This window comes from Crocuta crocuta, unplaced genomic scaffold (genome assembly GCF_008692635.1).
Source record: "Crocuta crocuta isolate KB4526 unplaced genomic scaffold, BGI_CrCroc_1.0 scaffold178, whole genome shotgun sequence".
Lineage (NCBI taxonomy): Eukaryota > Metazoa > Chordata > Mammalia > Carnivora > Hyaenidae > Crocuta > Crocuta crocuta.
Genome location: NW_027532855.1, coordinates 8,924 through 153,102, shown reverse-complemented (window position 1 = coordinate 153,102; position 144,179 = coordinate 8,924). Strand labels below are relative to the sequence as shown.

Here is a 144,179-nt window from a genome sequence, read left to right as displayed (position 1 = left end):
GGAGAAGCCAAGAGACCGCAAGGCCCCAGCCAAGGCCCCAGATACCAGGATACCTGTGGAGGAAGCAACAGCAATTCTGGGTGTAAGCTTGGCTCAAGAAATGCTCCAAGGTTGGAACTGCTCCAATTTAAGCATCTCTGGCAGGATAGGAGGAAGCCAGGCAGGCAGAACAGACCTGAGCTACGCTGAATGCAGCTCAGTGTCCACTGCCTCTGTCAAGGAATTGCCCTCGATATATACGAACTCCGGGCTCTTTCCCTGACCTAGTATGCAAGGTCTCAGATCCTACCCTGAATGTGCTGACCTGGATCTACCTTAGACCATGTATGCATCTCTTGTATGATGACCTTCCATCTCACATTTGCTGACAATATTACCCTGTCACCTTCTGGTCTTCTTTCCTGAGCCCTACCTGCCAGTTTAGCCAGGATGGCAACCTCATGCCTTGTCATTGCCTGTGTGGAATAAAAAGGCTACTCAGCATCAGCAATGGCACCAAAGTTGACATCCACCTAATACCATGTTGGCATCACTGCATGGAGATGGAATGTAGGATAAATTCTCCAAGGCCTGGTGATTTCAGCCCTGGAGGCCCACAGGAGTCACCTGAAGAGCTTTAAGAAACTCCTGATGCCTGGATCTCAACCACAGAGATTCTGATTTCATGGGCCTGGGGAATACTCTGGCTTTGGGAATTTAAAATCTCCTTAAATGACTTTAATATGAGTCAAGACAGAACCATTGCCCAAAACAAACATATGGGCCAAGAATTTGGGGCCCTCTCTCCATACCCTCTATACCCATATGAACACTGCTCACGTTCTTGAGTGATGTGCAATCACCTCCTATTATTTCCTAGGGCACTTCCTAACAGTAGAACACAAGGACTAGGACAGAGCCCTGGAATTGTCTCTTTCACTCCTTCTTTGAGGGTCTATCTGTTGTTCTGGGAGACACATGGGTTTAGGAGTCAAGAGATCTGAACTCAAGTGCAGCTCTGCCACTGGTTAACATGGAATCTCAGGCAAGTCTTAACTTCTGTGCAGTCTCTTTAAAACACAAAGATTAGACAAGATATTCACAAAAGCCCCTTCTTCCGTTACTATTTGTCACAACTTAGGGATGAATTACTCCTGATACACTGGGTGCAATGAGAGTGTGGACCTGTCTATGGCTGGGATGGGGGCTCCTGGGTGATCTCTACCACCATGAAAGACCTCTACCACTCCCTAAAATGCTTATTTAAATATAGAGGTCTTTGGCTGTATCTAAATCTAAAACAACTCATGTAGAAGACAGGTTAAGAGTCTGGAGTCTCAAGTTGGCCTTAAGTTGGAAGACTGACCCTGGAACATAATAGCTGTACAACACAGGGCAGGTGACATACCCTCTCCAAGCCACAGTATCTTCCTTGGTAAGTTGACAGGACAATGGGAATTACCTCATTGACTGGTTATGAGGATTAAAAATAAGGTGGCCCATAATGTTGGTGGCAGAATACCAGGCATATCTGGAGTGTAATGACATTAGTCACTGAGCACGGGCCAGCTCTCATCAGCTTTAGGGCACAAGGCTCCTTAACACACAAGAATCAATGGGCAATGCCAAGCTTGCTCCATTATGTCTTTCAGCTATAACCCAGCCCCATTCTGGGCAAGGCTGACCTCAGGAGGATGAAACCAAGTCCACTAGTGTTGTCGTATAGTGCTAATGACCAATTCTAAAGAAGAGGATTCTTGGGATCTCTATCTCTGTGTCCAGCCTACTGGTGCTGCTACTGAGGTTGCCTGGGTGACAGCTGTCATGTGCTCTGGGACCTTTTGGGAAATAAAACCACATCCTCCTGGAAACCAAAGTATTCTACTGAGATTCTACATGGGTCTTGTGGGAAGCAGGAGGGCATGAGGAGCCCATCTGCCTTAATGCAGTCTACATCTTCTCCTCACCATCTGTTTATATAGACGCTATTTGAAGAAAGGGCTATGTGCTAATATATATTAGCTAATAAATAAATGTTAATTAATAAAATGATACTTGATATGTGCATCTCTCACCAATGGGTCTTTTTAAAATGCAAGTTGTGGTTCAAATACACATTCAGATGCAGATCTGGGGTGGAGCTGAGTCTGTTTTCCTGACAAGCTCCCAGATGTTGCTCAAGCTGCTAGTCTAAGGACCACTCTGGGAATAACAAGGTTCCAGGGGTCCCAGAAGCCAGCACTGGGTGAGACCTTATTATGACTGAGAATATAATTGGAAACTCTTTGAAAGAAAGGTTGTGGGGAGGGACACCTGGATGCCTCAGTCAGTTAAGTGTCTGACTTTGGCTCAGGTCATGATCTCCTGGTTTGTGAGTTCAAGCCCCACATTGGGCCCTGTGCTGACAGCACAGAGCCTGCTTGGGATCCTGTCTCCCTGTCTCTGTGCCCCTCCCTTGCTCATGCTTTGGCTCTTTCAAAAATAAAAATAAATACTAAAAAAAGAAAGGTCTTGGGGAGACCCTACAAACTTGAAGAGTGGTAAGAGTATTTAAAAAAAAAAAAAACTTAGCTGAATTTGAAGGTTAGCTCAGAAAGACCAATTGGAGCTGCAATTGGCCCTTGGAATGACCTGGACCCCTCAGAATTCAGTGTAGACCTCCCCCAATGCCAATGTAAGTTTTGAGTACACTCTGGGCCCTGGGGGCTGGGAATCTCACAGTAAAGTTTCCAGTCGAGCCTGGGAGGAGAGCCTTGACTCAGAGGGGAACCATGGATTTTTCCACCATGTCTCTGATGGTGCTATGTGTTCAGCTGGGGAAGCAGGGCCAGGAAAGGCCCTTGGAATATGCATCAGTGGCTTATTAAAAAATCCAGGCAAGACAGAGTGCCAGAGGTCAAGCATAGCCATCACAAAGCTCCGCAGAAGCTCAGGCAAGTAGATGGCTGAACCCATTGGGAATAGTGGGGAAGTCCTGACTAGTGAGAAAGCAAGAGTCAGGAGGGTTCTGCCCCAGGAAGAAGCAAGAGAAGAATCAGCCTCCCATTATGACCCATTCATCTTTCAGGTTTGACTTCCATTGTCCCAGCCTTTTGTAGGACCATGTTTCTCAGAAAAAACAAATAAACAAAAGACACCTGTAGTTTGCTTTCATAATAAATGAGGTAAGAAAGTATTTAATAAATTTTAAAACGTGATACAAATGCAAAGTAAAGTAATTTTTATTTACCTGCATGTATCCGAGCTATTTGTATTCATCAGCAGGTAGGTCACATAGAAATGCATTTGGAAAAATTTGTACTTGTTTTTGCTAATATAGTCAACTTAGAACCTGAGATTAACTCAGCAGCCTAGGGTGAATAATTCCTGTGTTGCTGTTGTTCTCATTCTCAAGTGAGCAGTCATTGAACACTTACTCCTTACTGCTGACTGTTAGCAGATGCTGCTGGTGACCTTTTACTGGGCATAGCCGTCTAAGCCCAGCTGCTGCCAGCGATGGGAGCTTCTCTGTGGGACTGCTCTCCACTCATGCAAACCCTGCATCTGGGGAAAGCTGGCAGGTTGCCTCAGCTTCTACCCAGGAGGGGCCCATAGCCCCTGAATAGTGATGTAGAGTTTAGCAATCAGGCTTTTGCTTCCAGGTGAATAGCTGCTTTGGAACAACTGTCAGTCCAGAGAACCCTGTGCACCCAGGATGCAGTGGGACTTCTCCTAAACCACATCTTTACCCAGCTTCTTCCCCAGCCCTCCCCTACTTCCCTCACTCCCCTACAGGTTTCTCCTGAGAGCCCTCCCTCAGTAAACCATGTGCTCAGGCCTTACTTCCAGGGAACTGACCTCAGATGATTTTAAACACTTTACCATAAGACTCATACACATATATGTGAGGTACTGATAACTGCACATGAAGAACTTTTCCCCAGTTCCTACAATTAGCAAGTGGCAGAGCTGGGACTTGCATTCAGGCTCAGCACACGACATATCCGCTCCCAGCTTTCACTGTTAAGTCTTTAGGACAAAGAGGGTTACACATCGAAATGGGCCATCCTTTAAAGTATCCATTGTTCACAACCCCTTTATGTATTAACAGAAATATAAAAATGATACTGCTGCTTATTAAACAGTAAAACAGTTGAGCCCTGGTCAAAATAATTGCAGTCTGCCCCAGGGCTCAGAGAGAAATGTTGAGACTTGCACCGTTCCCTAAAGTCAGCTTTACAAAGAAGGCAATCATTTAGTACACAAAATTGCAAATGGGAGGTCTAAGCGTGGGCTATGGGAATTTTCCACGTGTAAAACTCTGAGAATTATCAGAAACTAGAATTCTAACAGCTACAGTTTTTTAGTTTCCATCTCGGGCATTGAAGCCCAAGCACATTTGTCTCCAGACCAGGAACAGCGTGTCAAGTGTTTTCTAGAGCAGCACTCTGCACTGATTTATGTGTCCCGCGACAACAATGGAACAGTGTGCCTGCAGTTTGTATTCGTCATAAATAACTCATCTGCATGTGGGCTCTCCCACAGCTGGTTTCTGGGGCTGGGCCCTAGGAAACTACACTTCTGCCAAGCTCTGGAGGTGATGCATGTGTATCCTAATCTGACACACCTTTGCTCTGGTGGAAAGTTTTGATATTCAACACAGGATTGAAAAGGTGCCTGTTACAGAGATAGGGATCTTGAATTTTAGGTTGAACACATACCCCATCTCCTCTTCTCTAGTGTGCAGCATGAGCTATTGGCTGAAAATGGTCCAAAACATAGCAAAGCAGTGTGCAGAGTGCAGGGCCATGGGCTTCCTCACTCCTATTGTTGCAGGAAGTTCCTGAACCTTCTCAGCCTTCATTTTGCTGTGAATTACATGGGTATCATAATGCCCATCTGGAGGCAAAGTGAACCATTAAAACTTCTTCTTTCAAATCTCTGAAGCCCCATGATTTAGATTTTGCAAGTGAGAAAAGAAAAGTATCAGTATGCATCAGGGAAATAGATTTCTAAGGTTTCCATTTAAGCTAATTTTCATTAAAACATTATTTGCTTTTCTTCAGGCTCCTAAACTAGACATCCACTCTAAAATTCAAAGTGGGGGCACCTGGCTGTCTCAGTCAGTGGAGCATGCAACTCTTAATCTCAGGGTCTTGAGTTCGAGCTCCACATTGGAGGTAGACTTCAATAAAATTTTTTAAAAAACAGTAAAATAGAGGCGCCTGGGTGGCTTAGTCGGTTAAGCGTCCGACTTTTGCTTAGGTCATGATCTCGCGTTCGTGGGTTGGAGCCCTGCGTCGGGCTCTGTGCTGACTGCCAGCTCAGACTTTGGAGCTTATTTCAGAGTCTGTGGCTCCCTCTCTCTCTGACCCTCCCCTGCTCCCGCTGTCTCTCTCTCTCTCTCTCCTAGAAATAAATAAAAATATTTTTTAAAAATATTAAAATAAAATAAAATTTAGACAAAGTGTTCTTATTTTTCCCCCAGGGTAAGTTTGCAAGTTTTGATCCAATTCTCCCAATGTCATCTCAGATGTCTCAAATACCCTAAAGTAATCTCAGCCACTAGATGGGGTCCACACTTGCTCAGAGTAACTGCAGTAACAGGAACTTTCTGGACTGTCCCCAAGGCCAGGCCCAAGTAGCATTAGGAAATCCCCCACTGTTTCCTCCCACTGGAGGAGCTCTGGCAAGATGCATGGAGTACCTAATATGAATGTTCTTTTGAGAGTTACACATCTGGCTTTGAAGTCGGTCTGCACCCGTGACGACTCCAAGAAGGGCTGCCACAAGTGACAGTCAGAGCCCATGGTGAGGACTCCACTCTGAGAGAAAGTTTGTGGGTCTACAGCACTCACTTTACAGTTAATCCTTAGAATCAGAATGGTACATTTATTTTTTTCCCATTTAGTGTAAGTTTATTAAGCGTCCTCTACAGGCCATGTCTGTTACAGGGATGAAAGATGAGGACAAATAAGATGCAACCTTCCTGCAGATTACAGTCTAATAGGGGAAGTAGGCACTAACCAGGATGCCAAGAAACACACACAATAAACTGAGAAGTAACATGACAAAAATTGTGCTAAGGATAGAACATAGTATCCTGACCTGGCTTGGGAGAGGCAGAGGTAGGAGTAAAGAAACATTTGTATAAAGTTGGATCCAGACACAGAGTTGAATAGAAGGTCACAGAGGGAGGTGGGTGAGGGTGGAGGCAGGTATGCAAAGGCCCTGAGGCAGAGGGAGGGTGGAACTACAGAAAGAACACCCGAAGACCTGGTGCCCTCTATGGTGAAAGAACTGTCAGGGGGCAGGACTGGGTTGTCCAGAGTCTGATCAGATACTCACCCCACAAATAGTCAGCCACAGTGATGAAGTTCTGAGGGTGATGGGGAGGTCCAGAGACAATGGCCAAGAAAGAATTCTTGAAGATGTTTTATGAAAGCACAGGGACAGGACCCCACTGGCAGAAAGAGCTGTCCTGGGGTTGTGAAGAGTGACTGGTTATATACTATGGAATTGGGGGAGGTAAAGTCAAAAGGAAGGCCTCCAGAGGGACTTTGATATGCTAAAGAGTATTCCTAAGATAACTGAGGCCTTGTTATGGTCAAGCTAAGTTGTTTTCCTCTAGTAAGGCATGAACATTAGGACAGTAGGGGGTTCCTGGAGAAATGTTACACTCTCTATTTGCCTCAAGTATTTGTCCATTGGCTGCAGGTTATAAGGAAATGTAATTTTACCTGCCATTTCCTACTAGCTTTTGTTCCCCATATCACTATGGAGGCATGAGGTTGGGGCTCCAGGAAACTGAGCCTACAGGTTACAGGAGATTAGGCTATTGATAAGATTGTCTTTTTTTTTTTTGTAATTTACTAAGATATTTGTTTTTTTAAAGATATTTATAAACTGATGGAAACTCTATCAGTTTAGCCATTTATTTCCTGTCCTTTCCTTTGTTCTTGGGCAGCCAGGGAGTCTGAGGAATATCAGACATACCCAACCTGGGGTGAGGGTGTGTACTAGCTTATGTTTTGCTCTCAGCCTGCCTTATGCTCCATCATCAACAAGGAACCGTGAGTAACTATAAGCAAGGGAAGAGGACAGGACTCCAGAGGTACTAGGACCCACGTGACTTTATAGTTAGGCTTAAGGATTCTCAGATGAGGGCTCAGCCAGACTTAGTTCAAACACTGGAGGCCAAGGGAGCTCAGGAAGGGCATGGCTTTGATGAGGGAGCGTGGGGGCGGACTGAATACAAAGTGGAAGCTAGCAACCCCCTCACCCCCACAGGGTGGGACGTGTGTGATATTACTCAGGCACTATTGACTGTCCGAAGACAAGGAAAAGGAAAGAAAACAAATGGCCAACTGAGAGAAATCACAGTCATACAGAACATGATCTTCATCAGTTTACAAATATCTTAGTAAATTACAATAAAAAGGCAATTTTATCAATAGCCTAATCTCCTGTAACCTGTAGGCTCAGTTTCCTGGAGCCCCAACCTCATGCCTCCATAGTGATATGGGGAACAAAAGCTAGTAGGAAATGGCAGGTAAAATTACATTTCCTTATAACCTGCAGCCCATGGATAGATACTTCAGGCAAATACAGAGTATAACATTTCTCCAGGAACCCCCTACTGTCCTAATGTTAATGCCTTACTAGAGGGAAAACAACCTCAGCTTGACAATAGCAAGGAATCAGGTATCTTAGGAATACTCTTTAGCATATCAAAGTCCTTCTGAAGGCCTCCCTTATGACTTTATCTCCTCAACTCCTTTGCATAAAGCCAACCATTCTTCATAATTTTAGTGCAGCCCTTTCTGCCCATAGGTCCTCTCCCCTGTGCTTTAATAAAATCACCTTTTTGCACCAAAGAAGTCTTCAAGAATTCTTTCTTGGCCTTGGGTTCTGTACCACCCCACCATCACTTCCAAAACTCATTAATTCCTTTGATTCTATTTAATAGCACCCTGATAATGCTGCCAGCAATGGGACAGTTGACCTCAGAATCCCTGGGCTTTACAGGTCATGAGTTGGCAAATTCCCATCCTGGACACTTCACTGGCCCAGTAAAGCCCAACACCTTGAGGAAGAGGCAGAAAGGCTCTTCCAGGGCAGCCCAGAGGAAGGCCCTGACACAGAGCTTTCACCCAGCTGCACCGGCTCTTCCTCCACAAGGTGGGTGGGAGCAGAGTTAGCAGAGGGTGGTGAAGACTGCAGGCAGATTCCAGATTATCTGGAATCTCATACTCTTCTTCCTCCAAAGGGCTCCCAGCAGCTAGCAAATAGCACTTGAGCATGAGTGATGGGAATGTCACAGGAGGCAACCAAAGACTGACAACCTCCTCCCAGTAGAGACCTGAGTTCTGTTCCAACAGCTGGCCACACTGTGGAGAGGGAGCCAGAGAGTGGCTGTATATTTTGAACTTTACAAGCAACACAAAGGGAATAACCCCATCAGCGGTGGTCCTATGCTGAGCAGCAATATGATGATAATGGCAGATACTGATTGTAGAATGGAATGGAGACCCAAGACAGAGGATGGACCACAAATTCAAAATTGCGTGTTGGCTCCATGCCCAATCATTGAACTGAATATGGACAGAACCTGGCAGGAAATAACTGTGAGGAAGTGGGAGTGGTCAGCTAGAGAGAAGAGAGGGATCTGGGTTGTGAGCAGGAATGTTATTAACCACCTGTCCTCAGGGTCTCTACTGACCTTGCTGGCAACTGGTTTCCCAAATGGAATAGAGATATGGTTTAGACTAAACGCTTTTCCAGGAACTCAGAGAGTGTTTATTGGAATAGTTAATGTCAAGCGGACAGCCCTTGCCCAACTTCTGTACACAGAGAACTGGCCAGCAAAATGGCCAGTGTGTGCTCTGAAATGAATGGGAGCCACAGTTCCTGAGAGAGCCCCACCAAGAGAGGGAACCATTCTGCTAGTAATTCTGCTAGTAATCATTCTGCTAGTAATCATTCTGCTAGTAAATCATTCTGCTTAGGAAGAAAGCTGTGTTTTAGATCCAAAATCAAAACCTGAAATCCCACAGAGTGACCTCTATCAAATTCTCATCACTGGTGAATGTAGTGACGTGTGTGAAGTTAGTGGGCAATGAGAACTCTTCTTAACTCTAAAGAGACTTGACAGAGCTACCTGCTTCTCTGTGCTCATGACCCTCCTTCAGCACTGGGCAGGGGGCAGGAGCTTGGTCTCTGATAACAGGCTCTGTGAGGCACTGCCTGTGCTCTTGACCTTTATTTTTCAGCTTCAAAATATGAATTAAATTAATAAAAATTTCATCTCTGACATGAAGCCTTTTTCAATGTTTTTGTTTATTTATCAGAGAGAGAGAGAGACAGCATGAGCAGGGAAAGGTCAGAGAGAGAGAGGGAGACACAGAATCTGAAACAGGCTCCAGGCTCTGAGCTGGCTGTAAGCACAGAGCCTGTCATGGGGCTCAATCCCACGAACCGCAAGATCATAACCTGAGCTGAAGTCGGACGCTTAACTGATTGAGCCACCCAGGTGCCCCTGAGCTGAAGTTTTAAAGTAGATGGAACTCTAAGTATCAGCAAAAGATAAGGAAAGCATGATGTAAATTAAAAATATGTNTTTGACAATAAACTATTTGTAAAAAAAAATAAAAAAATAAAAAAATAAAAATATGTTTTCCTTTTGGAATAGTCGTTTCCTTCCTTTTTTCTCCTCTTCCTTCCTTCACTTCTTTCCTCTCTTCCTTTCTTTTTCTTCATTTTACAAAATGAAAAATAAAAATAATGGTGTTAGCCCTCTTCAACAGAGTGACAAATGCATCCATTGCAAGTGTACCTGCTGTGCTCTTCTTGTTATTGTTTAGGGGGTGGAGGACATCAGTGAGACAGAATACACAAGTCCCTGCTCTGTAGTACTTAGGAGATCCTGTGTACAGGTGAACAATCAGGATTAGAAATCAGACTCAAGATGGGATTGTCATTGGCAATCCCTTCAGGTGAGACAATTCCATTCTTAGAGTTAGTTTCTACTGTCATTTTTAGTAAACATCTGACCTATGGGCAAGTTCCTTCCCCTGCATAAGATGGTGAATGAGGGATGGGGGAGGGACTACAGGAAAGAGAAAGAGAGAGAAAGAGGTTTATACACTAAGCACCATCTGTGTGTCATAAATACATTCTCAGATTTGAAAAAGGTAGGATTTCTCATATAAAGTCAGAATCATATAAAATCAAGCAAGTCTCTTTTTACAATAAAGATATATTTGGAACTGCAGAATCTCATAACCATCTGTTTACAAGGCCATTCTCCTTTGAACCTGAGCTGGTAGGTGGGTGGAGGAAGGAGGGCTTCCAGCAGACCTGAGGGCTGGTAAACAGCTCTTCACCACCTCACTGAGGTTTTCTCCAACATAAGAATTGTAAAATCACTGCCTGGGGATACCTCTCTATGCCTCGACTTCCACCTCCACCTCCATTGGTGGAGGTGCACAGGTTTATCCCGGAGTAATTAGCTGGCAATGCTCTCTAGGAAATGCATCCCTAGCTGGAGGGCCTGAAGCTCCCTCCAAGACTGAACCTGACACACCTGAGATGGTCGCAGGATCTTGTAAAGGTACTGCTCAGTAGTTAGACTCTAACAATGTGGATGTGATAGGACTACACCTTCTTCCCCCTCTACTTCAGGTTGTTTTCTCCTACCCGCTCATTGTTATGCTGTTATAGTACTATGAAGTCATATGTCATGCAAATTTTAATTATGCAACCCTGGATTAATATGGTAACTATTAATGAACTCATTCATTTTGTGTCCAAAATTTGAAATAATGTAAATAACCTACATTAATAGTTCATTCAGTATCCCTAGATTTCAAGACTGGTAGCCTATGCCAAGTACAGGCCATGTTAACCTGGGGATCTAGGGAAGAGCCCCTTCATCTTTAAATCAAAAACCTGCTCTCCTTTGTCAGGATTGGCTTTAAGTCAGGTGAGGTTAAAATTTGCAAGGGCTTCCACAGAGACAGCTCTTGAATGAAATGTAAATCAACTTTTAGATTTGTTGTGTTCTCAATGAAAAGTTCCCATGGGCCATCTCTTACATGTTATGGTAGGCTAGCTTTTCCAAATAAAAAAAAATGTCCTTCAAGTGAATATAAATTAACATAAATATGCTGATGTAACCATTTTGTCTTTTAGTAATACTGGGTAGTTTCCAAATGGCTTCCAAATGCATTGTTTCTTTTAATTCTCAGAACAATTTATAAGATAGTTATATTAGGCAGGATAAGCAAGGCATTATTGCAGTTACAAATGAACCCCAATATTTCAATGGTTTAGCCATTGTTATAGTCTAATGCAGGTTGGGTAGTCTACCTCCATCTCGTAGCTAGCTACATGATCCAAACACATGGCCTCTGAGGACACTACAGAAGGTAAAGGCTAAAGGATTACACTAGATATATTTTTATGGGTTGGTTCTGGAAAGGCTCTCACACTGCTTCTGCTCACATTCCATTGGCCAGAGTCAGTAGCATCACCCAAGTCAGTTGAAGGAGCAAGGAAGTACAGCCTCCTTCTGTGTCCAGAAAGAGGAAACATGCAGAGTCTACATGTCCAAACCAATATTTATTTCCATAAATTTTTATTGAACACCTCCTATGTTCCAGAAAATGTGTTGTCTTTAAAAGATATTATTTCTTTTAAATATGTTGAAAAATGAGTCTCAGAACTATTATATGATTTCCTCAAAACTGTATCACGAATGAATTGGAGTCTTGGCTCTCAAATTGAATGGTCTTTGTTTTTGTCACCATCTTTTAGTTATAACTGCTATCTTGGTGCAGGTGAAAAGATTTTCTTGAAGGTTTTTCTGACCTAACAGTTTTTAATCCTATGATGAAAATATTTACAATAAATAGTTGTCCGGGTTGTCATGTTGACTACTATGTATGACAGCAAAAGAACTGCTAAATGTGGTGTTGGCCTGTCTAGAAATTAGAAGGTAGAGACAGAATTAATGTAATCTCTTTATTGATGGTGTGGCTGTGTTATATAAAACAAATTCTATGCGACTCAGTAACTACATTTTGTAAGATTCTTTCTGGAAGAGTGTTTCATTTTTAGTCCATAGTATTTCTGGGCATCAAGATTCCCTTTCACATGAGGTAGAGGGTTCTCCTGAGTGTTAGACATCACTCCTTTAGGCACATTGGTCACATTTGCAGGGGCCATTTTCTGCTGCTCTACCTTTTATTGTTGCTATTCCCAGACATGACAGTAGGTATAAACAAATTCACCATATGCATCACTACTTGCCTGGGGCTACTTTTGCTTACAGGGATTCTTTGTCTTGTGTTTTATAGAGAAAGCTTCCAATTACTCCTGCCTTTCATTCATTCTTCAGAGAATTCTTTGCTATCTTTCTTCACAGTATATAATAGTTTAATGGACTTCAAGGGCACCTGGGTGGCTCAGTTATGTAAGCATCAGCTTTGGCTCAGGTCATGATCTCACAGTTCATGAGTTTGAGTCCCATATCAGGCTCTCTGCTGTCAGCATACAGCCTAACTCAGATTCTTTATTCCCCCTCTCTTTCTGTCCCTCCCCTGGACTCTCTCTCTCAAAAATAAGTAAACATTAAAAACGATTTTAAAAAATAGTTTAATGGACTTCAAAGAACAGGTAACAGTGTGAAGTCAACAGTGACTCAAGTCATCTTAATCTTCAAGGTCATATGCTTTCCCTTAATAGTGAATTTGATCTTATATATGCTAAGTTCTGAGCTATTGTTGCCCTTTATGTGCAACAGTTCAATTAATAAGCATGCAAAAAAAAAAAAACACAAAACCAACAAAACAAAACAAAACAAAACCAAAAACACCAGATCTTTCAAGCTTGTCTAAATTTTGTATTAAGAAAAGTGAATGATTTTTATGCATAAAAATTATTAGAGAACTTGTACATTCTTGAACCAAAACCATTCCTGTCCTTTGTACTGGGACTTAATCACTGCACTATTGGGGGCACTTAGCAGTAAGTATGGAGATCTCTCATAATAGCTCCAACCAGCGCACTGCAGCTGAAGGGGTTGCTTTCAGTAATATGATAACAGCAGATGTAAACTTGGACTGTCTTAGACAAACCAGGATATAGACCACTCTGAATAAAGCATTTGGGAGTCTAGTGAGATTTGGTTGCTTAAATCTTCATATTGTCTTTTTAATGTTTATTTATTTATTATTTTTAATTTTTGAATGTTTTTTATTTATTTCTGAGAGAGAGAGACAGCGTGAGCAGGGGAGGGTCAGAGAGAGAGGGAGATACAGAATCTGAAGCTTGTTCCAGGCTCTGAGCTGTCAGCACAGAGCCCGATGCGGGGCTCGAAACCGTGAGATCATGACCTGAGCTGAAGTTGGCCGCTTAACTGACTAAGCCACCCAGGCTCCCCTAATGTTTATTTATTATTGAGAGAGAGACAGAGTGTGAGCTGAGGAGGGGCAGAGAGAGAGGAAGACACAGAATCTGAAGCAGGCTCCAGGCTCTGAGAGTCAGCACAGAGCCTGATGTGGAGCTCGAACCCACAAACCACGAGATCACGACCTGAGCTGAATTTGGACACTTAATCAATTGAGTCACCCAGGAGCCGCAATTCCCATATTGGCTTATTTGATGTGTTTTGTTGAAGGGATAATTTTGAAGCATAAACTAATAAATTGCATTTAATAAATTTTGAAACTTCAAAGACTTTACTGTATTTGCCAGCATATTTGATCTTACTCATATTTGACCCTACACACAACCATGCACACCCATGCACATGGAGCCAACTCATAGGACAGTTTGTCTTTCGGTTGCAGCAGAACCAGGCCTGGAAGCAGGTTTCTATCCCTGAGCTCTAGTGCTTTTCAATCACACCAGATATCCAGATGGAGGGCTTTCCAGGCCCCAGAAAACTATCATATAGAGGAATTGCTTTAAGTACAATGTTGTAGAGAGTAAACATTTGTTATAAATGTAGGTATCAAGGTGCCTATCTTATTTAAAATACAGATTTTCCATCATAAACAAAGAGTAAAATGAATATGGTGATGTGTGGCACTTTATTTGAAGACTTAAGGCAAGCAAATTGACATTTCATTTCAAAATATTAATTAACTTCCTATAGCTTGTCAGGCACTGAGCTCCTTGGAATTTTGTTAAATAACCTAAAACCAAATGTATCTTAATATTTTAAAGAAAGCTATTTTCTCTGAAAGCCATCAATAGTTCACACAATGCATGTAGCATGTTAAGTAAGAGAAAATAATACATTAAATAGTTCAATCATTATACAAAATTAACTTTAACATTTTCTTGTTTTTTTAATATTATAAAACTATGCATTTACATGTTTTAAACACACAGAAAAGTAATGTCACTTGATTTGTTTCAGGAAATAACTGAGGAAAATACTGAAACAAAAAGAGTCTAAAATAAAAGAAAATAAAGCTTGACAGTAAGCTTGACCAGAGGTCCTGTCAGTAATTTAACTTCTTGTCACCCAAACCCTAATATCTTTCAAAGAGAATATAATCCAGATTCCCTATAATGTTAAATTCACAATATTTAGCATAAAATTAAAATTATTAGACATGCAAAAGAGCAGGAAATTATTATCTATAATTTAGGAAAAAGATCAGTAGAAACACACTTAAAGCTGTCCCAGATGTAAGAATTAGCATTAAAATCATTTAAGGGGCACCTGGGTGGCTCAATTGAGCAGCTGACTCTTGATTTTTGGCTCAGTTTATGATCCCAGGGTTATGGGATTGAGCCTCACATTGGGCTCCACATTAAGCATGGAGCCCGCTTAAGATTCTCTCTCTCTCTCTCTCTCTCTCTCCCTGTCCTCTCCCCTCACACATAACACTCTCTCTAAAATAGAAATTAAACAAACAACTAAACAAACAAAAGCATTTAAGTAGTGCTTATAAATGCATTCCAAGACTTAAAGGAAAAGTTGAATAGTGATGATTGAACAGATACAGAATCAGCAGAAATGGAAGTTTGTTGGGAGCCATTCTGAGCCCACTAGTCAAGAAAACTCCTGGTGAGGTTAAAGCAAGTTTGCACTGTCTCTTGCCAATCAGATGATGACCAATATCCACCCCCACTCAATTATTTCTGCTTGAGCACTGACCCCTAAGGTACCTTGTTGATCAATATCGGGAGTGACTTGTCCCCTTATTCCGGCCCTGGTATGATGACTGCACCTTGTGAAGGAACTTATTGTGGGAACTTCTTCTTTTGATTATGGGAACAGACATTGTGTCTCCAGAAGGTCCTGTTTCCCTCCATACTTTCCCTTGAGCTATGAACAGGTTAATGACCCTTACTCATAAAAGACATGTACAATTCTGTTTCTACAGTTGCATTAGTCCAAGATGTTCATACAGCTCAACATGTAAATCAACTAACGAAAAATGTCTTTCATGCCCTAGCTATTCAAGAAATCATAAAAGCAGACACAAAGGTAAATGCACTCATAGAGGCTAGTCTACGTATTGGGAAATAAACTAAACTCTTTAAAGGTACGGTTGGCTTTCTGGTGCAATAAAGCATATAACTGGAAAATCAAGTCTTGCCTGGAGACAAAGAGCCTAACTTAGAGAGAAGGACAGAAGATAAGTTAGTACATATACCTTTGCTAACTGATGGTGTATAGCAGCCCCTTCCCTAAGGCCCACATTCCACAAACACCTTCTCTTACCCTGGCAGCTATGATGAAGATGGATGAGTATCTACAAACCTATAACTTAATCTTAGCGTTATTAAAATGTGAACACCTTGTCATTTTCTTACTCAACCTCACTATAATTGGAGCAGTTCTGCAAGAAGACTTCTGTAGAGCCTGTTTCTGTACATTTTCCAAAAGCATCTTATCACAAAGAGCTATCCATTGTAAAAATTCCATTTCCTGATGCTATGTTAACATTTGACCTATAAATAAAGACACCAAAACCAACAGGACCAAGATGCCTGCCTGGTGATCAGAAAGGATCTCGGGGCTCTCTCACTCTCTCTCTCGCCGACACCGTCCGTCCATCCTTCAGGGACCCCTGGACCTGCCGGAGCCAACTTCTGACAGAAATTGTAAAATAAAGAACAAAATGGAAATTCTAGAACTGCTAATTATAATATAAAAATCATAAATTCCTTTAGGTTACCTAAGCATATTATAGACTGATGAAAAGAGTTGGTGACCTTAATCATAGATCAATGGACATTATGCAATCTGAAGAACAGAGAGAAAGAATGTTTGAAAACTATCTAAGCAGACCATAAATGATCTGGGGCATAATATAATTACATTAATTGGAATTCCAGTAAAAGAGGATAATGAGAAGAGGTAGAAAAATATTGGAAGAAATAATAAGAAACTCCTCAATGGTGAAAAAAAATATCAACTTCTAGGTGAAGGAATCGCAGCAAACCTCCATCAGAATAAATACAAGGAAAACCATCAGACCTAGATATATTTTAAAAGTATCCAGAGGAAAAAGATTTATTATCTATGGGGAACCAGTGAAAGAAATGATGGTGACTTCCTCTCTGAAGCAATGCATCAAAAGACAGGGGGAAGATAGCCTTAAGGTACTGGAAAAAAATATGTATCAATCCATAATCTATGTACAGCAAAAGTATTCTTAAATATGAGAGTGAAATGGAAATATATAAAGATAAATAAAATCCAAGAAAAGTTGTCACCAACAGACCTTTACAATAGCAAATGGTAATGACATTCTTTAGGCTGAAGGGAAATAATACCAAATGGATAAATGAATCCAAAGAAAGAAATGAAAGCATTGGAAATATTAAAGAAATTACTAAGTATAAAAGATTATGTATTTTTCTTCTTCTAATTTTCTTAAAAGATACTTAAACGTTTAAAGAATATACAATTAACATGATACTGAGGGGTATAACATATTTATAAAAGTATATGATATGAATATGAATTATGTAGTATAAATGGAATTATTCTATTATTGGAACATTTTTTTGGTTTTTTTAATGTTTTATTTATTTCTGAGAGATAGCATGAGCAAGGGAGGATCAGAGAGAGAGGGAGACACAGAATCCGAGGCAGGCTCCAGGCTCTGAGCTGTCAGCACAGAGCCCGGCACGGGGCTCAAACCTACCAACCGTGAGACCATGACCTGAGCCAACGTCAGACACTTTACTGACTGAGCCACCCAGGAGCCCCTGAACATTTTATATGAAGTGATACAGCATTAATTTAACGCAGACTGTGGCTAATGAAAATGCATACTGGAATTCCTAGAACCATTAAAAAATAAAATTATGGAGGACAATAAAAATGAAATACTAATAATTTCCTTACCTCAAAGGAAGCTGCCTAGGAAAGAAGAGGGAAATAAAAAATTCAGGAGCTAATATTTAAATAAACCAATTAGTAAAATTAGGTATGGTAGATAAGTATAATATACTTATATATCTATAGTTATAAATATGTTATATACCTATATAAGTATAATAGCATATGTCATACAGTTATATGTACATATGAACATATCTATCTATCTATATATATGTCATACATAAGAGAATGTATGAAACACAAGACCTCATTGTTCATAGAGAGGAATCAAGCTATTGAAACTATGTTAAATATAAGGAGCAAATCAACCTAAAAGCACTTCTCATTGGCAATTAGTAGTCAGAACAATAAAGACCTTGCACCCATAAAACAAGAAGAGGCTGATATGAAAAAAAAGAACAGAACAAGAAAGAAAATGAGAAAATTTAAAACAGTTATTGCTAATAAGTTAATACATGGGCATACATAGCTATGTGTGTAAGAGCAGAATGGACAATCATTAACAGAGTCACACAAACATCACCAGGAAGCATTCTTCTAGAAAGGAGAGAAAGAAGGAAGAGAAATTGTGTATTTTCCACAATCAGTAGAGGGTATCAACCTGAGAACACAGAGCTCTCCCCTTGTGTCCAGCTACCTCCTAAGAAATCTTACTCCTTCCTCTCAAGCACTGACTGACTTTTCCTTTTTGCCGATTTGCTGAAAGCAAAGGCAACAAACAGTTCTAACCTCAGCTAGAGAGCCACTGAATAGAATTGTAGTTTACATGGTGCTGAGATCCAGGAAGGCCACCATGTGTGAAAACAGGGAGAAGCTCAAGATACATGGATTCTTGATATTACATGACAGTATACAATACAGCAATATCACACATGTGTTTTCTAACTATACCCAGGATGAATGAGGAGAGAACTAAGATGTATAGAAAAAATAAAAGAAGAGAGCCCAGACCCATGGGGAGTTGAGTCCCAAACTGCTATAGATATTCTAAGCTTCTAACAGGAGCACTGAGAAACCCAAGGGGGTAATTTCCAAGAGCAGACCATCCACCCTGGGGTCCCTGAGAAGCAAGAATGTCTGCCCTGCTGGCACCCACAGAAATTGTCTTCCTTATTCCAATTCTTTTGTTTTCCTAAATAAATTGGGAATGCAGTGAATGCACATTCTTTTAGAGGAATTATTTAACTCAGCCTTTTTCCCTTACTCTGAAAAAGCCCTAAGGCAAAACTGTTTAGTGGAAAGGAAATGATTAACAACCTTAATTTTTGTTTCTGAATTTCAAACTCCAAATATTTGTCTACTTAAAAACTCCAATAGAATCAACTGACCAAGTGGTGGAACTAATACAGAGATTGAACAAGGCAGCTTGACAACAGCTCAGCATATAAAACCCAACTGCTCTGTTTGCTGGAAATGATCAGAAAAAAAAAAAAAGAAATTGCATTCAAAAGAGTGAAAACATGACAAAATACCTAGGAATAAACAAATTAAGAAATGCAATCACTGTTGGTTATAAAAATCCATATCTACACATATCTACATATAACTTTATACAGCAACATAAAAATGAGGAATACATGTAGAATATACCATGTCTTTATAAAGGAAATCACTGTACTATAAAAATATAAATACTCTTAAATTAATCAGTAAACTCTAATAATCCTTACCAAAATCCTGTGATAATTTTTAATGAACCTTGTAAGGTATCTGTAAATTAATACAGAAAAGATAATATAAAAAATAAGATTTTTATCATATTAATATTGAGATACTTGCCCTACCAGATATGAAGAAGCATATAAGTTTACACTAGTTAAATCTATGTGGTACTGACATAGAGTCAAACAAATAGATAAATGAGAGAGAATAGATAGTACAGGAACAGATCCATATATAATATACCCATGCTATTTGATTCATTTCATTTTGGGGAAAGATGGATTTCATACATTGTATTTCAGAAAATCCACTCCCAGTTGTGGTAATCAGAATAATAGTCTCCATCTTATCTGCCCCCCTTTCTACTCCGTAGACTCTATTAACTTACATGGCAGAAGGAACTTCACACGTAAAAGGTTATAGATCTTGAAATAAGGAGATTATCCTGCACTATCCTGGTGGGCTCAAATGAATCAGATGAGGCTTTAAAACCTGGCCAGAGTCCATGGCCCTTGAAGAAGGGTCAAGGAGATGAGATGTTGCTGGCTTTGAGGATAAAGGAAGGGGCTGTGTGATGGAAGGAATGCCGGTTCCTCTACAGACTGAGAAAGGCAAGGGAATATATCCTCCCTTAGAGGCTCCAGGCTGCTCCAGGGTACTGACCTGCCAGCGTCTTGATTTAGATCCAATGAGAACATTCACTGTTAGACCTTTGGTGTACAGAATTGTAATATAATAACTGTGTTGATTTAAACCAGGGACATGTTTGATAATTTGTTACAACAGCAATTGAAAACTAATACAACTTTGAAAAAATAAGATTTCTACCTCATTTTACCAAGACCCCCCATAAATTCGGGATTAATTGGCCAAATACAACAAAATATTTGGTTAGACAGTTACACACATACAACCACATACACATATTTGTAAGATGTGGGAGGAGAGAGGAATAAAAGAAGCTTTAGTAGAATGTGTGCATGCATTTGTGGTAGAGGAAAGCTCTCTAAGCAACACATAAAATCTAGAAGCAAGAAAATTAAAAGATGGCCAAATTTGACTTCAAAAAATAAAAATGTTCTGAAGGAGAAAATAAAAACCAAAAAACAATATTAAAAACAAAAACAGCCTGAGGAAGAATATAAATAACACATGTAATTGGCAAAGGAATAGTATATTTATTATAGAAAACAAATACTACAACATTCAAGAAAAACAACATAAATAGATATAAAAAAGATTATACAGTATGAGACCCAGTAATTCTCAGAATAAGCAATTTAAATGGTCAGTAAATGAAGAAAAACAAGGAAATCTGAGAAATGGTAATGAAACTAACAATACTTCACCCATCAGATTGGCAAACTGTTCAATTATTAATAATAGACAATGATTGAACATTATATACAGATTTTCCTTTTTCCTCCATAGTGTGTAAATGTATGAATATAAAAATGAAATAAAGTAAAATGTTTTTGTATCTAACTCATGCCATGGTTGAGTCAACGCTAAACTTTTTTTCTTTTCTATTATACGATATAAACAATATACACACATACACCCATGCACTCATACACAAGGGTCAGAGCAGGTGAGCTGATGCTGGGGGAGCTAAAATCCCAGAGACAATAAATCAGTTGCTTAACTCTGCCATTGCTGTAAGGCTGTGCAAACCTGTCCCACCTGGGCAGATGCAGGAGATCATCTGAGGGGGAGAACTGCTTTTAAATCTTGCAAGGGCTTCCTGCCCTTGACCCTATGGCTGGTGAACTCCCTACTGCTGGTGTTAACACTTTGCTCTTTTCTCTTCCCTAGAGAGCTTTGAATGGCTTTATGGGTGGGGAAAAAATAAAACTTTAAGTTTATTAATTTGAGACATTACTTACGAGATTCTCTGTCCAGGAGCACAGATTCTGAGTCAAATAAAAGGTCTCAGAGTAAAACACAAGAACTTGGCCTCTACCCACCCCACAACCAATATATATATATAATATAACATTTTATAATGTATATAATTATGTCATATATAAATATTATATATTACATATATTTATACATATACACAAGGTACACATAATTGCAGATGAAGAACTTTTCCCCAGTTCCTACAACTAGCATGTGTCAGAGCTGGGACTTGCATTCAGCTCAGTCCATGATATATCCTATCCCAGTTTTCACAGTTAGGTCTTTAGGATGAAGATGGTTACATGACAAAATGAGCCATCCTTTAAAGTGTCCTGTTGTTCACAACCCCTTCATGTATGAACAGAAATATAAAAATGATACTGCTGCATATTAAATAGAAAACTGGTTGAGCCCTTGCCAAAATAATGCCAGTCTTCCAGGACAATATACATCCATGCAGCATGCTGAAGAGTGAATGGGCCCTCTTGCAGTTGAGGAAAGATACATGCAACGTGGATGTCACTGTAGCTTGGTTTGTAATAAGTAGGATATTGAAGATAAACCAAATGTTCACTGATCAGGTAGTGGCTGAACAATTGATTATTCACCCATCAGAAGCCTCTGATGTGGTGTTTTCTTTGACTGGCATGCAGGGACTAAAGGAGACTGCCACCACTGCCACGTTTTAAGCCATACCCAAGTGCAAAACTGCAGGTTTTGCCAGACCTTAAGCAGATGCCAGACCTGTCGATCCCTACACCTGCCTACAAATGTTCCCTCCTGCTCAAGCAAAGGAATAGTTTTAGCAGACATGTGGGAGGAATGCAAATATCAGAGCCCTTCTCAAGAGAAGTCATGACGCAGAAATGTTTTTAGGTACCTGCTCAAAATATGTCATTGGTCATATTATATCATTTCTGGAGTTAGGGAACATGACTTCTCCAAAATAAGCAAAGAATATGATATGATGCTTAGAGGTTTGGGTTTGAATTATAGCTCTGTCATTTGTTAAACATAATTTGGGGCAATTTATTTAACTCTGAACCCTGGCTATCTATTTTATGGAGTAGCTCTGAAGACGAAAGTAGGGGAATAGACATAAAACTTTCAATGGTGCCCAACACTTGACAAATGTTGGTTGCTTTTGCTTTCCTAGAATTGTATCTCTGGAGCCAGCACACAATAGCCTGCAGGCCAAATCCAACCTGCCACCTGTTCTTGTAAATAAAATTTCACTGAGACACAGCCAGTGTCATTTATTTATGTATTGTCTGTAGCCACTTTGACTACAACAGAGTTGAGTGTTTGTGTTGGAAAAAGTCTGGCCCACGGAGCCTAAAATATTTACTCTTGGCTCTTTAAGGAAAAACTCCCTGGGCTATCTCATGTTTTTACATCTCTACCAACTGATTTTGCATGAGTGTAATGAAATGATTGCACTACATGTGCAACATAAGAAATGTTACAATTTCAAGTGTAATTTATGAATAAAAACCTTCTTTATTTTTTTCCTTCTTTATACTTTTACTGGTATATGTACTTTTAACTTCATCTAAATCTTCTCGTATAAAAGCTTGACCATGTAAGATAATAAGCTGAATTTCCGTATGTTTTAAATTTCATGCATCTTTTGTTAAAAGAAGGATCCAGACTCTTTCAATATACTCTCAAAAAGGCAGTGTTAGTTAAGGTATATCACATCAAATAGTATATATTTGTCTGTAAGGACAGAATTCACAGTTAAAAGTAGTTTAAATGATATCAGGTTGATTCATCTCACTTTATAAGAAGTAAGGGATTGCCTGGTTGTCCAGGGCTCATCAATGATCCTGGTTCTTTTTGTCCTTCTATTTACTATGCCAACCTGTAGGTTTAGGATTTTCATCCAAATACCTGTTTGCTTCATGGTCAACTCCAAACAACCACATCGAAAGACCAGAAGTATGTTTGGGGTGTGGTAGGGGAGGGGCAGTGGGAAAAAGATGCTTCCTCTTGCCTTTCTCCTTTTATTAAGGAGGATCCCCCTTACCCCCCAGAAATTCTGCAGCTGATCTTCACCTTACCTCTCACTGGCCAGAACTTAGAACATGATCCCTCCCAGCTACCAAGGATGTTGGGAAACGAGGTTCTGGGTTTAAGTAAGCATTTATCTCTTTAGATAAGCCTTTGTCTGAATTTCCATGCATTTAGAGAGATAAAGACACCTGTCTGAGCAAAGCAGAAAGTGTTTGCCCTGTGTGTTGGGAGACCAACCAGCACTTGTTGCCACACACAGTGACTGACAATATGTCACGACACCACCATACAGGTGGCTTATGAATCTGCTGATTCTCTTGGGTGGACCTTTGCTGTATGTTCCTGATGGAAAACTATTCAAGAGCTTGTGGGAAGCCAGCTTAGGGAGCTACTTTGTTGTGCTTGGTGCCCCAACCCAGTGCTTTTCTTCTCTGTCCTTTCCCCCAGAATGACAGAACTCCTTACCAAAGGATGGGTTCACAAGCAGGAATCCCTGCATTATGTTTGCTATGGTGGAAGTTGCAGTTCTGTGTGCTATCCTCACCCCAGCCTCACATGGTCCCTTTAACCACATCTCTGCTAGGAACTGCAGTAGAGAGTATGCTTTCCCTATCCTTTGGGCATTGGTCTCTTCTGTGAATGACATTTTCATTGTTTCTGGCCAAGGGTCTGCCACAGATTTATTCAAAACTTAATTTTATTTTGAGTAATCAATATTTAATGATTTGTTAATAAAGTGATGCCAGCAGGCTATAGTAACACAAGACGCTCTCTTGTTGGACATCCCCAGGTTGGATAGGAAATAAGTAGGAGAGAGCTTATAAATAAGTATTGCCCACATATAGGGGAAAACAGCAACAACACTGCTTGGGAAAGAAAAATTCTGAGCTATACCACATCTGGAATGAAATTAAGATTAAAACTAGAAAGTCTTGCTTTACCCATGGCCTAAGAAAACTACTTCTGCCCAAGAACAAAAGATCTTTGATTTTTCTTGCACAATTTTATCATATTAGAGCTGTGGAAACCTAATATTAAATATATATAGGTATATATTAACATCAATAAGTATAAAACATATTCAGTTTTTATTGAAACCACCTATAGTTCAAAAAAATGATATTCATCATTTGTTTATAATTGACACCATGATTGGGTGATGCTTAACCCTTCATCCACATCCCTCTGTATTTTATGGAGGAAGGGGTGGAGGGTCAGAGGTGAAGTAACTGACCTCCAGCTTATGGATTATTCAACCCAGATTTTATGTCTTTTCTAGTTACTACCAAATTCCATATTCTCTCCCCAAACTGCAAAATGGGTCTTGAAAAGGCAGCAAAGTAATGTCTTAATAAGGTGCCACAGTTTTTGTTAAATAACAATGTGTTTGGTTATAGTCCATGGGTACTCTTTGCCCTATAATCTAACTTACTTGGAGTGGATGTTACTTCCATACCATCTGTACTATAGATGTTACTCTATGATAGGAAGGCCGAGAGACAGGGTGTAATAACCATCCATCCACTTAGATGTGATCCTGAGGGATAGCACTAATGAATAGTTAGTTCATTCACTCATTCAACAGAGAGTAACTGAGCATCTCTTCTGTGCTTGGCACTGTCTTTCAAAGACTTGAGATGCTTAATGCCTCTACGGCTCACAGCTTTGTCTAACTTATCAAGGGTAGATGTTCTAGCCACCTGTTGCTGAAGAATATACATCTTCAAAAGTACTAGCTTAATAAAATGACACTATGCAAGTTGTTTACAAGTCTGTAATTTATACAGGGTGTGGTAGGTCAGTTTGTTCCCACAGTGCATCTGGGATACAACACCAAGGCTGGGAAATGGAACCACCTGCCAGCTTGCCCCTTACCTGTCTGGTGACAGAGTGAAGCTGTGGTTGGAGCATGTGGTCTCTCCACAGGGCTTCTTGACTTCCTCATTGCATGGTGGCTGCCTCAGAAGCAAGTGTCGAAGTGTCCAGACAGAGGCTGTGCCACTTCTGATGCTTTTGTCTGTTAAATTCTGTAACATTCTTCACCCATAGTCAAATTATCATAGCTCCAAAAGACATCTGCAAGGTGGGACCTCTCTCCACATAAGCCTCCAATACAATGTGGTTTGTAATTAAGACTGATTCATGTTTGTTTTTCTCTACTCACCTAGCCATGAGGAAGAGTGTAGTGTGGCTATAAAGTTAGGACACAGAGGTATTATTATTTTATCATGTACTATGATAATTGACAATCTACTATAAAATTAATAAACCATGTGTTGTGTATTTGTGTGTGGTTGCTGGCTTGGTGGCCACCTTGATTATTCTCATAACAGCCTTGAAGTAATGTCCCTGCTATGTGGGTGTAGGATCAGAGACTAAGAAAGACTGGTCATGCATTAGTTATGCCGAGAGCACTAGGACTCAACTTCATTTCAGTTGGGAGTTAAACACATTTTTCCAGTGAGCCAGGCTGAAGAACATAAAGAAAAACCCAAGAAAGAAAATGCCATGTCTCCCCCATCAGGAAGGGCTCCCTTGCTGCTAATCTGGGTAGACCATCTGGCCAGTGCAGTGCTCTTCACTGAGAGTTGTTTAAACATCTCTCTGTCTTCACACTTCCCCAGCAAGGAGCTCAAGAAACCCTCATTTCAATTATGCTATGTGGGGGTCCCCAGAGACAAGCCCTCAGTGGTGTCTCCCACATTCATCATCATGCACTTGCTCTTTGAAGGTCTCATCCCAGGATTGTGGAGTGCCCCTAACCTGAAACACACATCTTCTCACCTAAAAGAAGAGCTGCTATTTCATCTACTTCTTCCCACTCAGCAGAGTGAAAATTAGACCCAAGGTGTCACCCTACAAATTCACAAGTGTTAATAGCTTGAGGTTATTAAAAGTTGCTTTCCATGACAGCTTAGAGACATGTTAATAGTATTCATTTTGATGGCAAGGAACAAATAGTTGAGAATTCTCATATGGCTAGAGGAGATACCTGAGCATGAGTAAAGGAATATGCATAAGACTTTAAGGAAAACAACTAAACTCTGAAATGCCTTATTATTTCCATTGTTGAGGCATCCCTGTCCTGTCCTGTCCCCCTTCTACCTAGCCATCCATGTACCTTAGGTCAGAGTTGCACCTGTGAATCAGAACAGCTTCCTAATCTCTTTTTTCCCTGATGCCAGTCTAAGCTTGTCACAGAACAATCTCTGTGAGTGCAGCTGACAGGTGCTCCCTACCACAGGCTCTAAGAGAAAGCTGCAATCAGATGCTCACTGCAGAGAAAGCCTGTGTCAGGTAAACATACGGTGGCTGCTTCCCCATAATCAGGGCATGCATCAGAGTGTGTCTGGGTGGGTGTCTCAGCTCCATGTGGGAAGGTGATGGGCCCTTTCCATCTGTTAGAAGCTTAGCAATGACTGCTTCCTCTCTGCCCACGTGCTGTGTGCCATGTCATGTTAGTGAAGAAATATTCTGTCCTGTCTGGGCATGGGGCCTAGACAGCAGCAAAGGGAAACTCCCAGCTAGGTTTGGCCCAGCCCTGCTAGAGAAGGGGCATTACTCAGGAGGTGCTGACTAGAAAGGGGTGCACCAGGATGTGCCGAGACAGTTGCTAGAATGGAACCCATTTTTCCATCACAGCAGCTGTGCAAATATGAGTGAGTGACTTGAACGCTCTGAGCCTCAGTTCCTCAACTAGAAATGTGGCTTCAATAGTTAACTTTTCCTGGAGACATTGAAGTGTGAATGGGATCACATATGTGAAGGGTGCTCTGGCAAACTGGCTGTGATTATAAGTATGATAAAACATGATGTCACTAAGGGCTGGTTTCAGCTTTATCATCCAGGTACATTTAGTAAACCAGCTTAACTGTTGCATGGCAGGTGAGTTGCCTCTTTTGCTTAGAGGAGCAAAGCCATACTTGGTCAGCATAAAGCAATTTTCCTAGAGAGCCAGACCTGGGTATGACAGACCTTTCCTGGAAAGTCCCATCTGCTTCTTTTTAAAAAAAAATTTTTTTTATTTTCTGCTTCTTTCATTAAACTCTGAAGGTATGGCATGAGAGGGCGTGTCCACTCCCAAGAGCCCCATGCAGCCACATCCACACCAAATAGGACCCCTGAATGCTGTACTAATCTCCCATAAAACTTACCAATGACCCTGAATGATTGCACAGTATCCTTAAGATTCAGTTTTCTAAGTGTTTAACTGGCTCCTCTTGCACATGGTCCTCATTTCTTTTATAGCAGCTTCCAACATTGTGGAATCTCTCTTCTCTTTTCTAGCTCTTTTGCTGGATGAGTTGTTTATTCATCTTTGTACCTGAGGCATGGGGGACCCTGTGAGAGCATACATATCAGTTTTCTCTTGCTTCATGACAAATTGTCACAGACTGAGGCACCAAAAGAGTAGTTCTATTGGTCAGAGCCAGGCATAGCATGGTGGGGTTCTCTGTTCAGGGTCACAGAGGGCTAAAGCCAAGGTGGCAGCCAGGCCTACTGAGTTCTCACCTGAAGGCTGTGGGTGGGAGGACCAGCTTCCAGGCTCATTCAGGTTCCTTGAGCCATGGGCCTGGAGACCTGTTTACTAGCTGGTCTCAGGGACCACACTCAACTTCTAAAGGCCATGTTCAGGTGCCTGCCACATGGCCACTCAGTCCTCAGGAGAGAATCTTTGCTGCTGACTTCCTGTCTCTAACCTTTAGACTGGATTGGCAAGGTTCCTGTGGTCAGATTGGGCCCACTGTGTATCTCTCCATCCTAAAGTGGACACCTGTGAAACCCTAATTACATCTGTGAGATTCTTTCTCAGCACCTCTAGAGTCACATTTTGCTGACTGGGATGCAGTGCACAGCTGGGAGCAGGACCCTTGGAACAATCCTAGAATTCTGACCACCGCATTACACAAAACTAGTGCAACAAATATTCATAACTCGACTGAACAGGATTGAGTTATATTTTTCTCCAAGTGAAACAAATTGCCACGGTGTGTCTTTGCCATAGACCAAGGTTTACAAATGTGCTCTAGCTCAGATCTGGCTCCACCAAAACCAGCTGGCCCCTTTCTTTCTTTCTTTTTTTTTAATGTTTTATTTATTTCTGAGAGAGAAAAAGAGAAACAGCGTGAGCAGGGGAAGGTCAGAGGGAGAGGGAGATACAGAATCTGAAGCAGGCTCCAGGCTCTGAGCTAGCCATCAGCACAGAGCCCAACATGGAGCCTGAACCCATGAACTGTGTGATCATGAACCGAGCTGAAATTGGATGCTTAACCGACTGAGCCACCCAGGCACCCCCAGCTGTCCCCTTTTATATGAAGGTCCTGGGTGCCAGGGATTCCCTTATGGATGCTCGGGAGTTAGGTGTGGGCCATCTGCTTTCTAAGGGTTCGTTCTTGGGGGACTGTGATGTGTAGTCCTTGGGGAAAGCCCCTTGGAATACTTTTCTCCTTCTTGGCCTCATCTGAAAATGACCAGAATATGCCATTGCAACTAGGGAATTTGCCAGGTAGGCAATAAAACATTCACCAAGGAGGTCCCACTGGGAGAAATCCAGGTACCTCATACCAAGGCTACCTGGGGCCATGGCTTGCAATGGATTAAGGATGCTGCCAAGGAAACAGTACAATTCCTGGGGTCCAGGAATAGAAATGTGGAAATTAGAAAGCCAACCAGAAGAGGAAGTAACAACAGCTGATTCTTACATCTTGTTAATAAGTATGGGCAGTTATCTGTAAAAATGGCAACACAGTACATGTACATCATGGCAATTTGTAGGTCATTTGAAGGGGGAAATCATAGCCATCAGTTGGAACTGTATTTATACATTTAGCCAGCTTTGAGTGAGCCAGGTTCTCAGCATTACTTCTTGGTAGGAACAGGCAGGTACATAAAGGCCTCAGAAAGTCAGTAAGACAGAACGCTAGCTAAGTCAGTGCATGGTCTTGCTGCAGTCAAAGAGAACCTGGAAGGCTGAACAGGCAATGTTATGTTTGAGGCCCAGTTTTCCATTTCTCCAGCCATGTCAGCCAAGATGGGCCACATACTCATTATGCAGCGAACATTTCAATCCCCAGCATTGACTCCACAGCCCATGTCTGGGATCCCTTCTGGAGCTGAGCCATACTTAGCTAACAGGGCTAAAAGTGGGACTTCGTATGGCCAGGGGAAGTAAGGTCACCACTAATAATTCTGCCCACTCATAAGATTTGATAAAGGCTCAGCGCAACCACAAGTTGTAATGAAATAATAAGTGTTTTGTTCTGATTGCAAGTGACCCCTGTCCTCTCCCTAACCTCCCCCAAAAGGTAGCCAAACTTTGTGTTCCTCATCTGGAGGTGGAAACAAAAAAGGGGAAGGGCTTCCGTTAACTGAGCTGAAGCAGTAGTCACAAGGCACCCAGAAGACAACCACCATTTCCTTCTGCTTTTTAGGCCAGTGCTAGGTGTGGAAGAGAACAGATAGCAGGGATGTTTGGAGCAGGAAAGATTACCATGGTTTGTGAAACAGACTGAGCTGAGTAACCAGACTGTTTCCAATACTGATGTAGAACAGACATCTGCTATCAATGACCTCTGTGTTAACTCTACATGGTCTATATGCTCCAGTAAAACCCTACCAATGACAAGTTCAGGAGAACCTTCAAAGTCAAGCACAGGAAGGAAGCCTGTGTTTCTCATCTTGTATAAGCATAGGATCCTGCAGACATGCAATGAGTGAGGGAAGCTCTATGAAGTCCTCTTTTACCATCATCTCCTTAGAGAAAGTAGGACTTACTTGAATGGTGAAGCCAAAGAGTCATCATCTCAACCCCTCTGCTGATTCCCTTGCTTGTGATGGAGGACAACAAATATATGCATAACTCCCTCCAGACTCAGCAATTCCTCCTGAACAATGAACTCTTTGCCTTGCCTCCCTTGGGGCAACATTGGCATCATGGAGAAGCTCAGTACTGATTTCTACATCATCCTGTCACCCAGAATACTCTGGATGACTATGGCAAGGAGAACATAGAGTTGCCCAAGCACCATCCAGCATCCACTGACATGCAAGGCCACCCCTGGGCTGAATGGGGCACTTGCTGCATAGCCTCTACACCCAATTGGTCTGCCATTGAGATGTCTTGTTTATTAACAGAAAGATGCCAAATACAATGATATTAAAAAGGTGGTAAAGAGAATATCAGAGAAACCTCAACAGACAATTCCAGTTTTAGTAAGGACCAAATCATCTTCTGAGACTTGAACAATGATACCCACTCCCCCCACTTCAGCCACTGTTAGAATTACTCTGAATAACCTGTTTGTCAAGCTCATTTCCTGTTATGATAACAAATTTAGCTACAACAACCATTTTGTGACCCTATGGTCCTCATGGCCTCCAAGAAGTAAAACCTCTGGACCACCAGGGGTCCAGCATGAGAGAAAGACAGAGGCCCTCAGCTGCCAAGGAGACTTTGATCTAACTCACTCTCCTACTATATCTCCCATTCTTTACTCTGTTCTCATCTCAAGTCCTCTGAAGCAAAGGTGGGGCTTGGAGAGCCCTACCTTGCCTTGCACCCCCACCATACCATTAACAACCTCTGTACTACATCCATCAAAGGAAAAAAAAAAACACATCAGCAAGCTTCAGATTGCAAAGAGGAAGCCAAAACACTTGTTGAAAGTAAATATGAACTGCCCTTGGAGTCACACCAGATTGTCGAGTTATTGTTTTCAGTTGCAATGAAAAAGAAAGAAATTCCAGTAGGGAATTCAACAAAATTGTCTTAAAATGACTAAAGCCTAGGAAAGATGATTGCTGTTCAGCCATGCGTTTTCCATGTGGATTTCCACAGACCGTGAATCTCAAAAGTGAATTTCTATTACATTTAATGATTATCTTTCTTATTTTTTATTTTATTCTATCTGGAAGGATTAAAAAGAAGACATGTTAAATCATGCAATTAATCCCCTTTCCAATAGATTTGTACCCCTGGGGTAGGAATGACCTTGTAGAAGGTCAGGACAGACTTGAGAAAAATGAGTCTCCAACGCAGCAAGGTAAACCTAGGTGTCTGGTCAAGATTGCCACACAGCAAGGTGACCTCTGCCAAGTTGGGGTAGAGGTGAGTTGTCCTTTGGTTCCTCTGCCATCTTGTGACACCCCTATCCTTGTCTCAGTGGCCCTACAATAGCCTCCTGTCTCTCTCATTCAAGTTGTGGCCTGTGACACCACTTCTCATTCTTATTTCTTATCCCAAACCCAACTGGTTCATTCTTTCCATTCAGGTTAAATGTTAGCTTATGTACGTATCTTTCCCCAGGAAACTGTGGCTTCCCTGGAAAGTGTTGTTTAGAGACCCCTTTGTGGAACGGTATCCACACACTCCTGCACAACTGCGTGCCACCCTGTGTCTCTGTTGTACCATGGACCCATCACATTATACCACCCACCACCCCACAAGAAGTGCTTTATTATGGTAAAATATACATAAACACAAAATTTAACAGTTTATCTATTTTTTAAATTTTTTTTTATTTATTTCTGAGAGAGAGGGAGACAGTGTGAGCAGGGGAGGGTCAGAGAGGGAGACACAGAACCCAAAGTAGGCTCCAGGCTCTGAGCTAGCTGTCAGCACAGAGCCCGACGCGGGGCTCGAACCCACGAATCACGAGATCATGACCTGAGCCGAAGTCAGATGCTCAACCGACTGAGCCACCCAGGTGCCCCCAGTTTATCTATTTTTAAGTGGGCAGTTCAACAAGCATCAAGTACATTCACATTATTGTATAACCGTCACCACCATCCATCTCCAGAACTTTTTCAACATCTCAAATGTAGACTCTGTCTCTATTAAACAATAACTCCTGGTTTGCCCTTCTCCTAGCCCCTAGAATCACCATTATAACTTTCTGTCTCTATGAATCTGACTTCCCTAGGTATCTCATATATGAGGAGTCACACAATATTTGTTCCTTTGTGACTGGCTTATTTAACTTAGCATAATGTCTTCAAGATTCATCCATGTTGTGGTATGCACTATTTCATCATATGCAATCCTACATCTTGTTTATCCATTCATCTGTCAATAGACATTTAAGTTCTGTCCATCAGCTAATGTGAATAATGATGCTATGAACACAGATGTGCAAATAACTGATTACATTTCAGCTTTAAATTCTTTTGAGTATGTATAATAGGAGTGGAACTGCTAGATCATATGGTAATTTTTAGTTTTGGAGGAACTGCCAAACTGTTCCTAGCAGCTGTGTTATTTTAGATTCTTAACAACATTGTGTAAATGTTCCAATTTCAATTTCAATTTCTCCATATCCTTGTCTACACTTATTATTTTCTGGTTTTGAGGTTTGCTTTGTTTTAATAGCCACCCTAATGGGTAAGAAGTGGTATCAATTTGCATTTCCTAATTATTAGCATATGTTGAAGACTTGTGCTTTTTGGCCATTTATCTTTTTTTGGAGAAATGCCTTTCTTTGCCCGTTTTTTAAAAAAACTGGGTTATTTTGTTGTTGATTTCTAGAAGCTCATTATATATTCTAGATATTCACCTCTTATCAGGCCTATCATTTGCAAATACTTTCTCCCCTTAAATGAGTTATATGCCTTTTAATTCTGTTGATAAGGTCATTAGATGCACAAAAGTATTTAGTTTTGATGAAATCCAACTTACTTGTTTTATTTTTTGTTGCCTGTGCTTTTGGTGTCATATCCCCTGTGCATTTTAGAACCTTGGAGTCTAGCGCATTTCTAAGCCTGTTAAAGAGGTTGGGAAAGCCTCCCCCCCCAACCTTCTGTGTCTGTAGTACACTTACTTGGGCCTTTGGTCTGTCTTAACCAGACAGGTTAGTTATAATTTTTAGCACTCCTTACTCCTGTTACTATCCCCTTATTACATGTCTTATTTGTTCTCCTAGTGGGTGTCTGTGAGAAGTTTTCAAATATCTCTGTGTCACTTCCTGGGAGGTATCCCAGATCTCAGTATGTTTTTAAGTTAATTGGGAAAAATCAATGATTTTATTTAATTTATTGTGCTTTGTGATGCTTTTAATGGGAGTCAAATAGAAAAAATATTAGTTGAAATGTTATGAAGTTTATATTCCTTACAATAAAATGGGGCAGTCCAGCTAGTCCGTTGCTAAAAAATGTCATCCTGGAGCTTCACCAGGAGGTGAAGCATATGGTATGATCAGATAACACAAAATGATATAGTCTAAGAATAAAGTATACAAGAGATGGTTACATGTCTGAATTGTGATAATAAAATGTTTTATGAAAAAATAAAACTATAGAGTATGAATCCAATTTCATTAAAGGAGAAATACAAGGAGACATAAAGATTGTAAAGGTGTTCAATGTGGTTTTATCTGGTTATTGGAATTTGGGGTGAAATTCTATTTTTTGGTAATTTTCCATATTTATAAAGAAAATGTAAATGGATATGCATTGTTTTTTATATTAGAAACACAGCGATAGGGCATCCGGGTGGATCAGTTGAGCATCTGACTTTGGATTTCAGCTCAGGTCATGGTCCCAGGGCCGTGGGATGGAGCTCTGTGTTCACTCAGCATGGAGCCTGCTTAAGATTCTCTCTCCCTTTGTCCTTCTCCCCCACTCATACTCTCTCTCTCTTACTGAAAGAAAGAAAGAAAGAAAGAAAGAAAGAAAGAAAGAAAGAAAGAAAGAAAGAAAGAAAGAGCTAATGGATGTTTGTTAAACACAGCCCACTCCTGCCCTTCCTCCTTTCTGCTTCTTCCTCTACCCTATAAGTTGGGACATTCAAGTAGGACCTATGGGTCCTTGGTGGCCACTGTGTAAGGAGGAGACTGAAGACCCTTCACGCAGCCTTACAGACAGGTACTCTCATGTTGGCAGAGACACATGAAATGCAGGGATCTTGCCTGATTTCATCAATAAGTTGTTTAAAAAAATTTTATATAGTTGCCATAAAATGTGTGTGTGTGTGTAGGTGTGTGTGTGTGTGTGTGTGCATGTAACCACAGCAATAAAATCTAAGTTGTAAGGATAACATACTAAATGTATTTCTTTCTTTTGGGGCCATGGTTGCTTTCTTATGGGTCCTAGTGGAAAACATTGAATTTGTTTTTCTACCAACTATGAATGGACATGTTATTCAAGGTCTCTCATGATTGGAGACTGAATAAATGCTTGGAGGTGTGAGGTTTTAAGACAAGAGATATGTTTTCTTGGCCCTATGTCATCCTCACCTCTATTCTATATCATATCATAGGGACTCATGTCCACATTACTGAAGGTGTGAAAAAGCTTGCTGACTGTGCGTGTGCTAGATCCAGCACATTCATGGGTGCAGTACTGCCTCACTTCCCCCAAGCCTATTAACCTTGCTTTAGTGAATGTGGACCCCTCATCCTCCCAGCAAATACAAACAATGATTCTGATCTCTAATTGCTTTTCCCAGTAATTGGTTTTCATTCTGGTGTTCACCACATCAGTGGGCTTTTACTTCCCCACCTTGTGTGTTCACATCCAAGAATTTACATGACAGGAGATCATCATAACTTCCTCTTTTTCACCTCTCATTCATATTACAATTAGGGCATTAAATGGACTTCAGTTTTGAAATTATTTGAACTGATGTATGCAGGTAAGTTATATTACCTACATTTCATTTTGGAAGACCAGGTGAGTGTTATTTATTTCTTCCAAGTGAGCTGAGGACCACCTGGTTGTGCCTGCTTAGGTGTAAGTTCCTTTTGTGGGCAAGGTGTATGAAGCTTTGCTTTTGCCTTGACTTTAACTCACGTTCTCTGGGTCAGCTTTTACAACCAAAAACTGAAGTGTTGCTATGCACCTGGCCCCTATTGGGTGTCTGTCAGATGGTCCAGAAGCTAGAAGACTGGGTCCTCATTACCAATGTTAGTCTTCCAACCAGCACTATGATACAAGGTTAAGACACGCTGAAAGGCCATCAGGGAAACCTTAACTGCCCCAAAGAGAGATGTGACACAGATTCTGTTCATCCCCTTTCATTTGTTCACTACACTGCTCTTGGTGAGGAACTGAGATCCTACTGTGTTTTGCATGGCTGGGGCCAAGAGTTCCTGGGAGCTACTGAGATTTTCCTTCACCATTCTCCTGCATATGATCCCCTAGGTGTTGGGAATCATTAGAAAAATTAGAATCATACTACAGATGAGGAAATGGAGGCACAGAGAAGTTAAATGACTCATTCAGAGTTACACAGCCTTGGATCTGAACATTAATCTTCTACTGCCTCAGTATAAGGGTGTTTTCAAAATCCTCATTTACAGAACTCTGGCTTTCTCACTATTAGTGCAACAATACAATCTTTGAGTTGAAAGAGCCTGAGTACTCTCAGCCACTCAGGATAAGGACCCCCTCAGTGGCCCATTCAGAACCAGACTTGCAGATGCAGCCCTTCCCTCAGGAGCTGTTGACACTGTTATGGTTGACTCCTTACCTGTAGTCACTGGCACTTCTGACTCAGCTGGAGGCAGAGCAGGTCCAGTCCCCAAGCCGGCCACACACGTAGATACTTCTGCCCTGCTATCCAGGCCCAGAGTGCACATTTATGCATCTCTCTCACATGTGGCTACCCTCTGTAGCAGAGTCTGATTTATCAGTGTCCTTCTCAACATGGAGCAGCCAAGGTTATCCTCTTAAATTTGTTCCTTTCAATTTGGGGCCAACTTCTGGCTTTTCAAGGCCACTTCAAATCCTGCAAGGTGGTAGAGAAAATCAGCAATGCATTTCTATCACTCCATGCCCAGAATTTGTGTTTATGTCTAAATATGGTAAGTTGGTCTCATACTAGTTGTTTATGGAGGTGGTCGACTGGACAGACCAAGAATTGAGCCTGTGGCATGAGGCCAAAGACCTCCTTTATGCCACTGTGACTATTACTCATGGCCACTCACACTCCCACAAACACTCACACACACTTCCAATGCTTCAGCCTGGGCACTGTGCCCCCACACACTCTGTGTGCCCCTCCTGAGGGCACTCACTCCTTAATTCTTTCTGCCACCTCTGCTCTGTCTGCTGCTCCAGATCATCTGCCAGCCTCACTCCAGATTTGTCTTGAAAGGAGTCCAACACATAACCCACTTTCCAAGGGCAGATCTAGGTGGAAATAATTGCTTTTATATAGGACATGGCTCTGGTTGCACTTGGGAGATGCCCTCATTTTAGATAGAGGCCACTATCTCTCACCCAACTGCACTGGTGTTCTGGCCTCACCGCTGCCCTGATCCCACTGCCATCCAGGCCATCCAGGTCTCATAGCTCTGAGACCCAACTCAGAGCTGTTTGTGTCTAGGGAGCATCTCTCACATGGCACTCTAGGGTATGATGTATAGGTGTACTGGTGCCCCGTGGAGTAGGGCAAGACGAAGGACTGGCAGGCTGCATCCTCCTTGGTCTAGGAGTCACCTTTCTGCTTAGATTAGTAAACACTTCCTGCTTGTGGAAATCCTTTGCCCTCTTGGTTGTGAGAATGGCTCACCCCTGCCTCCCCCATATCCCGATTGTCACTTACCCTCCACCTCTTTTGTGGATCTGTCATTTGCTGTCTCTCTGGAGACATGTCTGTAAGTTCTAGCTTTTGGTCCCAGACCCTGTTCTGTCCCCCACCTTCATTTTTTAAAAACGTTTTTATTTATTTTTGAGAGACATAGAGACAGCATGAGCAGGGGAGGGTCAGAGAGAGAGGGAGTCAGAATCTGAAGACAGGCTCCAGGCTCTGAGCTAGCTGTCAGCACAGAGCCTGACACGGGGCTTGAACCCATGAACCGTGAGATTACTACCTGAGCCGAAGTCGGACACTTAACTGACTGAGCCACCCAGGCGCCCCCCCATCTTCATTCTTAACCAAGGTGATGTCATCAAGCAATATGGGTGTCAATGCATTGAGATGCCAGTGGCCACTCCCATACCTCCTATATTCCAGTCTCAGGTTTAGAAGGACACCTGAATTCTCCTATGAGCACCTGCCTTTCTCACACACCACCTTGAGGTGAAAGGCACCTGGAACTCAGCCTAGATGCCCTCTGCCCCTCCTCAGTGCTGACAGTCACAATGGTGGGCAGCATCAGAATCAGGTTGCTGTGGCCACAAACCCAGGATTCCTCCTGATGCTCTCCTTCCCTCATGCCCTGCTTTTGCCATCAGCTGAGTCCCATGGCTCTGCTGCATCTACATGTCAGACAGGTCCATTCTCCCTACCACCACCATTGCCCTGTCTTGGTTAATGTCCCCATCATCCCACACTGAACCTTTGCAGTAACCTCATGACTAGTTTCATAGCTCCATCCCCTGCTCCCTCTCATCCATCCTCTGAGCAGCAACCTGTGTCGTTGCATTAGAGAAGTCAGATCAGGGCGCAGGCTTTTTGAGAACCCTCCCTGAACCTGCATTTCTGCAAAGGTCTCTCACTGGACTTGCAGTAACATGAAAGCTTCTTACCATAGCCAGTGAGGTTCTTGTGGGCCACTCTCCTCTTGGCCCAATGTAGTCCAGCTGCACCGACCCACTTTCTCTTCTTTAAATAATCCAGGCTCACACCTGATTTAGGGTTTGTATGGCCTTCCTTCTGTCTGTGTGTTCTCCCCAGATGTTCATATGACACCTCCTTCTAACAGGAGACCTCCGCTCCCAGGGCATCTCCTTCTGACCATCAGAGGTAGGGCAGGAAGCTGACCCCACTCATCCGTCACTCATCACTCTGTCTTTGTCATCTTCAGAGATACTTGTAATCATGGGACTGTGTTCTTTCTTCTCCCAGTGGAATGTAAGTTCCTTGAGTACAGGGACTAAGCTGTTTTTGTTTATAGTTCATTTCCAGTGCCAGAAAGTGACCTGACATGTATAAGGTAGCCACTATCTTTTGTTAAAATGTATGATTAAATCTTATGATTACATTTGTAAATGATTAAATAATAAAGACAAATGTTGACCTTCTGTTTCTCAACCCCGGAGGCACAAAAGAATCAAATAGGAGCTTTAAAAAATATGAACACTAGGGCTCCATATGCAGAATTGCTGATTTAATTGTTTGGGGGAGGGTCCAGGCATTAATACCTGTTAAAACAACAAATGTAAATCAGTTGTGCATGCAAGGCTGAGAATAACCTTGAATGGAGACTTCAGCCCTGGGTCCCAATACTGTCCACCCCCAGCTTCTCAAAAGGCCTCCAGGAGAGGCCCTGGAACAGTAAGAGAGACCCACTTGCCTGGTGTCCACAGTGCTCCGCAAGGCAAAGTAAGGGACAGCACTTCTCCGTCTCAGGGCCTGAACTGAGGGATTCTTAGGCAGGTTTTATTTCTGAGAGAGACAGAGAGAGAGAGAGACAGAGAGAGACAGAGAGAGTGAGCAGGGGAGGGTTAGAGAGAGAGGGAGACACAGAATCAGAAGCAGGCTCCAGGCTCTGAGCTAGCTGTCAGCACAGAGCCAAGGCGGGGCTCGAACCCACGAACCATGAGATCATGACCTGAGCACAAGTTGGACGCTTAACAAACTGAGCCACCCAGGTGTCCCTGGCAGGTTTTGTAAAGTGAGGAACTGACTGGAATTGGGCAGAGTTGACAAAACAGACTTGGATTGTGGGCACAGTAAACAGAGTGTTGAAGGGAGTCCTGATGAGCAGAATCTTTGTGGGGTGTTGCTTTCCAGGAGGAGGGGTTCCTGGAGCACCCACATTGTCATCTCCTGTCTTCACTTTTTTGGCTGCCTTCAGCACTCTCACATGGGACTGGAAATCCCATTGGTTTCAGTTCTCAGCATTAATCATAAGGAAGGCAAAGTTGAATGGGTGCAAAAAGAAGTCCTTTCAGAAAAGGATAAATGGAAAGAAAGGATCAGAGATTCAGCAGATGCAGCTGACTCCACAGTCCCCAGGGGAGAAGACTTGAAGGCCTTCTTGCTTCACTGGGTTATCTACTAATTTTTATTGCAATGTGAAACCATTGCATGATTAATGATGTAACTCAATCTATTAAGCATAGTTTAATGAATCAATCTAATGTTTTTACAATGAGTGAAACATATTAAGAATATGAATGTATTAGTGAATCAAATGATGTGCTCTAAATAATGCAATGTAATGATACTGCATCTAATTAAAAATTGAAAGTAGAAAATTGATTAGAAAAAATCACAAAAATATATTGATTTTGGTAAATGCATAGAAGGTTGGGGCTAAGAGAATACACAGTTATTTGCCTAATGCTCTGCCAAAAGAAGAAACACGCAGAGGTGAACCTGAGGAAATAGGCACCATCAGCCACCTGTGCTATGTCCAAAATGACCAGCATGTGATATCGTAGCTGAGAGGCTGATCAAGAAAGTTTTGGTAAATGCTTTCTCCAAACTGACCTACAACAACAGCTAACTGATTCACCTCACTGAGTCTGGGCTCCCAATCAAGTAATCTTGATTCAAACCTTTACTTTCTGTATGCATGATGCAATAAAATGGAATCTTCTTTCTGGGAAGAACATGTATATCATGAAAATATTTAAATTGATCACAAAGCTACATGAAAAGAAAAGAGAACACTATCTCTGCAAGTATGCATACTTTTGAAGTTTTTATGCCACATGTTGAATTTTTTTAAAAAATTTATTATTTCTAGGAGAGAGAGAGAGAGACACAGCATGAGCAGGGGAGGGTCAGAGAGAGAGGGAGTCACAGACTGAAACAGGCTCCAGGCTCTGAGCTGGCAGTCAGCACAGAGCCCGACGCGGGGCTCGAACCCACGAACTGCGAGATCATGACCTAAGCGAAAGTCAGACGCTTAACCGACTAGGCCACCCAGGCGCCCCTGAATTTTAAGCTCTGTGGAGAGATAAGCTGTATGACCCCAAAGCCTCCTTCCAGCCACCTGGAAACTAGCTGGAGTGAGAGTGGGACAGGCAGGGGTGGTGAGGAAGGGGTTGTGCACAGCCCATGCCTCAGGCCAGGAAGAACTTTCCTTTCTTTGACCCCAAATGTCTCACTTTGCAATTCCTTCACAGTATTTTCTCCCTTTGCTTCAGATGTTTTTGGTTTTGTCTCTTCCCTACACCTAGATTATAAGCCCTTGCACACTGAGCCTCTGTTATTGTCATCTATATATCATCTGTAACATTTAAGACATGTCGCACTCATTAAATGTTTGAGCAAACGGAGTTTCTTGCCTGCCTCCTGATCTGAAGGCAGGATGCTTTCTGTAGATTCAGAATCTACTTTCTCAAGGCATGTTTTTATGACTGCTCAGGAGTTCCCACTGATCAATAGCCAGAGACTCATCCATCCCTTCAAAAGTGTGGCCTGACTGGGGCAAAGAAAAGAGAGGAAAGTATAGTAGAAAAAAATAGCAGCTGTCGTCTGCCAATTGAAATTCAAAAGATTCCCCAGGGATTTATTTTCTAAATGGTTTCTAATTTCCCTAAGTGTTTTGTCCTTTTTTTCCTCTTATATGTGGGCATCCAATGAGCAGGCATTGGTGCCATAAATTTCTGACATTCCGTCCCTGGCAAAATCCTCTAATTATAAAGCACTGTTTGCTGTGTGTGCCAAAGGGAAGGGTAAATTACTTCACTTTTGTTTTTACTATTGACCCCAGAAATGAATGTGTTCATGTGCCTCATAGAGCTGAAACCATCCTTCTTCTGATCCTTTGCAAAAGCAGGTACCAGATGCTTGTGCCCACCCCACAACCCATGAGTTGGGGGTTCTGTCTCCTTCACCCTGGGAATGGGCTGTGCACCTCTTGGCTCCCAGTATGCCTTTGTAGAATGCTAAGGACAGCATTTCTTGATGTATGACTCTCTCCACCTTTTCCAACCCCAGGGAACAGGACAGAGCCTCAGAGTTTCATGATTGGGAGAGAGTTCCCCTGGAAACATTCCCAGATGCCTTCAGGCCTATGACTTCAATGGGAAAAGTGTAAAGAATTGGGTGTTTGATGCATATTGAATACTAGTGTGATGCTCCATACCACATACACATTACATGGGTGATGCCATTTAATCCTCCCAAATGATGAAGATGCTATTATTATCCCCATTTTGCAGTTTAGAACAGAGGCCTGAAGAGATTGAGCAGCTTGCTCAAGATCTCTCTCTCACTCTCATAGACACAAACATACACATATACATGTGTGCACACTCACACACACAACATTAATAAATGGCAGAGCAACATTTTGTCTGGGATATCTACTTCCAGAGTAGGATATTATAATGCCTTCTAAAAGCAGTCCCCTTTTATGGACCTTAGGTGTAGAGTCTTAGGAAGTTGGAACTGGCAGACTCTAAATCAAGTGAGAAATCTGAGCATAGCAGCACTGAACAATGTGCCCAAGGTCACATAGAGGAAGTTAACCAGACAACCTTCCAGACCTTGACCCAGTCTTTAAACCCAAGTGTCTTATGCAAGCTCTTCCAGAATCAGACCTCCGGTGAGGATCCATGGGCCAGTCACTGATTATGGAAGAAGTATCCCATGGGAAGTAGTAAGGGAGCAGGAGGGGAGGCTTGGAAGGGAGGAATGCAAGCCTGTGCAGAATGTCAGGGAAATCCCAGAAGGGCTTCAACCTTACCCTACAGAGGGCTTTGGAGGGTAAACAATGCCTCTGAGTCCATCCTGCCTTAAGGCAAAGAAGCTGGACTCTCACACCCCTACCAGTGCATTACTGATTCCTGGCCACCAGGGAGGACATCAACCCATAGGCATCCCCAGCTCTCTGAGCCCCAGTGACCCAAATTCTCTGAAGACAGTGCACATGCTGGAGTTAGGAGAAAAGCATATTGAAACTGCAGAATAGGTACACAGGTGAGATAAAAGAATCAGTGGAGACTGAGGCACCAGGCCCCTGGTGACTAATATGGTGCTTTCACATAGAGCCAGAAGCAGGCTCCATAACTACACAATCCCACAGCCTCATGAGGGAATGAGGGAAGGGAAGGACATCTGAAAGCATGCAGAGAAGTTGATTAAGAGGATTGGAAATAGATTTTGAAAGATTGATTGACAGAATTAGAATGGTTAATGGCCTCAAAAGTAGACTAATAGTGATCCAGTGACATGAAGATAAACAGAGGCTTACTACAAAGAGGATAACCACTAATTCAGCAACCAGGATATAAAACTGAATGTACAAGAAAATGTCTGATATTAGAATGGGCAACTTCAGAAGGCACTGGGGAGAAGAACACTCATCACACCTAGGATCTGTCATGTGGCGTGACATAGGGTCCCTCTGAAGAGATTGGTTGTGAACATATGAAGCATGACAGCAAAGACATTTCTTTTTTTTTAAGTTTATTCATTTATTTTGAGACAGACAAAAAGAATGTGAGTGGGGGAGGGGCAGAGAGAAAGGAAAAATCCAAAGCAGATTCCACCCTGCCAAGGCACAGCCCCATGTGGGATTTGAACCCATGAAACTGTGAGATAATGACCTGAGCCGAAACCAAGAGTTGGATGCTCAACTGACTGAGCCACTCAGTCACCCCAACAAAGACATTTCTGAGTGTCTCTGAAGGATGCATGTTTGAAGTGAATAGAAGTACATGTAGACAAGGCAACGACAAAGCCAGGAAGAGAAGACTTTCCACACCCACCCTGGGCCCTGAGTGAGGAGAAGGGAAGCACTTTCATCCTTCTAAGCATGGGCCTGGCATCAGAATGCTTCAGGTCACAACCCTTGCCAGCTGAGTGATCTCAGGACATTACTTAACCTCTGTGGACCTCAGCCCCCTCCCTCGTGTGAGCAATGGCAGCGCTGGGGTCCTTGCCTCATTGGGCTGCTGCCAGGGGCTGTCAGTGGGTACAGACACAGAGCTGGAAACAAATCACAAAATAACTAGGAGGGCTCTTTAAATGTGAATGCATGTTCATGCCTGATGGAAAGGTGGCGTTTGCTGCCTAAAAGACTCATCTGTTAGAGCAGGATTTATTTTGATTCAACACAGTATCATCAGGGGACACCAAGCACCCAGAATATCTGGTTCATACCCTATTTATATTTCTTCCAGCTATTGACATAGCACCTTCCATCACATCAGTGCTGTGTGGAAATGTAAGTTCATTCAGCCTCTCGGTGTCCTTGGATGTGAGCTAAAATCTGTAAATTAACATCTCCATTTTGCAGATACAGAAACTGAGAAACAAATCAAGTTGCCACTTCCTGAATGTGGAGCAAAAGCAGGCTCTGCTGCTGGTTTCCTTCCTTGAATCTCCAATTTCCACTCTGTGAGCCATGCCTGCCAGGCACTTCATTCCTTAGCCTGCTTTGATTTTTTTTCTTTCTTCATATTTTTGTAAAAATGAATGGATGTTTCTGTGAAAGGAGTGACAAATGATCAGGGAAGAGAGGTATGGAAATCTCAGAACTCAGGTGGAGCTCTGGCATACAGAATCTGACACTGTGCCCTGATTTATATCCCGAGCACTGCCCGGTGAGCAGTAAACAAATGGCATAGAGCAAGTCAGGCACATTATCACCGATCCAACCAGCTCACTGGGTGCAAGTGTAGGCATCAACTATGGGGAATTTTCAGTTTTAAGCACAGGTGAATAGGTATAAGCATAGGCTACCTCTGGACTACCCCTGAGGGTGGAGGAAAACCCATGGTCTGGAGGCCTGGATGCAATAACAACTCTGCCTCTTTCCAAATGGGACCTTTGGCACCCCCAGCTCTGGGTCCTATGGGCCACAGGGAAGTCTGAGTGCTGTCTCCTCCCATGCTCACACAGACTGTATAATGACTGGTTGGCCAAGGCAGGACAGCTGGAGTCCAGGATGAGAACTGGGACTGGGAGAAGCTGAGGTCTGAAACAGGAAAAAAAGTATTAAGTCCGAAGGCTTCCCAAGGAGGAGAATGGAAGTAAATAACTAGATCAGTAGCTAGGGAAGTAAAAACCAAGGGGAATCATGGGCAAAAGCAGGTTTTAGAGTGTGGTTCAGAGCAAAGCCCCTCACACAGCAGGGCAACACCCAGTAGTTGGGTGTTCCCTGCAAACAGGGTCAATGGTACCAGTGAAAGGGGCCACCCCTGAAGAACAGAGACAACAGGTGTGAATGGCCTCTGCTAAGTGCTGATGGACAGGGAGACTCTGGGTGCCTCGGAGAAGGCAGAGACTCCCCTGTCACCTCCCAGCCATTTTCAGAAACTGCAGATGTTCTCAACCTCACATTGTGGGCTCTTGTACTGGTCTTACATCCTCAGATTCACTCACTCTTCACAACAACACGGAGTACAGGAAGGGAAAGAACTAACTCATACAAGGCCGCTCTGCAGCAGGCAGAAGTAGGAGATCGCTTGGCCCAGCCCCACTCCTGGCTACCAGATGGCTCTTCAGGCCCCTCCTGCTCCCTTCGGGGAGGACATGGTCAGGCTGTGAGGGGATCCCCATCAGATCCTGCCTTTTAAGTTACAGCGTAAGTTATCATTGACATTTGCATCTGAAGACATTGGTGACTCTCCTGTTACTATTTTGGTTTTGGCTAGCAGCTATTTCTGTGATAGTGAGAACTCAGGGGTCTACAGACTGGGTCAAGAAAAGATGTGAACATCCTTTGTTTCTCAGGCAAACAAGCATTGTCAGCCTTGGTCTTTAAACTTTCCATCCACTCAGCTGGGAGGTTTAGCCTATTGTGCCTTTGAGGGTGAGGGGTAGCAGACATCAAGGCCACCTTAAAGATCCTGACTTTTCCTTTCCTTTTCTTCTTGAACTTGTCAGAAGGGAAGTAGGGGGCAGTGAGGTGATCTGGGGAGGCTGGAGCGACAGAGCACCCGAGCAGAAATAATCAGATAAGATTCTGGAGGGAGACAGAGATTAGAACGCCCTGTTTAAGCACAAATTACTGCTAGTTCTAGAAGGAGTGGGGAAGACTGCCAGCCTGTCAGCTGCTTTCTGTCCGCATGATGCCACCCTGGCCTCTGGCTACCCCATATCATCCTGTGGTTTCTATGCCATGAGACTATTGCTGATGCCAGCCGGCAGCCTCTGCCCTGCATGGCCCCTCCATCCGCACATTGTCCTAAGAGCAGGCCCAGAGGAGAGCAAGCTTACAGGTAGGACTTCCAACAAGCTCCTTGGCATCTTCCAGAATTTGCCTCTGTCTTGATTATTAGGGAACAGTTGATTTGCAGGAAAAAGACGTTTCTATTGAAAAGTGTTTTCAGTGTCTTTAGTGAAGCAATAAAATGTATTTTTCTACCTGTTGACATTTTTGGTGCCTAGACAGGATTTCTTGACAAGACAAAATACATTATCCTGGATACAGCCAGTCTGTGTGGGTGAGTGGGAGAGGGCGGGCCTGATTCCAGCAGGCCCTGCTGACTATTCCAGTGTCTCCAGCCATGAACTGCCTGTTGCTTGCTTAACAGGAGACCAGTTGTCCCTGCTGAAAGCCTGCAGCAATGAAAACTTTGACAAAAAATTGTTAAAATTATTACAGTTTTAAATTATCAAATATATTTGTGTTGGAAAGAAAAAGCCACATAATATATATAACTTCCAGGAAAATAAGTAATATTGTTTGCAGCTAGAATGTCCCACAGTTTTCAAATGGCATGCACTCAGCTCTAATACTTTGTAGGTTTTACCATAAACATGGTTCAGGAAAGCTGTTGCTGGGAATATGCAGATACACAGCTCAGAAAGTCCAGATTATCCTCCTCCCCACTGTGCCCCCTTCATACGTGTACATGCACACACATATCTACACATACATGCACATACATGTGCATACCCACACATGCAATCCTTACCTGCAAAGAGTTTCCAGTCCAGTAAGTATCATAAAGTAAGGAGAAAAAAAGAACAGTGCTCCAGGAAGGAAGTGGTCCAGCCAACAGAGACATAAGGAGGGAAATCCCCTACTTGAAAGAAGGTCATGACCCAATTTTATTGTCTGGAAGTGGGGATGTTGGAGAGGAGCCTGCAGCCAGTGGTGATGCAGTTGAGGGGGCAGGTGGAAATGCATGCCTGACAAAGAAAGCAAAAATAGTAGTGAGAATCCCAGGTATTGCCTTGAACAAGGGAGTCATGCTATTTGCCTTCAGATGTTTTAGTAAGAGATACACATTGCAAGAAGTAAGAGAAAATCAGGGTGGTTAATGATACGTGATTATTTTAAAGCCATCTGAAGAATCTTCAAAACTGACTCTCTTCTTTGCTGGCTGTGGAAGATCTATTCGTGGCTTACGTATACAAATCTGATTCTGTCACTCTTCTAGTCAAAGCTCGCTGTGGCCCCTAGATGAGGTCCAACCTCTTTAAACATGGTGTTAGGTCTTTAGTGATCAGTCCATTGCCTCCCTCCCCAGCCTGACCTCCTGACTTCACACAGCTTACAAAGTGTTCCATGCTTCTTCTGACCTAAAAACTTATAAAAGCAATTCAGTCCCTGGAGGAGCTCTTCCCCAGCCCCAATGTGTGCAAGCACCCATGCAGAGGCCCTTAATTTCTGCTCCATACTCAGCTCAACTGTCTTGATGATTCTCAGCCTCCCCAGGTTGTCTTCGCTTCCTGTTCCACGGGGTCCCTGTGTTACCCCATCAGAGCAACCATGGATCTGCAGAGCCATTGTCTATTTACTTGTCCTTATGAAGAGGACACACCTGTCTCTCCTATCATGGCTTCCACCATCACTGCTCATACCTGCCCAGCAGTAGACACCAGCAAACATTACTGAACCAATGACAAATACACAGTCTAGGAAAGATTTATCTGATTACTTGGCTGCCCAAAGCAGTCTACTATACTAGATACTGCTGCTTCCCATTATTTGTTAAATCATTTTATTTTGTTATTCTTTCCATGTCTGTGGGGATATAATTTAAGTACATTTGGCAAGCTGTACCTTAGCTGACAAAATCTGTTTTGGGGTATATTTTGGATTGACAGGTGGTCCTTAGACCAAGGGAGCTCTTTGCTTCGTGCCACCAGCCAGAGTTTATTTGTCCTGCACTTCCAAGTTGTATAGATTGTGTGACCATGCTCAATCTCTGCTGTGGGAGGAGATCCTCATGGCAACCTGGTCCCCTGATATCAAGGAAACAACATTTTAGTGACCCTGGGAAGGGCTGGTGGCTAGGACAGCTGTGGCACTGCCAAGCCCTGCTTCTCTGTGACCCTGCCCATGTGCAGGACAATGTCCCAGTGTATACACCTAGAGTGCAGAGGAGAACACCATGCAGTTTGGTTTTGGCATTTGCCTAGTAAAGTTCTTTGTTTAGGAGGTATTCTTTTCTTGAAATATGAGTGATAAACTGAGAATCACAAAAGTGAAATTGCTTACCTTTGTACTTTTTCCTCCACTTCCACATCCTGTAAAATTACAGAAGTGCTTATTTTTACAATAGAACTCTTTCTTTTTTGCAGAAAAAAGAGCACATGCAGCAAAAAATATATTTTCTTGTGCCAAAAACAAGTTCTTAGGCCTTTTAGAGAGTGCCAGAAATCATGCTAATAATTAATGACATGTTTAAATGCTTAGTTCTGCACCAGCAATGCTTTCAATGATCCCAACCTCTTAGTTTGTCATTATGTTAGAGCTGCATTAGTACATGTAGTTCTTTTGTACAGGAAGGAAAACATGTTCTCCTTCCATTTCAGTGAAGGTACATTGCCCTGTCCACTTCAGCACGTAGATTGAAGTGGACAACTGAATCTATTTTTTGAAGCTAGTGTTCTGAGCATATACTGGAAATTCTGGCCTCACAGTTGATCATGATAGCAAGATTTTGTAAAGCTAACCTTTTTTCTAATTTCTCTTCTCTTTAGCAGTCTTGGAAACAGCCATATTTTCCAATGTTTGATAAATACATTTTCTCAAAGATACAGATAATTCTGATACTGCACTCTGTCATAATAATAGGTTTATATTATGGATCATTAACTAGATCATAGAAATTAGTAAGTAGATAAAATTCAAATAGGAGTTGTCTGCCAAGACAGGACAGAGTGGTGTCAGAGGATGAGCATCAGCTACATCAGGGACACAGAGAGCAAGAGCTGTAGACTCTGGTGTGAACAGGCTGGGTTGTTACCTGACATCCATATGCCCAAGAGAGTGTGTGACAGTCTAGGAAGAAAAAATGAATTGTCAAAGTCAGTAGAAGGAATAAATTCAGGGTGGGAAACAAGCAGATAACAGTGGAAATGATCCACAATATTTGCATTGAGCACAGAAGGGGCATTAATCTTGACCTCTTTACTGATTGATCTCTGGCTGCATGGTGTGTATAGCCTGTTTTCTGGGAAAGGAACAAGACCTATATCAACTGGATAGCAAGCATAACCAAAGCTATCTCTGTGGTTATCTGTTGTCACCCATAAAATTGAGCAGCTTGTGGCCGAGTCACAAGAAAGAGCAATTTGATACCTAACATCTTGAAGTAAAAGGCACATCCTTAAAGTACATGGGAATGACATAAGAATTTCACACACTAAATCATGCAGCAAAATTTTCCAGGATCCTACTTAGTCACTTCTCTTGTGCCAGAGGAAGCTTATTTGACACACAGACCCTGCCCAGAAATGTGTGGGGCTAATGCTTCCTGGCCCATGGAGAATTGAGGCTTCTGGACACACACGACCTCTTCATCCCTCTCCTGGGTGATTCTGAGAAGTACTTTTGTCCCAGGGGGGAAAGAGCTGGCTGTTACCTACTGTGACCACCTCAAGAGTTCCTCCTTGGGGATGCNCATGGAGGAAGGCACTTGTGGGGATGAGCACTGGGTGTTATATGGAAACCAACTTGACAATAAACTGTTTGTAAACAACAACAACAACAACAATAACCTTGGACTTGCTCCCCCTTCTTCCCCTTGGACCATGCAGGTGGTCTTTCACTTCTTGTCCCTGGGAGCAGTTCCCCAATAAACTGCCTGATTGCACCATTGAGCTCTGGTTTCAGAAAAGGAGACCCAGGCCAGGGTACCTTTCTGGACATTGCAGCATCTCTGCTTTATTGAAGTGTGACAGTTTTTCTAATTCAGGTGTGTGAAATCATGAGCTTCACTGAGGAAAACTATGCCAACAGTGGAGGGTCATAAGGACACCAAGAGAAGAGATAGCAAAACCTGCTATTTTGGTTTCAGTGGGTCTTGAGGGAAAAAGAGAGAACTCTGGACATTCTCGCCAGCACAACTCACCACGCCCAAAACAACTCAGCTCTCCCTTGGCATCTCCAGTCCTATACTCTGGACTAAAGCTTCAAGGCAAATGTTGTTTTACCCATTTTGTAGATGGAGAAACTGACATTTCAAGAGGTTGAGGAACTGGCTGAATGTCCACTATACCATGGTCCTAGATGTGCTCAGGTGTCTCTCCAGGCTCTTGCTTTATTTTTTTTTATTTTTTAAATGTTTTTATTTATTTCTGAGAGAGAGACAGCATGAGCAGGGTAGGGTCAGAGAGAGAGGGTGACACAGAATCTGAAACCGGCTCCTTGCTCTGAGCTAGCTGTCAGCGCAGAGCCCGACGTGAGGCTGGAACCCATGAACCCTGAGATCATGACCTGAGCCAGGTCGGATGCTCAACCGACTAAGCCACCAAGGCGCCCCTCCAGGCTCTTGCTTTAAAGGCCTGAGACCGAGTGGAGCAGGAAACTCATATTATCATGCTCTTACAGAAGAAATTAAGGCTGTCCCAAGAATTAACATAACATTGAAATAAGTAGGTATGAGTCATTAGCAGCAAGGTCCACAGAAGCTGGAGAGTGGGCAGATGGAATCAGCTAAAGGGATCTGGAGGAAACTGAAGGAATACAATCATGTTGGCCACACCCAGTTTTGGCCCCCTTGAAACAAGAAGAAACTTGGATGAGAGAGAGAGCATCAATCACCCCTCTTATGTAGCATTCTGGAGGACTTCTAGGCACCAGCATAGATTTTGTGCCAAAAATTTGCCATTCCCCTCAACTACCTTAGAAAAAAAAGTACCCAGCAACCTTGTTTTCCCAACTATCTTTAAGAATAATAACCAGCCAACTCTGGTCAGGAAAACTGCTGAGTGCACTGAACACATTCATGCCTCATACGATGTCAGGTAGCAGATGTTATAAGTATGCTCATTTTAGATATACAGGAATGCAGCCTCTGGATTGCATGTAAGTGAGGACAGAGTGATAGAAAGTAGCAGATGCTTACCTGGAGCCCAGGTAAATGTCTGAGCACCTAACCTTGATGATAAGCATTCCTTTGACTCCTGACAGACACCCTCTATTAATGTTGTCTATTGGGGAAGTAGAAGACAGGCTGGATCTGCACCTCACTCTTCCTCTCACTAGCCATGTGATGACAGGTGAACTATTCAGCCCCCAATACTCAGCCTCTTCAGGTCCTGGGATCATTCCTACCAGCACCATTGAGCTCAGATCAGAATTCAGTGAGCTGATGTATATAAAGAACCTATTTCATCTCTAGGTGCAGTAGATAGCAAAAATGGCCCCCAATTCCTCCCATGCTTCATCACATGCCTATTTTTAATCTAACTTTATGGCTCCACCTATAAAAGTTGAAAGCTATTTCCCCATCTCCTATATCTGAGCTGTGCCACTTGACCTGCTTTGGTCAATGAGACATTAGCTAATGTGAAGTCAACTTGAAATCTGTGTACATTGAAGCCTGTTGCCATTGAGTGCCCTGCTGCCACCACTTTGTAAGGAGTATTGGGCCAGCTTTCTGGAGGGCAGACTTATGGCCCTGTCGGCCCATCACCAAGTCCACAACCAACCAAACCCCAGACAGGTGAGTAAGACTTTTGGCTGCCAGCTGACCACAGATGCCTGAGTGAGCCGAGGCAACACCATGTGAAAAAGAGGCAATCCATCCCAATGAATTGAGCCCTCATTGTCAATGCTCAAAATTGTGAGCAAGTAAGTAGTTGTCATTTTAAGCCACTGAGTTTGGGGGAAGTTTGTTATGCAGCAGTAGATAAGGGATATTCTGGCACGATAGAGGTTGCTTATAACACATCAACTTCCTCTTTTCTTTGTTTGTTTCTAAGTGATGTAATGAATGCAGAGGCAAGACTGCTAATTTGGAAATCAATAACCTAGACATGGGTTGACCGCCCCCTCTATGCAGCCCTTCTGGAGCTGTCTCCTTATGGGGAGAATCAGAGAATAGACCTAGGTGGTCACCAAGAATTCCTCCAGCTACAATGTTCTGACATTCTACTGAACCTTTTTTATTTTTCCTGTTCCAAACTCTCATGTCAACAAGGCCCCAGAAATTATCCTAGGTTTTGGTTCTTTCTCCCTTTACTTCTGATTACAATTCATGTTTCTTTCTTAGAACCTTGCCCATCATGTCTACGTTGAATATCTGAATGCTTATCTTCCCATCTTTCTAAGTCAGAAACTTTCTACTGTCATAAGACATTGCAGCTTTTCAATTCCCAAATGTTATCAACTTAAGAAAAACATCTTAGTAATAGATTTTGAAAGGAAAAAAACCTGTATTATATTAATTAGATTGCTTTAAAATTGCATATATCAATCATCATCTTTAAAACTATAATCAACATTTCAGGCAGAGCATTTTACACATTTGATCTTACAATGGTTTCTGAATGAGCACTGTTGACCTCCAGACACCATGCACAGCACTACAGCCCCTGGGCTAAAGGCTTTAAGTTCAAGACATTTTAAGAAATATTTCTTATTTGAAAAACTCAAATCTGTATTTCCTCTCATCAAGTCCACCTATCTCGAGGGAGGTAGCAGCTTCTCTGCAAAGTTGCTGAGAAGCCTGACAGCTGGCTCAGTGCTTTAGTGACAGCTCTTCACAACACATGAATTGGGCCCACCAACCTCTCCCAGCTCTGAAAGTTCTAGAGTCTCTTCTAACAGCTAAGCATCATTGAGAAGGGTTCCCATTTTCTAGGAAATTTGGCAATTTCTACTGTGTCCTACTGCCTCTCATTCTCTTTCTCATTTCAATGTTACATCATGGTGTATTTGTTATGATCACACTCCAATCAACCAATAGGGAGCCACACTTCAGACAAACTGCCCTATGTGTGCAGCTACCATTCTAGATCAGCTGAGGTGCACACCAGGAGCCCTGGATCCCTCTCTGAGCTGCCACATTTGCTGTAAGCAGCTGACATTCCTCTCTTCAAGTTTGAGATGCCTGGTTCTGGCAAGATTCTTTTCCAGTGAAGTGTAAGGTCCATTAAGATTTTGGAAACACTCAGCATTCAAGAGTCTCTCATGGTTTGCCTCTCTCCCTCTCCCCCACTATTTCCCCCCTTCTTCTCCCCCATGGTCCTCCATTAAGTTCCTCCTAATCCTCCTATACATGCAAACATATGGTATTTGTCCTTCTCTGCCTGACTTATTTCGCTCAGCATAACTTTTGAATGCTGAGAACAAACTGAGGACTGATGGGTGTGTGTGTTGGGGGGGGAGATAGGCATGGAGGGCACNTAGGGGTTAGTATCAAGAAAAGAATACATCCGGGGATCTCAAAGATCTGTGAGCAGCATGGGAGAATAAGAAGAGGCAGGGAGCAGGAGGAGCAAGAGGAGAAGAAATAAAACTCACCACATTGTGAATTGTTCCTTTTTCTTTCAAATCACCCTCTTTTTTCAGAGACATCTGTTTTTTTTTTTTTTTTTTGATCCTGCAATCTAATGTGGTTTTTTTCAACAACTATCAATCACTAAGTATTTGGTCATTACTGTGAATACAGTAACCTATGGGAGTCCACTCATATAACTGCCAGAGAGAAGTTACATATTTATTCCACAACAAAAAGAAATGTGAATATTTAAATATTACATTAAATGAGGCACATTATGAAAACCAACTCTTAGAAAATTTTAGCAAATGCAAACACACAACCCTTACACTCCCATCAATGTATCCATGCTCAATCCATCAACCAGATGAGCCAGAGTATACAGTTCCAAAGCATCAACCTGAAAAGTTTCAAAGCACCTACTACATGAAGACAGTCCATAACACTCAATACAAAGGTATTTTCTTCCTTCAACTTCTGCAACCCTCATTTTTGGAAGGAACACTCCACAGACAAGCAGTGACCAGTGATCAAGTTTCATACTGCAAAGGAGGATGCCTGCCTGCTCTATTAGTAAAAACCCAATTTAAAATTGAAACATTACCTAGAGTCAGAAGCGGGTCACAAACGCAATCCTGGCTGGTGTTCTCTTGGCAAAACAAAACTGTCCTCCAAAGCCCAACCCAAAGCCCAGATAAGCAAAAGTGCACTGGCTGAAAGGCAGGAAACTAAATCCCAGGCTACTTCTGCATATTCTGTAGCTATAGAAATCTTAGTTAACTTTTGTAAAGAAAAACCTCAGCTTCCTCATCTGATAAATGCGAATAATGATCCTCCACCTCAAATGAGTCTAACAGCATCTTCTCAGCCTAGTGGTTCAGATGAGAGAATTTTCTGTTTAGGAAAAGACTCCAGTAACAACTAGCAATTTTACTAAGGTAAGAGGAGTGGGGGGAGGGGCATTTTCCTCCCATTTGAGAAGTTCTAGATGAGAGAGCTGTTCAATGCCCTTTTCTGAGTATTCCAGACCACAGACTTGCAGCAATGGGGATCTAGAGGAAGAAGCCCCAGTTGTGCTTTGCCATGCTGCAGAGTTGCAGATGGAGTCCAATTCAGGTTGATAAGGGCAAACCACAGATGCCTCTGGTTCTGCTGACCTGCTTGCTCCTCCACCCATGTGCCTTTTTACAGCCCCACTCTGACTTTAGCATTTTCTTTGGGCGACTGCTGCTCCACAGGTGCCAAACTCCCCAAAAAGAGAAGACAGGGAGGGACCTATGGTTCTGGCACCACCTCCAATGCCTGCTCTTTGCAAAGTCTAACAGAGGCACCCTACCAGTGGAAGTAGTGCTTTGGGGGGGATGGGAGGGGGGCAAAGTGTTGGTTACCAGGGCAGGAGGGAGGGCTCTGCACCAAGGAGGGTTTTATGGGGGCATAACCAGCCTTGACTATCAGGGTCTGGGCTGGCAAGGCAGGAGCCTGAGGCAGGTCTGCACCTGGGGTAGAAATGGACTCACAGATTGTTTCCCTAAATCACTTTTGTCCCCTTTTCTGACACACCTTTCTTTCCTAGCTCTTTCTCTAGGGAATTCACACAGAAAACACTATTCCCCCTTCCGCCAACGTTTGAAATGCATGCTATCTTGGGAGGTGGCCTTACCTTGACTCTGCTGCCCTGTACTCGCTCTCCTCACAACAGTTATGCCCTCCACCCACCCACCCCACAACCCTAGTTTCCTTTTAATTCCAACAGCCAAGAGGCCGCCCGGTGAGAAAAACAGATCGGTTAGGGGGTGGGCAAGGGGTCTGAGAGTCTGAACCCACACCTGGATAGCTGGGTGGTCAGGACATGAATAGATGCCAGACCTTTAAAGCGGGTCCTATGAACCTCAAAACCGAACAAGAGCCTGGGGAGGCCTTTAGGACCAAGGGGAACCATCTCTTCTCAGAGCCAGGCTGCAAATCCCTGTCCACTGAGTACCCAGCGGCTACCCTCCTCCCCCAGTCTCTGTCGCCTTCACATTCCCAGAGAGCGGCCCCAGGCCACCCGCCGGACGTGATCACCCGAGGCGGCCCGATCCGCCTGGGGCAAAGTTGGAGGCCGCCTTCGCACGGGGCCATTCCCTTCTCCTCGCTGCCATCCTCCCTCGGAGCCCGTGGCCACCTCCTCCAGCACGCGTGTCGCCAGGCTTGGCGATCCGAGCGGCGCGTCCCGGGACGCCCCTCGCCCAACCAGCCGGCCAGGCGTGCGCCAGGGGAGTCTCCCCGCACCCTTTCCTTTCCTGGGGGCTGGAGGGCCGGGCTCCGCCCCATCGCTGCCGCGAGCGAGCACCCTGCCGCCCCGGGCTGCAGCCGCTGACCCTAGCCCAGAGCTCCAGCACGCTCGGGGCAGTCGGGGGTGCGGGGGGTGAGTGCGGGGCGGGGAGCGGAGCGGAGGGGAGGGGAGGGGAGGAGAAGGGAGGGGAGAGGAGGGCAGAGGAGGAGAGAGCTGGGGAGCTGAGGAGCAGNGGAGGCGCGGGGTCGCCAGCAGCGAGGGTAGAGCGGAGCAGGCGAGGAAGATGCGGAGGAAGGGGAAGGGTGCTGTGAGCCCTGGCTGCAGCTTGGCGCCTCGCCACCCCAGGCACCCCGGCGACGCGGAGGGACTGTTGTGCAAAGTCGGTGGGAGCTAGTGAGACCTAGACCTGAGAGCGCATTGGAGCGGGACTGCCCAAGGCCGTGACGGTGCGCGGCTGGCATTGGCTCTGCAGGTTCGGGCGACCCCCTGAAGGGACCCAAAGGAGACCAGCTGGGGCTGGTGAGCGGGGCAGCCGTGGAGCTGGGGACCGAGGTCCAACTGAAACCGGGAAGGGTAACCGGCTTAATTGCCTTCGCCAAACGAAGGGAAAAGGGAAGGTGAGGGTGCGAGCGCATTGGGATGGGGACTCCCATTCCGGGACCGGGGCGGAGATGGGGACTCCTGGAGACCTCGTGTCCGCGAGCTGTCCGGTCCCTGGCAGCCGCGACAGCGCGCAGCCTTGGGAGCCGCCAGCCAGGCGCAGAGAGGGGACCGAGTGAGTGGACGCGCTTTGGGGGATCAAGTTCTAGTCTCGGTTTCACTAGGCATGATTTCTGCCTCTTGGTGTGCGCTCTCCGAGCTGCGGAGAAAGGAATGGATTACAGGCAGAGTTGGGCACTTTTCTTAGGGAAGGAGCTTTGATCTCTGTGCGTTTTCTGCAAGACTCCAATAGAGTGGGCTTTTGCGTCCTTGCTTTTGGGAGGCTGCCAGTGGGGTCTCTTGGCTTTTCTGAAAGACTAGAGGAAGGCGTCATCTGGTTGCCTTCATTTCCTTAGTGGGGGGATCCCCTTGAACGCAGAGGCGTGGGCTCCTGGTACCCAGACTTCAGGTTATCGTAGCCTTTCTGCGGCGTCAGATGCGCTGGCGCCGCGGGGCTAGTGGCCCGGACTCGATGTCTACGCCTTCTCTGGCCCTGTCCCGGTGTTCGGTGCAGCAGACACAAGCTGAAGACTTGGCTGTTGTGAGGGATGAAGAGTGGGTGGCTCCGTTTTCTGGTTAGAATCAGGCTCGGGCGGTGGTGCCTGCGCGCTTGTCTGTGTGTCTGTCCGTTTCCCTCCTACTGGCCGGCGTGTTTAGTCAGAGCCCAAAGGGAGAGGCGTGCTGCGCAGACCTGCAGCCTGTGGGGTGAGCAGCCTGGTAACGAACCCCAGAGCGGGCCAACTTTTCCTTGCTGAGGTGTGATTGCCAGGACAGTCTACGTGGTGCTGGGATGTGGTCCTCCTCCGAGAGGGGTCCAACTCAAAAATCCTCACAGCAGCAGAACTGAAGACGTGCCACAGAGGTGGCCCCGCGGCAGCCTGATGTCCCTTCTGGCTAGGACAGGAAGTAGCGGGAGCCAAATTTTGGGATGAATTATTGCATGCTGTGTGCCTGGTGGTTGTGTGAAGTGTCTTTCTGGAGCTCAGACTACAGGTGCCAGGCCTGTGAGAGGGTGTGAGGAAGAGCCCTCCACCTCCTCTCTTCTCTCCCTCTCTCAAACACGCCTGGCACCTTTTGAAGGAGCAAATGGTGGCTGGCCTGGTGCCCTCTCCCATCCTGCCCCAACCTACTGCATAAAAATGAAATCACCATTATCAAGAGGGCCTTGTTGAATAAAGGGGAAAAAGAGGAAAATCTGTGCTTAAGGTTTTTTTTTTTAATCATTGAAAATTTCAATGGTACACCAAAGTTGAGAGAACCCCCAGTGTACCCTTCATATAGTACCACACTCACTGACCCTCTTTCCTGGCCTCTTTTTAACCACCTTGCTTCGGAGTTTTGGAGGCTGTGTTTCATGAAAATTTTTAAAAAACTCATTCCAAGCCCACCTCATCTCTAAATGCAACCCCAGCTACCTCCTGTTGATGATATTTCATTCCATTTCACCTAACACCAGAAATCACTGCTTTAAATGATTCCATTAGAACCTATGCAGTCTTAAAATAGAAATGAAGTTACCTCCATTTCCATTTTGGGGTAGTCAAACTTACTAATGTTCCCTAAGGCATAAAAGGGATTGAAGGGGGAAAGAGAAATCTAGATCCTGAGAAAAAGAGACATTTGAAACCATTGGATTTGACTTATACCAGTTGATGTTCAGGGAATAAACAAGATTCCAGCTGAACCATGAGAGGCAAAATAATTTTTTTTGTTAAAAACTTTAAACTCAATTCATAGATCATAGGCAATTAATTAATTCCACATTTAGCATGACATAAATTAAAAGTGCTACACACTGGACTTGACTCATCTTTCTCATTAACTCTGACCTGTATTTTCTAGGGAGTTGTTTCTATTATAAGAGAATAAAAATGTATTTTCTTATGTAAGTTTTGTATCCAAGACACTAGTCGGTGCTATTCTGGGGTTAGTGAGCACTACTGAATATTTCATCTCTCAATTAGAAAATAAATGTTTGGTTGTAACACCAGTCACATCTGGTACACACTCCGGAGAGATACTGCTTGCTCAGATTTGAGCTCAAGTGTGGTTTCTGTTGGCTGGAGGGGAATGGCATGGTGGTCTTCTAGAGACAATGGGAGGGTGCTCCCCCACATTCCTACATGGCTTCCTCCCACCCTGCCACCTTTGTGCCTTCCCTTTATATAAAACCTGCTCCTAAAAATTGTCAATGTTCTTGGAGGATTCAGTCAGACTTTTGAATACCTTTATGAAGTGCATTACTTAAACGCATCCTTAGTTAACCTCTCATAATATGAATAACCATCCTGTAAGTGAGCAGTTTTAAATAAAATCTTAACTTCCTTTTTTAAAAAATTTTTAGTGATTATTTTTGAGAGAAGGAGACACAGAGAGAGCATGATCAGGAAGGGGCGGAGATAAAGAGAGACACAGAATCTGAAGCAGACTCTAGGCTCTGAGCTAGCTGTCAGCACAGAGCCTGACGCAGAGCTCAAACCCACGAACCATGAGATCATGACCTGAGCCAAAGTCGGACCCTTAACTGACTGAGCTATCCAGGCACCCCAAAACCTTAACTTTCTACGATACCAGCATGGCCCTGAGCCCCTCACTTTGGCCTTTGCAGGGCCCCCACTCACACTAGAGATTCTCATGACCCATATGGACTGATTGCAATACTGTGACCTGTAGCCTCAGCAGACAGACTTCATCTTACCTTACTCTTTGAGTAAGAGGGCAAAGGTGGCAAGGATTTAAGGGTGGGGTGTTCATTTGTCAGCATCAGCAAGGCAGTGGAGCTAAATGAGTGGCTAAACAGCCTGTTCATTCAATGGGAAGTTCTGAGGTTGTTTTGCTGAAACATGCTAATATGAGGAGGTATTGGAGCCATAGCTGTTAACTTGGCATCACCACACTGGAGACATTGTGCCAACATGTCAAAAAGCAAAACGTTGAAGATATGCATATATTAAATATCCCAAACATTGAAGATAGGCAGAACAGGTCCCTGCCTGTTCCACCAAATTGGAATAATGAAGGTAGTAGCAGGTGGTTTTTAACAAATGTGGTTTTCAGCATTCTCTGTGCAAGATACTTAGACATTTCTAGTTATTCCTGAGAGTTCTTAAATGCGTTTTTCAAATTTTAAGGAAGCTTTATGTATTTATTTTGAGAGAGAGATAAAGAGAGAGGGAGGGATAGAGAGAGGGATAGAGAGAATCTAAGCAGGCTCCACACTGTCAGTGCAGAGCCCAATGTGGAGCTCGAACTCAAAAACTGTGAGATCATGACCTGAGCCAAAATCAAGTGCTGAACGCTTAGCTGACTGAGCCACACAGGTGCCCTTCATAAATGTATTTTAAAGAGGGGCTGGGTAACTTTCTCAGTCACTGGGCTATAATCAGCATCCCCATGGTGGTTTTCTTTGACAGCCAGTGTACTGGATTTCAGGTAGATGTACAGGGAGGACAGTGGGGATGATTTGGTATTTTCCTAGGCCTCTTGCTGCTCACCCAACAGGGTTTTCCTGGAGGGCCTCTGAGGAGACTGCCACTTGCTTGTTTGGGTGATTTTAGAGCCTTCACTGAGCTTTTCTGAGCTTCTCCTGTTCCTTTTCATCTGCTTTTTGGGATTTTGAAAACAATGTTTATGGTTGGCAAATTTTTTAAAACAAGGAAGGCGGGATTGAGAACACTTAACTGCACATCTCTTCAGGTGAAGTTGCCATGCCCCTCCCCCATGGCCCTCTGAGCACTCAGAGTGAGCCCAGCCCATGCTCTGTATCTGTACCTGCAGCAAGAGTCAAAGTGAGGACATTGTGTGTTTTTCCTTGCAAGCCTGTGTTCTCATGTAGGAATGTGTTTGAGTGACATAGACGTTCATGTCAGGGAGTTGAGAGGGAATGTACAGGAAAGGCTTGTGAGCAGAAATATATCCTCAACACAACTCAATTTAGACTCGTATCACATTTAAGAAATTACATGCTTCATGTTCTCTAGGAGAAAACATTTTGAAGCAGAATATCAACAAGCTACAAAATACCAAAGCACCTGGTGATTTAAGTTACAAACTTTACTTAGATCAAAAATTCATGTCATCTTAAATCATCTTATGATAAATAACCTATCAAGTTGCATTAAATAAAATACTGAACAAATAAGCATTGGGATTCAAGATAACTGTTAGAGAACTAAGAATAACATGACCAGGAAACAATATACATGTGTAGAAAATAATGAAGATAAAAGCTGCTTGTGAACACAGGCTTTAGACCAGCCCAGGGGACAGCTTTGCGTATTTACTTACATGAGAAGGATTTATCTAGGAGTTCAATTAATATCATTCCAGAAAGATGGGGGGTTTTGCTCTTGAGGTTCAAATCAATGTTCAGTCGGTGTGAAACAATTTTTTTCAGTTCTCAATCAATTCTTCTGTTGTTCACAGACATTTGAAACTTAGGTCTTGATAATGCTATAATGTGGTGGCATTTAGAGGGAACAGAGGGATTTACTGATTGCATGGTGATTCTTTCAGAAATGGCCCGCTTAGTTTAAATTCCTATTTTATTTTATTAATGTTTATTTATTTGTTTTGAGAAAGACAGAGAGAAAGAGCAAGCAGGGGAGGGACAGAGAGAAGGGTGAGGATAGAATCTCAAGCAGGCTCTGCACTAATAGGTCATGAATGGCAAGATCATGACCTGAGCCAAAATCAGGAGATAGATGCTTAACTGACTGAGCTACCCAAGTGCCTGTAAATTCCTATTTTAAGAAAAAATATTGCTTTTCGAGCCTTCGATCTCATTGGTTAACTACTTTCAAATGTATCTCCCATCTGTCCCTTCTTTAGTCTTCTTGAATGGGGAATGTCAGTGTTCAGAACAAACCAAACAATCAAACAAACATTTCAGATAGTCAGAACTACAAACATATTCCATTGCCTCAACTTTAAAGATACTTCTGAAAGAGAAAAAATATATTTTACCTCAAATATCCTAAAGCTTCACCTTTGCTTAGGGAAGCAAATGAAAAAAATGTTACATAAACTCACCTTTCTCGCATGTGTACAATATGTATTTTTAACTTATTCTTATGACCTTATCCTCAGACCTTGGTGGCAAAGACTATAAAGCTGATGTAGGTGTTTGAAATAAGAGGGTTTGCTTTTGGGGTCCTAATTAGATTAAGTCCGGGGACAGGATTAGCAACCCCTGTAGTATTGTTGAGGAGTGGCCTCAGGTTCTATGTAGCATTGGAATGGACCCTGAAGATGCCCAACCCGTCTTACCATTAACAGCTACTAATTCTTTTGTTATTTGCAGTGTCTAAAATTGCCTTTAAATACAGCCCTCTCTTATCTGCAGGGGTTGCATTCCAAGACACCCAGTGGATGCCTGAAACAGTGAATAGTACCAAGCCCTCTATATACTACATTTTTTCCTATACATACATTCTGTACATATCTACGGTAAAGTTTAATTTACCAGTTACACACAGGAAGAGATTAACAACAATAGCTAATAGTAAAACAGAACAATTATAAAAACATACCATAATAACAGTTATGTGGATGTGGTCTCTATCTCTCAAAATATCGTACGGAACTGTACTCACCCTTGTGATGTGAGATGATAACATGCCCAGGCGATGAGATGAAGTGAAGTGAATGGCGTAGGCATCATGATGTAGGCTACCATTGACCTTCTCACTGTATGTCAGTAGGAGGGTCATCTACTTCTGGACCTCAGTTGATGGTATGTAAATAAAACTGTAAAAAGTGAAACTGGGATCAGGGGGAACATTTCTAGAGGCAGCATTAATACCTGAAATCTGAGCGTCAGCCCCTTACCCTAAGAATTTCCTGTAGAAGGGACCTTATGTTTACCCATTGGGATAATGGGGCTGTGTCCTGTATGGCAGTCAGAAAAGTTGAGATGCGACAGGTAAACAGTGTGCACCCTCTAAGCGCAGGGTATGGCCTGTGCTAGTAGCTCAGACATGTGTGGATGTATTTTGAGAGCCACTCAGACATTCATAGATGTATTTTAAGAGCCCCAGGTCTCCCATAGCCCCTGTGTGCACATAGACAGTGGGCAGAACCCTGCACAGGTCAGCCCCTTCACTACTGGCCCAGTCCTGAAATGTGTTCCAGTGTCTCTTGCCTGCATGCAATCCTATTTTCACTTTTCTCCCCCAATCTTTTTCCTTTCCCATAATGCTCTTTGGTATAAGCAGTTCCTTCACAAAGCACTGTGAGCTTTTTAATTAATAGGGATACTATTCCACAGCTTTTCTTTCGTACACTAAACCCAGAGACACAGCATATTCATTATCAGTACTGCCACGTAGTACAGTACTCTAAATTCCCTCACAAAGATGGATTTCTGGTAAAAGCCAATTTTAAGTAAAGGAGAATCATCTCTTTTATTATTTCTAAGTTCATTCTCTTCCTTTTATTCTTATATTGATTTATTTTTAAGCCATGGACATAAGGGTCCCACCTTTGCACAACGGCAACCGCTTTGTTGTTCTTTATTCAGAATTAAATCATCAGGATTCTTGTTGGAAATCTCTTGTAACTGCGTCTGGGCTCAGTAAGGGCCATGCAACCTGCAGCAGTGTCCCACTCAGTAACTCAGAATGGGGGGCGGGTGGTCACTGATTTGACGGTCTTAGTCTTTCTGTCATGCCCTGTGACCCTTCGTGTTGGGGTCCTCATGCATAATATTCTTTGGAATAATTGCTAATCTGAATGTTCTTGGTGTAGGTATATTAACTGTGAATAGGAACATTGAATATATTTTGGAACATCAACAATCTACTCTAAAGAATGAGGAAAAATGTGTTTGTTAATTCAAAATGAGCAGAATAATGTAGTTTCTTTTCCTGATAGTAGGCCTTGAGAGCTGATTTGACAAGTACCTTTCCAGGAAAAATATGTACTTCAGACTCTTCAGTCCCAAACATATATTTCCAATCCAGATTCCAGTAATTACTCTGTGTGTTGTTCATTGCAGTCCAACAGAACCACACAGCACATGTCAACTCAGTGAGTGGGCCTAGTGCACGGTGTGACCAGTATGGTGATGCCTTCTCCCTGTTACTGTTTGACCATGTTCCAGCCTCAAACACCCTCTTTCTTTGCCAGACCAGAGATGTTTTCCCATGTTTGAGAACTTCATGACACCACCATTCTATTTTGGAAAGTTCCTGCTTTGGAATGCCACACCTGCCTGGCACCTCCTTCCTCCCTTCCTGTTCACCTTTTGCCTTCCCCTAGTTTGAAGCTCTTTTGTAGGCAAAGACTACCTCCCATTGATGGTCCACTACCTTTATGTCCCATTCAGAGTTCAGCACTGGAACTCCAGTCTTCAGCTGCTCTGTGCACCCAGCACTGTAGTGACCAAACTCACAGATGGTGTGAGCAAAGGAATTCCTGGTGACCCCTTGAGAAGGGATGAGTTAGCTGAGCTATAACCCATGTAGAACTTCCCTACCAGCCCATGTCTTGTGCTCTAGCTATTTTATTTAAATTTTTTAATGTTTTCTTTATTTCTGATAGAGAAAGAGACAGCATGAGCAGGCGAGGGTCAGAGAGAGAGAGAAGGAGACACAGAATCTGAAACAGACTCCAGGCTCTGAGCTAGCTGTCAGCACAGAGCCTGATGCGGGGCTGGAACCCACGAACCATGAGATCATGACCTGAGCAGAAGTCGGACGCCCAACTGACTGAGCCACCCAGGCACCCCTTGCTGTAGCTGTTTTAATATCCGTTGGTACCGTCAAATGTTTCTGGTGACCTTTAGATAGTCAGTTTCCTAGTCCAATTTAGAATTGCAAGCTACATCCAATTTTAGAATCACTTCTAGGGCTGGAGAAGCTTTGCCTGGTGGGAGGGACCCCAGGCCCTCAGGCACCCAGTTGAGCCAGTAGATCCTTCTGGTAACTTCTGAGGGCCTTTCCATACCACAGTCCCTGACTCTAGGCCTAGGTCCCTCAGCCTCAAGCTTCTCTGCTCCTGACAGGCAACCCCAAGCTCAGGATTGATGTCCCTGGGCTTGCCTTGTCAGCTCCCAGGAGAAAGCCATGTGACTTCTCTGAGAATGTCATCCTCAGACCTGGAAGGGGTCTCTCCTTCCAGGTGAGGGTTCAGAGGCCTACGTATTTATGTATGTGTTCTCTCCATGCCAGAGACTGGGGAGTGACAGTGTCAAGGTGAAATGGGCCTACTTTAGGAGCAGAAAAAGCACTCCACGATGACCATGAGTTTCCAGATTGTGTTTGTGGCTGGTGACAAAGGCCTGACCAGGAGGGAGAGTGGAAGACAGTGAGTCTTAATGGGGCACACAGCACCCCACTTCCTCTTGACTACAGTGTGTCTTGTGGACCAGAGGAGGGGTTGGAGGCAGCCATGGGCTCTGAGGCATTAGCACTTCAGTGGAAATTGAGGCTGTCTGGGAGTGAGGAGTGAGTGATGCAGGGGCTCATGGAAGTGGAACCCTGGACCATAACCGGAATGGGGAACAACCTCACTTCTGCATGGCTACAGATATTCCAGATGCCAGGGGCTGGCCCATCTGGACCTACAACACCAGTGAAGTCTTCTAGCCTTCCTGACCTCAGGATTTGGCTCTCAGGGCTGGACATGGACACCATTCCATGAGTGGTGGACATCCATATTCCATCTCTCTCTCAGGGGAGGTGTTGCACCCCACAGAAAGTGGAGCCAGCTTCATTGAAAGGGGAAGCCTCACCCTCTGGTTTCCAGATGAAATGGAGGGGAGTGAATGAATTTGCAGCAGCAGAGTAAGTTCGGGTGTGAAGGGCCAGATTCAGGTTTGCAGAGCTTGTTTGGAGCTTGTCATGAGGATTACCAGGATAACCAATGGATGCCTTCCACTGTTCAGGCTTTCTTGTATTATCTGTGTCTCTCTCCCAAGAAAGAAGAGGAAGGGAAGAGGAGGGAAGGGAGGATTGAAAATTTGAAATGTGTGTATTATGCCATTTCATTTCCTTAGCAACCTCCTGAGATGCCTCCACTTGGTGGGATGAGACCCAGAGGGGTTACTCCACCTGCTCTGTGATCTTTCACTGCTGGTTGTAGGGCCTCTGTGGCATGGACTCACATCTTCAGGGTTTATTTATTTCTGTGTTTGTTGCTAAAGTTCGTATTTTCTCACTCATGATACTCAGTTATTTTGGCATTTCTAGTATATGGTGTATTGTCCTAAGACAATAACATATCCTATACAATAGTTGGACAAACAGAGGCAGACACTTCCATTTTGCAACAAAGCCCAAGGAGGACAAAATGTAATTAGGTCATTTCTCCATCTGTGCTTTGTGATAGTTTCCTTGGAGGACAGTGCCCAGAGCAAGGCAGCAAACCATGACCCATGGTGTGGGGGAAGGGGAAGTTGGGTTAGGCCAGATCAGGAAGTTATGTGCCTAGAAAAGTCCAGAATAAAAATTTCCTGCAGCATATACAGCAGTCAAGGGGGAAAGTCCACTTCCTCTAAAAGCCACAGGCCCCAGACATTTATAGAGAACATAAAAACAAGCTAAATAGGACAGCAGGTTGCTTAGCCAGACCTTGTGGGCACTTGAAGCTTTTCCCAGAAGTTGCAAATGTCCTGTCTCCTTCGACGCTACCCAGAAATTCTGGTCTTCCTGGCATTTGTATTCAGAACTTTATATATTTCAGGAATATATTTTGGTGAGTTGGACTCTATCCGTTCCTTATGTTTTTCTCCTTAAGAATAAGTTGGTGCCTTTCCTAGAGAGTGAAACACAGAGGAACTCCATTGTTTCTTGTGGCACAAATCAAAGGGACTCTGTCTGCACTGTGGTGTCTTGGGAGCACAGTCATGACTGTGCACTTCCCTCTTTTCTGACTCTTCCTTCCCCTCCTTGAGCCTCCTTGATTTCACTGACCAGGCCTTTTCTGGTAGAATGGGCTGAGCCCTGGCAGAAGCCCACTGCTTTTCATACTCCCCATACTCGACCTAACTAAATTGTGATCTCACTTTTGGCTGTAATTTACATGCAGCTGGCTCCCAGATTTCTTTCTCTATCCCTAAACCCTCATAAGTCTCAGACTTGTCAATCCACATGTCCATTATCATCTCCCTTGGGGGCATCAGCCTTAGAAAACCTCCCTTTGCCTTGCCCAGTCCTTCACACTCCCTGCCCATACCCTTCCTCTGGTGACGACACACAGTGACCTAGAGATCCACTCCAGAAAACTGCTCACCTCTTAAGCTCCTACCTCTTCCTTGTCACCAGATTTCTTATCTTCTCAATATTTTTTACCTCTCCCTTGCATATCTTCCACCATTAGTCCCATCTGGACATTCACCTCCTTCCAGGTTCTCTCAGCAGCTTCCTGCAAGGTCTCCTTAACTGCCCCCATGTGCTTCTCACTTCTAGCCTCCAGGACTGTTGGAAAAATGAGCTTTCTAAAATGCACATCTCTCATCTCAAAGCCCTTCATTGGCTTCTCATCTCCAGTGAAATAGGAAGGCTGCCTGGGGAGAATAGCAGGCTGTCTATGACATTCTTCTCTACCCTCCATCTTCTTCCCCAACTCTGTAGGCTCCCAAAACCCTGGGCCACTCCTGCCCCCACCCACATACAACATGCTTTCATGCCTGTCTCCATATTGGTTGTCACCTTCTCCTAATCTTCTTCAAGGCTCAGCTTGACCATACCTGCTGTCCTTCTCTCAAAGTTCAGTGTCCCTGCCTCTGGCTTCCTTGTTACCTGGAACAGGCCCACCCTGTTTTGATGTGGCATTAGCAAAACAACCACAGTAGGAGCTATCTGGAAATGATTTTGGAAAAAATAAGGAAGGGCCATACAAAATAACTGTTGAATTTTACTCATGGAATAAGAGAAGACTTGAATAAGTGGAGAGAAATATAATGCTCCTGGATAATAACACTCAATAGTAACAAGATGACATTATTTTCACCAAGTTAATTTATAAGTTTAATGCCATTTCAATCAGAATTCTGATGTTATAATTGCCTTTTGAACTTGACACAATTATTCAAAACCTCATGAAAGAATAATCAGGCTCTGAGGCTAAGTTTATTTAAATGAAGAGGAATAAAGGAGGGGTCATTCTCCCAGATAATGAAACTGAGCATCAAAAGTATACCCATTATGATGGCTATTATAAAAATTTTTAAAAAGCAAATAATAAGTGTTGGTGAGCTTATGTAGGAATTGGAAGTCTTGTGCACTGCTGGTGGGACTGTAAAATGGTGCAGTTGTAATGGAAAATAGTATGGAGGTTCTTTAAAAAATAAACACAGAATTACAATATGATCCAACAGTCTCATTTCTGAGTATATTTCCTAAAGAATTGAAAGTACAATCTTGAAGAGATATTTGCATAATCGTTTTCATAGCAGTGTTATTCATGAGAACCAAGTGGTAAAGTCCAAGTATGCAGTCCAAATCTCCACTGATGGGTGAACTGATATAAAAGCATGTGGTGTACAATGAAATACCACCTCACATCTTTTGGAATAGCTAAAATTAACAACACAAGAAAAAACAGGTGTTGGCAAAGATGCAGAGAAAGGGGAACCCTCTTGCACTTTTGGCTGAAATGCAAACTGGTGCAGCCACTCTGGAAAACAATATAGAGGTTCTTCAAAAAACTAAAAATATAACTACTCATGATCTAACAATTGCACTATTAGATATTTACCCAAAGGATACAAAAATACAGATTAGAAGAGGTATTTCACCCCACCATTTATAGCAGTATTATCAACAATAGCCAAAGTATGGAGAAGAGAGAACCCAAATGTCCATCAACTGATGAATGGATAAAGAAGATATGGTACACACACACACACACACACACACACACACACACTGGAATATTACTCAGCCATCAGAAACAATGAAATCTTGTCATTTGCAATGACATGGATGGAGCTAGAATGTATTATGCTAAGCATAGAATTTATTATGCTAAGCAAAATAAGTCAATCAGAGAAAGACAAAACCAAATGATTTCACTCATATGTGAAATTTAAGAAACAAAACCGATGAACATATGGGAAGTGGAGCAGAAAGGAGAGAGGGAAACAAACCACAAGATATTCTTAATGATAGAGAGCAAACTGAGGGTTGATGGAGGGAGGAGGGTGGAGGTGGAAGGTGCAGGGATGGGCTAGATGGATGATGGGTATTAAGGAGGACACTTGCTGTGATGAGCACTGTAGTATGTAAATGATAAATCACTGAATTCTACTGAATTTGACTCTTGAAATCAATATTGCACTGTATGTTAACTAAAATTTAAATTTAAAAACATTAGAAAATAAAAGGATATGGTATATACATACAATGGAATATTATTTAGCCTTAAGAAGGAGGAAAATTCTAACACATGCTACAACATGGATGAACTTTGAGGATTTATATGAAGTGAAATAAGCCAGTCATGAAAAGATAAATATTGTATGATTCTGTTTATATGAACTTTCTAGAGGAGTCTAGAATACAAAATATAGAACAATGATTACTAGGAGATGGGGGGACAAGGAAGAGGGAGGATTGTTTAACGGATATGGAGTTCCAGATTTGCAAAATGAAAAGACTCTAGAATCTCCCAAAAAGCAGAACTCCAGGACCACATGACTTCACTGATAATTCTACCAAGCATTTAAAGAAGAATTAATGCCAGTCTTTCCCAAACTCTTCCAAAAAAAAGAAGACAGAGAACACTTCGAAACTCATTGTATAAGGCCAGCACTACCTGATGCCAAAACTAGACAAGGATGCTACAAGAAGAAATTCATGATATTCCTGATGAATTTAGAGGCAAAAATCCTCAACAGAATATTAGCAAACTGACTTCAACAATACATTAAAAGAACCATACACCATGATTGAATGGTATTTATCTCTGGGATGCAAGGATGGTTCATCATCTGCAAATCAATATGATACATTACATTAATAAAATGCAGGAGAAAAAATATATGACTATCTAAATAGATGCAGGAAAATGCAGTTGCATTTGTCAAAATTCAGCATCCATTTGTGATAAAACCTCTCCACAAAATGAGTATAAGTGGAACGTATTTCAACATAATAAAGACCATATATGATGAGTCCACAGCTAACATCATACTCAACAGTAAAAAAGCTGAAAGCTTTTCCTCTAAGATAAAGAACAAGACAGGGATGCCCATTCTCACCACTTTTATTCAATATAGTGGATGTTCTAACAAGAGCAATTAGGCAATAAAAAGAAATAAAAGGCATCTAAAGTGGAAAGAAGTAAAACTGTCACTACTTGCAGGTGACATGATATCATATAGAGAAAACACTAAAGCCTACACACACAGACAGACACAGACACACTCAAACGCACACACACACACAATAGTAAAGTTGTAGGATATAAAAATCTATATACAAAAATCTATTGCTTTTCTTGACTCTAATAACAAACTGTCAGAAATAGAAATTAAGAAAAAAAATTACAATTGAATCAAAAAGGATAAAATACCTATGAATAAATTTAACCAAGGAGGTGAAATACCTGTATACTGAAAACTATAAGACATTGATGATGGAAACTGAAGAAGATACAAATAAGTGGAAAGATACTCTGTGCACATGGATTGAAAGAATTAGTATTGTTAAAATGTCCATACTATACAAAACAATCTAAAGATTCAGTGCACTCCCTATCAAAATTCCACTGGCAGTTTTCACATAGAGAACAAACAATCCTAAAATTTCTATGGAACTACAAAGGCCCTGAATAGCCAGAACAATCTTGAGGAAGAAACAAAGCTGGAAACATCAAGCTTCCTGACTTCAAGCCCTATTACAAAGCCATAATAATTAAAACACTATGATATTGGTACAAAAAGATGCCTAGATCAATGGAACAGAATATAGAGCCCATAAATATTTGGTCCATTAATTATGACAACAGAGCCAAGGATATATAATTGTGAAAGAACTGTCTCTTCTGTAGGTGGTGCTGGGAAAACTAGACCACTGACTTATACCATACAGTGGAAACTCAAAATGGGCAAAAGATGTGAACATAGGATCTGAAGCTATAAAATTTCTATAATAAAATGTAGGTAGTCACCTCCTTGACATTGGTCTTGGCAATGATTTTTGTATTTCACACCAAAAGCACAGTCAACAAAAGCAAATGTTAATAAGTGGAACTATATAAAACTTAAAAGCTTCTTCACAGTAAAGGAAATCATCAACAAAATGAAAAAGAAACCTATAAAATGGGAGAGACTGTTTGTATATCATACATCTGATATGAGGTTAGTACCCAAAATTTATAAAAGGCTCATATAGCTCAATGACAACAACAAAAACAATTTGATAAAAAATAGGCATTTTTCCAAAGAAGACACACAGATGGTCAAGAGGTACCTGAAAAATTGCTCATTATTTACAATAGCCAAGACATATAAAGCAACCTAAGTGTCCATCAGTGAATGAATGGATAAAGAGTTTGTTACACACACACACACACACACACACACACGCACACATGCATGCACACACACGCATACGCACACACACAGTGGAATATTGTTCAGCCATAATAAAGAAAATTCTGCGATATGTGATAACATGAATGAAATGAGAGAATTATGCTAGGTGGGAAAAGAAAAATAAATACTGTATGATCTTGCTTATATGTGAAATCTAAAAGCAAAAACAAAAATTTTAACTAAACTCACTAAACAAACAAACCCTAAACTTGTAGGTACTGAAAACAGATTGGTGGTTGCCAGAGGATGGGGGAGGAAAGTGGGGTAAATGGTTGAAGAAGGTCAAAAAGTAAAAAGTTCTGGGACTCCTGGGTGGCTCATTCAGTTAAGTGTCCGACTTCGGCTCAGGTCATGATCTCACAGTTCGTGGGTTCGAGCCCCATGTCAGGCTGTATGCTGACAGCTATCTCAGAGCCTTGAGCCTGCTTAAGATTCTGTGTCTCCCTCTCTCTCTCTGACCCTCCCCTGCTCACGCTGTCACTCTCTCTGCCCCTCTTTCTCTCTCTCTCAGAAATAAATACAACATTAAAAAATTTTTAAAAAGTAAAAAATTCTAGTTATAAAATCAATAAGTCCTGGGGATGTAATGTATGGAATGGTAGCTGTAGTTAATAATACCATGTTGAATATTTGAAAGTTGCTAAGAGATCTTAGAAGTTCTCATCACAAGAAAATAAAGTGCAACTATGCATGGTGATGGATGTTAACTAGACTTGTTGAGGTGATCATTTTACAATAGATACAAATATTGAATCATAATGTTATACACCTGAAACTAACATAATGTCATAATCATTATATCTCAATTTAAAAACCCAAAATGGTGAGACTAGTTGCTTGGCTGCTTCTCATGCACATGATTACTCCATCTTGGGGCAAGATCTGTGGGATCTCTACTATCAGATGATCCAGATGCCGGTCACTTAAAATCCCAGGGGACAAGATGAGGACTTTGACTCTGGTGATTTCTCATCTATAAAACATAGATGATGCCTACCTACCTCCTTTATGGAGTTACTGCAAAATGCAAATAAAGGATAGAGTAGAGAAGAAAGTTGGGCACAGGAAGTGGAGGGGGGAAGGGGCTCAGTGCTAAAAAAATAAATTATGGAAATCCTATACACAATGTGAATATAACACTATTGACCTATACACATGAAAATGGTTAAGATGGTAAATTTTGTATTATGTCTTTTTAAAATGTTTATTTTATTTATTTTGAGAGAAAGAGAGCAGGGGAAGGACAGAGAGAGAGGGGGAGAGAAGATCCCAAGCAGGCTTCACATCATCAACACAAAGACTGACATGGAGCTCAAACTCATGAATCGTGAGACCTGACCCAAAATCAAGAGTTGGACATTTAACTGACTGAGCCACCCAGGTGTGCCTATGTTATGTCTTTATCACAATAAAAACAACTTCACATTCATTGGAGCTCTAGGTTTTAAATACTAGCAAATAATTGACAGACTGTTCTGGTTATCTATTGTTCATAAACAGCCCCCAGAACTTAGTGCTCATGCATATTTGGGTCAGAAATTCAGAGAAGACACAGCACATTATCTGCTCCATAATGTTTGGGGCTTCAGCTCTGAAGACTGATGGCTGGGGCTGGAGTTGCTGGGGGTTCTTCGCTCTGTACTGCGGGTGCCTGGGCTGGGCTTACTTGAAGGCTGAACCCAGCTGGGACTGTCCCTGGAGTGTGTACACCTAGCCTCTCTCTGGAGCTTCCTCACAGCATGACAGACTCAGGGTAGACAGATTTTGTGTGCCCTAGCTGGTGCTCCAAGAGTGAGGATTAATGAGGCACAGTGTACAGGCTTATTCAGCCGAACTCCATTTTGTTCATTATAGGTGAGTCTCTAAACTAGTCCATATTAAAGGAGAGGAGAATTAGATCCAACTTCCTAAAGGAAGAAGGGACAAAGAGTTTGTGACCACATTTGGTCTGCCATAATAGATAAGATAGAGATCTCTGGAATAGATTCTGATCTCGAGAGCTAATTGTATTGGCAAAGGCAGACTGGCAATTGGAAAAAGTTGGATTGGTCAACAACTGGCATTTAGGAAGTTGGCTGTTTGGATATACAGAAATTATATCTCTCCACATCATGAAAATTTCTGAATGAATATAAAAAGAGAAGCATAATAAATAAATATAAAAAGCATAACTAAATTCAGCATACAATTAAATGTCTTAGCAGCGTTTCCAAATGAGAAGAATATTGACAAAGAATAACCAAATATACATTACTCATTTTGTGTAATAAACACTGTGAGCAAAATTAAAAAGCATAAAATAGCCTGGAAATAAACATTTGTGACAAATGTAACAAATGCTTAATCCTTGCAGAGTAAGCAATAAGAAACCAAACAACTTCATTGAAAACTGAGCACATGCCATGGAGAAAGAGTTGAGAAGAAATGGGAATGACTAATGCATAAATATATGCAAAAGTGTTTATCCTTACTTATAATTGTGAAAATACAAAATTTAGTTTGGGAAGACATATCTTCCTTCCAAAACAACTGCATAGGTTCAAAGATGGTGGTGCTCAGGTCAGTAAGGATGCCCGAAGAAAACATGAGGTATCTGATTCTCTGTGCAGAAGAGGTGAGTCAGCCTCATCTCAAAAGCTATTGTGACTCATTCAATCAGGTCCTTCTGTTACTTCCTAGACCCCATGCATGAACCCATTAAGCTGCAGTTCTAAGGTACCTGCAAAACATATGCATCTATGCCTGAGGTAATGAAATATCAGGAAAAAAAATCCTAAATGCTTGTCATGAAGGGATTAAATATCATGTAAAATAATGACATTCTTCCATTAAATAATAGGATAAACTCAATACTTGGTTCACTGACCAAGGCCATGTCTGGTATGTATTTATGTGGATGCATCTCTATGACAAACTAATAAAGATAGATAGAGAATATATGTTAAAAATTATGTGAATGTGTTATGCTGTGTGTGGGGGGATATGGTTTGTATATTTATTAAAAATTGCTGGAAGATACTCCCCAAATTATTAATAGTATATAGCTATGAGGAATATGGCAGAATTAGGAATTTTCATGTTTTTTACTTTATACATTTATAAATTTAAACCATACCTATGTACAAAAAACTAACAATAGAACTCCCCTATGACCCAGCAATAGCACTGCTAGGAATGTACCCAAGGGATATAGGAGTGCTGATGCATAGGGGCACATGTACCCCAATGTTCACAGCAGCATTCTCAACAATAGCCAAAACATGAAAAGAACCTAAGTGACCATCAACTGGCGAATGGATCAAGAAGATGTGGTTTATCTATACCATGGAATACTACATGGCCATGAGAAAGAATGAAATCTGGCCTTGTGTAGCAACATGGATGGACCTTGAGGGTATTATGCTGAGTGAAATAAGTCAGGCAGAGAAGGACAGATACCATATATTTGCACGTATAGGAGGATTAGGAGGAACTTAATGGAGGACCATGGGGGAGAAGAAGAGGAAAAATAGTTGGGGAGAGGGAGGGAGGCAAACCATGAGAGACTCTTGAATGCTGAGAACAAGCTGAGGGCTGATGGAAGTTGGACAGAGGGGAAGGGGGGAGATGGGCATGGAGGAGGGCACTTGTGGGGATGAGCACTGGGTGTTATATGGAAACCAACTTGACAATAAACTACTTAAAAAATAAACATGTTGCTTTTGCATCAAAAAATTAAAAATCTATCCTATGGAAATAATCAGAGGTCTGGATAAAGTTTTTTAGTTGCATGCACATACACACTTTGGGAGAAGTAGGAAATTTGGGGCCTCTTGGAGTGGAGTAAAGGGTGTTTGTAGAGCAAGTGATGGACGGTCAGGTTACAGTGACAAAGCAGGACTCAAAACTACATGTACTTACACACATAGGGAGAAAAGTGCATGTGTGTTTAGGGAAGACTAGAGAAGAGGCCCCAACATTATATGAAGATTTTCTTTCCTTATGTACTTTTCTAATGTTCTTGTTGATCAATTATTACTGTTTGTGTTAGAAAAAAACAAAAAATTAGAAAAGATGTTATTTTGTTCTTTCTCTATTTTGTATTCCTACATTCTGTGCCTGGAGCCTGGCACACAGTAGGGGGTGCTTAGTCCATGTTTGGCATTCCTTGACTTCCTCTCAACCCCATGCCCTCCTCTGACAAAAGCCTTTCTGTTCTCTTGCCCAACATCCCCAGCTTGAGTGAGTTCCCATCCTCTCCTCTGTTCACCCTCTTGCAAACCCTGTTCCATGGCTCTATGCCCCATGACAGTGTAGACTCTTTAGAAGTAGTTCATTCAGCATATCTCAAGTGCCCACCATGTGCTCTATCTTGTGTCAGATGTCAGAGAGAAGAGAGGAAAATCTGGGACCTTCACTGTACCCTCAATGGCTTGTCTGATGGGATGGGGCTTCACTTACTCTACATGCCTGAAAGAGAGATGATACAGGTTGGTTGGGGGCTGGGGTTGTGGGGCTTGGAAAAAGACCTCAGTCAGAGTGAGGAATGGGGACACTCTGGCAAGGCTCAGCTAAGACTCTAAGGGTGGAAGGGTTAGACCGGAGGAGTAGAAAGAAGGGATCTTCCAGGCAGAGAGTTTAGAATAAGGGTCAGAGTTCAGATATGGCATTTCTGTATGGCCTTAGAACCTAATCTGCACCAATGGTGTTTATTGAGGTCTAGAAGACTGGATGGGAAACTGTAGACAGAGTCAAATTAACTCACAAACAGCTGTAGTTCTCTATTGCTGCATGCAGATTGCCCCAAAACTTACCACCATAAAATGTTCTCAGTTTCTGAGGGTTGACAGTTTGAGAGAGGACAGCTGGTTACACCCAACTCTGGTCTGTTGTTAGAGTGAAGACAGAGGGTATCTAGAGCTGAGAGATTGGGAAATTGGACAGCTGGAGGTCAACTGGGCAGCTCTAGAAACTCTCCATGTGGTCTCTCCAGGTGGACTGTATTAGGCTTCCTTGTGGAATGGTGGCCTCAAGCTGTTGGACTTCCTCAGTGACCGCTCAGGGTTCCAGTGTGAGTCTTCCAGCAGAAGACACAAGTCATGTAGACTTTTCTGATGTAACCTCAGGAGGCAGGTAATGGCACTCCCATCACATTTAATCAATTACATGTGAGTCACAAGCTCTTCTAGATTCAGGAAAGGGGACAGCATTCCCACCTCCCAACAACAGGAGTACCAAGGCCACATTGTGAAATTATTGTTGGATGGGAAATACTGTTATGTCCATCTTTGGAAAATATGATCTGACACAAATACTGAAAAGCAAATTATGTGGTAGGTCTTTAGATCACAGATAAAAGTGGAACATTTTTTCAACAGCAAATGATCCAGATCTATCTTTTTAGTATGTGGGTTCTTTCACAGCTCATTACTTATTTTCCAGTATCAACATAAATTCTTAGTGTGTCAAATTATATGTCAAAAGTATATTCTAGAGGGTGATGCTCTGTTAGGTCCATAGTCAGATACTAGGGCATTGGTTAATAGCAACTATTGAATGTTATATGGTACATTAGTTATTACATAAGTGAATTCTAGATCTTATAAATTTTGTTCAATTCCATCATTCTCCAGTATTTTCACTGAAGAGATGGAAGGGGAAGGTGAGAAAAGAATTAGAAGTTTCATGTCCTTGTATGTCTAATAACTTCTCTAGATTTATTTAGATTTAGTAAAGCTGATTTGGATCTACCTTTTTTGCTTTTCAAGCTCTTTTGTTTTTGTCTTTTTTTTGATATGCAAAATACAAAGACCTCTTTATGCAACTGTGTGAGTACATAGGTTAGAAATTGTCAAGCTTGAAAATAAAACAGCTGGTTATTTTACCAGCAAAATAGATTTATTTGAGAATGGCAGAAAAAATGCAATTTGAAACATGTAGTCTATGACCAAATTAAAAGCAAGTCTGAAGGACAAAGGAAAGGAGCTATACTGTTATAGAGAGAAAGGAGGAAGTTGGGAAGGGCTTCTTTAATGAAAGTCTGTGGAAGGAATGTGAATTAAGGGTGGTGATGATTTCTCATTGGCTGAGTTGTAGCAGTTTCTCATTGGCTGGACTGTTGCTGGGCAAGGAGAAAATCTTCCCTACTCCTGGATCTAGTAAAGTAGACTTCCTGATGGAAAATGCTAGGTACCTTCCTCCTGGGATCTGCAGTTGAGGAGTATTAGGGCATGTATGCTCCCCTTTCTGACCTCTTGGCTCTATTTTCTTTTTTCTTTTTTGTGGTGACATGCATTCTGGTAGTTGGCCTGTAGGTTGTCAGTCAGCATGCAAGTAGTATATTACCTCACTAGAATTATAAGTAGTTCTCTATACTTTTGTACAATGAACAAGTATTTATTTATCTGGAATTTAGTTAATAACTACTAGAAAACAACTAAAAATAGCTAAACTGATTACTAATATAGTGGCAATTCAGAAAACACTGACTGTCTTACATTATATTTGGCCTGTCATGATAGTCATTATCACTTACATATTGAAGCTCTGGAAGAGGTAGAAGACTGGCAGGTCAAGCATTGTGCAATGATTTTCTAACTTATCCTGGGCTTTGCCTAGAAAACCATATTGTTGTCAGTTGGTATGTTCCTATTGTGTGCATTTTTCACAAAAAAAGAAAATATTATACAAATGATCATCTATTTGCAAGTTTAGATAGAATTATGATTATGCTAACATTTATTAGAATAAAGTGGCCAGTCTGCAATTTTTTTACTTTTTAGATTTAATTTAGTTTAATTTAATTTAATTTTTCATCATGATAAATGTACTGTTTAATCCCTGTAACCTATTTCACCCATCCCTCCACTCTCCTTCCCATCAGTCTGTTCTCTATAGTTAAGTGTCTCTTGGTTTGTTTCTCTATTTTTTACTTGTGCTCATTTGTTTTGTTATTTACATTCCACATATGAGTGAAATCATATGGTATTTCTCTGACTAACTTATTTCATTTAGCATAATACTCTAGCTGCATCTAAATCATTGAAAATGGCAGATTTCATTTATATTTTTGGCTGAATAATATTCCATTGCATATATATACTAGATCTTCTTTATCCATTCATCTCTTGGTGGACACTTGGACTGATTCCATAATTTGACTACTGTAAACAATGCTGAATAAACATAGGGGTGCTTATATCACTTTGAATTAGTGCTTTTGTATTTTGTGGGTAAATACCCAGTTACATGATTACTGGATCATAAGGTACTTTTATTTTTACTATCTTGAGGAACTTCCATGCTGTTGTCCACAGTAGCTGCACCAGTTTGCATTCCCACCTACTGTGCAAAAGAGTTCCTTTTTCTCCACACCCTCATCAACACTTTTTTCTTGTATTTTTATCTTAGCTATTCTGACAGGTGTGAGGTGGTATCTCATTGTGGTTTTAATTTGCATTTCCCTGATCATGAGTGATGTTGAACATCGTTTCATATGTCTGTTGGCCATCTGGAAGTCTTCTTTGAAAAAATGTCTATTCATGTGGTCTTCCCATATTTAAATTGGATTATTTGTTTTTGGGGTGTTGAGTTTCCTAAGTTCTTTATATGTCTTGGATACTAACATTTTATCAGATGTCTTTTGCAAATATCTCCTCCCATTCCATTAGGTTGCCTTTCTCTTGACCCTATTTTAAGTGAGATTTTTTAGTCAGCTTCACAAACTGAAACAGCAAGAATAACAGAAAAGCAGGGACACAGGAGCTGAACACTGGGGTTTCTTACTCTGACGTGCTACCAGCCTACTTCAGCTGTTTTGCCCGAGCCAAGGGAGGGTATCAGTTGTTCAGCTGAAGATGCTAGAGGTAAGAGGGGCTGACTCAGCAACTCAGTGCACTTGGGGCTGCACCTCTGCCATCCTCCTGGGCTCCAGGTGACTGCTGGAACCTAAGACATCACATCTGAGATCAAGACAAGAAGTAGGAGAGGTGGCCAGAGCCCCCCTGAAGACATTTGTCCACAGCTTTCTTTGGCTAGAGAAGTGTCTGCAGCCATTATTGGTTAAAAGAATGCCTGGGGTAAGGTTGAAGAATGAATTTTTCTGCCTCCAAGTTAAGGTGGGCAAAGGTGATATCCTAGGATGCATTCTCCACTCAGCCTGTGATTGTCACCCACACCAAGGCACATTATAGGATAGATGTAAGATGGAAAGTCTAGAACATGTGTGTTTGTGAACAATCACTGGTTTGCTGGTGACTCTGAAATTGTATATAATGTGTCTGGGAGGGAAGGCAGAGAAGTGGCAAACCTTGAGCTTGGCTTGGGGAAACCAAGCAGAGGACCTGGACTGAGGCCAAGCAGAACTTCTCAGTTTGAGCGAGTACATCTGGGGCACTGGTAATTTGCAGGTTCTAAGGAAGGGGGCTGAGGTGGGGGATCCTGAACCTTCACCATGCCCCTAGTTCATGCTGTTGCCTCACTCTGAATAGCTTAGGTCTGAGTAGTGTTCAGACTTTGACTGTGCAGTAGAGTCACCTGAGGATATTGAAAAATTGGTCTGCATGCAAATCATATAAAGAATGTAAATTGAGGTGTGTCAGTAATATTAAAGGAGCAGCTGAACCACTTTTGCTTACTGAAACATCTGTTAAAGCTGTGCTCCTCAAACTAATACATGCACAAAACACCTGGGGATTTGCAGACACACAGATCCTGGCTCAGCAGGTCTGGGCTGGAGTCTGCAAGCCTGCATTTATAGTAAGTGCCAGGTGATGACAATACTGCTGGTCCTGGGCTGCACTTGAAGCAGCCAGGTAGCAGGTAGCTACGGTGGTAGGAGTGTGTTGGGGGGAGAGATAGGGGTATTTGGGGCACAGAAGAGCAGGACTACCTCTGTTGTCCCTGGTCTAAGCCAAGGGAGGGTAGCAGCTGTTCAGATGGAGATGCCAACAGTGTAGGCTTGCTGATGACTCTTACATATGATTTTACTTGTTTTAAGTAAACTTACATAACCTGGATTTGGGGTCAAGAAATATAATATGCTTAAATTTGTCTTATGTAATACATAATAAAAATGAATTCTCAGTGTCCTGTTTATTTAAGTCTTCAGAGGTATAAAACAAATGCAAGAGTTGGCGACTACTGTGTTTTTGGGTTTATTGGAGTGAATGTTGCAAGGAGACAGAGGTCAGAACCCAGGCTCAGAAGGGAACAGTCCATGACTCTCCTGAGCTATTTAACCTCTATGCTCTAGTTTCTTCACTTCTGTATTGGAGACAAGTGCTGTTATCTCAAACAATGTTAAGTTTGCTGAGGGCCTAGCACACTTCTTGGTATGCATGAGGCTAAATGAATATGTATCTGCCTATATGGGTATCTTTATGCATGTATCTGCATGCACATACGTGGTCATGTATATACTTGTGTGCACACATGAATATACACAGGCCAACCTCCTCTCCTTACCTTATTCCCTCTATAATATTTTGCCCTTGTTAGGTGTGGTAGACTGTTTGCAAAAATGGGCTGCAGTGACTCCTCTCATTTCCCCACATATCCTGCTTTGCACTGTGATACACTCACACCTCCCATCAAGAGTCCAATTCTCCCCCCTCGAATCTGAATCCAAGCTCCATGGACCCTGCACAACTTCAACTCACTTGTTTGGACCTCACCCACCAGCCAAGTTGGGACCATGCTGCATTCACACTGAACTGGACAACCAAAACAGACATTTCTCAGCCTTCCTACCTGCAAAGTGCTTAAAACAGTGCCTTGTGGAGTAACCATCCTTCTTGTCTGTGCTTAATGTCCACTGCCACATAACTGTGATTCCCACTGCCTGGTGGTGTGTTGAGAACAAGGTAGACCATATGGACAAGCACTCGAGCAGAGTGATGATAAATCACCACCTTGAGCCCTTCTTCAGGCTTCAGACCACTCCCAGAACTCCAGCGACAAGCTGAAAAGGGGCAGGCTTCCTCTGTCCTGGGACCTATAGACATGGTGCAAGTAGCCCTCCCCTATGCACTTAACAGGTTTTGGAAAATGAATCTCTATTTATGCCAACTTAGCCAAGAGCTCTCTATTCCTCAGGTGGGCTCAGGGTGTCATATCAATGAGCTAAGTGGGACCAAGGTGTGAATGTTTTGCAGAATAAAAGGTAAATATGGAATAAGACTCTCCGCCAGGATTCTCAGCTAGAGCAACACCCCTGAACTTTCCACTGCCCTTAATGCCAGACCTGTACCAGGGCATGACTGGGCTCTGGGATGAAAAATACTTGGCTTCACTCTGCTGTTCTAGAATGGGGCATTGATCTTTGGGTTGGGATGTCCCTCCTGTAGGATGTAAAAAGCGTTTTCTGTGTTAGTCCTCATTTCCCCTGCTCAGCCCTGTTCGTGATCTTGACAAGTCTAAGCTGCCTGTGGAGGCCAAGATTCCTGCAGGTACCCTGATCTAGAACTGGATGTCCAGCTTCTTTTATGAGACAATATCCTTGATATAAAGAGGTCACCTTCCCATCCGCATTCCTTCATGCACATATGCACACACATTTTACATGGGCACTCACATACCAACACACATACGCAGATACATCTATTCACACACATCTACTCACACAGAGACATGGACATACACATTAACACTCACATGGACACACACAGATACACACACACACATACACTCTGAGCAGTAAACCCAGTCACTGAACATCACTGCTGCCTTGGTCTTCCCGTTGTGGAGCCTGGCTGGCAGCAAGCCAGTGGGCAGCACCGGGGACACAGACAGCTGCATGAACCTAGTCAAGGATGAGACTTTCTGTCCTCAGACCCTGGACTGTTAAAAAGCCTCATGGCATGTTTCATGTCCTCACCAAGCAGCACCCCTGCCCTAGGTGCATGTGAGTCTCTGGTTCATCTAGCTGGCAGGATCTAAACACAGTACCCAAATATGGGTCCATTGCACCTCTGCCCATAAATAATGGCAGAGGGGTGGCAGGGAGAGAGGTAGGGCAGCCAGGAGCCTGAGAATACAGGTTGTCAGGTGAGGACCATGGGGTGAATTTGGGCTTTTAATATGAGTGGATTCTTTCTATGTTGTTCCTAGTAATGACTGGGGCAGAGAGTAAAGAGGAATTCTTCTGTTGTGCCTGGTTCTTTTGGGGGGGATCAATTTGTTTCCATGCCTGAATGCAAAGCACACAGATTATAGTCCCTTGAGTACTTTAGAAAAAGCTTGTCTTTGTGCTTTCTTGATTTTTATTTATAGAGAGTTATTTCACCTAAAATACTAGTTATGCTTTGCCTATGAACACGAAAGGATGGGATTTGCTTGTGGCATTTGGGACATGGAGAGAGGCAGAAAGGAGGGGAAACCAAGTCACAGCAGCTTGGCAGAAGGTCAGCTGGGGGCTGGGCAGGGAGAGGAGGAAGATACAGGAGTGTAAATGTGCCTGGGACCTTTGTAGTCACTCTGCCCAGGTTTGAATCTGGCCTATCCCTTGCCTTTTGGGAAATGATCAACCTCTCTGTACCTCAGTTTCTTTGTGAATGAAAAGGTGGTACCAGTTGTCCTGGTGTGTGTTGTCACAGAGATTACATGAGATGAGAGATAAACAGCCCTTAGCAGGATCTGCCAACTTGGGGCCAGCATGCCATAGCTGTAACTAGAATTTCCTTTACGGGGCCTTAGCAGAGGCAAGCTCCAGAGCCAGAGGATGGGCTGGTCAGAAGCCTTGGTACAGTGAATGAGACAATGCTGGGGCCTGGGAGGCCAGGTTCTGGGTGGGCACAGAGTGAGGAAGCAGACGCCATGTCTACATTCCATAACCTAGAACCATCTGAGCGGGATCAGAGCCACGAAGGAAGCAAATCCCAGAGGAGCTGGTCCAGAGCAACCTTTCCGAGTCCAGCAAAGATGGCTGGGCCCCGTAGTGAGGTGCCAGAGGGTCATGGCCCTTCGCTCCCTTGTGGGTGGAACTGCTGCAGCAGGTAAGGGCAGATGGAGCCGTTCATGGCTCTGAGATCATAAAACTCAGAAAATAAGGTTTCAATAGGACAAATGTGCTTTGTTTAATAGGCCCTGTAAATTTGGTCTTTAAGATGCCAACCGATTGGCTGGGGTGAATGTGAGGTTGGTTAAAATCAGTTTTGGGAGTTTTTTGAAACACAATTGGTGATTATTGGAATACTAAAAAGATAAAGCATAATAAAGGATGCCCCTGAAGATTTGAGATCTCTACAGGCTGGAAGAATACCATTTGCAAATAGCTTGGAGAGGACAGGACACTTGTGGGGTCTTTGTGCAGAACAAGTCATGTCATAACAATGCATACTCACTCTCAACAGGTTGACAGGTTGACAGGTACAGCAGATTAAAGGAGGGAAGTGTCGGATGCTCTTGCCTGAACATTATCAGCAGCTGATTCTGATGGAGACAGTCATCAAAGAGGCAGCCCCACAGCAGGGCCACAGGGAGGGCTAGTCAGGGGAGACACTTACATGCAGACAGGCTTTCGAGATTATTCCCATGGTGGACCCAGGCAAAGTCCATCAAGGATTCCTGAAGCCTTGGGGTATAGACACATGTTGGATACATCCCAGGAGTGGCTCCCAGGTGGAGACCTGAGGCTAACATTTACATTAAGATCAAACGATGACATAGGAAACCTAATTAAATATTGGCAAAGGGCATCACCTGACAGCATTTTGGAGTGTTTGAAGAAAATTATAGGTATGATTATGAGTAAAGATGGTTTAATTAATTTGCTCACTGAGTGCCAAGTCATTGGGCACCGACTACATGTTATGTACTTTCTGGGAACACAATAAAATAAAAGATGAGGGACCTTCCCTCAGGAAGCTGGTGGTTTTCTTTGATGCAAATACATTTTGGAAGCAAAAGCAAAAACAACAACAACAACAACACCACAAAAAGTATAAAAAATAAGAATAAGAAATGCCAAGGATGGATGAAAGGAACACAAATAGGGCTAAAACAGATACTCCATTTATGGGCATGGTATGAGATCCTGCTATTTCTGTTTAAGAGACAGGGCACCTGATGCTTGGCAAGACACAGGTCTGCTCAGGAGACCCAGGTAACAGGGCCCAGCTAGAGCTGGTGCTGTTGACCACTGTGCTTCTCTGACTTTCTGCTTATGGTGAACTTCTAGGTGCCCATGAGGGCACTGAGTAGCTCCTTTTCCATCACACCCCTCACAACATGCCCACTCTTTTTGCTGGTCCCTGGTAGGCATTATGGTTTTCTGTCAGTGTCAGGGGCCTGTCAAGAGCGACACTGAACCCAGGAAGCAGTCCCCCAGCTCTGCTGTGAGTGAGAGGTTAAAGGTGGGCATTTGCTAGACAGGAAAGAGATGAGCTGAGCAGGTGAGTGAGAGGAAGAGCAAGCTCAGCTCAGTGGCCCAGAGGCCCCTCCAATGTCTGGTCTAAGATCTGCAGCTGGCCACCCCAGGGGACATGTGTATTTCAATCCTGGTTTGGGAGACTTCGGTAAACCTCCAAGTCCCGAAGGAAAAACAAACAACAAAATGTCACCATCACCCCCTTGCAGTATAAAGGACAGGAATGTCTTCTGTTTTCTTCACAGAATGGGTGGAGTCAGATTTTGTACAATCCCCTGTTCCACACCACTGAGTGCAGAGAATATAAGAACAGGGGCAGGTAGGACTGCTGAATTGTGGCCTCCTCTCCTCCATGGAGGATGAAGATCCTCTCTGGTCATGGGGCTGAACAGGAAAGGGCTCACTGACCAGCTCACCACCCTTAAGCAGCCCTGCCTTCCCACACCAGCGCCTCTCCCTGCCATCCTGCAGGAACTTCCTGCTGCCAGCCAGATCCTCCAAGCAAAGGGAAACCACACATCTTGCACAGTGGCAAGAGTTCACGGTGTGGATGTGGGTGACTCTGGCACTGGCTTCATGTGAAACAGTAGTTATGATAGTCCTACTGTGCTAATCCATTAGTAATGGAAGAGGACATCTATGACTTCAGACAAGTTAGGCACTTTGCAGTACAAGACTATCCAAGTATTGAAATATCTTCAGAGAAGTTAGGGAAGTCTTGAATACTTTGCCCAAAATCATTCTCTTTCCAATTATTACCAAAATCAGTTTCACCAGAAGAAATTACATCAGCAAACCTAAACGACACTCTATCATTCTTTGCTCTGAGAATTAGCACACATTTGTAATTATAATCTAAACCTTGTTAAATAATAAATGAACTCACATTGTGAGTTTGGGTTTCTTTCTTCCCTTTTTTTTTTTTTTTTGATATAAAGCCCACATGTGCATGCACATGCACCCTATTGTGAAGTTTGGTTCCTGGTTTAAATGGACTTATTTTAAATGGATTTTCCCTCAATATCAAATATTCTTTGGAAACAGTAACCTCTCGTATTAACATAGGTTCCTCGAGATTTTCAGATCATCTTTCATAAAAGTCTCACATATGGGGGCAACTTTGACTACTTTGGCTTGTGATTTTCTCACCTCCTGTGCTGGAGAAGATGCTGTGAACTCACATTCTGTCCTGGTGACATGCTGAGTGTGGGAGAATCGTGACGAAGTAAAACTAGCACCGCTGCCATCAAATGCTTGATGGACACTCACACTTTTAACTAGACTGGTTAAGAGCAAGCCCAAATGGGTGAGCTCATGACCTGGATGTGTAGTGTCCCTCTGGTCACTGCCACTTCCATGCCCAGAAGTAGCTGGTCTGGATAAATCATGAACATGCCAGAATCAATCAAAATGTTCAGTGTATTAAGTAAAAATGGAAGTGAAAGGGGCATAGAAAAGTGTGGGCTGGTACCTTCCAGGAAGACTTAGTGTTTTCATCTGACCAACGGTTGAGTATTTTTATGTGCCAAGCTCTGGCCTGGGTGCAGGGGATACAGAAGCAGTGGGTCAAACAAGGTCTTGACTATCATGGAGTGCACACTCCCTTGAGGCAGGTAGAGAAACAGGTACAGAAAACTGGCAGGTACAGGAAACAATCCAGAAGTTTTAAATTGTGGTATGTGCTATGAAGAAAAAGTGTTCAGGTGACAGGTTGACGGGAAGTGTGGAACAATATATGTGGTAGTCAGGGACAGCACCTTTAAGAAAATCATTTTGGAGCTAAGATCCTGAAACATGAAGGATCTAACCATGCCAGGATATGTGCAAAGTCTCCAAGCACAAATGCAAAGGGCTGGCATGGGGCCCAACCAGAAGGAAATGGGCATTTTGAGAGCAAGTACCATGAGGCCAGTGCTGTGGATGCAGCTATTGGAGGACCTCCAGGACATGCAGGGGTACAGAAATAGGAGGTGGGCCTGGAGCAACTGGAGGCTGGAGTTCAGGCCAGGCTGATGGGTCTGGACTTCATTCTAAATATATTACGAGGCCCTGCAGGCTGTAAGCAGAAGGAGAGCATCTGGTAAGCATTTCTAGAGACATCTTGCTGTGCTCTGAGAGAACTGGATGTGAAGGCCCAAGTGGAAGCAAGTGACTGCCCTGGTCCAGGTGAGGCACAGCTGTGGGTAAAGTCAGGTGCTGGGGATGACGGGGGTGGATGGGGTAGGATTGGGCTGCTGAGAATCAGGACAGAAAGAGATAAATGAGATGAATTAAAGATGATCTGGGGTTTAGTGTTGGACTTACTTATAAGACCCATGGGGCACAGGTTCTGTCTAGCTTGCTCACTGCCCTATACCAGGGCTTGGGATTACATCTGCCAGGTAGCAAGTGCTCTAATGCTTGTGTGGAGTTGGTGAGTGGTGGGGGGAAAGTGGGGTTGTGTCTCTGGCTCTGAGAGTGAGGAGCTCTTTCCCAGTGGAGTGCCAGGTGGCTGCTGCCCAGAGGGAGGCATGACGGTGCTCCTATAGACATCCACATCTGGAAGCCATTGAGCCCTAAGACTGGCTGGGCCCACCGAGGCTGAAAGGGAAGAAGAAAAAATTAGGGAGGGACCCTGGAGTCATCCCAGCAGCTGGAGATATGGAAGAGGAGAACGGGCCCAGGAAACTGGGAATAAAGAGCCACAGACATTGCAGGATCCCTTTGAGATCCTTTGTCCCGTGAACGCTCAGCTGGGGTGTCTCAACCACAGTGTCTGCTCACTCAGATGTGGGACTTAGGGGGATGTGGGTAGGGGAGGTGAGGGAATGCTGGGGAACTGGCCCAGCTAGAGGAGTGCCGTATGCACGGAGGGTAGAGTAGCGATCGAGGGAAAGGTCATTAGGATGGGAAGATAGAGCCCTTGAGAAGCCAGGAAGGAGAGTGAGCAGTAAAGTCACAAAACAATGACATAAGAGAGAAGAGGTTGTGGCCGGGTGCTGACACTGTCCATGTTCATTTGTGAGTGATTCCTGTTGAAGGTGCTCTTGAGGTGGAGACCTAAAGGATGGGTAGACCAGGACGAAGAAAAGAAGACATAATTCTGAGTGGGTGCAAGTGACAGGACAGGGACTGGTCACAAGGGTGGACCTGGGACCCTGAGGGTCCAATCAGGTTGCCCTTGCTGCTTTGCCTATGGAAGGCCAGAGTGGCTGTCCCAGGGGAGCCCCCCACTATGCTGCTTGAGGGTACTGTGGAAGTGGCAGACGCCATGTAGTCCTGGCATTCATGCCATCCCTGAGGGAGACACTTGGCAGCCTCTCTTACCCCTCTGATGTGACCCACAAATGCCCTTTTTCCTGTTGGCAGGTCCTGCTGGTCACTCCACGGAGGTCCTGTTCAGTGCTCTTTCTGTGGCTGTATAAGATCCCCTGATAAAAATGGTTTACATTGTTTAATTCAAGGTCCCAGAAATGCCAATTGCCATTTGTTACATAACACTTAAACTGATTGATGAAAAAAACAGTTTTGGGGAATGCTTCAGGATACGGGGCATGGGAAATACCAGGATGGGACTTGCCAGTTAAATTTTGGGGACTAGGCTTTTACAACATGCTCTGAAACATGGAGAGATGGGGTGGGTTCCTTGTCAGGTGTTTCAGACAGCAGGTCTGCCCTCTGTACACAGTAAACCTACTTCAGACCAAGCTTCCATGCTTGCTGAAGGTCAGCTACTTGATGGCCATCACTGAGCCCCCATCTCCCTCAGTATCTTTTGGGCAGGGCAGTTACAAAACACCCGTCTCTGATTGCCACACCTGCCCCTACCCTTACTTATGTCTCAGATATAACCCTGGTTTGTAATCTGAGACCACATCTTTCTATTCCCCAAGCTGTATCATTTCCTTTAGGGTAATAGCAGTGAGGCTAGAGATGTTGCACAGGTAAGGTGGGAAGGGCAGCCCTGATACACTGCTTCCCTCTGAGACTTACCAGATTGGCAATCCAAACCTTAGATGGTGCTGGTCACAGTTGGAGTAAACACGGTAAAGAATGTCCCTCTGTAATAATGCCAATGGGGATTTATTTGGACAGAACTAGGAACAAATCTAGGGACTTGCATTGCAATTTCTTCAAACATAAAATGAGTGATACAATCCTAAGGCTAGGGGGGATTTGAGCAATAACACATTGGTAGAATGTGCTAACTCCCTAGGCTAATAGCAGCTGCCTGATAAATGGGGATTGTTATTTTTTTATATTCAAAAGCTGTTAGGTTTAACTGCATGTTTCAGGAGCAGTGAGAAAGGAATCCTGTCTCTTGCATTTCTATGTGAATTGTAAGGTAGCTTGTCTTTTTCTGCCAACATGCCAGCTAGGAGGTTGATAGGATTGCATTGAGTCTGTAGATCAATTTGCAGATTATTACCATCTTAGCAATGTTGTTTTCCAACTCGTGCACCCAGAACGCCTTTCCATTCATTTAACTCTTCTGTAATTTCTTTCAACAGTGTCTTATAGCTTTTGGTGTATGAGTTTTACCTTTTTGTTAAATGCATTCCTGAGGATTTTATTCTTCTGGATTCTGAAAGTGTGACATTTGTTGGCATCCAACAAACCTGGATGTAAATTCTGGCTCTGTTAACCATCTTGTTTTGTCACCTTGAGCAAGATACTGGCTTCCCTGAACATCTGTTTCCTCATCTAAAAGGAGGCATCTCAATTCATTCTTGCTGGGGTGGGAAGGCTGCTCACCTGGGGTGATGCACATGAAAGCATGCAGCACAGTGCCACTGAATATTGGTTGTGTTCCTCCCTTTACTAAATCCACAGCAAGACCTATTATTTTTCTACACAGGACATCTTGTTTGCAAGTGCTATATCAAAATACTGCCAATATGGTTGGTGGACACACACCTGCCTACTTTTGTACTTTACATATCAAAAAATAGTTTTTCACCCTTTTCAGTGATATAATTTTTTATCTCTTTCTATATCTCAGTTTTCCCCCTTGAAAAAATCCCCTTGAGTTTTTGTGACCTATATCCGGCTTTTGTGGACTTAGTAAAAAATTTTATCTCTTGAAAGTAGCACTAATGCAATTCACTTCNTAGGAATTTACCCAAGGGATACAGAAATGCTGATGCATAGGAGCACATGTACCCCAGTGTTCATGGCAGCACTCTCAACAATAGCTAAAACGTGGAAAGAGCAATTCACCTCATTTAATATCTCATTACTAGCTCATATGTTCTTAGAGGCATGGGATTTTATCAGAATGTCATTCTTCTGTTCTTCTGTCTTTAAATATTTTTTATCATGTTTAAGAATATGATGAAATTTGATGCCCATCCCTGTAAATCAAACAAGCTTCTTTCCCTTCTTTTAATTCAGTGCTTTCTGTTGTGGATGAGACTCAGGTTTCAGCAGCATAGTGAAGGACTGACCACGTGGCTATGAAAGGACAAGCCATCTTCCTGTGTACTACACTGCACACACCACCAGCAACACAGGTGGATGACATTGTAAAAGCAGAACTTGTGCAGGAACTTTGGGTCTCTTTTCTAAAGTTAAATAGAAACGGGCTTTTATTCAACACTGGGGACCGCTGCTATTACAAAACCCATGAGCTAGTGAAGGGTATCAACAACAGGGGCTGACAAGCCAAGTTTAGCTAACAACACTGTTGAGACTTTGAAGACCATACACTGTGCTGATTTTAAATGTGATGTGTGCATTCACTTTTCTGCTGCAGCTAAATGAAGAATGATGGCTACATACTAACAGAAATGGCTTTCCCCATGTGCACTGTCATAATCTATGTTTTTTCATTGGAAATAATACACACTGTCATACAAGGTGGGTTTTGTCATCAACCTGATGCACTGAGAGGTTATTGAAATAAACATATAATGCTCTTACAGCCTTTGTTCCCAGGTGGTTTCCCCATGTAGTAACATCACAGGCTAGACCATGAAGGAGCATGTTGCATTACCCTGTTAGGGAGAGATTGATCTTCCTAATTTGATTTCACAGGCATGTGTGGTCAGAAGAGGAACAAAATAATGAGGTGTCTCAGACCTACTGACTCAGGTTTAGTTTCATGTAGAAGTGAAGGGTGATGGGCTCATGTTTACCAGTGCTCACCTCTGCAGCTCCAGGCAAGGCTGTAGTAAGCAGGTCATTCGAGCATGTGAGAACTGCTGATGTAAAACTACCTGTTGTGACATAAGCCCTTATGTCACTTAGTGTTAATTATTAGAAATCACATGGGAAGGATGGATCGGTACCAGTCCAGCTTTATAAGCTTTGCAGAGACTCTCAACTGTGCAAATAGCGGCTCTTCCACCTTGTGCAGGCAGGGGTTGCTCGCTGGCAGGAGAGAAGCAAGGGAAAGAGGCATTCCTGAAAAAGCAAACACTGATCACTCTCCTGTTATTTAAAAAAAAATCTGTTGAATGAGGTGCAAATCTTTAAATATGGATGGTTGAAAAATATACAAAAAACTGCTTCTGATTATGAGCTGAGGGAACACGGATAATAGATATATCTTGAATCGTGACATTAATTTTAACGATTCTCACCAAAGTATGTTTCTAATACAAATAGCTGCAGTTAGAAATGCCAGAGTCATGCTCCCTGCATGCCCCATCCTGTCCCAAGGTCAGGTGGGAAGTCAGAGGGCCAGACCAGCAAGTCCTCCTTTCACAGTCCAGGCTGAGGAGCCAGTGTCTGTACCCTTGTGCAGACAGAGGCATAGGGTCTGTGCTGTCACCCCAGCCCTCCAGGTAGTGCTTTGGTTTGCCCATTTATGTCTCACAAGTGGCACTTTAAAAGATGCCAAATGGTGACTGTAATGTTTCTTTAAAATTTAACAAATACTACCGGAAGGTGCTAATATAATTGGAATAAATATAATTGAAAGAAATGCCAGAAAAACTAGAAATACCTCATATGCTACCAAAAACAAGGGACCCAGCACCTTCCTTTCTATCAAGTTCTGTTTTTAATCCCTTTTCTGTGAGTTTTCACAGAATGATGGGCTCTTGGGGCATTTCTGTATCAACTTAGAAAATCTGATATTTCTAGTTGGCAAACAAAAGCAATACTCTTCATTTTGCCTTTGGGTTGATTGAAGTGATGTGCTCCTTCCTATTATTTATAATGCTGTAGATGTGACTTTCCTGTCCAACTCCACCACATGCTTAGTTAAAGCACAGCCTTTAAAATGCTGATCATATCAGACCTGTCTATCATAGCACAAGACAAAGAATACAGGATTTCTACCAGAAGTCTGTGCTGTGAGAGATCTGTTTCCTGTAAAGCAAAATGAATTGCACTCATGGTCTGATGCTGACAGCTAGGACCTGTGCTCCAGACCCCAAGGTGGGGAGTGGGGGTTGGTGGGGAGGCCTGAGGAAGGTTTTTCAAATTAGTGAAGACAAATTGAAAATGGAAGTAAGTAGCTTACCAACTCTACTATAGAAACATTTTTAAAAGTGGAAAAAATGAGATTTCCTCAAGCTAGCAAGAATTTGAAATAATTTGAAGCTTTTAGGAAAAGAAATACATCTACTTATCTACTAAACTAGGTAAATAATATACTTGCATATTAATATATTTGATTATGTTATAAATTCTGTTTTGTACTTTATATAGTATTATGTAATTTGCTTTGAAAACTGTACTTCTATAGATTCCATATTAAGACTCTGAAAAGTTGTTATCCCATTGCACTATGGGCAGAGTGTTTTTATTCCCCCCGAAAGCCTGTGTTGAAGCCCTAGCCCCCAGGGTGATGGTATTTGGAGATAGAGCCTTTGAAAGATGAGTGGGTTAGTTGAGGTCATGAGTATGGGGCCGTCATGATGGGATTAGTGTCTTATAACAAGAAACTGTTGTTGTCTTTCCATGTGCACATACCCAGGAAAGGCTATTTGAGGGCAGAGAAATAAAAAAGGCTTCTGCTAGCCAGGAAGAAAGCCCTCACCAGAAATCAAATCATCCGGCACCTTGATATTGGACTTCCCAGCCTCCAGAACTGTGAGAAAATAAATGTCTGCTATTTAAGCCACCTACTCTCTGGTGTTTTTTGTTTTTTTTGTTTTTTTTTTTAAATTTATTTCTAGGAGAGAGAGAGACAGCGTGAGCAGGGGAGGGTCAGAGAGAGAGGGAGACACAGACTCCAAAATAGGATCCAGGCTCTGAGCTGGCAGTCAGCACAGAGCCCGACGCGGGGCTCGAACCACGAACCGCGAGATCATGACCTAAGCGAAAGTCGGACGCTTAACCGACTAAGCCACCCAGGCGCCCCTACTCTCTGGTGTTTTGATGGTAGCCCATAGTACACTGGCCCTGGGTAGCGGCTAAGGTGTCATATATGTGACACTGCTGAGTTGTAGCATTTAATGAAGGCTTTTCCCATACGTTTGCTTGATTGCACTTATTTCAGGCCCTAAGCTAAGCTGTGCAGAGGTGGGCTGTGTCCATTTGCATGACCTACTGTGTTTATTTTTTTAATGTTTATTTATTTATTTGGAGAGAGAGATAGAGCCAGCAGGGGAGGGCAGAGAGAGCAGGAGACAGAATTCCAAGCAGGTTCCATGCTGTCAGTGCAGAGGCCAATGTGGGTCCTGAACCCATGAACTGTGAGATCATGACCTGTGTGAGATCATGCCTGAGCTGAAATAAAGAGTCAGATGCTTGATTGACTAAGCCACCCAGGTGCCCCGGCCTTCTGTATTTCTGATGGGGAGCAGTATGGAGCAGAGGCTGGGGCAGGGGTCTGAGACCAGGCTGGTTGAGTTCGAATTCCAGCTTTCCCACTTACTAGCTCTCTGACCATCACATATGACTTTATCTCCCTGTACCTCAGTTCCCTTTTCTGAAAATGGCAGTGTTAATAACAATGACCACTTTATAGGATGGTTGTGACATCCTAAATTCTGAGGTGCGTAGTTCGTGTTGCCTCAGATATTATCTACCCATCACACTATACCTTATGGAGTTAAAGAATTCCACACATCATGTCTCATCCAAGAGATTTATGTGCAGGTGTACTTTCTGCACACTTACCTCTGTAAGCCCAAACTTCTTACAGCTAATGCCTGTGACTTTCTACCACTTTCCCAGAAGTAGGAACCCACTCAGCCTACACCAGGGTAAGCCGCAAGGACCAGAGAGTGAATGCCCTGGGATCGACACTTGAGCAATGATGGACAGGGAGTTGGCTGGCAAATGCCTCAGTTCCCTTGCCCCTCAGGTCAGATTACTCTGAGTGCATGTTCAACACAGTCTCTCAGACTTCCCCAGGAAGCCTGAGCCCTAGTTGCCTGCAGCAGTAACTGGCTTACCAGCACATAGTTTCTTGGCTTCTCTCTGTTCCTCACATTACTCGCCATTACCTGTCTATCTCTTCCTGGAACCATCTCCCAAATAAACTATTTATATTCCAATCCTGTTTTGGCACCTGCTAATGGGAAGTTGGGGATAACTAAGACATAAGAATCATAGCCTTATTGAAATGATAGGACTGTTCTGCATATGTGATTCTCTCCTACTCACTGAATTCTGTCCCAGGATCAGTGGAAAACAGGGCCTGATGTCACAGTGGGAGACAGTGTCATGTGGGAAGTGGTTTTGCTCATGCATCAATGCTGCTCTGATTCACAGAGTGGCAAACCTCTTCAGGGTGAATCACATCCCAGGCATAGGCAAGAGTGAATCTCAGGTAGGCATAATCTCTCTGGGTCCTCTCAAATGAATGTTCCTCTGTAGAGTCTAATAGGAAAGAATATGACTTGGAGACAATCATTCATTTGACCTTGGCAGTTATCTTAATAACCTTAAGTGTCATTCCATGGATGTCTCATCCAAAATCTCTTAAGAACATGCTAATTTGCTTTTCCAGATCAAATGTATATCCACCAGAGTGCATTGTCATTTGGCTTCTGATCAGAAAGAAGTGAAGGCCTGTAGGGCTGTCTTCTGCCAGCAAAGGTAATGATATACAAAGGCCATTGAAGTAAGATAGCATGCCAGCCACCATGTTATAAAGTATCATCAGATACATGTTTCTGATGTATCTGGAAAGCACCTTGAAGAGTGTTTTATCTGTATTTATATGTATTCTAGTTTAAATTCTGACTCATTAAGATCTTCAATGGATATGAATCTTTATAAAATTATGCTCGATGTTCATTTGGAAGTCATATCATTGGGCATATCAAACTTGTTTACAGATTTCAGATGTCCTTCATCCCAAATATGTGAATAGTCCTTTGCCCCAGATTCATGATCAGGGCTCTGAAGCAATGTGGCCTAGTGAGGCTGGTGAGTGAACAGGGCCTCTTTCTTTCCTCTCAGGCTGGGAGGACTTTCCTGAGGACCCTGGAAGAAGGCTGGATTCTCCTTCCAGAAGAAAGGCTGCTGATGTATAGAAATCTACCTTAGGAGTGGGTTGCTAACACATGGTATTTATCATCCAGGACATAACAAAGACATGTGGCAAGTTAATAATAAGATGGGTTAGGGGCGCCTGGGTGGCTCAGTCAGTTAAGCGTCTGACTTCAGCTCAGGTCATGATCTCACGGTTCATGGGTTCAAGCCCCGTGTCGGGCTCTGTACTGACAGCTAGCTCAGAGCCTGGAGGCTGTTTCAGATTCTGTGTCTCCCTCTCTCTCTGACCCTCCCCTGCTCATGCTGTCTCTCTCTCTCTCTCTCTCTCTCTCAGAAATAAATAAAACATTAAAAAATAATAGTAATATGGGTTAACCAATCAACTAAATACGTAGGTAATGCCAAGAAGGTGAAGGGAAAAGATTAGAGAAAAAAATAAAATAAAACCAGGACAGAGGTCATACTCCAAATGTATATTTTGAGGTCCAGAACTTACTGTAAGCTCACCAGCAGCAATGCAAAGAGGGAGACACAATCAGAAAGATGACTCACTGTGTCCAAGTGGTAAAAATAGACCAAGGACTCATGAGAAGCTCATCTATTTCTGTTCCTGAGATGAGATGCAACATTCTCATTGAAGCAACACTGCACAGCAATAAGCAGCATCCCCCAAACTACCCGACTGGGAATACCTCCCCCAATTCTCCAGTCTCCCTAACCCTGCTCTAGCCTTCCATGACCCTTATCTACATAACTCACTAATTAAATTCATGGTCTGCATCCCCTCCTTATGTAGAGCATAAGTTTGGCAAGCACAGAGGCTCTGGCTGGCTCCCTGATGCACCCCCAGCATGGAGAACAACGTCTGGTACAGGGCAGGTGGTCAGTGCATGTTTGTTGAATAATTGGACTGAAGAAAGTTCATTTCATCAGTTTTCCTTACAGAATGGATCCATGGGATTCATCAAGGATAGATTTATGCTCTGCAGACATTCTAGGTGTTTGGGTCTCTGATGGCTTGTTTCAGTGCACCGTGGATTGTGGTGTGTCTAGTCCAAGGATCAAATAAAGATGTACATGTGCAAATGGAGCACATAAATAACAAAAATGTTTAAAGAATCCCCTTGAAAGAAAATGGGGGAGAGTGGAGATTGAGAAAGGGAAGGGACCCATGCAAGCTGGGGTGGGTCACCATCAGTAACCTGTGTGCTGACCAGCCCTAGTCTTGGCTGTGGATCTCCATCTATGGCTGTGAAGCTACTGGGAGCTGGATCCTGGGGTTTGTTTTGCCTGTTAGGAAGCATGGAAACTCTTAATTTTCAGTATTCTTCAGGGTAGATCAAGCTCTAAACTTGAAAAACATAGTTCATAAGAAATAGCTTTTACTTCAGAGAAGTAAAAGAAGGCTATTGGGGCCAACAGAAAGTTGGGGGTGGAGGTGGGATCAAGGGGGTGTGGATGGAGGGAGAAAGACAGGAGTTGGCTGGGGCACCTAGGTGGCTCAGTTGGTTAAGCCTCTGACATCAGTCAGCTTAGGTCATGATCTCATGGTTCGTGGGTTCTAGTCCCGTGTTGGGCTCGAGCTCTGTGCTGACAGCTAGCTCAGAGCCTGAAGCTTGCTTCTGATTCTGTATCTCCCTCTCTCTCTGACCCTCTCCTGCTCGTACTGTCTCTATCTCTCTCTCAAAGGTAAATAAAAACATTAAAAAAAAAAAGAAAGAAAGAAAGAAAGACAGGAGTTGGCTTATGCTGCGCCTCCTAAGTTACACTGAGACCTTTGGACTGCACCCTAGGAACATTGTCACTAGAGGAATGTGCACAGGGGTGTCACAAGATCAATTATATGTCTGAAATACCCCTATCTTGCTGCACTGGCCAGGGATAGATTTTGGGGAGGAGCTAGGAGATGTTGAGGTGGTCTCGGTGAGAGATGGTAACAGCTGGGTCTAGGGTGACAAGAGAGATAAGTGGAACATTCAGCAGAGCTTGTCAATGAGACAATTTTGATGGTGAGGAAGAGGTGGTCATAACAGAGACTCCAAGGTTTGGGATTTGGACAGATAGTGGTTCATGGACACAGGGAGAAGGAAAGGGGACTAGTGAGGGTTTGGTGTGCATTGAGTCTGATGCTTTTGAGATGTCCTAGTGGGGACTCCAGTGGGTCGGGTGGCCATTAGCACATGGATGGTAGTTGGCACCATGGGCAAAAGGGAGACTGATGAGTGAGAAAGGGTTTAAACACAACATTTAAAGGCTGGACAGAGAAGGATGCTCTGGTGGAGAATGGATGGGAAGGCCTGGGGAGGGGGCAGGAGAAGCAGGAGAAGGTGCAGCCAGAGAAGCCATGGAAAATAATTATCTGGACGAGATGCAAGTTGCCAAGGGGTCATATGCTTCTAAGAACTCAAGCACTGAGGAGGTGAGAACATATCATCTTGGCTCACTGACATCTAGGCCATGGGTTCTCTCAGTGGAAGGTGGAGAGGGGACCAGATTGGTTCCTGCACACTCCTGTCTCAGATCTGCCCTCCTCACTCAATCTTGCAACTCAATTTGGGTGGATATGAGGCATCCACATTGGTTTCTTATACCATAAGATTTGGTTTTCAGTGACACTGCAGCATTATTAATAAAATTTAAATTTAGTATAATCCCAGGTGTCCTCCATGCATATTTGTTGTTTCATAGTTTACTCCATTTCCTGGTTAAGGTATGTCTGCTGATGGCCAATCAAAGCATCTTCCTGAAGAACCAGACCATAGACATCAGAGCATAGGGAGGCCAGGGTTTACTGAGGGGGTCAGAAATCACAACACAAGAGGCAACAGGCTAGACCTTACCCTGTAAGACTTGAAGCAAGTTTTTAACCATGTAGCTAGTGACATGTCACTAAAAGTTTCAGTGTTTCTTGGTGGTCTCCCTCTCCCTATCCTGCTGAATGCCATGGCCCAGTGGTAACCAGCCAGAGGCCAACCTCAAGAACAACGTTGCTACAGGGAGATGACTTCTTTTAACAATCCAGAATAAGTTGTCCCAGCATGGCAGAAATAAAGGAGTGCTGTGACATAATCTCAATGCCAACCCTGAGCCTTGAGGTATGATTTAGTCCCCCCATACCATCAATTTATCTCAAGTATTTTAATTTGGCACCATATGCTTCCATTTATCAGTAACTCCCTTAGTAGGAATTTTCCATCTAGGTTGATGCAGCTATGACTGGAGCATGCCCAGCAAGGGGTCTGTCATCTAGGCATCCCTATCTTTAACAGGTTTTAAGACTAAGAGCACATGGAATAAGGTAAAGTGAAACCTTTAACCAAAAACATGCTACGCTTCCAAACAGCAGCACACCCACATACCCAGAAAGAACAAATGTAGGTGACGAAGCACATCCAAGGCATCATCAAACCAAGCCAGGTTTGAGAGAAAGAATTCCTCCTAAAGATATGGACATTGTGACAGCAATCTTCCTGATGCCACCAGAGTGATCAATGTCCTGGTATATTGTCACCTTTTTTTTCCTTGACAGCTGGAGAAACAAGATCTCAACCTATAAACTTTCCAAAATTCAAGTCTCTGGAAGTCACATAACATTAACACCCACCAGAAAAGGAAGTTCCAGACTGGCCTCATTACTGTAGAGGATCTGTGGCCAGCAATCCAGAGATTGTCCTCACCTAAACTAAAATGCCTGTTGGTTTCACTCTGGCTTGTTTAAAATCTGCTATACTATGATTTTCAGGGCAGTGGCTCTTCCTTGACCTGCTAAGCTGAATTAGCATGGCCCACAGAAGAACACACAGTTTCCAGAAGTGACAGAGATTGAACCTTGTCACCCAGTCATATGGGAGGGGCAGGTGCAAGTCCACCACACAAGGAGAGCAGCTGGGCAGAGGGTACGGCAGCCTGCAGCCTGGACCCTCATTCAATCCAGAGAGGAGAAGACCCCAGGACGAATTTGGGTGTGTGTGGCTATTTTTTTTGGAAATTATTAGAAGGGAGTGAAAAAGTGAGAAGGGAAGGGAGGGCCAATTAATGGCTCTTTATCAAGACTCACGATTGGCATGGGTGAAGTTAGTCCTACTGACTGAGTTCTGGGAGATGGAGTAGGACCTCTTCAGAGTTTTGACACCTGCAGTCCAGGTCGGGTGGATTCATTCTCCACCTCAGTCCATGGTGGCCTAGGGGACACTGACTCCCTCCTGAGCTTGCCAAGCATGTGGACCAAGACAGCACCTTCATTAGCTTGCAGTAGGATGCATCAGTGCATGCTGTGGGGATGAATGCGAAGGATATACAGGCAGACACCATCACATCTGCAATGCCATAAATGCCTCAACTTTCCGATTAATAATCTATATTCCCTAGGAGTTACACAGGGAAGAGCAAGTATTAGTCATTATCATTTTATCCTTGGCTACTGAGAGCCCTGGCTTTTCTGGAAGATGCTGTTAGAGCTCACTACTTAGGCTTTTCCTTTATACAAAGGCTTGTTCCTAGTCCACTCCTGGGCACCAACAGGAACACAAACCTTGCCATCATTGGGCTGCTTTGAGCAGCATAGGAGCCCAGAGGGAAGGGAGCTATAGGGCCCATGAGGAGGCACCTACTTGGCACACAGGGCAGGTGTCAGCAGGGCTGCAGGGTCCTCCTGTGGCTTCTGAGGATTTCCCTGATGGAGAAAAGGAAGTGGGCCATCATAAGCATGAGCAGGACACCAGCAACCAAGCCAGGCCTTCTCTATCATCTGAATAGGAGAGAAGCAGCCTCCAATGGTCTTCTGCTGTCTGTCTGTCTTTTCCTTGTCCAGGACATGCTGTGGGCACAGTTTGCCCAAAACCTGTGGATCCCTCACAAGGAACACATCGCCAAGAAGAGCCGGGGGGGTGGTTAGAAGGTGCGCTGTTCACAAATCCAAGAATCACAAAGTAGGGAAGTAGGTCAGTGGGCAGTGTGCTTTTCAAAAAAAAAAAAAAAAAAAAGCTAGTGAAAGAAAACTGTCAGAGAGGAAGAGGGCAAAAGAAAGGTTGAAAAATTAGAAGATTAATGCACAATAGTGATGATGGGTGAGTAGAAAGTTAAAATTAAGGGGGATAATATTTAAATGTCAGATGATTTATTCATTTGTTCATTTATTTTAAAATAGTTTATTGTCTTTTTTTATTTAGCACTTTGTTTTTTCTCCTTAAATAGTTTATTGTCAAGTTAGTTTCCATATAACACCCAGTGCTCATCCCAACAAGTGCCCTCCCCCATGTCCATCAGCCCCCTTCCCCTTTCCCCTACCCCCATCAGCCCTCAGTTTGTTCTCAGCATTTAAGAGTCTCTCATGGTTTGCCTCCCTCCCTCTCCCCAACTACTTTTCTCCTTCTTCTCCCTCATGGTCCTCCAGTAGCTTCCTCCTAATTTTTCTCCTTCTTCTTCCTCATGGTCCTCCATTAGCTTCCTCCTAATCCACCTATATGTGCAAACATATGGTATCTGTCCTTCTCCGCCTCACTTATTTCACTCAGCATAACACCCTCAAGTTCCATCCACGTTGCTACAAATGGCCAGATTTCATTCTTTCTCATTGCCATGTAGTATTCTATTGTATAAGTAAACCACATCGTTTTGATCTATTTGTCAGTTGATAGGCACTTAGGCTCTTTCCATGTTTTGGCTATTGTTGAGAGTGCTGCTGTGAACATTGGGGTACATGTGTACCTATGCATCAGCACTCCTGTATTCCTTGGGTAAATTCCTAGCAGTGCTACTGCTGGGTCATAGGGGAGTTCTATAGTTAGCTTTTTGAGGAACCTCTATGTTTTCCAGAGGGGTTGCACCAGCTTTCATTCCCACCAACAGTGTAGGAAAATGTCAGATGATTTAAAAGCTCCAGTGAAGAAAAAGGTATATGAAATAAAAAAGATTAAAATGTTAAAAAAATAAACCACAGAACCAGCAAAGGGGAAACCCTGGAAGTTAAACATTGTGTTTTAAAGTAAAAACAAATGTGAAATGAGCAAGTAAATGTTAAAACAAGACTAGGAATTGAGAATAAAATGCATACAGTTCTTTAAAATTATTTTAAAAAAAGGTATGATTTCTCTGGCTCCCAGCCCACCTTCCCCACAGGCACACAGTGGAATAATCGTGGGTATTGAAGGAGAAAGGAAGTAAATAGAAGTAGAAGTAAGGAGCCTGAACATTAAATTAAGAGTATTGCTATCAGGTCAATAAGAAATAAAAACCACAATTGCCTAGATGCCAAGTCCTGCAACAGAATGCATTCATAGTGATTTAAGAAATCAACACAGTGTAAACTGGTGATAAATAAAATATTTGAAGTGTTTCACTGGCTTGATGTGTAAATCTCTCTGGAGTGAGTTTTCCATTTCCTGTGAGATGTCCTTGGGTCCTTGTAACTTTTGCAGAAACCCCCGGCACAGACACCTGTCACTCAGAGTTTATGACCTGATGCTCTATAGACATGTTTTATTTAATCCCTAGAGGGATTCCAGGGATTCATATGAACGTACGTGCACACACGCACACACACACACACACACACACACACACAATTGTCATTTTAAAATAAACCTGGATCCAAGTTTCTCTTGAACTCTATTCTTTTCTTCTCCCTCAACTTACTTAAAATGTATACTTTTTATTTATAACATTAGATATTAGTATTAAATTTAATATGTGTTCCTTAATATGCAAATTCCAGAATTAATGCTATCACCATCCTTCTCAATATAAGGATCTTAGAATCTCCTTTCTGAGTTACATTATTGTTCAGTATTTTAGTTCCTTCTCACCTTCACACCAGAATTCATCATTGTTATTGTCACTATCATTGCTATTATTTTCTATAGTCAGTGCTTATTAAAGATGACTCATATTCCTCAATTACCTTATATTTGTATCTATTTCTGCCTCTGTAATGGATCTCCTCTTGTCCAAAGAATATGCTTTATTAGTCCTTTTAGTGAAGATCTCTTAGTAGTTCATTCTCTCAGTCTTTGGCCAAATGCATTTTTTTCTTGTTGGTGAATTAATAATTCAACCAGGTATAGAATCCTAGGTTGAAAGTGTTTTTCCCCTCAGGAAATTTGAAACTATTTTTTAAAATATTTGTTTATTTGAGAGAGAGAGAGAGGGAGAAAGCACAAACAGAGGAGGGGAAAAAAGAGAGGGGGCAGAGGATCCAAAGCAGAAAGAGCCTGGTGTGGAGCCTGAACTCCTGAAACGTGAGATCATGACATGAGCTGAAGTCAGATGTTTAACCTACTTAGCCAACCAGGCATCCCTCTGAAACTACTTTTGACTTTTATATGGTTCACATGGTTGTTGTTGAGAAATCTATTCTTGGTTTGCTTTTTTCATATAGGGAATGTACATATTTTTCTTCAGTTAAGATCATAGTTTTATATAGTTTTAATATAAGATCTATAGGTGTGGAATACCTTTAGTTTAATTTGCATTATGTGTTTTTGGGTCTGCATATTCACATCTTTCATTAGTTCTGATAAATTTTCAAATCACTTTAGACATTGCCTCTTCCCCAATCTGTTATCTCTCTGGTATCCCCAGTCTATTCTTCTAGAATTTCTAGACGTTGACTGAGGGACATTGCCATTTTTATCTTCATGCCTTATAAATTATCTTTCATGTTTTCTATTTTATGCTGAATTCAAGTAATATCATTAGTTCCACATTCCAGTTCATTTATTCCCTTGCCAGATAGTTCCAGTTTGCTAATTCACTTGTCCATCATGTTATAAATTAAGTATATATTTTTATTTCAGGCAACTCCAATTTACCTTGACTCTTTTGATAGTATTTTCCCCTATGTGGATTTAGTTCCTTCCTGCATTCCTTGAAAATCTTCAAAGAGACTTATTTTGTTACCTGTGTCTTAGTGTTTATCATCTCAAGTTCTTGGCCAGCTGCTTCATCTGCTGACTCAGGCTCATGGTGGATTGTTTTTTAGTAAATTTCTGAATTGTGGCCCTCTTCACCAGAACTCTAACTGAAAATTGGGTTAAGGATTCCTGAAGTGAAGGTGTGTCACACAGGTACCCCAGGGGTTCACTGACCTGAGCCTACTTTTTCATGAGAGTTTTTCAGCTTACAGTTTCCTGATCATGACATTAAAATCTCAAACCTCAGCTCTACCTGAGGTTGAGGTTCCAGCAAAGAAATTTCCCTAGTCTCAGGCCAAGTGGACCAAGCCTTGTTTTCTCCCTCATTGCACTGATGGGGTAGAGTGAGCACTTTTACTGGGGCTCCCATGTTTATGTGGGGTCTCAGTTCCTGCTCTTTCTCTGAGGAGACCCAAGGCCTGTCTCTCTCTACATGACCACTACAACCCAAGGCTTGTTTACTGAGATTGACTTCTCTCCTCAAGGTTGTAGCAGCATCAGTTTACATTTCTGGCTCTGTGTTTCACTTCTGTCTTTAACTTTTGTTCCTGAATATCTCCCTAGCTTTCTTGTGAGCTCATCTATACCTTTAAAGGAATCTTTGCTGTTATTATGCAACATGCTTAGATACTGTGTTACAGGAGGCTTTCAGGTTATGTAGTCAGCCTCCATGATTAAAGCAGGTTTCTCCAAAGAAAACTGAAGACCTGGCAATACCAGGCCTGTCTCAGCAGAGTTGAAATAGGCTAGAACCTTAAGCGGGGGAGTGTGCTCTGTTCAATCTCTAAGTTATCACTTGTATTATTATCCTCATCCCTGTGTTGGCATTTATGATCCTGCACTATATAGTGCCTATGTTTTCTAACTTTGAGGCTTCCTTTTGTGAAAGCTCACCAGCTAAAGATTAACAGGAGCACTTGTTGTCAAATGAAAAAAACAACTTGGTTTGTATTTAGCCCTCACAGCAAGCTAAATGGACAACATAGGATCTTGGGAGCATCCTCAGTAGGGAGAGGAAGATCCTTAAAGAATTAGGGCTGTGCTAAATTATTCTCAGGAGCATTTGGGCCAGGAGCAGCCATAGGTGTGATACAGTAGAGAAACTACTAAACTGTACTAAATTATAGTTTAGTAATTGGATATCTCAGTAACCTGTGTTCAGGAGCCAGGGGAACCAAGCAGAGTTGGGGCCACCACTGGTAAGAAGGGTACTTGCTCAGAAGCAGAGATTGAAGGCACTTTATAGCTGCAGTAGGTTTCTTGTGCAGAAACATGGTTTGTGGGGGCTGTCTGTGTCCTGTTGGAAACATTATATCACCAGCAATCAGCCCGGCTGATTTTCAGTTTTCTCACTTCTTAGGGTTTAACTAACCTTTAAGTGAACTATTTTTGTCAAAGAGAAATCCCTCGTTCCAAAAGAAAGCTCAGTTCTTCTGAAGCTCCTGCAGAAGGGCTAACTAGGGGCTTGGCCCTACCTGTGTCCCAGTCTCTGGTTTCCTGCTGGGTTGATTCATAAGGGCTATAAAACTGTCATATATGTGACTCAACATATTCATGGCTTGCGTATATCTCTTAACACTGTGTTTTCTTCACTCTTTAAAACTCATTAATGAATCCACCTGAGAAAAAGCCAGCTCCCATCTGTTGACAATGTAATGAAATCAACAAACCATCCCCACCCTATTCTCCTAAAGCCTTTATTTAACCTTTCCGTCTAAACACCCTTGTGTGAACCAAGGCTGGCCCAGCAACTCCCTGGAGTCTGTGCCTCATTCCAATTTGTGCTCCTTGACCTTCACTAGGTTTGTGAAAGCCATCTCTGATGGGCAGAGAATAACTGAAGAGTAAATGGCCATGAGGATAAACTTGAGATATTAGCATAGGAATGCTGCATTGAAATATGACTCATTTTCTATGTCAGAACTCTGATGAATTAATTTCAGCTACTGATTTTTCTTATGTGTTTCACAGGCTGAGCTGGCCCTCTGTTTGTCACATGAAAGTTCAGGAAGCAGCCTGAGAGTTTATTCTGTTTATTAATTGGAAGATGGGCCATTTATGCCACCCATGAGATTGTGCATTCTTTTCTGAATCTTTGTAATATAGAAACTGTGTTTCTATATTGAAGAAGCACTTAGTTCTTGGAAAACTCTGGGGGGATATCATTTTTAGTTTTTATGCCTTCAGTTTATTTTAGCAATTCTGAGATTTAGTAAAACAAATGCATGAGAAATAGCAAATCACTTCACTGTTTTGTTTTTGTGGGTACTTGGGATCTCATGATGTATCCTAAGTATCTTTTAGTAGATGGTTTATGATGTGGATGATGACCTACACATGTTTTCACTTTTGGTTTCACTTTATACCTTTGGGAAGGTATAAAGCATATTATTCTTTCTTTTATTAAATATTTTTATTTATTTTGAGAGAGAGACAGAGTGCAAGAAGGGGAGGGGCAGAGAGAGAGGAAGACACAGAATCTGAAACAGGTTCCAGGCTCTGAGCTGTCAGCACAGAGCCTGACATGGAGCTTGAACCCACAAACTGGTAGATCATGACCTGAGCTGAAGTTGGACGCTTAACTGACTGAGCCACCCAGGTGCCCCTGAAGCATATTATTCTTGCAGTTTTCTTTTCACTCTTTTCCATGGAATGGGTCCTAGCAAAAGCCAGTCCCTATCCCAGTTCTGTGCTGTGTCTGTACTGTTGATACAGAGAGGTGGCTAAGTGCTTTCTTTGATCCTTTGATAGTTTATATTCTTCATGAAACTCTGATCTGTGACAAACCCTCGCTACAGTGTAGATTCCTCTGTCCCTCTCCTTATCCCTCTCCCTCAGTCTCTCAGTCCTACGTGCATACACACATGCACACACACACACATTCATCCCTACCACCACACAAAACATGAAATGTAATAATTGCAAAAGAAACCCATTTAGTAACTAACTCATGCTAGATAATTTTCTGTATAAATGTTACAGTCTGAGTTTCTTNTTGTGGGGATGAGCACTGAGTGTTATGTGGAAACTAATTTGACAATAAACTATTAAAAAAAAATCTTATTTCTTCAATTGTAACATGCACATTCCTTTCATATTTTAACATTTGTGAACTTCTGAAATAGGGCTGCATCTTACAATCAAAGGCTACTGAGACTTCATGAAATATGACAAGGTTTTCACCTGAGCAAATCTTTATGTAAGTGAGTAAATCTTAATGAATATTGACTGTATAAAGCAATAACAATGAATTATTATGGGGCCTAAATATATTTCTTAAATAAAATTATTGGTATCTATTTCATAATATTTTATACATAATTTTATATATAATTTAAAATAAGGACAACAGTAGTGCTAAATTGTAAGTCTGTGGTCAGAATGAATATGCTATACGGTTCTTGTATTTTTCAGAAAATGGTAAAAAATCCAATTTATGTTAAACCCAAATCAGTTCAAAGATACCATATCCCATTGGTTTGGATGCCAAAGCTTTGCTTACTTTTTAAAAGAAAGTTATTTCTTTATTGTGGTAAAGTATACATAACATAAAATATACTATTTTACCTGTTTTAAGGTATACAGTGAAGTGACATTAAGTACATTCCCATTGCCCACCAACCATCTCTTGGACTTTTTCATCATTTAAAGCTGAAATTGTGTCCTCATTTCTCCTTTGGTCTGGCCCCAGGCAAACACCATTCTGCTTTCTGTCTTATGAGTTTGATTATTCTAGTACCTCATGTAAGTGGAATCATACAGTATTTGTTTTGTGTCTGGCTTATTTCACTTAGTATAATATTTTCAAAGTTCATCAATATTATAGCTATGTATCATAAGTTGTTTCCTTTTTGAAACCGAATAATATTCCATCGTATGTTAGCTCACATTTTGTTTATCCATTCATCTGTTGATAGGCAGTTAGGTCACTTCCATCTTGTGAATTGTGAATAATGCTGCTATGAACAGGGGTCTACAATAACCTCTTTGAGACTGCTTTAAATTATTTGAGGTTTATATCCATAAATTGAATTACTGGATCTTCTGGAAATTCTATGTCTGATTTTTAAGGAACCACTGAGCTGTTTTCCACAAGGGCCATGACATTTTACATTTCTACCAGCAATATATGAGGCTTCCAATTTCTCCATGATGAAGTGATTAAAAAATGCTTTTGTTTGTGGTTATTTTGCTAGGATAAGAAACTCATTGGGGCGCCTGGGTGGCTTAGTCGGTTAAGCGTCCGACTTTCGCTTAGGTCATGATCTCGCGGTTCATGGGTTCGAGCCCCGCATCGGGCTCTGTGCTGACTGCCGGCTCAGAGCCTGGAGCCTGTTTCAGTCTGTGACTCCCTCTCTCTCTGACCCTCCCCTGCTCACGCTGTCTCTCTCTCTCTCCTAGAAATAAATAAAACATTAAAAAAAATTAAAAAAAAGAAACTCATGTGAAATATTAAGTAGTATGCAAAAACAGTAAAGAAAATTCCAACCTCTTACCTCGACTCCTAACATACTGTGCCATATCTCCAACCTACGTCCCAGAGACAACTCTTATTCACCTTTCTCTTTTGACAGTTACCACCATGCCTTGACTGCTATGTTCATCCAGTTATTTCTTGATCTGTTGACTTTACATTCTGTCCAATGGGTTTCCTGCTTTGAAAGGGTAGAATTTAGCTCACTCAAGGTTAGCATATAGTTTACTAACACTACTGCCCATCTCCTCCCCTCCTCTAACTTTTCGGTGTTTTATAATTTTGAGTTCTCCCATAGGTTCGTATTATATCTTACAGTGAACATCATTAAACTTCTATCTCCTGTCTTTCTATGAGGCAGGATAAGGCTGTGGGTGGCAATTTTTTTCGCTCAGCTTTCCTTGTTCCCATTTGCCTTCCTATGGAGGTCAGCTGTGTCCTAACTTTTACATTAGGATAAGTGAGTCTAGCTTAGTGGTTATGAGTCAGACCCTAAAATCAGACTTCCTGAACATTAATCCAGCTCTGGTGCTTATAGGGGGAAGGCACTAAACAGGTTACTTAGCTTTTTGGTGCCTCAGTTTGCACATCAGTGAAGTGAGGAAAACAGCAATACCTATCTCATGGGGTTATTTAGAAAATTAAACAAGATAAGCCTCATAAAGATCTTAGCACAGTGTCTGGCATTTAGGTATCTGGTCAAAATGACAATGATTATGGAGTTGGTGGTGACTTTGTCAGGAGTGGGAACCTTTAAAATCTGCTTTTTAATTGTGTATATTCCATATGTTAAATTATTAGATAGTTATCATCATTCTTCTATAAATACTAGGACTATAAACCCAAGTTGTAGTGATAAAACAGTATTTCTTCTGTTCTGGTTTCTAGTATTATGAGCACCTACCAGAAGAAAGAAAATATTTTTAGTGTCTATGTCAAGTGCATTCTGTCTTTTACATTTCATAGTTGCTTAAAATAATGGGAGATTTTGTTTTGCTTTTGTTACTTGGATACATGTAATTCTTATACAATTTTTCTGCTTGTGTGTGTGTGTGTGCGTGTGTGTGTGTTTTCTGGAATTTCTAAATGACTTTCTTTTAACATTGAGGGAAGAAACCTGCACCTTCTTCCCAGCATAGGTGGTATCTTTCAGCTTTGTGTTGTTTGGTCTTTCCTACTCAGAAATATGGCTTTTGTGAAGCTCACAGATGTTTGTTATAAATTGGGCACATTGTTGATGGACAGCTGCCATACGGAGACTTTCTATTCATTTCTGAAATTATTCACTATTTCTTTTGTCCCTGATTATCCACTTTCTTGGTGTCCACTATCATTTTTTTTCTAGAATAAATTTATAAGTTACTTATTTAGGGAGAGTGTGTGTGAGAAAAATTTTCTGAGTGCTGAAAATATTTGTCGTTGTTTTGTTTCCTTTTTTGCTTTTGCTTACACTTGAATGATTTCTTGGTTTGGTGCATAAATTAAAGAGTTTTTTCTGCCTACATATGCATACATTGTGGAAGGATCACCACAATCCAGCTAAATGACTTATCCATCACCTCTACTGGGTTACCTTTGTATGTGTGTGTGCATGTGCACACATATGTGCACGCATGCTGGGAAGATTTAATTTAAGACTAACTTGGGTGTAAATTAAACGATATATTTTTTAAAAAGATTATTTTGCCTATTCTGAGTACTATGTATGTCCACATGAATTTTGGCATCAGCTTGTCAATTTTGACAAAATCACCTGTTGTATTTTGTTTGGGATTGTGTTGAATTTAGTGATCAGTTTGGGCCTTCTGTTGACCAGAACCCTTACAGACTGTGTAAACAGTCAGATCACACAAACACACACACACACACACACACACACACACACACACAATCGTAGAAAATTTCAAAAAAATACAGTAAGTATTAATAAGTGTTATCACCACCCTGTAATTAGATCTCCAAAACCTACTCATCCTCTATAACTGAAACTTTGCATCCTTTAACCAACATCTCCCTACTCCCCCCCACACATTCCATTCTTGACAACCACCATTTTACTCTCTGCTTTCATGAGTTCAACTTCTTAAGATTTCACATGTAAGAGAGATCATGAAGAAACAAATGTAACAGTGTATGTCAACTATACTCAAATAAAAAAGGTTTTTTAATTTAAAATGTTAACAAAATATAGAGAAAAAATTTTTTTCTGCCAGCTCTCAAGGCATTACCTGGTTGTATGTCCAGCATGTGTTGTTTTATTGAAAAGCCAATGTCAGCCTGTATGCCTCTGTCCCCTCAGTCACCATCTGCCTCCCCCTATCAAGTCTTGGATGCAGCTTCCACTGACTTTCCTTCAGCAGTCTGAACAACTCCTCATCTATTGTGGGTTTTTAAAACTTTATTTTCTAAGTATCTGTTACTACTTTCACTTCTATTAAAATCTTTTTTATTCTTTTGTGAACATTTTAATGAGGTCTTCAAGAGACAGAAGAAAAATAATGTGTGCTCAGTGTTCCCTGTTGCATCAGAAGCAGGGCCCCATTATGGATGTATTCTCTGCCTCTGGTTAGTCTCATGAGAGCCTTGCTTTTAGAGAACAAACTTCTGGCTTTGTTGTTTCTCCATGTTGTATCTTTGCTTTCTATTTCACTAGTTTCTCCTCTTATCTTTATTACCACCTGTCACATATATTCTTTCCTTTGACTATTATTTTAGCTAAGGTATTTATTTGGATGTCGACCACTTACTTTTTGGCCTTTCTCCTGTTATATGAATGTAAGCCTGCATGTTTCTCTCTTGTATTGCTTCAGCTGCATCTCTTGGTTTTGAGTTGTATTTTGTGTGACTTGGTTTAGTTTTGGCTTTCTTTTTTAAAAATTTTATTATCTTAAAAAATATTTTAGTTAACATACAATGCAATATTGGTTTCAGGAGTAGAATTCAGTGATTCATCACTTCCATACAACACCCAGTGTTCATCACAAGTACCCTCCTTACTATCTATCATACATCTAGCCCATCCTCCACCCACCTCCCTCCACCATCCCTCAGCACTCTATCATTTAGAGTCTCTTGTGGTTTCCCTTTCTTCTCTTCCCCCCTCTTCCCATATGTTCATCTGTTTTGTTTCTCAAATTCCACATATGAGTGAAATAATAGGATACTTGTCTTTCTCTGATTGACTTATTTCACTTAGCATAATACGTTCTAACTTCATCCACATCATTTCAAATAGAAAGATTTCATTTTTTTTGATGGCTGAGTACTATTTCATTGTATATAGTTTTGATGTGTAATTTTTCAGTATGATTCACTTCTAATTAATTTTTCATTTTGTTTTGAGTCTTCTTTGGCACAATGGTTACTAAGAAAGTAACCTGGGTTACTCAGTCAGTTAAGCATCCAACTTCAGCTCAGGTCATGATCACATGGTTCATGAGTTCAAGCCCCGCATTAAGCTGTGTTCTGACAGCTCTGACCCTGGAGCCTGCTTCAGATTCTGTGTCTCCCTCTTTCTCTCTGTCTTTCCCCCACTTGTGCTCTCTCAAATAAGTAAATATTTTTTAAAAGATATTAAAATTCCTTTGGTTTAAATCTCTCAGGTTGTTTTTAAATTGATCTTTAAATGTCTTATTTTACTTTATGAAAGATAATTTTGTTGTATACTCTTCAAAGTTGATAGGTGATTTCTCTTGATATAGTGAAGATGTTAGTCTATTATCCTCTGGCTTCGATGATTGTCCATGTCTGTCACCATTTTCATCTTTGTTGCTGTGTAAATTATCTGCCCTTTACCTTTTGCTACATTTAGGATTGTCTTTCAATTTTGTGTGCATCAGTTTAATGACAGCATGCTAGCATGGTGTTTATCAGTGAATTTGTGTTACCTATCAGTCCCAAAAATTTCACAAGTGACATCCCTTCAAGCATAACTTCTCCTTTCCCCAAGATTCTTTTCTTTTTCTGGGACTCCTCAGAGAAGTAGGTTGAACCTTCTTATTCCAAACTCCATTCTTTTAACTACCAATTCAAGTTTTCTATTGTTTTTTTTTTTCTGTTAATGATACATTCTGGATACAGGAATACCTCATTTTCTTGATATGCATAGGTACTGCATTTTTTACAGATTGATGGCCTGTGGCAACCCTGTGTCAAGCAAATCTATTGGCACCATTTTCCCAACATCATTTGCTCACTTTGTGTCTCTGTATCACATTTTGGTAATTCTTAACAATATTCCAAACTTTTTCTTTATTACTTCTTCTTTTGAGCCAAAGCCTAATTCAAAACAAAGCAAAGTAAATTCTGTGAAAGCTGACAGAGGTGAGCAAGCTGCAGAAGAAAAGTTTGAAGCTCACAGGGGTTGGTTGATAAGGTTTAAGGAAATAAGTTTGTCTCCATAACATAAAAGTGCAAGGTGAAGCAGTAACTGGTGCTGTAGAAGCTGCAGCAAGTTTTCAAGAAGATCTAATGAAGATAATTAATAAAGATGGCTACACTAACAATATATTTTTAATGTAGATAAAAACAGTCTTTTATTGAAAGAAAATGCCATCTAGAATTTTTACAACTAGAGAGGAGAAGTCAATGCCTGAGCTTCAAATCTTCAGAGGGCAGGCTGACTCTCTTATTAGGGGCTAATGCAGCTGGAGACTTAAGTTGAAACCAATGCTCACTTAGCATTCCAAACACCCTAGGGCTCTTAAGAATTATGCTAAATCTACTCTGCCCGTACTATCTAAATGGAACTATAAAGCCTGGATAACAGCACATCTGTTTACAGCATTGTCATTTTTAAGCACACTGTTGATTCCTACTGCTCAGGAAAAAAAGAAAAAAAGATTCCTCTCAAAATATTATTGCTCATTGGCATGCACCTGACCACCCAAGACTTCTGATGGAGACATACAACAAGATTGTGATTTTGTGCCTGCTCACACAACATCCATGGATCAAGAAGTAATTTAAACTTTTAAGTTTTATTATTTAAGAAATATTTCAGTAGGCTATAGCTGCTATAGAAAGTGATTCCTCTGATGGATCTTGGCAAAGTAACTAGCAAATCTTCTGAAAAGTTTTGGTCACTGTAGATGCCAGTAAGAACATTTGTGAGATTCATGGAAAGAAGTCAAAATATCAACATTATTGGGAGTTGGAAGAAGTTGATTCCAACTCTCATGGGTAACTCGGAGATGGGTTTGGGACTTCAATAGAGGCGGTAACTGCAGATGTGATGGTAACAGTGGGAGAAGTAGAAGCCTGAAGATGAGACTTAATTGCTACAATCTCATGGTAAAACTTTCACAGATAAGGAGTTGCTTCTTTTGAATAAACAAAGAAAGTTCTACCTTGAGGTGGATACTACTCCTGCTGAAGAAGCTGTGAGGATTGTTGAAATGACAACAGAGGATTTAGACTATTACATAAACTTAATTGATAAAACAGCAGCAGGGTTTGAGAAGATTGATTCCAGTGGTGAGAGAAATTCTACTCTGTATAAAATGCTATCAAACGGCACCACCTGTTACTTGAGAAATCATTCATGGAAGAGTCCATCGATGTGACAAACTTCACTGTTTAAGTTTAAACTGTCTTAGTTTAAGAAATTGCTGCAGCCAACCTAGATTTCTGCACCTACCAGCCTGTTCAGTCAACAGCCATCAGCATTGAGGCAAGACCCTCTACCAGCAAAATGATTACAACTTGCTGAAAGTGAAGATGATGGTTAGCATTTTTTTAACAATAAAATATTTTTAAATTAAGGTGTGTACATTGCTTTTTGCTTATACACAATGCTGTTGCACACTTAATAGACTACAGTGTAGTGTAAACATAACTTTTGTATGTACTGGGAAACTAAAATATTCATTTGACTCACTTTATTGCACATTCACTTTCTTTCAGTGTTCTGGAAAAAAACCCACAACATTTCTGAGGTATGCCTATATTTTTCTTGAGTCCACATTCTAGATTATCTTTTTTTCTCCATCTATGTCTGTTTTGCTCTATAAATTTAAATTCTTCTTTTGTATTTTTATTTCAATTGAAAATTTTTTTCAGTTTTTGAAATTTTTCTATTTCTTATAGTCTCTTGCTACTTGCTCATCTTTAAATATTTCTATTTATCTGTTTCTATAAATATTTTATAAATCATTTTTATATTTCTATCTCTTCTATATTTCCATAAATATTTTATAAATAATTGTTCTATATCCTTATGATTTCATTACCTAAAATCCTTGCCCAAAGCTATTTTTTACCTACTAATTCTCACTCACAGTGACATGCAGTCTTTTGTGCATGCTGATCTTTAATTGTCAGTTCATAGCTTGATTTGATTATATGATTAAATATGGGAAGCTTTTCACCACAGAGGTTTGAATCTATTTCTACTGGTAGCCACGGGTCATCACTTACTTGACACTATATCAGAATCTACAGAATTGTGACTCTTAGAGTGTGGTCTTTGGATCAGCATCATCAGCATCACCCAGGAACTGCTTAGCTCTGAAAACTGTTTTATACCTTTCCACAGTGAAGAAGAAACTGCTGGTGGAGCCTAGCAATCTATACTGAACAAGCCCTCCAGGTGATTCTAAGGCATGCTTAAATTTGAGAACTTCTATGAAGAATCATAGCTAAGAATGAGGGTTCAGTCTCAACTTCTTCATCTTGTTTCTCTCAAAGGCTGTATAATATACTATCACTTCTACCGTTGGCATTCTGAATCAATGTAATTCTGCCCCTTCTAGAAATGTTTTATACAATGATGGTAATTTTGATGTTTTCCTTCACAATGAGCAATATCTCAAAGTATATTCTACTCAGGGTCTTATTTGTAGTAAGAGAAGCCCTCAGAGCCTCTAGTCAGCTTTAATGCTGAAAGTGACACTCTGCCCATTAAGGTTTTAATCTGACAAATGTATTTTTTGGTTCTAAAGTTCTAAGTCCTTCATTTTTAAACATATTAAATACATTTACTTTATAACCCTTATCTGATAATATTAATAGCTGCGGTCATTGAGATCTAATTTGGGTATTTTTGGTCACCCTTGCTAATTGTGCCTTATTTCCTTATGTGATTAATTTCCTTATGTGATTAATTTCAAACATTGTCTATAGACATCTTCTGATGCTTGTTGTTAACATATTCTTCCAGAAGGGATTTGCATTTGCCTTTGCTGAGAATCAGGGTGTGAGATTTCAGCCCCCAAACACTCCAAAATAAGAGTTCAATTGCATTTTTCAAGGCACATTGAGAAGGGAAACCTGAGTGTGAGTGCAGGCTTGTGGTTAGAAATTCTCAGAGACAGTCATCCTAGTGCCCTCTAGAAGCAACAGGCTACCCACAAGAATTTTAGAGACTAGAATACCTTCAAGGCTTTCTGTCTCTGTCACTAACTGATGGGAAGTAAGACTTCTTGCTTGAGTCTGTGTCCACATTCAGTCTTCTCACTGAATTCTTTGACCACATGGGCAGGCTTTATATCTCCAAACCATAGAGTGGTGTGTGGCTTGGAGGTGGGGGTGTCACTGCTGTTGATGGTGATGGTAGAGGTGGCATTATTTGTGCTGATGATAGTGGTGGTGTTACTGGTGGTGGTATGATGGTACTGATTGTGGGTGATGGTGATGTGGGAGGGATTAGTCAAGTTTTTCTGTAGAAAACCAGATAATAAACATTCCAGGCTTTGCATACCATATGGCCTCTGCACAACTACTCAACTCTGCCTTTTTAGTAAAGAATAGCCATAGGCATATATGAATGAATGGATGTGGACCTGATTCAATAAAACTTTATTTATGGACACTGACATTTGAATTTTTTATGGTTTTCATGTGTCTTGGAAAATATTTCTTTTCAGCCACTTGAAAAGAAAAAAATCATTCTTAACTTTTGGGCTATACAAACATGCTGGATTTATCCTGGGGGCTACTGTTTGCCAACTCCTGGTGGTAGTATAATGTTGAGGATGATGATGGTGGTGGTGGTGATGGTGGTTGTGATGACAGTGGTGGTGATGGTGGTTGTGAAGGTAGCAGTGAAGAAGGTGGTGAAGGTAGAGGTGGTGTTGGTGGTGATGGAGATGATGGTAGTGGTGATGGAGATGATAGTAGTGATGAATGATGGAGGTGAAGGTAGTGGTGATGATGGTGGTGAAGGTAGTGTGATGGCAGTAGTATGCAGATGGTGGTGGTGGTGATGTACTGGTGAAGGTGATGGTAATGATGGTGGTAGTGGTAAAGTGGTGGTAGTGAAGGTAGTGGTAGTGATTGTAGGATGAGGATGTTCCTAAAGGTGATGAAGGTGGTGGAATTGGTAAAAATGGACATGTAAGTGCTATTGGTGAAGAAGCCGCCTCTCACATCTTCCTTAAAACTGAGATGGAGACTCACAAAACTAAAGCATGTTGGCACAACTTTTATACGCAGCAGTGGCCCTAATACACAGGTTTTTCTAATTTCCAGTACCACAGCATTTCCTCTGCACTTCTCTGACCATTAATGAACCTGATTTAGAATTCTGCAGACTCTTTCCCAGAGGTACCATGACAAAGCCTTGCTTACCAGCAGAAGTTTGCATTGGCTTTGTGCACAGGAAGTCCCAGGTCACTGAAAGTGATAAGTTCGATGATGCAGCATTTTGCAATTGTAATGTGCCATTTAAATGTTAAATAACAATAACTGATCTGGTTCTGAATGGTTCATTAACTGTCTCCACTGCCAAATCACAGGCTTTTCTATGAGTTTCTGCCAAAGGCAAATTTTAATTGTTTTAATGAGGATTTGCAAGCAGCTCTTTTCTCTCAACACTTGGGCACTGGCGGAAACACATACATCATTTGCTTAGCAGGAGGGAAGTATTTCTGTTTACATAAAAGGCTTCTAACAGTGTTGGGGTTTAGGGAAGACCCAGCACCTGGTACCCTAATGGTTTCCTTAATTGAGCCTTATGAGAAAGGATTAAAAGTGTTAGGAGCAATCCATGCCTGTCACACATCCCAAGCGTCCTGGCTAAACCAATCTGCTAATTAGTTAATTTTCCACCTCAGTTACATTGTTTTCTCTGTTCTGTTTCTACTTGTAGATGCTGCTCCAAAGATTGTTTTATGTGTTAAATGTAACTGTTACTACACAAAATCCTTGACATATAAGATTCTTAATCAGCCACAGAGGTACAGATATTAGATACTGCTTTGTAAAACTCCTACTCCACACTAAACATATCCTAAGCCCACAGTACAGATCTTTCAATCTTCCTGTGGGAGGGGTGTGGGGAGGGGCAGGAGACAAAATCATTAAACATCTAGAATTATTCACAGACTCAGAAAAAAGAAAAATATGAGACAGAGTACTTCCATTTATCTTTACTTCTGTGTTGATGCCTTTGCTTGGAAATCACTACACTCACAACACTGGTTCCCAAAACTTATATCTGATTTTTGTCTAGTTATTTCCTCAGAGCAAAGTGTCTATTAAACATGAGAGAGAAATTTGAGAAAAATGCATATAACGTATAATCCCAATTTCTCCACAGGTAGGTCTGTGTGTAATTCTGCCGTATTCATAATACATAATGCCTGATGGAGCTTGCTAGGATTCTTTAAAAAGGGTGTATGTTGCAGGGGCTAGAGGCAGATACAACATAAAATTGCTCAGATCCTGTTCTTAGTGAGGAAGGGGGAGACTGGCTACATGTAGCATGGGCTGCCTTATTCTGACTTGAAACTCAGATGTACAGAAGCATCTGCTATATTTGGATGTCTGAGTATTCCATTTCACAGGGAGGAGGCAGGCTCAGCCTGCGGTGTTTTCTTCATCAGCAGGTCACATGACCTGCCTGTCAGTGGGGCTTCTCTGGTCCAGCTAAAGTTTGAGAGACTCCACCTCTGCTTACCAATCTATGGCATCTGTCACTCTGTGTTCCCAGCCCTACATGAAATGCCTTTTCCTGCAGAGGTGCAGACTGAGGATTTTCTTTTTTAAGACTAGTTCATTCTCACTATATATTTGATAGAAAAAGAATGGACTATTTTCAACCATTCGTTAAGAGAGATGCAATCAGAGTTAGCTCAGTAGAACATCAGAGCTCAATGGTAACAACCATCCCTCAATGGAAGCAATAAATAAAATGCAGGATATCCCTAAAATGGATTATTATTCAGGCATAAAAAGGAGTGAAGTGCTGATACATACAGCAACATCAGAAGCATTATGCTAAGTGGAAGAAGACAGACACAAATAACACATACTGCATGATTCCATTTATGTAAAATGTCCAGAATAATCAAATCCATAGAGACAGAAGGTAGATTAGTGGTTGCCAGGGGATGGGGAAGGGAGGAATGGTGTGTGTGTGTGTGTCTGCCTAATGGATATGAAATAATGAAAATATTCTGGAATCAGATAGCAGTGAGGTTTGCACCATTCTTTGAATAAAGTACAACCCACAGAATTATTCACTTTAAAAGCTTAGGTGAATTTTGTATTGTGTGATATGTCTGAATAATGTTATTTTTTAAATGAGTGAAACTACTAATAAAAACAAAAGAGAGCAACAGAACCAGGATCTCCCTAAAATACCACATGCCCTTCAGATGTGAGAGCTGATGGTGCAGGCCCACAGTCTGACACGCTTCCCAGCTTCTTAGGTGATGCATCGCTATGACTCCAACTGGAGTCAGACATCCCTGGGTTCAAATCCTACCTATTCCTCTGCCTTGCTGGAATAATCTCTCTGTTTGTACTTAATCATTCACTGTTGGAATTTAGGACCGTGTAGAATTTGAAAGGCACCATCAAAGACATGACTCCTGAATTGCTGAGGCCACTGGAGACTTTGTTTTTCTTGGTGAAGAGTTGGTGAATCCATTTTACCCTGTGCAGTAGAGGCCAGAAAACCTAACTGATCCCCAATTCATTGTGAGAGAATCCATCTTTTAGAAAGCAGGCTTAAACTGTCCCACCTGAGACTGCTCTATGAAACCACATTGTCAATTTACCAATTAGCAGTGAGGAATCACTCTCTTGGAGACCGAGGGCATGAAGCTTGTATGACCCCACACACCCTATCTCTGGAATAAGGTAGCTTATGAATTTGCAAGGAGAATGAACTGTGTCATAGGCTTGTTTTTAATTTTAATTTTAAAATGTGTTAATCTGGGATGTCTGGTGGCTCAGTTGTTTAACCACCCCACTCTTGATTTCTGCTCAGATCATGATTTCATGCTTCATGGAATTGAGCCCCATGCTGGGCTTTGTGCTAACAGCATGGAGTCTGCTTGGATTTTCTCTCTCCCTCCCTTTCTACCCCTCCCTTGCTTGCATGCTCTGCAAGCTGTCTCTCAAAAAAAATTAAAAAAATAAATAATGTTCATCAACAAAATGCTCATCTAAGCCAGCACATTACCTTTTACTGTGGCTGGCCTAGGAGGGTTTCTATCACTTTAGATGGCTTCTGTATGGGTATGTTAAGGCAAATAGGTACCTCTTCTCTAAGTTCTCACAAAAGAACCAAGTTCAGTCATTCAATAATATCATAGAGTTGTGAGTTTGTAGACATACAAGTTGGCTTACTTGGCTCCCTTTTCTCTATAGAAGTGGTGCTAGGACTTCACAGGTTTGTGGGATACTAGTCTTATGCCTTGGGTTCCTTCTCCAAGAAGCAGCTCCCAAGAGAAGGATTCAAGAACACCAGTAGCAGAGAAGGAAAACAAGACAGTTAGGGAAAGTGCCAACAAATGGCATGTTGCCCAGCAAGATAACTTCTGGGCAACTGAGGGGACAGTTGAAAGAGTGTGCAGAGCACCTGCCTTAGACTCTCTCACTAAGGGACAAAGAGGCTGGGTATTCATCCACCAACTTTCCATCTGTCATTAGCTGAAGCTGCACCAGGGCCTTGATACCTCTGACCTGTTCTGTGATAGCCAAGAAAGCACTGTTAGTCCCTGGAATGGTGGGATCCAGGGCAGGGGCAGGACATCCATGGATTTAGCTCAGCTGGCATATATGAACTCATCATCATCATCCCCGTAACTTCCCCAAATCCACCCCTTACCCATTGTTTCCTACGTTGGTGATAACATCTTAGTCCATCAGGGACCTAGGCCAGAAGGAAGGGTGATTCATCCCCCACATACTCCACTTCCCTGCCTCATTATACATATTCAAGAAAGCACCCAGGCCTATTGACTCTACTCTCTACATGCCTCCTGGACTGCACACATCTCTTCATTCATAGCCCTTCCTGAGGTCTAGCTACCAGCACCTCAGTCAGAATTCCTGCCTTCAGCCTTCTCAGATACACATGTGAGGGCCCCTTCGTCCATCCCACTGCTCACTGGATGCCTGAAGTTGTAAAGACAGGCTCTAGTGCCACCATCCCCACCCTCTTGTCTTTCCCAGACCTCTGCTTCATCCAGCTATGCTGCCCCTTGTCCTCCTTGTGCCCTACCTCAGAGCCCCAAAGAATTTGACTGCTAAGAACACTTTCCCCCATCTTGACCCTGAACTCCTCCTCACTCTTCAGGTCTTATATTTAATGACATCTCCCTGGGAGGCTCTTTCTCAATCCCCAAGCCATGCTTTTGCACCCAGTTTCTTGTGTATTCCCTAAAGGCAGGCTTCTCCTTGTTTAGAGCATTGGGTATACGTTAGTGCTTCTTCAAAGATAGTCTTTTTCTGGTGCCCACTAAATGCATGTCAGGTGGATGCATGGAAGTCCCTGGTACATGCTCACCATATGCTAGGTGCTGGATACATGCTGGCTTCCTTCCTTTCTGGTTTTGGGGAAGGGAGTTAAAATTCCATTTTGAAACTTTTCAGGTAATGTTGCATTAGAGGTTAAGGCTACCTCTGCTCAGGCTGTAGTCTGCTCTGGAGAGCTGGCTTTTGTCTCCCTGGAAACTAATTGTCCAACCCCAGAGTGAATTTCATTTGCACTGAGAGATCATTGTCACTTGGGATGGGGAGCAATTTCAAGTCCAGGTTAGAAAGCCTTTAGCATCCAGACTCATGGGAAAAAAAGTGCTTCTATTATCTGTAGATATCATTTTCTTTAATTAAAATAGTGATGAGATGGGAATCATTACCTGTTTGGGGGCAGGATCATAGTAGTTTGTTGGTTTACCGCTGGCTTATGTGCACAGACTTTCTAGATGAGAACAGAATGCTTGTGCCAAAGGAAGTCCTAGAAAATTGCTTAATGAAAGTCCAACCCTCATCACCAAATATCTGGAAATATGCTCTCCCCCTATATGACATAGAATTTCTGGCTGGAATAACTTCTTCCTAACTAAAAAGATTATTTGTAAATAAAAAGAGCCATAACATTCAATAACTGAATCTAAGATAAGTGAGCTTTTAAATGACTCACCTCTCTAGTCTAATGGCTATACAGGTAATTTCTCTCAATTGATAAAAAAAAAAAAAAAGAATGTTTTGTTTTCATCGGTGAAGTTCTTATCATGTGTATTTGAGGGTCCAATTGTAGCCTATAGTTGCAAAACATCATTAGCTGTTCATCAAGCCCTCGTGGACCGGATGGATGATCCAGGACGCATCTTCTAAGTTGCAAGGATGGTAGAACTGGTCCCTGACCTGGAGGAACTCGCAGACCAGTTAAAGCAAAGCCCTGTCCCAGGTGAATCCCAGAGAGAGCATGGCAGGTGTTTTTACAGAGGCCTGACCTGGACACTCCTCCGTGGGAGAGGTAATGTGTAGCAAAGATTGCTTCTGGAGCTAGCAGGAAGCCAGGGACAAGAGAGGAGGGACAGGAGAGTGTGACAGTCCCAGTGGGCTCAGCACATGCAGACACCAGCTCAAAGCATAAATTTGTTTTCAGGACAGTGAAACATGGGACATTAGGCCTCAGAGCCCAACCTGAAGTCTAGAGTGTGGATGGTTGGCCTACATGAGCCTCTCTGGAGAGACATAATCATGAACCCCAGTATAATCCCGGCCTTCACACCAGCGACGCTGGGGAGGGACTTGGTGAGCAACAGTATCTGTCTGCTCAGAGAGCACCATTCATAGTTTTTCTACAAAAATGCAACAATGTGAATAATTTTGGGATATTTTTCATGATCATTTGTACTTACCATGTCTTTTGAGAAATTAGAAGTGGCAACATGGAAACACAATTCAGCAATGGACAGAGGCAGCAGGTGTCAGGGGCCAGCATTTGTCCCCAGGCTGGATGGCAGTGCACCTTGCCAGGTCTAGGGGCCAGAGGCACTGCCTTGGAGACCCTTGGTCTGACCAACAGCTGAGGATGGCTGTCTGGGTAGGCTGAATCTGACATCTCAGGTACAACAGAATTGATGACTGCAGGGGACAGAGGAGAGGAGTAAAGGTTGAGAATGGCTTCTGAACTTGAATTGAAGGGATGATCTGTATGGAGAGTGATTTTGAAACTTGATTCATTGGCAACAGAAGCATTAAGAATCAAACACTAAGCCTGAATGAATGAATGAATGAATGAATGAATAAATAAATAAATAAATAAATAAATAAATGGGGGACAAATAACTCTATCCTGAGTGCCCTTCTCCCAACTTTTGTGGCCCTCACCTTCCTCATTATTACCTGCTTTGGCTGTTTCTCTTCCTTGGTGGCTCTTCTGTCTGGAAGGCTATTCACAACTCTTTTTTCATGAGTTATTCAGAAATAGTTTCAAGTAAATCCTGTGTCTTGGATAGTGATAGGTGTTGGGGCCAACTGTTGTTGCCTTCATCTCCTCCTGGGTTAGCCCTACTCTGCCTCCAAACCAGTAAATGAGCTGCACTTAGTACTCAGCTTGTGATCCTCAGAGACTCTGAGCAAATGAGGCTACCAGCTGCCTTGTCTCTCGGGGCCCCAGGGTCCCAGCTCAGTGCTTCTGGCTCATGGGAACTGTGCTCTGAGCACTGTGTCCCTGGCCCGGAGCTCTCCCTCTGCTTCTGGGAGTCAGGCTCAGGCCATCTCAGTGTTAGAAACACCGTTTGTCATCCACAATACTACCTGGACACAGTCTTTTGAAAAGTGGAAAACCACCCACAGCTGGAAGAATGGTTGTACTTGTGATGTATGAGTGGGAGAAACATAGCTCACCTGTGTTATTCACCCCATACCTTTAGGACACCCCCCCAGACCCCCTCAGTTAAATAGGAATGGCTCACCATGAGGAGTACATGCTTTCTAGCAGGGTCTCCAAGTGCTTGTGCCCCTCAGGAAGGCCTCCGTCATCTGTGACAACAGCACAGAGAACTGCTGGTTGAGAATCCTCTGGCCGCTGATGTCACTACTCACATGGCCTCTTTATGATCAGTTTGTCAGAGATGAAATATGCAAAACCCAGGAACATCTTGGCTCATGCCATCCTAAAGATTCCTATAGGGCATTGGTCCTTACCCACTGCCCTGAGACTGGTTGGATGTGCAGAGAGTGCTCTGTGAATAAAAGTCAGGCCCCCAGTGTTGGTAGTGCTTTCTCCTCTATCCATACCCCATGATGTCCGCAGACCTAGCTGCCTCTGATATTGTCATTTTCCACTCAAGGGCCTTTCTTCCACAATGCCCATTGATTGCCAAAGTAAAGTTTATCTGTACATTAGCATTCAAGATCCTCGTAATAAAGCCTCTCCCCCCTTTATTTCCTGGCCCCCCTCTGCCAGAATTGCACCAACACTATCCATACATGTCCCTGCTCCTTTGCCTAGCTAGTCTCATGCACTTCCTTTTGCCTAGAACATCTTTCTTACCTCTTCATCTGTTGATTAAGAAAAAAACCCTTTTTATTATACAAAATTTCAAACCCAGATGAAAGTGGAGAGAAGGGGACAGCGAACCCCATGTACCCATCAACCAACTTCACTGATTATCAACCCATGGCCAACCTGTTTTTTTTTTTTACCCCACCCACTCCTCCTCCTGAAAGAGATGGTTTTTAAACAAATCCCAGACATCACATCCTTTATTAAATCCATAAATATTTTAGTGTGAATCTCTAGAAGTTGGTAGATGTTGTTTTAGGTAGCTCTTTTTTAATCCTCATAATATACCTTCAAAAATTAAAAATACCTTTAAAAAATTACAAGAACTCCATGGTGTCATCAACTGTCTAGCTAGTGCTCTTATTTCTCTGAAGTTTTGATATATAAATGTTTGTGAATATATGAATAAATGTAGAGATGCTGTATATAAATATGTATGTGTATGAATATTTCTGCACATATGTACAGAGGTACATACATATGTACATATAAAAACATGTCAATTCATCTGTTTGATTAGATCCAAATAAGATTAATATATTTAACTAGTTGCTATATCTTCTAAGTCTCTTTAATACATAGAATCTTTATTCATTGCATGTGTTCGCTCTCTGTATCTCTCTCTCTCTGTCTCTCTGTTTCTTAATTCTTACATTTTCTGGTCATTCTTCCTGTAGAGTTGTCTACATTCTGGATTTTACTGATTGCATACAGCTATGATGTCATTTGGCATGTTCCCTTGTCCTCTGAATTTCTATAATTGGTAGTTAGATATAGAGATTTGATTAAAATAAGGTTATGTTTTGTTTCATTTTGCTTTGTTTTGGCAAGAAGACTTTTCTGGATGTTGACACAAAATGAACAAACCTTTTAAAACATTTTAAAGAGAAAGGAAAAGAGTTTTATTTGAGCCCAAGCGAGGACAGCTGCTTGGGATGCACAATCTTCATAAAGAAAAGAATGCTCTGGGGAAAGAATGGTTGGTGCAGGGTTATTTACGTTTTTTACATACAATTACAAATTATCATGACAAAAAAGACATTCCAGAAAATTATAGGCTTTACCTTATGTGTTTAGTATGTGTAAGGTTGTAGGACCCTAATCTTATGGGAACCAGGGAGGGTGTGTGTGTGTGTGTGTGTGTGTGTGTGTGTGTGTGTGATCTTTATGTTTGGAATACTCCTTCTGGTTATTTTTTTTCTTAACAAGGCAGGTGTACAATGTGTACTTGGCAGAAATAGAGCCCATACCTTGAGGTTTTTCCAAGTCATTTTGCCTTTGGTAAATGTTAAATTATATCTTCTCTGGGAGTCCAGGAGCAGGGCTCACAAACATTAAAAGTTGAAAATTTCCTTTATCATGGGTGATGCCATTCATTTCTATCAGAAAGCATGTAATGTCCATTGTCCTTATTTTTGTCCTGCTCACAGCCATCAATGGCTACCAGCTCTTATGTAACATCTGTCTGGTCATTTTGATTTTAGCTTATATTCATTTAGAGTCCACAGGAAGATCTCGTGTGAATATTTCTCTATTCTTTGTTAGCTTACCTATACCCTTGAAACCTGGAGGTCAGTTTAGATATAAAATCCTTGACGCATGTTTTAGTGCCTTGAGTATCTCAGTACTTCGCTCCACTGGCTTCTGCTATTAAACATTTTTGTTGACAAGTTTAATGATAATCTGTTTTTTTTTATCTTTTTTTAGTAACTCAGATTGTTTCATTTTTGTTTTGTTTTTTTAATTGCTGGACAACCAAAGGTGTTCTTACATTTGTCTGTTTTCCTTTAAAGATTAGTAGATTTACTATAATTTATATTGGAGTTGGTCATTCTGGGTCAATTTTCCCAGGTACATAGTGTACCCTTTGAACATTAATTATAGGAAAAAAATTTTAAATCATAGTTTTATAGTATTTGCTCTTATCCACTATTTTCTTCTCTAAGGTCTCCCTTTATATACATACAGTACTTTCTTTATCCTGTATTTGTTACTTTCTTTCAAAATGTTTTCAGCACTTCAGATACACACAGTACAATTCAGATTTTCCTGTTACAGTTTGATCAGCTCTGGAAAATGCACAGGTCTGTGCAACTTGTGCTCCACCAAGATGCAGTTTGTGTGCATTACTTGAGGACACCCTCATGCCCTGTCCACGCTGAGCTCTTCCTGCCCTGAGCCAGACAACCTTGCCTTTGCTTCTGTAATACAACACTGTCTGCTCTAGAATTTTATATAAATTGAAGTATTCATGCTTTTTAAATTTAACACATTTTTCTATTTTGCATGTTCTCTTTACTTTAAGGTATGATCCACTGTGCTTATTCACTCTTGTCTCCCTTCTGGTTTAGCCTTGATTTTTGAAGTTAATTTATTTCTAAATTTCCCCAAGTTCTGTTCACGTCTTTTTCTATTCTCAAATCACATTGCTTCTGATTTGCTCCCCAGTTCTAATATATGTTGTTCTCTCATAATTTCTATCCTTTTCTCAATTGCTTTTAGATCATTTTGAAATATCAGATTCTGGTTTCACATGAGCATGACTTTCTGGTATGTTTATTGTCCAACTACTATTATAGTGACTTATGTAATTGCTTTCCTTATCATTGATTTGACCTTTAATGTTAGAAATGCATCTTTCTATATCCAGCAAGCACCTAACATAGTGTCTTACAATAATAAACTTTGATAAATATATATTTTATTGAAATGAAACTTAGAATATTATGATCAGTGGTGAGATTTTTTTACCACCTTGTCGAAAAGCTGTGTCTAATCCCATAAAACCCAAGACTCATGGGCCAAGAGGTACAAATCATGGAGCTGAAAAGCACCTACCTGAAGTTTCTCTTGTTTAATTGCAATTAATAATTCCACTTTCATAAGCAACTTGCCCAAGATTATATAAACATTTAGTAGTAAAGCTAGGGCTAAATCCATGGTTTCCTGGTTTTTAGTATAGCGCTCTTTATATCATGACAGTCTCAAAGTGATGAAAACCTGTTTCTATATGATATGAAGTTTGTATGGATGTTGCACACCTACTTTCTGTTTTTTTTTCTTTTCACAATCACTATCTGTTTTCTTATCTGCCTTATATTCACTCAAACTTATGGGTAGGAGGGTTCTTTGAGTAGTGGTACAGAGAGTAAGAACCAGGGAAGGAGGAATAACTGAGGATCACAGGCAGAGACATGGAGGCCCTGCCCCCTTCCTCCTGCCAGCAGCTGTAAAAGCAGCAGGTGTAGCATGATTGACATGATGCCCTTCTACCAGCTTCCTCTGCTAGACTCATAGAAACAGCCTTCAAGACTTCACCCAGAGAACAAAATTGGAAGCTTGGCCGTTAATGTAGTCCAGAAAGAGTTTTGTCAATAGGAGGCAGCATCTGAGACATAATAGAGTCTGTTTAATCAAGTGAGAGGCAACCACTGGTTCTGAAAATCATGGACTGAGAAGAAAATATAAAATAAGCAAAATATTATTTGTTATACAATATAACCAATTATATGTATATATATGTATGTGTGTGTGTGTATGTTGTAAGGATAGCATTTTCTATCTTTAAATGTAGCAGAATTTTCTTTCTGCTTTATTTCTGAGCTGCTAAACTCTGGCTGGGGGAAAGCTGTTATCAGAGAGGAGAGGATAGATGTAAACAGAGGAAATGAGCTATTAGGAATTATGATTTGAAATACAATATTGAAGGATGCTGCAGTAACAAAAGTAAAATTCTACTAATTTTGGCCTCCTTTATTCAAATGTAATCATAGCTTATGATGCTCAAAGTTGGAAAAATTCACTTCAGGGAAGAAAACAAAAGTTCTTGGGGCACCTGGGTGACTCAGTGGGTAGAGCATGTGACTCTTGATCTCAAGGTTGAAAATTCAAGCCCCATTGTTAGGTGTGGAGATTACTTAAAAATAAAATCTTAAAAAAAACAAAGTCCCTTAAGAGTATTTTATATATTGATCTGAATGCTTTTTTAAAAGATAGTATATAATCCATTGTACGATTGAGCCAACTTGTGCAACTGACTAAAACTTGCACTATATACTGTAGAACAGCACCCCTTAGTTTTATGTGCAAAAAAAATCACTTACTATGGTGTTAAAATGCAGATTCTGGTTTAGTAGTTCCAGGTGTACTGAAGATCCCACCTTTGTTACAAACCTCCAGGTGGTGCCAATGTTGCTGGTTCTCAGCTAAGCACTTTAGGTGTCAAACTGTGGACAGCACCTCAGAGACCTAAGCTGTGCATGCCTCAAGATGCTGCAATATCAAATTCACATTTAAGGCTTGTGCAGCTCAAGGTGATCACTAAGTAGTGATTATTCTAATCTCCTAACACTTGAGACTTTATTTCAACAGACGTTCATTGAGTACTTGCAGTATCAGGTGCTAGAAAGAGTAAGGATAATACTGGTTCTTTAGTCTCAAGTAGCTCCGGGACAAGAGCAGGGGCAAAGGCTGGAGGAAGATGTTGACATTAGCAGCTGTGATGTTTGCAGAAGAGGATGCAACAGGAGCCATAACACTGTAGCACTGTAGTGCCTGAGAACACATCAGTAAAAAGGGAGGTTGCTCTGGCTGGGTAAGAGCACGTGACTCCATTGAAGAGGTGGGGGTTGAACAGATGCAACCACATGTCTTTTTTTTTTTTTAATGTTTATTTTATTTTTGTGTGAGAGACAGAGCACGAGCGGGGTAGGAGCAGAGAGAGAGGGAGACACAGAATTCAAAGTGGGCTGCAGGCTCTGAGCTATCAGCACAAAGCCCGATGCAGGGCTTGAACCCACAAACTGTGAGATCATGACCTGAGCCGAAGTCGGACACTTAACCGACTGAGCCACCCAGGCGCCCCCACATTTTTGGGGGGTAAATACACAATAGTGGAATTAATAGATCATATGGTATTTTTATTTTTAACTTTTTGAGGAACCTCCATACTGTTTTCCACAGTGACTGCAGCAGTTCACATTCCCACTGTCAGTGCACAAGTGTTCCGTTTTCTCCACATCTTCACCAACACTTTATTTCCTGTCTTTTTGATACTAGCTATTCTGACTGGTGTGAGGTCATATGCTATTGTGCCTTTGATTTACATCTTCCTAATGATAAGTGATGTTGAGTATCTTTTCATATGTCTATTGGCCATTTGTATGTCTTTTTAGGAAAAATGTATGTTTAGGTCCTCTGCCCATTTTTAAATCAGATTGTCTTTTGTTTTGTTTTGTTCTTTGGTGTGAGTTGTGTAAGTTCTTTGGATATTAACTTCTTATCAGATACTTCATTTGCAAATATCATCTTCCATTCCATAGACTGCCTTTTTGCTTGTTGATGGTTTCCTTTGTGGTGCAAGGAAATTCATTATCTCCAAAATCTTGGTCTTTGGTATCTTTCTTTCTCCTCCTCCTCCTTTTTTTTTCTTCTTAATATTCAGAACCCTAGAAAGGAACATGATCTAGCTAGAAACAATTTAGAAGCTTCTTAATTGTCTCCCAAATATGTAGATGTTTTTCTAAGTTGAATCCAATTAAGACAGGGGAATTACTGGTTCAACTCCTGGAACCATGTTGGAAGGCCAGGAGGCATTTCTCATACATACATTAGAATGTATTAGAATGTACATGTTAAGTGTTTCCTCAGTTGGGGAATTCCATATATGGTACTAACAGTGTGGGTTTTCCTGTCATTTATCTTCTAAATCTGTGTGGGACATTATTTTAAACCCTTTCTTCCTTGAGCATGTGTTTTCTGCTCAAATAGCCATGGGCCGGGAAGAGTCAATTCCCATTACAGATTTACAGCCTTATTTTCCCTCTGGCCTGGCCTGATGCTAATGTGATTGGATTTATCCGAGAATTTCAAGATGTCTGCTGGCAATCAGGATTCTCTAGAGCTACAGTGGTTCAAGTTCCTGCAGAATTCCTTTATTTGGAAGCAAAATCTTTATAGAGATGTGAGTAATCAATATCATTTTCTCTGACTGGCTGCTCAGATAAAGCCTTTTTTAAATTGGTAGAATAGGTAGAACTAGAATGTCATCTGACTCCCCCAGCTTCTATGCGTATTGGGTGACTAGTGCATGCTGAAACAGCAACGGTCTGGGTGATTAACTTTTTTTTCAGGTGTGATTTTCTTATCTCATCTCTGTTTCCTCTTCCTCCAGGAGAAATGGGTCCCAGGAGACAAGTGTGACCTTGGAGTGCAGCCCGCCAGCCTGACATCCGGTTGGAGAGGGAGAGAACCATGGACGGCATAATTGAACAGAAGAGTGTGCTGGTGCATAGTAAAATCAGTGATGCTGGCAAGAGGAATGGGTTAATTAACACCAGAAATTTCATGGCTGAGAGCAGAGATGGCCTGGTGTCTGTTTACCCAGCACCACAGTACCAGAGTTGCTGTGTGGTAGGCAGCGCAGCGGCAGCCACCCTGGACAGCAGCAGGAGTGAACCAGTCCAGCAGCTGCTAGACCCCAACACCCTTCCACAGTCTGTGGAGTCCCATTTCCGTCCCAACATCATTCTCTACTCAGAGGGCGTGCTGCGCTCTTGGGGGGATGGCGTGGCTGCCGACTGTTGTGAGACCACCTTCATTGAGGACCGGTCACCCACCAAAGAGAGCCTGGAGTACCCTGATGGGAAGTTCATCGACCTCTCACCTGACGACATCAAGATCCACACCCTGTCCTACGATGTGGAGGAGGAGGAGGAATTCCAGGAGTTGGAGGTCAGAGGATGTGTTTATTATAAGCCTTTGGAACAGGGCAGGGGGATTGGGTGGGGACCCATGAGTGCCAGGCAAAAATTAAGAAATGAAACTAGGGTGTGAAAAATACAGAGAAACTGAAGCATTCTTAAATATCCATTGAAAATGGAGTGGAGAAAGTCTAGGTAACCAACACCCAGTGGGGGCTTCAGCAGGAATGCTGGCAGAGAAAACACAAGGTAATGGCTGTCAGACTGGAGCTCCTGCTAGAGTTAAGGGTCGCCAGCACTAAAAATCACTTGGGGATTCCTGCTAATTAATACTCTACACTCAGGAGAGAGGGATTATTGGCAAAAGTGATCAAAGTGAGAGGGAGGCTCATGGTACTAGGGCTACATGAGGCTGGAAAGGCCTGTGTGGGGACAATTTGAGGATTGTTTTTGCTGCCACATGTAGTTTCCTTAATTTGGCATTCTTGAGTTTCTACTAAGAGAGACTTGGTACAGCTAAAGCCTGATGGAAGAAATAGTAGGAATGCTAGCCTAAAGGAAAGATGAGTTGAGTTGTTACAAGAGTCACTTCTACAGTAGACTGGAGGACAGGTCAAGGCATTTGGATTACATGATTTGAAACATTCATTTTGGACATAGTGTAACACAGCATAGCAGCCAAGCAGACCAGAAGCATCAGGCCTAGAAGTGCATTGAGAATCAGAAGCTGCTGGAGACAGACAGTTTTAATCAGAAAGGAAAATTCAGAAATGGGAAATGTCATGTAGCAGTCCTTGTGAATGGAGTACATGAAAACCAACTGTCAGAGAAGTCAAGAGAAGTCAAGTTGTGGGAAACCAGAGAAGTCAAGTAGTGGGAGAGGCCATCAGAGCAAACCTTCACACCCTATGGGTGACACCTGCTAAGGCGAGGAGGAGGGTGTCAGCTCTGGCCATACTAAAGTTTTGAGAAAGCTGCAAGAAGTACTTTGGCTTGCATTCACAAGCCACTGTCAATTGTCCACTCTTTTCCAAAGCCTGAGGGTTTTACTGAATGCAAAAATATAAATACCACTTGAACTGCATGAAGTTCAGGAAGCAGATATACAAAAGTGCAATTTCCACATAACACAAGAGTTATGATAGTAGAGTACCCAGTATGCTCTGAGAGCATCCAAAGTGTGGAGGATGGGACTCTAAGCATAATGTGGGGGGTCAGTAGTCATTACAGAGGAAACATTCCCTACACTGTATCTTGAGGAAGAGAACCAGACTGTAATCAAGAGAGCACACAGGGAGGTAGCAAGAGAACTCTGGTCCAAGAGGACATCATGAGCAGATAAAGCACATAAGTGTCCAACCTAGGTCTGCAGGGAACGGTAACTGACTATAATTATAAGATCTGTGGAACATGGTGAAGTTGGGGAGACAGAACCAAGAGGAAGTGAGTTCCCATAACTGAGGACTATACCAGCCTTCCAAGGGAGGCCGGATTTTAGGTGATGTCTCAAACCCAGATGCCTGCAAGAAGGAAGGACAGGACATCAAGAAGGAACCCTAGGAAGGGGTGTGTCCTGAGACTGGAGAGCGCAGGCCCACCCATCTAAAGCTTCAGCCCTCCTCAGCTACCACCCCATAGGCCATGCTGCCAGATACCTTGAAGACTGCCATGGGCATAGAAACCATTGAGGAGTTTCAGGCAGGAGGGCTGCAGTCAGATCTGAGTTTTTGGAAACTGCTATGGCTGCAGAGTGGGACAGAGTGGGGAGATGGAGGGTAAAGAGGAGGGGCATGGGGCTAGGACCAAACTGGAGGTACAGAGCTTTGGAGGAATTGTCATAAGACACAATGTGAGTGAGAATCAGGACAGCAGTAAAAATGAAGAAATACTTAGAAAGTGAAGTGTGCCATTGTTTGAAGATGGTGCAAAGGAAGGGGTCAGGACTGTCCTGTGCAGAGATGTCTTTAAGCCTCCAAATGGCCAAGCTGGCTAGCAGAGGATTTTCAGCTTTGTTAAGAATATTTGGAAAATCAGGGGCACCTGGGTAGCTCAGTCAGTTGCGTGTCCAATTTCAGCTCAGGTCATGATCTCACAGTTTGTGAGTTTGAGCCCTACGTTGGGCTCTGTGCTGACACCTCAGAGCCTGGAGCCTGCTTCAGATTCTATGTCTCCCTCTCTCCTGTCCTCCCCCCCCCCACTTGTGCTCATTCTCCCTCTGTCTCTCAAAAATAAATAAAAATGTGGGGCGCCTGGGTGGCTTAGTCGGTTAAGCGTCCGACTTTCGCTTAGGTCATGATCTCGCGGTTCGTGGGTTCAAGCCCCACGTCGGGCTCTGTGCTGACTGCCAGCTCAGAGCCTGGAGCCTGTTTCGGAGTCTGTGTCTCCCTCTCTCTCTGACCCTCCCCTGCTCACGCTGTCTCTCTCTCTCTCTCTCTCCTAGAAATAAATAAAAAACATTAAAATAAATAAATAAAAATGTTAAAAAATAAAATTAAAAATAATATTTGGAAAATCAGCTTCAATATATAATTTCCACCAAAATTTAAAATTTTGGGGTAGTCGAATGTCTCTATCATTACTCTGCTGCTTGTGTTACTCCTCCCTTCCTCGCCTTGTATCCATGCATTTAAAGTCCATTTCCTTGAATAACTACATTACGCCAGGGTCAGTGAAGATGAACAGGTGGATATCACATCTTCTTGGTCTTTAGTCCACTTCCATTCTGTGGTTTCACAACAAACTACACTGAAAAGAATCTTACCCCTTTTCCTTTAAGACTTGCATAGGATTTAGATTGAGCTTGCAAATAAATACAACTATTATTTAAATGCAAATGTTCTTTTCATAGTATGTCTTAATCTACATTTTTGACAATCAATTACTGAATCCATTTTTTTTTGGCAATAATTTTCACAGTGACCTCAGCCAGTAGATGTGGTTTTTGGAACTTTGAAAAGGACCACAACCTACTTAGAGTCAATCTTTTAAATTAAATGTCAGGAGATGGGTCACTGGGGCAACAAGCTTTTCTACCTGGTCAATCCAAGGCTTTGACAGGTAGTGCAGGCTTCTGGGGAGGTGAGCTCTGCCACCCAGTTTGTTTTCCTGTCCTGGCAACAGCAGAGAGAGTCCATCAGAAACAGTTATTTTAATGATACAGCAGCTGGAATCTTTAGTCGTGATTACAGTGCCTGCTGTGTACTAATATTTTTGTAGTCACCTGTGACTATAGTGGTAGGAAGAAGCATATATGCATTTATATCTTTGCCAGAAGGGGTCCACCCAAAGTTTAAAAGCTGTGCTGTCTCTTATGAGACTTTCTGTTTGGCATCCGGGGAACAAATCCAGACCAAGAGATCGTTCTCCCCACAGGCTCTGAGAGAAAGGTATCAAGGCACAGTTATGGTGGCTGGTACACCCTCACTGCTGTTTAGCATAGCCATGAAGTATTCTAGAGGGTCATCCAAAGTGATGGATTTGGTCCATTAGGAAATCTGTAAAATAAGACATTTGCTCAGCAACATTCTTATGGTATAGCCATTGCACTCTTTATTCACGAAGAAAAACTAGTGAGTGGTTAGAAGTGTCAGCATGCAGGGGTGCCTGGGTGGCTCAGACGGTTAAATGTCCAACTTTGGCTCAAATCATGATCTTGCAGTTTGTGAGTTCAAGCCCTGTCTCAGGCTCTGTGCTGACAGCTCAGAGCCTGGAGCCTGCTTTGGATTCTGTGTCTCCCTTTCTCTCTATTCCTTCCCCACTCTCTTTCTCTCTCTCTCTGAAAAATAAATAAAGATTAAAAGAAGAAGAAGTGTCAGCATGCATGGAACAACTGTTCTAAAGTTTACTGTTTTTCCATTCCATGAAATAATAAAGGGAGCTTTATCAGTCAACATTTGCTGAATTACAAATCCCTAAAAACTTAGTGGCTTAAAACAACTATTTATTTAGGTCATGATTCTCAAGGTCAACAACTGGAATGCATCTCAGCTGGATGGTTCTTGCTCTGCTAGTCTTACCTGGGTCCCCTCACTGGTCTGTGGGTAGCTACTGCTCAGAGACCCAGCTGTGCTTAAGAATGCTGGCTGGCCATTGGCTGGGATGAAAGAGGTGGCTGGACCACATGACTCTCATCATCCAGCAGATCGCTCCATCACATAGCAGTCATGGTAGAGATTCCAAGAGCAGCAACAGCGTGAGTCCCAATGTGCAAGGGCTTTCTAAGCCTTTGCTTGTGTTAGGCATGATGCTGTCTTATTGGCCAAAAAAAGACACACAGCTAAGCCCAAAGTCAGGGACTTCTTAGGGTGGCAATACAGGGAAGTGCAAACAAATTGGGTGCCAATTATTGTAGTCTATAGTCTATCATAGAGCAAAAAAAGTTTAGCCTATCTGACATATCTTTTTAAGATCATCTAATTGAACAGAGTGACAACAGTCATGGTTATATTGTGACTTAAATAGAAAATACAGTAGATATTGATTTGAGGCTCTTCCCAAAAGGCAGTACGACTTCAGAAAAAACAACAAAAAATGAGAATTTAACTTCTCAGGGAATTCTATAGCTTCACTTGGTCTATAGCAAATCAATGCCGTTTCCTGAAAATTGTAGTTTTCAGAAAGCCATTGCCTTGGTAAACATCAGGGGTCCTTGTCTTTGGAGTTTCTGTGGACCAGGAAACCTGCCTCTTACCTGTCCCCTTCTCCACTCTACCTGGAGAGGTTCATCACTGGTGTTTATAATGGAGAGTCCCTGATCCAGAGAGGTTTGCTCATCCGATGCACATTTCTGCAAGAACATGTGGAGTTTTCAGTTACCCTTTGAGATCGTATTTACGCGAATAGGTTCTGTAGCTAATTTCAAAAATCTTTTTTTAAATTTTTTAAAATAGATTTTATATATTTTTGAGACAGAGAGAGACAGAGCATGATCAGGGGAAGAGCAGAGAGAGAAGGAGACACAGAATCTGAAACAGACTCCAGGCTCTGAGCTGTCAGCACAGAACCTGATGTAGGGCTCAAACCCACGAACTGCGAGATCATGACCTGAGCAGAAGTCAGACACTTAACCAACTGAGCCACCCATGCGCCCCTCAAAATCTTTATACGAGGGCCTCAGAAATCAAGATTTCCTCTGCTCTACCTAAGAGGGAGCTGCTAGTAACAGTGAATTGTCAGGGCTCCAAATCAGACAGGAGATCTCAGGGGGCCTCTTAAGGTTTGCAGGAATGGGGAGGTAGCCATTCATCTTTCAGTGCCATTGCACTCAGTGTATTGTAACCAAACAAGTCTCCCTGAGAGCATCCTCAGGGCACTCCGGGTGCATGATGTTGTGCCTGGTGCTCCACAGTCCCAGGGCCTCTTCCCTGGTGTTTGACCACTGCTTCAGTGAAGCAGTGCCCAGACTGCAGTGAAACTGCAGCTTTCAGGAGCATCAATAGCAGGAAAGCACTTCTTTTCATACACAGACACTCAGAGATTTCAGGCATCACTGATAAAGCAGTTCTATGAAATATAAAATTTGAGTTTAAAGCTATGAAACAAAGTAGGTGAAGTTCAGGGCTGGAGAGGCCTAACAGCCCCCTGCTGTTAGAGATGCACATCAAATGCTGAAAGGCCAATTATGACCCATTTATTTGTGATAATGCAACTCCTTCAGGATCCTAGAGCACATGAAACGTCATCACTTAAGAAAGAGTGCTCAAGGTGTGTGAGCCTTTTCTTCACAGAAGGAAAGAAGGGGAAGGCAGGGGCCTACTGGTGAAGCATCTGTCTATGCCAGGCCCTTGGTGCACCCTCTGCTATGTAACTCCACAGCAGTGCTGGGCCACAGGTGCTGATCCTGCCTCACCCTGTGCATGAGGACACTGAAGCTTGGGAGATGTCCAAGGTCACACAGATGGATGAGCTGGCAGCTCTTGGATCCGAGACATGTTGACTTCAGACTCCTGCCTCCTAATGGCGATGCTTTTCCTCCAACATTAGGAGGGGGTAAAAGTGTGTGTTACAGTGAACTGTGGTTTCAGAATCCACAGGTAAAGCATGAAGAGTCAGAGCTGGGGCAGTCACAGACCACTTCCTCACTGCCCTGAGCCTGCAGCTAGACCTCTCCAAGATCAGGAGTTTGCTCTTCCATTACACACTTAAAGCCTGTCAAGAGAGACAAGATTTCACAACTGCAATAGCACTGATGTGCCCCATTCATAAATATAAGCAAAGAGGGAGGACTCTACAAACACCTGAAGAAAACTCAATGAATGAGTGAATGAGTCAGAAAAACAATAGAGAAGTTGATCCAGAGGAAACAAGTAATTCAGAAAATAATAAATAATATAAAAAATATTTTTAGTCTCCCTTGAAAGCTTTGGGGCAAGGGGATTTGGGGTTTGATTTTCATTGTTTCCTCATTGCATTGGCTAGAACCTCAAATATGATTTTGAAGGGAGATGACGAGCAGAAGGCATCCTTGCCTTGCTCCTAATCCTGGGAAAGTGCTCAGACTTTCCTGATGAAGGATAATGTCGTTCATGTTCTTAATCAGAGAAAAAAGTTCCCTTCCATATCAACTTTGTTGAACATCCTTTTTTAAATTAAAAAATATGTGTTGAATTTTGTCAAATGGGTTTTCTCTATGTAGATGATCATGTGTGGGTTTTTTCTTCTGTCCTTTATTCTATTGATGTGATCTATTACATTAACTGATTTTCAGATATTAAAGTGTCCTTACTTTAGGGGATTAGTCCCCTTTGGTCATGGTATATACTCCTCTTTAAAATATTGCTAGATTTGATTCACTAATAATTTGTTAGGAATTTTTATGTTTGTGTCCATAAGGGATATTGACCTGTAGTTCCTTTCTTGTGATATTTCTTCCTGGTTTTGGTATCAGGGTGATACTGGCCTTATAGAATGAGTAGAGAAGTGCTTCCTCCTCTGTTTTCTGAAAGATTATGCATGGTATTTGGGGTTTGTTTTTTAAGTATTTGTTCAAAGTCATCAGTGAAATGGGCCTAGGCTGTTCTTAGTGGGAAGAATTTTTATTACTGATCTGAAATCAGTATGAAATCAGTAAGAAATCAGATGATTGATTTATGGTTTTAAATCTATTATTTTAAAGAAAATCTTCAGATTTTCCATTCTTCTCGACTCATTTTTAGTAATTTGTGTCATTCTAGGAATTTGTCCATTTTATCCAAATTGTGTAATTTGCTGGTATAGAGTTTTTCATAATATTCCATTCTACTTTTTGTATGGTTGGTGGTGTCTCCTCTTTTATGTTTACTTTTGGTAACTCAAGGTTTTATGTTTCTTCCTTGGTCAGTCTAGCCAAAGTTTGTTGATCATTTCAAGTAGCTCACTTCTGGTTCCATTGATTGTTCTCTTGCTTTTCAGTTTTCCATTTCACTGATTTTCATGATACCCTTCTCTCTTTCTCTTGGGTTAAAATTGCTCTTCAGTTTCTTTACATGAAAGCTTAGATTCCATTTTAGATTTTTCCCCTTTATGATATATATGTTTAAATTTATGCTTTCTCTCAAACACTGTTTTAACTACAAATTTTTGATAGGTTGAGTTCATTTTTAATTCAGTTCAAAATATTTTCTAATATCCATTGTGATATCTTCTTTTAAAGTGGGTTATTTATAAAAGTGTTGTTTAATTTTTTAAATATTAAGACATGTCCCAATTTTTAAAAATTATTTACTCCTCATTTAGTTTCATGTGGTTGAAAATCATAGTGTGTATAATTTCTCATAAATTTATTGAGACTTGATATGAGGCCTAGCATATAATGTGCTCTGGGAAATGTGCCATGCTCACTTGTGAAAGAATGTATATTTTATCATCGTGTGAAGTATTTTAAAAATATTTGTTAGGTCAAGTTGACTGATGGTGCTGTTCATGTCTTTTGTCCTTGCTGTTTATCTGCCTAATTATTCCATTAATTTTGTTAGTTTGTGCTTTATGTAGTTTGGGGCTCCATTAGTAGGTACGTGCACATTGATGATGATGATGATGATTACTGTTACATCATTTTCAAGTACTGACCATTTTATCATCATAAAATATTCCTCTTTATGTCTAATAATATTTCTTGTCTTCAGGTCTATTTTGTGTGACATTAATATAACCACTCTCATGTTTTTATTACTCTTTCCATGATATATCTTTTTCTTTCTTTTTGCTTAGAATTTATTTTTGTCTCAGAATTAAAGTATGTCTCTTATAGAAAGCGTGTAGTTGATCTCGTTTTTTTTCCTCCTTTTTTGTTATCTTACAATCTGTCATTAGATTGGAATATTTAGTCAATTTGCACTAAATGTGATTTTTCTAAGATTCGGCTTATGTCTGCCATTTTGATTTTTGTTTTCTATGTGTTTCTTGTTTTTGTTATTGTTGTTGTTGTTGTTTACCTCTTCTTGCCTTTTTAGTGCCATGTCAGTCAGGGATGTGAGGAGAGCTTACCAAGCCAATCTGTGGTTCTCTCATTTCCAGGAGCTCCCTTTTAAATTCCTGGGTTATCCTCCAATCTGCTACTTGACCGAACATGGACTATAACCATTGATTGGGAGAGCTTCAGACTTTTCCTATATTCATAGCTGGGAATGGATTTTCTACTCTCAATCAATTAAACCCCTTTCAATAATAAAGCAAATGGTTTCCAAGGCTAGTCCCACCCTAGCAGAACTACTGCATGGGTCAAGCTGGCTTGGAGCATTCCAGGGTAAAAACAGCATAGACCCCTACTATTCTTATTCAAATTTCAGCAGTTGTTGGTAAGTAAATACTTTTCAATATACTATTGACCTTTGGTCAATGTTGGGATTCCTTATAAGGCTGTGTTGACAATTTTTTCGTTGTTTCTGGAAGACAAGATAAGAACTCTGGCCAGGATATTGCCTGAAGTGCTAGACATGCATTTTCCAGCATTACTAGATTCAAACAAAGAATGTGTTCACATGTCCACAGGTGGCTTATGGTTATGTTTAGAATTTTAATCAAATTAAAATCAAATTTAATTATCTTTAAATAATATGACATATTTGTGCATAGCATTAGAAAATTAAATTATCATTTTCCTCCCTTGGGACAGTCTATAAATATATATATTTAGATATTCCAGTTTCTTTTGGATCTACTTGTTGATCAATTACACAAGGGAATAGCTTTATGCCTTATAGTTATAAACCATTTTGTGTTGCCCAAACTTCAGCAATCACCTTATTCTGCTAAGGGACACTGTATAAATAACTTTGATTCATCTAGAAATTAAACTTACTTTTGTGAAATAAATAATAGCCACCAGCGAGGGCATTCTAAATACAATTTCTAAAGAAAAATTCAGAAGTATTTTACGAATATAAGCATGATCGGCATAATAGTATGACATATATTGTGTTAATTTTCTGTATCTAGGATAACTCATCTAACTAAATGTGGAATTCAAGGCATGTTTCTTAAAAATCAAACTCTTATGTTCTCATCTAACGTATTCTCATCTTATGTATCAATAAAAGGCACTGAAGTGTGTAACTATAGCCATTTGATGGGGAGAGTATCTCCCAAGATCATAAATCCATCTGTCATAATAATACAAACTGATCATTTTTCATATTCCTCTGAAACACTTTTTGATAAGTAAAAGGGTAGAGGCATCAAACCAAATTCATGTGTTAAATAAATAAAAGCCTTTTTAATTTTTCAAATTTGTGCTGACCAGATTTTTTGATGGGGCTTCTGAGCCACTAGTCATATTTGTAGGTGAGGAGGGGCCTGTTGTATCTACAGCTGCCTTAATTAAGGGAATCAGTGCCAGAGAACTGAAGTCTTCTGTCATTGTAAGACTGTTTTTCTTGTAATGAAATCAGCTTTGATATATTTACATGTTGCTGTGAGCTAAATGCTTTATAACATGGGTAAATATTGTCTTAATAATAGTGAAGTGAAGTCCCAAAAGCTTCTGATGAATATCTTCCACACTCAGTTTTGAACAAATACCAGCAAAATGTTTATTCTAAACCCAATTGTATTTTAATAAAGTTTTCCCAAGCTTAGCCAAGAGCCACTTATCTCCACTCATATTCATTTGAATGAAATCCAGTACAGACAGGATCCTTTAGAGTTGTACAAATGCGGATTTACACAATGGTTTCCCCTCTAGGCCTCCACCAAGCTCGCTGTCCTGGTGATTCTTTAATAGGTGTGTAAAGCAGAATTCCTTGGTGATTAGCCTTGAGACGCTGTGAGTACCATGTAACCCTGATCAGTGCTGATAAATACATTACCTGCTTCTTACTGTATCATAATATCATAAGGAAAAGCAAGTAATGATAAGCATTATAGTTTGTTAGAAGAGATGTGTCCTTTCAAAGTGTTGGTGAAGAGAATATACTAAGAAACAGGGTCCTCATATGCAGTACAGCTCAGCATCTGTGAACCATGCTGCCAGGAAACAATGACAGATACAGCATTAAAACCCNAAAAAAAAAAACATTAAAAATAAATAAATAAATAAAACCCAAGATGAGCCCAAATTTTATTTGAATCAACATTTTTCATTTTTTTTCCAGCAAACCATTCTAGTGTTTCCTAAAGCTAGAAGGAAAAAATCACACAACTGAAACATAGGTGGTCTGGGTTGCATCACACATGTTCATGTGTAGAAAGAAAGTAATGTGGCAGATCTGCTGACCTTCAGCATGCTGGGATTTTTTTCAGTGCAGTTTCCATGACAAGAGGCATTTTGTGGGTTCTAGGAGCTGGGCCTGTTCAATCATTACAAGGGTGAGGGAGAAGGTACTCACAGAGGAAAGACAGGCAAATCCATCTTCAGTGGGACCAGTTACAGTGGTGCACATGGCCTGTGCTTTATGCACATGGAGGTGACAGAGAGGGAAGGAGGTAAGAAGGAAACCTTCACTGTGGAAAGTACAGTGAGTGATCTTTGCCAGGCTCATCTTTCACAAGGGCTGTATTCTCATTTGTGAGTGGAAGGAAGCAGAATAATGCCACTTTGGTTGTCTTGGAAGTTGGAGCTGGCTGAAGATCTCAGAAGAAAAGATGTTTCTTCTTGGTGATAAAAATCACATTGTGTACCATGAACCTGTCACCAGAGGATAAATAGCCTCTGTCAAGTTAAAAAAATGAATTTACAAAATAAGAGTCTTATTTTGTAATACTTATTTATTTATATACTGTCTTAAAGTGCTGTTAATTGAAACTGTCCCCTTCATATGGTTAATCTGGGTCCTCAGTAAGTTTTCACATTGCACCTCACATGTACCTGTGAGCAGAATGTAAGTCAGCCTGCAGTGGTGCCAACATGTAGAAGGACCAATAACTAGACATTTCATGCTTGGGAAGGTGAGAACTACCAGGGGAGATGGTAGAAGTCTGTGCCATCATATGACAAATAGAATGTGTGGAGTCAGGGAACATTCCTCACGGTTAAGAGAAGCATATTTAGAAACATAATACATTGCTTGGAGCCTTATACCCATTGAGGTCTAGACTGTGAAATATAGATTCAAGAATGAGTTAACAGAGATAGAGGTGTTTGGGGGAGGCTTGCTGGTGGAGGCACCATCTGTAAACTGAGGTCAAATCCCAGAAGATAGCCCTCTTTCCAACAAATTGTCCATGCTGTGATGGCCCAGGCTGGATGAAATCTGGATGTGTTTCAATATGGTAGATTGTATAGAATTTTACACTGATGCTTCTTCTAGAAGTAAAGCCTTTGGATAGGTTCATCAATCATAGAGCTCCTCTTTTAAGACTTTTGCTTTTATCTCTTTTAAATGATCACTAGGTAGCAGATCACCCAAACAGAGTTCAATAAAATGTAGAATCCCTGTGGACCTTCAGGGACACTGTGAACAGAGCTCCTCTCCCATGGCCTCTATGCACCTCATGCCCTCCCTAATACCCACAGCCTTAGGGGCCTCCTTCAGTCTCTCAACCTCCATTTGGGCCTTTGTAGCCATTCCTGATGCCTAAAACATTCTTTTCCTTGCCCTTCACTGGGCTAGCTTCTCAGGATCCATGTTGCCATTTCCATTCATTGTCTGTTTGCTTACTTATTTATTTTCTGTCTTCTTTGCCACAGTTGTCTTAGGTTGAGTTGACCAGAAACAGACAGCAATGTGAGGATTCATGAACAAGTCACTAAGGAAATGCTCTCAGGGAAGGCTGGCTGGGCAGCCAGCTGGAGAACCCAGCCTAGGAAGGGAGTTTCAGGCTAAGTTCCACAGAGGAGGCCCCAGTCAGGCCCTTTGGGGACCTCAGTGTGACTTATGTGCTGGTGGTCTGAAGACCACTTCTCCCACAGGGGCTGTAGGTGAGTGGTTTGCAGCCTCTAGGGTGAAGAACAAGGTAGGCATAAACTCCTGCATATATATGTCTCCAGTACTTAGGCCACAGTCTAGGCATGCAGTTATATTTGTGCTCATTAATTTATTAATTAATAAATGAATCTGTCAGAGGGAGGAGAACTCCAAGATCAATTGCATAAGATTTTTTAATAGAAATGAAGCCAAACTATGTGAGCACCCAAACTCCTTGAGTGTTTTCTTGGTAAGAATTTTATATGACCTTGACTTCATTTAATAAGTTCTTTTCAAAGTCACCTGTGTCAAGTGCAAGAAACACAAAATAGAATGGAGAGCCTCCTGGTGCACAGTGAGATGCTCTGCAGTAGCATCCGTGTATCTTCCTGTCTTGGGGACCGCTGGTTAACAGCACATGTTAAATTGCTCTCAAGCAATGTTCAGCACTGTGTTGCAACACAAGAACAGATTGTGTTTTTCACAAACCACAAAAACAAAGACATACTCCAAATAAGGAATAAGGAGAAATCATGGCATGAAGGGTATTATAAATGACACATGATTGGTGTTTTATTTGAAAAAGAAACCCCACAGTCATTTTACCCAGATAGATATCGCTCTGTGGGCTGTAGAGTAGGAAGAAGGAATGGAAAAATTGCAGCACCCAGAAGGCATTGAGGCCCAGATAGTACCCACCCTCTCCTTGGGCCTGTGCTCAGCCCAGAGCTCTTCCCTCAGCTGGCATCCGTGTCCTCCCTGGCTTTTAAACTCAGTAACTCAGAGATCACACATCAAAAGCATTTAAATCACAATCTCCAGGATCAATATTGTTCTTAAATGCCTGTAGGTGGCTCTAATTTAAGACCCTCCCACCAGTCTGATATGGCATTCATATGTTTGCATATGCCATGATATTTTTTAAAAATTTTTTAATGTTTTTTTATTTTATTTCTGAGAGACAGAGAGAGACAGAGGGAGCAGGGGAGAGTCAGAGAGAGAGGGAGATACAGAGTCTAAAGCAGGATCCAGGCTCTGAGCTAGCTGTCAGCACAGAGCCCAATGCAGGCTTCCAACCCACGATCACAACCCATGTGTGATCATGACCTGAGCCAAGGTCGGATGCCCAACCGACTGAGCCACCCAGGCACTCCACATATGCCATCTTAACCACACCAGATTCTGTTCTAGGTCATCTTATTGCATGAACTGTGAGCTTTTTCCAAGTAGATGTGGAGGCAGTCAGAACCCTGGCACAGGTTCCCTAAAGTGTGTCGCATGGAACACTCACCTGGGAAAATAGAAAGGGTTTGGCAAACACTTGGAAACTCATGATACTCCCTACAAAGTTACAGCCACACAAGTCCTACAAGTCAGTTTTGGCTTAGCCAGAATTCGCATTCTGACTTTAATTCAGTGATTCCTGGGTTAATTTGACCCTGAGCCTTTTGGTTTTCAAAACACCATTTATTTTGACCTCCTGAACCAGTGTGCCACAGCACACACTGACCTAGCCGTTCCCCAGATGATTGGTACCATGCCAGATGAGTTAAGTGGCAGCAAAGAGCCTGGTGACAGCTGGGCTGGGCCCTATCGTGAGGACCTGCATCATGTCGCACAATGAAGTCAGTGCAGGCAAGCTCCGGAGGGCCACTGTCACTTGAAGAGACTCCATCTGGAACAAGATGCAGAAGCTCATATGGGGTCTGAGGATCCTGAAGGAAGGATGGAACAGAGAACAAGAGGAGTAGCTCTGTTAGTTTGTTGCACCATTGTTGCTGCTATTTATTTGCCAAAGTGGAGGCTGTACAAAAAGGCAAGTAGCTCAGGCAGAAAGCTAGGGAGTGTCCCAGTTAGAGGACTCTCTGCTGCTCTATGCTGGAGAGGTGCTTCCAGGGAAGGAGCCATTGCTAGTGACTCTTCGTCCACCGTAGCACCTCTCCTAAGCCTCGCGCAGCTTGAGTGTGTGAGCAAATCACTTCCTGAAGTTGAAGGGCTTGTTAGGGGCTTGTTAAGCCTACCCAGGCTGTCCAGGGTAGGGCCCAAGAGTCTGCATTTCTAACATCTCCCAGTGGATACTGCTGCTGTCCCTGGACCACACTTAGCATAAAGGACAGAGACCTTCCCTGACCAGTGGTCCAGACAGCTTCTTCTAATCCTCTTACAGTCAGAGAAGGTTCAAGAACAACTTTTACTAGAAACGTTTTCCATCTCTAGAGGTGGACTTTCCCCTTACAGCCCCTTCCGGAAGCTCAGAGGTCCATGTCTACCTTCTTCTAAGAATGGCTTCTCACACCCTTCTTCCCCACCAAGGCTGCCAGGCCCTGGATGAACACTGCCAGGATCTCCGCTCTTCCTGGTATGGTGGTATTCTACTCTCCTGGCCATCAGGGTCACCCTGGATCCCCCCATGAAATGAGACAAGAAATGGATAATCCAGAAGCAACTGGAATCCCCTGCTTCTCTTTCTGGTTACTTCCCTCCTTGGAACACCTCCTGCTCCATGGCCTGTGAGCTCTGCCAGAACCTTGTGTCCATCTGGGTGAGATCTACCTCTCTCACTGCTTCCCTTTGCATCCCACTGTGGCTCTTTCTGCAACAAGGGTGGGTCCCTCATACTGCCTTAAGGTACCCTCCAAGTTGAGGTATTGCGTATAACTGGGTCTGGGATCTTCTATACCCTATCTCCTCTGTGTTCTTCTAAAAATACAGCCACTGGTCCAGTTTGATGGAAGATGAGATCCTTGCACAGTGGCTCCTAGAGGCTTGAGCTTTCTTTTTGCTTCAAAGAGTGACCTGGAGAAGAGTGATGCACTCATGAAAAGGACTTAAGACAGCTCTCTTTGCTTTGCTAGCAGGTTGGGCTATATTGTTTCATCTGGAATTGTCCCCTGTAACAGCCCCATCTGTTTGTTGTTAGCATGAACTGGGCAAGAGGTGTGAAAATCAGGCTCCTAGAATTGGATGCCTTTCAGAAGCTATCTCTTCAGCAGGCCAAATGCTGATCTGCCCATTTTGATGTTCTTCTCATAGCACCTGGAGTCACTCTGGCTGGCAGGACTTCAGTATTTGGAAGACCTAATATAAAGTGATATAGAATTTGAGTAGAGTTTTGAAAGAGACAGCTGCCAGATAACTGAGAGGCACATGCCATCCTAGTCATCTCCATTTCAATAAACACTAACAATGTGCTATCATAAGTAAAAGGTACTCATAGCATTTGGTGTATCTGTGAGGATTAGTCTCTAGGATGGGGAGAAAATGGCAATGGTAGTTTTTTGGGTGTTGTTGTTTTTTTTTTTTTTTGCAATCAGAAGATTCACTGCAGCTTAAACTGA

The 144,179-nt window shown here is 42.1% G+C and overlaps 1 protein-coding gene and 1 long non-coding RNA gene across 2 annotated transcripts; one reads left to right on the top strand and one right to left on the bottom strand.

Moving 5' to 3' along the window:
* Positions 1-47,218: 47,218 nt before the first annotated feature.
* Positions 47,219-53,097, bottom strand: LOC144216203 (uncharacterized). Its single transcript, XR_013330608.1, has 3 exons — positions 53,052-53,097; positions 47,966-48,000; positions 47,219-47,243 (listed from the first exon to the last, which is right to left on the bottom strand). It is a non-coding gene; the product is annotated as an uncharacterized LOC144216203 (long non-coding RNA).
* Positions 53,098-55,121: 2,024 nt separating this feature from the next.
* SYNDIG1 (synapse differentiation inducing 1) lies at positions 55,122-128,552 on the top strand (the record flags this gene model as incomplete). Its single annotated transcript, XM_077745495.1, has 2 exons — positions 55,122-55,194; positions 127,993-128,552. A coding segment is annotated over exon 2 (480 nt), but the record flags the coding sequence as incomplete, so codon positions are not given.
* Positions 128,553-144,179: the final 15,627 nt, after the last annotated feature.